Genomic DNA, 144,179 nt, shown 5'->3' with positions numbered 1-144,179 from the left:
GGGCAGCCCGATTTGGGTGCGGGCCGGACCTGCGCCCGAATCAGGTGTCGGTAAAGCCGCGATCTGCTCGGAATCGGGTGCAGATCGCGGTATAGGCCCGACGCCCAACTTTACCGTGATTTTGCACCCGAAAACGGGCACAAAGTTTTGGTAAAATCGGGCCCGTGGTCTAAACAAGGCTTTGTATGGCTGTAGTTAAATTTCCTGCCTTCCACATTTGATTTCCTGTTTGATACGAAAATGAACATTCCATTAGACATTCTATTATTTCTTGTGCCTAACCCTCTACGATATAGTGATCTTTGTACAGCTAAACATCTAAATCACTTGCACCTTCGCTAGTTTGAGTCTTTTACCATGACATTGGAGGTTGCCTCTCTCTCACCCGAAACTGTAAACTGCAGACATTGCAGCTTTGAGAGCAAGGCGGCAGACCTTAATCACATAGTGAGTTACACCATCTGGCCACATTGGACAATTTAATGGAAAATACCTGCCAACAGACTGTCCCTCACACATCACGAGGTCAGGGCCCCTACCTGACCCCATCATCAGGGTCATGATCCATAACCCCAAATCCTGCCTCATGTCAGTTGAAGAATACATAACATAGGTGATTAAAATAAAGGAGATGGGATGAAGCTGGGTACATGGGATTCAGATGAAAACCAACAGAGACTGCAAGGGCCTGTATTTGTACCTTAAATCCAACATAATTCAGACCATCAAGCCATCAAAAAATCAACCGACCCCAACCTAACCAGGCAAAAAAATTGCAATGAACCTCACTCTCTCCCCTCACAACGGCATCTCTCTATTGTACAAGTAATACTCGGGTTTTTATCCAGCCAGAAATCCATTCTTAATATTGATCACAATTCTTGTGTTTTTCCCCCATCCTCCACTCTTTCACTCTATTTTGTCCCCCCTTTCTTACCTTTTTTCCCTCTTTGCTTCCCCTTTCCCCCTTTTTCTCAATTTTACCTCTTTCCCACCCATCTCACCCCCCACCACCCCCTTCTCCCCCCCCCCTCCCCCCCCCCCGCCCCCCTCAACATCTTCATCTGTCCCAGCTTACCCTCTGATTTCAACTTCTCTGCCGTTTGGCTATTCACACCTTCTATTCTCTCTACGGACTGCCATTAGCAGCCTTTCCCCTGGTTTCTGTGGCTATGACTCATCTTTCATTCCCTCCCGCTGCAGTATAAATATCTCCCACTTTCTACGCCTTTTAGCTTTTACAAAGGGCCATCTGGACTCGAAATGTCAGCTCTTTTCTCTCCTTACAGATGCTGCCAGAACTGCTGAGATTTTCCAGCATTTTCCCTCTTGTGCTTTACTAGTTTGTTGTTGTTAAGTTGATCTATCGCTGCACCCTAGCCATGAATGTAACACTGCATTCTGCACCCACCCCTTTCCATCTCCCCTATGTACTCTATGAACGGTATGTTTTGTCTATGTAGCGCACAAGAAACAACACTTTTCACTGTATACTAATACATGTGACAATAAATCAAATCAAATCAAAGTTATGTTGAGTTGTGAAATAATGTGTTGGATTTATCTTTTCTATTTTATATTCACCCAGCAAAAAGCTCTCAGTCATCTAAAAAGAGTAGATTTAGCTAAAACCTTCCACCAGTTGGGTGCAAACGCCACAGGCAATAATCTTCATCACATCAGTGAATTTGGGTATGGCACTGTTCTACGAACAGCAGTGAGACAAGCAAGCAGATTCACTGGGTGCGGTTTTCCCCAAGATTGTATGGAGTGCTGGATCAGGTGAGAAAAGCTCTGTGAAACTCTCTGGCTTCACAGTCACCTTTACTCCCCTGATTAAACAGCACTCTGAGCAATTTCACAGGGAACACACAGCCAACTGGAGGGGCAGGGCCTAAACACACCGAGATGCCGTTTTTAAAGGACGTCCCAATCACAAAGAGAATCTCGGGGATCGGGACCCCACACAAAGATCGGGAACCCCCCCTTCCTCCAAGCATCAGGACATCATCCCCTTCCCACCACCACACAACCAACATTGGGCACCCCCCTCACAGTTATCGGTGCTCTTCCCTCTTCTCCCTCCCACTGACCGCAGCCATCAAGGCTCTTCCCTCTTCCTCCACCCACCACACCACCCCCCCCAACCCACATTGTCATTGGGACTCACCCTTCTCCCCCACCACCACACTTCAGGGGAACCCCCCCGCCCCCCCACTCCCCTGCATCGGTAACCTCCCCCCATGATGGGATTTGCACCCACGGTTAACAGGGCTGCTAGATGCCGGCCATTGAATTGTACAAAAGTAGGCCATTCAGCCCTTGGTGTCCAATGCTGGCTCTTTGACAGAGCAAACCAATTAACTCCACTTCCCTTCTCCACAGATGCATCAAAGAAAGCATTCTTTCTGGTATGGCTCCTGCTCTGCCAAAGACCACAAGAAACTACAAAAGGTCATGAACGAAGCTCAGTCCATCCCTCAAACCAGCCTCCCATCCATTGACACTGTCTACACTTCCCGCTGTCTCAGAAAAGCAGCCAGCATAATCAAGGACCTCACGCACCCCAGACATTCTCTCTTCCACCTTTTTCCATCAGAAAGAAGATACAAAAGTCTGAGATCACGTACCAACCGACTCAAGGTCTGCTTCTTCCCTGCTTCCAGCAGACTTTTGAATGGACTTACCTTGCATTAAGTTGACCTTTCTCTACACCCTAGCTATGATTGTAACACTACATTCTGCACTCTCTCCTTTCCTTCTCTATGGACGGTATGCTTTGTCTGTATAGCGCACAAGAAACAATAGTTTTCACTGTACACTAAAACATGTAACAATAGTAAATCAAATCAAATCAAATCAAATCCCCAAAGTCCTTTAACTGTTTTCTCCTGAAAGTACTTATGCAACGTCCTTTTTAAATGTTACTGCTTCCAGTACCTTTTCAGACACTGCATTCCAGATCATTATAACGCGCTGTGTGTAAAAAATATTTCCTCATGTCTCCTCGGGCACTTTGCTGATCATCTTTGAAGCATGAGACTTCCGTTAGCACTCATTCTGTCACTGAGAAGAATTACCCGAATAAATTCATTCACGATTTTGCTCATAAATACCAAAGCTCCTCTTGACTATCTGTGTTCGGAGAAGATCATCCCTGGGTCCCCTCACCCATGATGTGGAGATGCCGGCATTGGACTGGGGTGAACACAGTAAGAAGTCTCACAACACCAGGTTAAAGTCCAACAGGTTTATTTGGTAGCAAATACCATAAGCTTTCAGAGCGTTGCTCCTTCGTCAGATGGAGTGGAAATGTGCTCTCAAACAGGGCACAGAGAGACAAAATCAAGTTACAGAATACTGATTAGAATGCGAATCCCTAAAGCCAGCCAGGTCTTTGTCTGTACCTTTAAGACCTGGCTGGCTTTAGGGATTCGCATTCTAATCAGTATTCTGTAACTTGATTTTGTGTCTCTGTGCCCTGTTTGAGAGCAGATATCCACTCCATCTGACGAAGGAGCAACGCTCCGAAAGCTTATGGTATTTGCTACCAAATAAACCTGTTGGACTTTAACCTGGTGTTGTGAGATTTCTGACTGTGTTCCCCTCCCCCATCCATGCTACCTTTCCAACAAATCTTTTCTGCACCTCTTCCAAAGGCTTTGACATCCTTCCTCAAGCACCTACGAAGCCCAGAACTGAACACAATATTCCAGCTGAGGCTGCACTAATCTTTTGCAAAGTTTAAGCATAATGTCCTTCCATTTGGACTCAATTCTTCTGTTAATAATGTCAAGGATAGAACATAGAACATAGAACATAGAACAGTACAGCACAGAACAGGCCCTTCGGCCCACGATGTTGTGCCGACCTTCATCTGAAACCAAGATCAAGCTATCCCACTCCCTACCATCCTGGTGTGCTCCATGTGCCTATCCAATAACCGCTTAAATGTTCCTAAAGTGTCTGACTCCACTATCACTGCAGGCAGTCCATTCCACACCCCAACCACTCTCTGCGTGAAGAACCTACCTCTGATATCCTTCCTATATCTCCCACCATGAACCCTATAGTTATGCCCCCTTGTAATAGCTCCATCCACCCGAGGAAATAGTCTTTGAACGTTCACTCGATCTATCCCCTTCATCATTTTATAAACCTCTATTAAGTCTCCCCTCAATCTCCTCCGCTCCAGAGAGAACAGCCCCAGCTCCCTCAACCTTTCCTCATAAGACCGACACTCCAAACCAGGCAGCATCCTAGTAAATCTCCTCTGCACTCTCTCCAGCGCTTCCACATCCTTCTTATAGTGAGGTGACCAGACTGCACGCAATATTCCAAATGCGGTCTCACCAAGGTCCTGTACAGTTGCAGCATAACCCCACGGCTCTTAAACTCCAACCCCCTGTTAATAAAAGCTAACACACTATATGCCTTCTTCACAGCTCTATCCACTTGAGTGGCAACCTTTAGAGATCTGTGGATATGGACCCCAAGATCTCTCTGTTCCTCCACAGTCTTCAGAACCCTACCTTTGACCCTGTAATCCACATTTAAATTTGTCCTACCAAAATGAATCACCTCACATTTATCAGGGTTAAACTCCATTTGCCATTTTTCAGCCCAGCTTTGCATCCTATCTATGTCTCTTTGCAGCCTACAACACCCCTCCACCTCATCCACTACTCCACCAATCTTGGTGTCATCAGCAAATTTACTGATCCACCCTTCAGCCCCCTCCTCTAAGTCATTAATAAAAATCACAAAGAGCAGAGGACCAAGCACCGATCCCTGCGGCACTCCGCTAGCAACCTGCCTCCAGTCCGAAAATTTTCCATCCACCACCACCCTCTGTCTTCGATCAGATAGCCAGTTACCTATCCAATCGGCCAACTTTCCCTCTATCCCACACCTCCTTACTTTCATCATAAGCCGACCATGGGGGACCTTATCAAACGCCTTACTAAAATCCATGTATATGACATCAACCGCCCTACCTTCATCAACACACCTAGTTACCTCCTCAAAAAATTCTATCAAATTTGTGAGGCACGATTTGCCCTTCACAAATCCGTGCTGACTATCCCGGGTTAATCCGCATCTTTCTAAATGGTCGTAAATCCCATCCCTAAGGACCTTTTCCATCAATTTACCAACCACCGAAGTCAGACTAACCGGTCTATAATTACCAGGGTCATTTCTATTCCCTTTCTTAAACAGAGGAACAACATTTGCCACTCTCCAGTCCTCCGGCACCATCCCCGTGGACAGCGAGGACCCAAAGATCAAAGCCAAAGGCTCTGCAATCTCATCCCTCGCCTCCCAAAGAATCCTAGGATACATTTCATCAGGCCCAGGGGACTTATCGACCTTCAGTTTATTCAAAACTGCCAATACATCCTCCCTCCGAACATCTATTTCCTCCAGCCTATTAGTCTGTAACACCTTCTCTTCCTGAAAAACATGGCCCCTCTCCTTGGTGAACACTGAAGAAAAGTATTCATTCATCACCTCGCCTATCTCTACTGATTCCATACACAAGTTCCCACCACTGTCCTTGACCGGCCCTAACCTTACCCTGGTCATTCTTTTATTCCTCACATAAGAGTAAAAAGCCTTGGGGTTTTCCTTGATCCGACCCGCCAAGGACTTCTCATGTCCCCTCCTAGCTCTCCTCAGCCCCTTTTTCAGCTCATTCCTTGCTAACTTGTAACCCTCAATCGAGCCATCTGAACCTTGTTTCCTCATCCCTACATAAGCTTCCCTCTTCCTTTTCACAAGACATTCCACCTCTTTTGTGAACCACGGTTCCCTCACTCGGCCATTTCCTCCCTGCCTGACAGGGACATACCTATCAAGGACACCCAGTATTTGTTCCTTGAAAAAGTTCCACTTTTCATCAGTGCCTTTCCCTGACAGTTTCTGTTCCCATCTTATGCCCCCTAATTCTTGCCTAATCGCATCATAATTACCTCTCCCCCAATTGTAAGCCTTGCCCTGCCGTCCGGCCCTATCCCTCTCCATTGCAATAACAAAAGACACCGAATTGTGGTCACTATCTCCAAAGTTCTCTCCCACAACCAAATCTAACACTTGGCCCGGTTCATTTCCCAGTACCAAATCCAATGTGGCCTCACCCCTTGTCGGCCTATCCACATATTGTGTCAGGAAACCCTCCTGCACACACTGCACAAAAAGTGCCCCATCCAAACTATTCGACCTACAAAGGTTGCAATCAATATTTGGAAAGTTAAAGTCCCCCATGACAACTACCCTGTGACCCCCACACGTATCCATAATCTGCTTAGCAATTTCTTCCTCCACATCTCTATTACTATTTGGGGGCCTATAGTAAACTCCTAACAACGTGACTGCTCCTTTCCTGTTTCTAACTGCAGCCCATATTACCTCAGTGTGCATATCCCCCTCAAAGTGCTTTTCCGCAGCCGTTAAACTATCCTTGATTAACAATGCTACTCCTCCACCTCTTTTACCAGCTTCCCTACACTTACTGAAACATCTATACCCCAGAACGTCCAACAACCATTCCTATCCTTGTTCTACCCACGTCTCCGTAATGGCCACAACGTCGTAGTCCCAAGTAGCAATCCACGCCCCAAGTTCATCCACCTTGTTCCGGATGCTCCTTGCATTGAAGTAGACACACTTCAACCCACCTTCCTGTCTACCGGATCCTGCATGGTTTAATATTCAGCGTGGGTGTCACTGTCTAGACCAGTATTTATTGCCCATCCCTAATGGATGGTACGGTGACACAGTGGTTAGCACTGCTGCCTCGCAGCGCCGGGGACCCGGGTTCGATTCCCGGCTTGGGTCACTGTCTGTGTGGAGTCTGCACGTTCTCCCCGTGTCTGAGTGAGTTTCCTCCCACAGTCTGAAAGGCGCGCTGGTTAGGTGGATTGGCCATGCTAAATTCTCCCTCAGCATCATCCAAACCTGCAACCTCTAGGAAAGCAGATGCATCGGGACATCATCACCTGGATATTCCCCTCCTAACTATTCACCATGCTGACTTGGAAATATATCGCCGTTCCTTCAGTGTCAGTAGGTCAAAATTCCTCCCGAACAGCACTGTGGGTGTACCTACACCACATGGACTACTTTAAGGGCAATGAGGGATGGGCAACAAATACTGGTCTAGAACAGGCACTGCCAGAGTGTGGCGGCAAGGGGATTTTCACAGTAACTTCATTGCAGTGTTAATGTAAGCCTACCTGTGACAATAATGAATAAACTAAACTTTTTGTTTTTGGTTATTTTTAATATCCTTCACGACTTATACTGCCACCTTCAATGATTTGTGTAAGACTCCAGGTCTCTCTATTCCTGCTCCCACTCTGAGAATGGAATTTTCCCGTCGCACCTGCCATGGGAATCATAGCAGGCAGGACAGGACCATGCAAAAGCCCATTGACCTTGGGTGGGATTTTCCAGTCTTGGGGCAAGCGTGGCTGGAAAATCCCTCCCTGAAATCCGTCTAGTTTATATTGTCGCTCCTCATCCTTCTGCCCAAAGAAAAATCAATCACACTGCTCTGGGTTAAAATATCATCTGTCCATTTCACCAATCTATCTGTGGTCTTCCTGAACACTCTGCCGCATTATTCAGCATATTTTTAAGTTTCATGGCCTACAGAACCAAATCTAGTTCATTAACGTATATCCAAACGAGCAGTGGTCCCAACATCAACGCCTGAGGAACACCGCTGTATCCTTCAGGGGGAGGTAGGAGGAAGTATCCGAGAGTTGGTGCTCAGCCTCTGCGAGGTAGAGGTCAGTATGCCTGATGACAACAGCACCCCCTTTATTAGCAGGTTTGATGACAAAGTCAGGGTTGGACCTAAGGGAACGAAGAGTGGAAAGTTCAGAAGGAGAGAGGCTAGAATGGGTGAGAGGGGCAGCAAAATTGAAAAGGCCAATGTGCCATTGACAGTTCTCAATGAAAAGATCAAGGGCAGGCAGGTAGCTAAATGGATACACAATTGGCTTGATGACAGAAGAGTTTTAACAACACCAGGTTAAAGTCCTGGTGTTGTTAAAGTGTTGGACTTTAACCTGGTGTTGTTAAAACTCTTACTGTGTTCACCCCAGTCCAACGCCGGCATCTCCACATCTTGATGACAGAAGCCAGAGGGTGGTTGAAATCATAGAAGTCATAGAAACCCTACAGTGCAGAAGGGGGCCATTCGGCCCATCGAGTCTGCACCGACCACAATCCCACCCAGGCCCTATCCCCACATATTTACCCACTAATCCCTCTAACTTACTCATCTCAGGACTCTAAGGGGCAATTTTTAACCTGGCCAATCAACCTAACCCGCACATCTTTGGGCGGAAACCGGAGCACCCGGAGGAAACCCACGCAGACACAAGGAGAATGTGCAAACTCCACACAGACAGTGACCCGAGCCGGGAATCGAACCCGGGACCCTGGAGCTGTGAAGCAGCGGTGCTAACCACTGTGCTACCGTGCCACCCTGAGGGTTGTTTTTCAAACTGGAGGCCTGTGACCAGCGGTGTGCCTCAGGGATCAGTGCTGGGTCCACTGTTATTTGTCATTTATATTAATGATTTGGATGAGAATATAGGAGGCATGGTTAGTATGTTTGCAGATGACACCAAGATTGGTGGCATAGTGGACAGTGAAGGAGGTTATCTCGGACTGCAACGGGATCTTGATCAATTGGGCCAGTGGGCTGACGAATGGCAGATGGAGTTTAATTTAGATAAATGCGAAGTGATGCATTTTGGTAGATTGAATCAAGGCAGGACTTGCTCAGTGAATGATAGAGCACTGGGGAGAGTTACAGAACAAAGAAATCTAGGGGTACAGGTTCATAGCTCCTTGAAAGTGGAGTCACAGGTGGACAGAGTGGTGAAGAAGGCATTCGGCATGCTTGGTTTCATTGGTCAGAACATTGAATACAGGAGTTGGGACGTCTTTTTGAAGTTGTACAAGACATTGGTAAGGCCACACTTGGAATACTGTGTACAGTTCTGGTCACCCTATTATAGAAAGGATATTATTAAACTAGAAGGAGTGCAGAAAAGATTTACTAGGATGCTACTGGTTTGAGTTATAAGGCGAGGCTGGATAGACTGGGACTTTTTTCTCTGGAGCATAGGAGGCTGAAGAGTGATCTTATAGAGGTCGATAAAATAATGAGGGGCATAGATCAGCTAGATAGTCAATTTCTTTTCCCAAAGGTAGGGGAGTCTAAAATTAGAGGGTATAGGTTTAAGGTGAGAGGGGAGAGATACAAAAGGGTCCAGAGGGGCAATTCTTTCACACAGAGGGTGGTGAGTGTCTGGAACAAGCTGCCAGAGGCAGTAGTAGTAGAGGTGGGTACAATTTTGTCTTTTAAAAACCATTTAGACAGTTGCATGGGTAAGATGGGTAGAGAGGGATATGGGCCAAACGTAGGCAATTGGGACTAGCTTAGGGGTTTAAAAAAAAAGGGCGGCAAGGACATGTTGGGCCGAAGGGCCTGTTTCCATGCTGTAAACCTCTATGACCTCTATAACTCTAATTGTCTTGGTGAGGGTGTCCAATTGGAGGCAGAATGTTAGAAGAGATGGGGTTCGAGGGATTGGGACTGGTGGAGGGGCCTAGGATGGGCAGTGGTGTTGATGAGTTTTTGAAGCTTGAGTTCCTTAACATCTGCAAGAAACAGGAAAGGTTTCTTGTTAAGGGATTGAATGATACGAAGGATGAAATGAAACTGGGGACATGGACAGCTTTGAAAGAGATTAAGATGGTGCTGCTGGAGGGAGATGTCAAGTGTCTTCATGTGGTGGCACATGGCACTGAGGGGCACTAATAAGAGACTGCCTGAGGAATGTGATGGTTGCCACTCTCACCTCCACGACGCCCATGTCCCACGAATGAATTAAAAAAAAGGTCCGCTCTGCCGGTCTCCGTGGCAAATGAAAAGCACTTTGTTGATCCTCGTCGCCAATGTTATATCTTGGAAAGAGTGGCACCCACCAAGTGGACTAAGTAAAAACTATTAACAGGAGTAACTATATTCAGTGAGAAAGATGCTCCTGATTACTTTGACTCCATCCTCCAGACTCCCCAGGATTCACGCACTTCACCCTGATTGGTCAAACAGGTCACAGCTTCTTCCCTGCTGCCATCAGACTTTTGAATGGATTTACCTTGCATTAAGTTGATCTTTCTCTGCACCCTAGCTATGACTGTAACACTACATTCTGCACTCTCTCCTTTCCTTCTCTATGAACGGTATGCTTTGTCTGTATAGCGCGCAAGAAACAATACACATGTATGTTAATACGTGACAATAATAAATCAAATCAAATCAAATCAAGTCAAATCAAGCACCCTCCAAAACCTCACCCCTTAAAGGAGCCTGAGACTACAGTAATCAAAGCCATCACTTAATACTCTCCCTCTTTCTCCCAGTATTGTCTCTATTTATTTCAGGTAAAACTACGGCTTCTAATCCAATAGTTTTATTCATCATTCCCTTCCCAAAATCAATCCCAGCATCTTCTCTTTTCAAGATGGGGGCACAGTAGTAAGGTTACTGGATTACTAATCCATTGACAAAAACAGAAGTAGCTAAAAAATACTCAGTCGCCAGAATCTTAGCACCATTCACGCGATGGGATTTTCCCATCAGCTGCAGTGAACGGAGGAGATTCACAGCTGCCACTCTGCATTTGGGCTGAGTGACAGAGGGAGGGAGGGCTGCAATTGGGGCTGGGGTGGGAAGAGGCAGCCTGCAGCCTGCTGGTGGGGGTCGGGTGCAGGGGGGGGTCAGGACTGCGGGGGTCGGGGGGGTGGGGGGGGGGTGGTGGTCGAGGCTGGCCCGGGCATGTTCGGGGGGGCCAGCGATCAGGCCGTGGGGGAGTCACAAGGCCGGCAATGCAGGATCGCCGGGCTGGCCAGTGATCGAGCTGCCTAGCGATCGGGAGGCCGGCAGTGCGGGGCTACTGCGCATACGCCAATCTCAGCGCTGACAGATTGGCACCTGCACATTGGCCCACTCAGCGCTATGCTGCCGGCCCCTCCAGCGGGAATAGGCCCCGCTCACTGAATTTGGATGGGATTTACGCTGAGGCACTCTGCAGTGCACAGAATGTGGGAGATTCACTTTGAGACTCCCGCTGAAAAAACCAGTGTGATTTACTCCAGTTTTTACCCGAATTCGGCACTTGGAATTTCTTTGGGAGAATCGCACCCTATATTTTTTAATTCGTTCATTGGATGTCACTGGTAAGGCCATAATTCTCTACACAGTAAGAAGTCTCACAGCACCAGGTTAAAGTCCAACAGGTTTATTTGATAGCACGAGCTTTCAGTGAAGGAGCAGCACTCCGAAAGCTCCAAATAAACCTGTTCGACTTTACCCTGGTGTTGTGAGACTTCTTACTGTGCCCACCCCAGTCCGATGCCGGCATCTCCACATCATTTTCTACACATCCCTAATTGCCCTTGAAAAGGTGATTGTGACCCATCTTCTGAACTGCTGGAGTCCATGTGATGTCAGTGTGTCCACATTGACAGAGAGGGAGTGGCAAATGCGCAGATGTGGGTGGGGGGGGGGACTGCTTGGTTGTGGGTTGGGCATTATTTATAGGCCATGCTGTTCCCATGCATCTACCTTTGTCCTTCTTCTAGGTGGTAGAGGCTGCAAGATGGAGAGGGCTGTCATAGGGACCATTGACAAGTTGCTTGCAGAGCAATTTTGAGATGGTTCGCACTGTGCCAGCAACAGAGAGAGTGAATGTTGAAGGTGGTGGATGAGGTGCCAGGGAGTTGCTTTGTTAAAGCTTTAAAAGTTTATTAGTCACAAGTAAGTTTACATTAACACCGCAATGAAGTTACTGAGAAAATCCCCGCGTCGCCACACTCCGGTGCCTGTTTGTGTACATTGAGGGAGAATTTAGCATGGCCAATGCACCCAACCAGCACATCTGTGGGAGAAAACCGTAGCACCCGGAGGAAACCCACGTAGACACTGGGAGGACATGCACACTCTGCACAGGCAGTGACCCAAGCCGGGAATCGAATCCGAGTCCCTGGCATTGTGAGGCAGCAGTGCTAACAACTGCGCCGCCCCTGGATGCTGTACTGGGTGATGTCAAGTTTCTCGAGTGTCTTTGGATCTGCAATCATCCAAACAAGTGAGGATTGTTCCGTCATCACACTGCTTGTAGTTGGCGGGACGGTTTGGGTGGGCAGGGGGTGAGTTACTTTTCACAGAATTTGGGCCCATTACATTTTTGACCTATAGTGACCCTCTTGCCGACAATGGTGATGCTGTTGAATGCCAAAGGGAGGCGGTTAGACTCTCTGGGCAGAATTTTCCCAGAGTGGCACAGCGAGTGGCAAATCACAGCCTGGAAGCCGCTGACCCCAATGGCAGTTTCTCTGCCGTATCATTCGGCTCATAGCCAAAAAATATTGAACGGGTGTGCGGCACGATTCGGCACTGATTCAGCCTGCCCTGCCAGCAACTTGATTTTTAAAAGACCGGGGCACCTTTTTAAAGGTCAACTCGTTATAATAAAATTAAAATAAACACCTCCCCCCTCTGAACAGCGCCCCCATATGCTTCCCCCACGCAATACCCCTCCCACGCAAACCCTCCACCACAAAACATCGCCCCCCCCCTCCCCCCACCACAATGGAACACCTCCTCACACAACAGTTGTGGAGTTTGCACAGTCTCCCCGTGTCTGCGTGGGTTTCCTCCAGGTGCTCTGGATTCCTCCCACAATTCAAAGATGTGTGGGTTAGGTAGATTGGCCATGTTAAATTGCCCCTTAGTGTCAGTGGATTAGCAGGGTAATTGTGTGGGGTTACGGGAATAGGGCCTGGATGGGATTGTGATCGGTGCAGACTTGAATGGCCTCCTTCTGCACTGTAGGGATTCTATGTTCTACCAGTCCCCCTCCCCCTCCATGCAACACCTCTCTGGCACTGCCCTAGCACTGCCAGCAGGTACTCAACGCACACTGCACCCCCGCAGTCAGTGCCAGGGGGCAGCACCAGGGGGCAGCACCAGGGGGCAGCAGCCAGACATGACCCTCTTCCCGCTGAGTGAGGCAGTCACCTAAACTCCTCTCGTGGGTTCTGCTTACCGTAGGAGACATGTCATCATTCACATCAGCGCTTCCTCACGCCAAGGTGAATGGCTGGTATAACAGGGGGAGATTATCAGGTGCAAAGGCCTGATAATTAAATGTAAATTTACTGCAATGGGTTTGCCGACTTTGAACATTGGGATTCCCGTTATATCATTGGTGGGGTGGGGTGTGGGAGAGGGGAGGGTAACAGGGACAATTGTCCCTGTTACCCTCCCCTCTCCCACACCCCACGATTTGGGCCTCTTGTGATATTGTGTGTTCCTGTCACCATTCACCCCCACTGCAAATGAGAGCACAAAATCCCAGCCTCTCCCACTGGAGATGGTAAGAAGTGTCACAACACCAGGTTAAAGTCCAACAGGTTTCTTTTTGGAATCACGAGCTTTCGGAGCGCTGCTCCTTCATCAGGTGAGTGGAGAGGTGGGTTCACAAACACAGCATATATCGGCAAAGACACAATTGCAAGAAAATGGTTAATCCACATAATCCAGCATCTCCACACGTGTTGGAGATAGTCAATGCCTAGCTCTTGGGTTGTGGGGGGCGTTACATGTCACAACCACAGGATGTCTAAGGTATCTTACAGCCAAGAAAATATTTTTTGAAATGTGATCACTGTTGTACTGTAGGAATAATGACTGCACACCCTAAAATACTTAATTGGCTGAAAAGTACTTTCGGGTGTTGTGACTCAGAAGATCACTATATAAATGTAAATCGTTATTTTTACTCAGAAGGGAAAAGCTTTAAAGTTGCTTAGCTGTCAACAGGAGATGGGGGAGCCGGAGACCAGCTGCCAAGCTCAGAATTGCATGTAAAATTCAGAATTTAATCACCTCTTAAAAAAATTATTCAGCCTGCTTTTACTTCTTATAGCAATTGTTATGAGAGAGGGTTCTAGGGTTCGATCTTCCCTCACAACTACTATTGGCATTGAATGTGGATCAATCCTTCCATTGTAAGGTGCACAATAAGCCACTTGCTACATTGATCTTCACTGAGACGTTTGAATCCATTGCCATGAGACAGTATTCTCACTCATTGTACAGCAATAAGACCTCCTCTAATTCAAGGATGCTTGTCCTTTCAGGGATCTTGGCTAACATTTCAATCACTTTTCTGCAGTGCATGGAGTGATGGAGGTTAGACAATAGTCACCTCATTCCACAAAGTCTGTAAGACTCTATCCCGCAGCCTCCTTTGTCAGATACTGAGGGGCTGGTATTTCATTGCACTTTATGTGGTGATTGTTTCTTTAAGGGCAACACAGCAGAGTAAGCGCCAGCTGGCCAATCGGGGCTCAGGGGGGCCCTGTCCTGTAACCCCATGTATTTACCCCAACAATCCCCCCTGACACTAAGGGTCAATTTAGCATTGGCCAATCAACCTAACCTGCACATCTTTGGACTGTGGGAGGAAACCAGAGCACCCGGAGGGAACCCAAGCAGACACAGGGAGAAAGTGCAGACAGACAGTTACCCAAACTGGAATTGAACCCGAGCCCCTGGCGCTGTGAGGCAGCAGTGCTAACCACTGTGCCACCGTGCCTCTGTTGTGAGAATGAATATGTCCCATGAGCAATGGTTTTGATCCAGCGACAGTAAAGAGACGTTGATATAGACTCCAAATCAGGATGGTGCGTCACTTGGAGGAGAATTTGCAGATGGTGCTGTTCCCATATGCCTGCTATCCTTCTGTCGATATGTTTTGCGGCTTTGCCAGCAGCTTTGGGCAAATTGCTTTGGTGTATCGTGTAGATGCTACGCACTGCCACCACTGTGCTCAGTGGTGAAGGGAGTGAATGCTCAAGATGGTGAATGGGGTGCCAATCAAATGGGCAGTTGTATGCTGGGTGGTCTCAAGCTTCTTGAATGTCGTTGGAGCTTCAATCACCCAGGTTAGGGGAGGGTATCCCATCACACTCCTGACTTGTGCCTTGTTCACGTTGATGAGGCGAGGATTCTCAGGGGGTTAACCGGGTAGATGCTGAGAGGTTGTTTCCACTTGTGGGAGAGTCTAGGATCAGAGGGCATAATCTCAGCATAAGGGGTCACCCATTGAAGACAGAGATGAGGAGGAATTTCTTCTCTCAGAGAGTAGTGAATCTATGGAACTCTTTACCGCAGAGGGCTGTAGAGGCTGGGCCATTAAGTGTGTTCAAGGCTGAGATAGACAGATTCTTAATCAGTAAGGGAATCAAGGGCTATGGGGTTAAGACGCAAAAGTGGAGTTGAGGATTATCACATCAGATCAGTCATGATCTCATTGAATGGCAGAGTAGACTCGATGGGCCTAATGGCCTACTTCAGCTCCTATGAGCGGGAGTTTCCCACTCTTCCTGCCGATGGGATCCTCTTATCCTGCTGACAGTGCACCACAGCCTTCCCGGCATTGGGGTGGTGGGGGTGGGGGGAGAGGGAGCTGGTGCGGGGATTTCAATGGGAGATCCCATGGACAGCAGCGGGACTGGGAGATCCCGTCTCCGGCCAATGGCCAGCCATTTCCCGCTGCTGAGAGGTACACGGCAAGGGGGCCAAAGAAATCTGCTCAACATCATATCGTTTCTGGTCTTTTGGAAGCATTCTTACAGCAGAATACACACCTTTCACCTTATTCAGCAACAATAATACCACTGAATATCATAGAAATCCTACAGTGCAGAAGGAGGCCATTCGGCCCATCGAGTCTGCACCGACCACAATCCCACCCAGGCCCTACCCCTACATATTTTACCCGCTAATCCCTCTAACCTACGCATCTCAGGACTCTAAGGGGCAATTTTTAACCTGGCCAATCAACCTAACCCGCACATCTTTGGACTGTGGGAGGAAACCGGAGCACCCGGAGAAAACCCACGCAGACACGAGGAGAACGTGCAAACTCCACACAGACAGTGACCCGAGCCGGGAATCGAAACCGGGACCCTGGAGCTGTGAAGCAGCAGTGCTAACCACTGTGCTACCGTGCCGCCCTATTATCACCGAGAGGTGGTTACGCACTCTCTTCCTTGAGGTTGTCATTGCCTGGCACCGGCATGGCATGAACGTTACTTTAGTAACCCTGCGTGTTAGTGTCCTTTTAATCCCACAGGCTTTCATTTTATCTATTGGCCGGAATTTTCTGGCCATTCATACCGGCGGAATTCTCTGGTCCCGCTGCAGTGAACGGAGATTCGGCTGAGCGCCAAATTCTCCGCACTCGCTCACAGTGGCGGTGGGGCACAAACACTCGGAGAATTCCGACCATTATGTGCCGCTTTACCAAACACTTTAGAAAGTGCATATACACAACATCAACCTCATTAGCATCAAACCCTCTCCATTGCTTCCTTAAAAAAGCTCATACAGGTTCGTCAAACATAATTTGCCTATAACATGCCAGTAGTGACTTTCATTTAGTTGTTTATACACTTCAAATGCCAGTAAAGTTTGATGAGATCATCTGTTTTCACAATGTTGCTTGCGTGATAAATGCTGACTCGGGCTTCTCCCCTTCAAATAGCAACGCTGAGTCATTTGAGGTAATGGCCTAGTGGTATTATCATGCGACTATTAACCCAGAAACTCAGCTAATGTTCTGGGGACCCAGGTTCAAATCCTGCCATGGCAGATAGTGGAATTTAAATTCAAGTTTTAAAAATCTGGAATTAAGGGGGCGATTCCCCCAAAAGCGCTGAATTGGTGGGAGAATTGTTCTAAATCCTGACTGTTTTGTCAGTTCAGTTTCTTACCTGAATCTCCGCACTTTGTGCACTGCAGAGGTCCCAGTTTGTGAATCTCATTAAAAGGCTAGGGGGCGGGACCTATTCGCGCCCGGGTCTGACAGTTCTGGAACTCTGCACATGCGCAGTGGCTCCGACCTGTCAGTCTCCCCGTTTGCTGGCCAGCCCGGGACCCCCGCAGTGCTGCCCCCCCCCCCCCCCCCCCATGGCCCGATCGCGGCCCCTACAACAATTCCCAGGCCAGCCCTGACTCCCCCTCCCACCATCCCGGAGCACTCCGATGCCCAGGTCCCACCCCCCCAGCAGTGGCGATCCCCCCACCCCCCTCACCCCAGCTGACCCCCTCCTGGGATCAGAACCCCCCCCCCCCCCCCGGACATAGGCCCTCCCCGGCAGACCACTCCCCCCCCCAATCGCTGCCCTCCCTCCATTCCAGGCCAATCCCAATGCAGAGTGGCAGCAGGACCGCCACCAATCACATCTAGACCCCGCCCACAATAGGCCCTGCCCCCTTGGCACTGCCTGATGCCCGATGGGCAGTGCCAGGGGGCACAGGCAGGTAAGTGACTTACCTGCCTTCCCGCCGGTTTCCAGTGTGGTCTGAGTGTTCGCCAGCTCTGGGAGATGCGCATGCATTCCCGGTACATGTGCAATTCCCCGTTCAAGGCCATAGATGCGTCTCCCGGCCGGACCCACCAGAAAAGTGGCGGGCCACAACGGGAGAATCGCGGCCTAAGAATCTACTGATGACCATGAAGCCATTGTCGATTGTCAGAAAAACCCATCTGGTTCCTTTCGAAAAGGAAATCTGCCGTCCTTCACTGGTCTGGCCTATATGTGACTCCAAATCCAGAGCAATGTGGTTGACTCTCAACTGCCCTTTATGGGCAACTTGGGATGGGCAATAAATGCTGGTCAACCAGCGACGGCCATGTCCTCTGAATGAATAAAAGTAAAATACCCACCAATGAGGCAACACAAGAAATAGGAGCAGGGGCAGACCACGCGGCCTGTTGTGTTTGCTCCTACGTTCAATACGGATGTTTGGTTGAACTGTACTTTCCTGCCCATTCTCCTTGATCCTTGAAAGGAGCAAATATCTGCCTATCCCAGTCTTAAATGCATTCAGTGGAAGCAGCATCCACGACCCTCTGGGGTAAAGAATTCCAGAGATTCACAGCCCTTTGAGTGAAGTGATTTCTCCTTTCTCAGTGAAGTTATTTCTCAATCGCAGATAATCAGCCCCTTATCCTGAGAGTGAACGCCTGTGTTTTAGATTGCCCAATCAGTGGAAACAAATCTCTCAGTGTCTACCCTACCCTTCAGAATCTTGCTTGTTTCAACAAGGTCTACTATGTAAAGTCAAAGCACATGGGATTGCAGGTAATTTCTTGAGATGGATAGAAAGCTGGTTGGCAGATTTGAAACAAAGATTTGTGGCATAAATGGATCCTTTTCTGATTGGCAGTCAATGACCAGTGGGGTTCTGCATTAATGATTAAGGAACTGAATGTATTATCTCCAAATTTGCAGATGATACAAAGTTGGGTGGGAGGGTGAGCTGTGAGGAGGATGCGGAGATGCTTCAGTGTAATTTGGACAGGCTGAGTGTGTGGGCATCTGCATGGCAGATGCAGTATAATGTGGATAGATGTGAGATTATCCACTTTGGTAGCAATAATAGGAAGACGATTATTACTTGAATGGGTGTTAATTGAGAGATGAATACTCAGCGAGACCTTGATGTCCTCCTGCATCAGTCACTGAAAGTAAATGACACCAAAACTGCACACAATACTCCAGATGTGCAGTAAAGAAGGCAAATGGTATGTTGGCCTTCAAAGCGAGAGGATTTGAGTACGGGACAGGGATGTTTTGCTACAATTGTATACGGCATTGGTGTGGTGAACCATAGATGGTTACCACTATGGGTACTGAACCATAGATGGTTACCACTATGGGTACTGAACCATAGATGGTTATCACTATGGGTACTTGTACATATGTTACTCTTGTTACTGTTGGGGTTAGGGTTGGGGTGTTCCACCTGTTGGTATTGTTCTGTGGTACACTCCGGTTGGCTCCGCCTTCCTATAGGAGTATAAAGGTCACTGCACTTCCTAGTGACCCTTTAGTCTGGGATTGTATTGTTAAGCAGTATGCTCTATTCTTGTTGCTAATAAAAGCCTTTATTTCCCAGGTACGATCCAGCCTCCCGAGTGAATTAATCACGCATCAATTGGTAAGGCCACATCTGGAGTATTGTGTGCAGTTTTGGTGTCCTTATCTGAGGAAGGATATCCTTGCTATAGAGGGAGTACAGAAAAGGTTTACCAGGCTGATTCTTGGGATGGCAGTTCTGTCATATGATGGAGAGACTAATATTCACTGGAGTTTAGAAGAGTGAAAGGGGATCTCATGGAAACTTATAAAATTCTAACATGGTTAGACAGGGTAGATTCAGAAAGAATGTTGCCAATGATCAGAGAGTCCAGAACTAGGGGTCATAGTTTGAGGATAAGGGGTAAACCTTTTAGAACTGAGGTGAGGAGAAATTTCTTCACCCAGAGGGTGGTGAATGTGTGGAATTCACTACCACAGAATGTAGTTGAAGCCAAAACATTGTGTGATTTCAAGAAGAAATTGGATATAGCTCCTGGGGCTAAAGGAATTGGGGGATATGGGAGGAAGGGGGATCAGGATATTGAATTTGATGATCAGTCATGATCAAAATGAATGGTGGAGCAGGCTTGGAGGGCCATTTGGCCTACTCCTGCTTCTAGTTTCTATGTTTCTATGAGGTCGTCTCTCAATCTTCTAAAGTTTATCAAATATTGGCCCAATTTATAGACATAGCAGGTTGGGCTGGATGGATCTGGTTGGGTGGGGGTGCATTTTAACATCTCAACAAAAAGATAGCAGCAACAACTGTGTAGAGATTCTTCATTGCTTCACTGACCTGCCAGTCTAGCATTACGGACAGGATTTGTGTGGCCTCTTCCAGTCCGGAATCAGGATGTTTGTGGTGTGTATTTTCTCAGCCTCAGAGTGATTCTTTCTCATTAAAAATACAGCTTTATCACGATGTTTTAAAAAAAATAAAACCTTATTTATCATCAGACACTTGCCCCGCTGTTTGAAAGCACTCTCTCAAACTTAGTCTCACTCACACCCCCACCTTTCACAGTTTAACCCCCCAACTTATTCGTCCCAGGATGGTGTTGGAGTTCATATTGCATCCATTGCATTCACCTCCTTAATAAATGCACAAAAATATTTTTTACTGACTTTTCTAGTTATTGGACTTTCGTTTTCCTCACTTGCTACAAGCTGCTAAATTTAGGAATTAGAAAACTGGTTAGCAATATTCATTTAACTGGCCACACCTTTTCTTTCGAGGTGTGGTGGTATTTGAAAGGTAAGATCATACAACCATAGTGTGTTTCTATAAGAGTATTGTCATGAGAGTTTTACGCTTGCTTCACAATAATGTTGCTCTCTCAATTTAGACTCTTTCGATGGGAATTAAGGAAAAATGATCCACTGTTTGGAGTCATATCTAGCACAGAGGAAGATGACTGTGGCTTCTGAGGCAACATCCTAGACTCCACTTTATTCACCTGCTTTACTAATGACCTGACTTCAAACGTAAGGTTCAAAGCGGGGACATTCCTGATAATTGCACAATATAGAAAACATAGAAGTTAGGAGCAGGAGGAGGCCATTTGGCCCTTCGAGCCTGCTTCCCCATTCATTACGGTCATGGCTGATCATCCAACTCAATAGCCTAATCCCTGCTATTTCCCCATAACCTTTGATCCCATTCGCCCCAAGTGCTATATCCAGCCGCCTCCTGAATACATCCAATGTTTTGGCATCAACTACTTCCTGTGGTAATGAATTCCACAGGCTCACCACTCTTTGGGTGAAGAAATGTCTCCTCAGCTCCGTCCTAAATGGTCTACCCCAAATCCTCAGACTGCGACCCCTGGTTCTGGACTCCTACACCATCGAGAACATCCTCCCTGCATCTACCCTGTCTCGTCCTGTTAGAATTTTATAAGTCTCTATGAGATCCCCCTCATTCGTCTGAACTCCAGCGAAAACAATCCTAATCTAGTCAATCTCTCCTCATACATCAGTCCCGCCATCCCCGGAATCAGCCTGGTAAACCTTTGCTGCACTCCCTCGAGAGCAAGAACATCCTTCCTCAGAAAAGGACACCAAAACTGCACACAATACTCTAGGTGTGGCCTCACCAACGCCCTGTATAATTGCAATAACACATCCCTGCTCCTGTACTCGAAACCTCTTGCAATGAAGGCCAACATGCCATTTGCCTTCTTTACCGCCTGCTGCACCTTATTTAGCACCATTAGCAACTCCTCAGATACTGAAGCAGTCAGGAATCAAGTGCAACAAGTTGTGGACAATATTCAGGCTTGGGCTGAGAGTGGCAGGTAACGTTCACGCCACGCAAGTGCCAGGCAATGACCATTTCTAACCACCACCCATGGCATTAATAACACTGAAACTCTTCCATGAACATCTGGGTGGTTGCCATTGACCAGATCAGAAACTGGGAATACTGCGGTGAGTAAGTCACCTCCTGATTCCCTAAAGCCTGCCCATTGTCTGAAATCCATAGAATCCCTACAGCACAGAAGGTGGTCATTTTGACCCATTGAGTCTGTACCGACCACATTCCCACCCAGGCCCTATTCCCGTAACTCCACACATTTACCCTGCTAATCCCCCTGACACTGAGGGGCAATTTACCCTGGCCAATCCCCCTAACTCCCACATCTTTGGACTGTGGGAGGAAACCAGAGCACCCAGAGGAAACCCACGCAGACACAGGGAGAATGTGCCAACTCCACACAGACAGTGACCCAAGGCTGGAATTGAACCCGGGTCCCCAGTGCTGTGAGACAACAGTGCTAACCGCTGTGCCACCATGCCGCCCCAAAGTCAGGAGTGTGATGGAATACTCTCCATTTGCTTGGATGAGGGCAGCTCCAACAGCACACAAGAGATCCCATTCAATGTAGAGCAAAGCAGTCAACTTTGTGAGCACCCCTTAAACATCTACTCGCTCCACCACATATGCACAGTGGCAGCAGTGTGTCCCACCTACACGATGCACAGCAGCAATTCACCAAGGCTGCTTCAACAGAACCTTTCAAACGCACGGCCTCTACTGCATAGGACTAAAGGCAGCAGATACATGGGAACACCACAGTCTGGAGGTTCTCCACCAAGTCGCACACCATCCTGACTTGGAAATATATTGCCTTTCCTTCACTGTAACTGGGTCAGAATCCTGGAACTCCTTCCCTAACAGCACTGTGGGTGTACCTATGCCACATGGAATGCAGCGGTTCAAGAAGACAGCTGAACATCACCTTCTCAAAGGCAACTAAGGAAGGACAATGAATACTGACCTCGCCAGTAACACCCAATTCCAGTGAAACAGCAATAAATATAACACATTTAATAAATCTTTCAAATGTTGACACACTCCCAGAAACCTTGCCAATGTTGACACGGCTTCTAAGAAGCCTCTTATCCCACTTCTGAAAACAGTTTTATTTACACAAAGAACACAATACCATCAACTGCAGAAAATAAGTTTCGATTAACACGCAACAAAGATCATGCTGGTAAGACAACACACAGAGAGAACAAATATTGAATACATATTCTGAAAGCTATGCTTTGTCGTGTAGCTGGCCCTGCAGGCGGTACTTTGATGGCATCAAGGACCCTTGGATTCCCCCTCATGGGGTCCCACAGGGCCTCAGATCCCAGCTGGAGATATAAGAAATGGTTTGTGCTAACCTACTCAGAATGATTTGGCACAAGAAAGAAAATCCTACGTCAGAACAAGAGAAGAGGGAATCAAAGGCCTAAAAATTAGATCACGTCAGCGAGGCTTGGAGTCGCTCCAAGAAAAACATTGTTCCCTTGGCTTTTATTTGTATGTTATCAAATAAGTGGGACATGAGGAAATGTCAAAGACATTGAACACATTTACATATGTCTTCACAGTAAAGCACACAAATCATAAAACAGAAATTGAAGGTAACCACATAGCGTTGCTCCAAAAGGAGACACGCTGTCAAAGTTTTTAGTCTTGCACTCAACAGAACAGATGCAAGAATGTCAAATTTCAAAAGGGGCAACAATTTATAATGCATGAGAAAAGGGTGCTGATTGGTTGGCAAGTTGGCTGTGATTTGCCGAAACATTGCCACGGAGAATGCACCAGGGACACACTATTGCTGGGTTCAGTAAAGCACAATGCCCATGTTCCTTTTGTCTGCAGAGGGCAGGTCACAGACTATGAACGTAGTTTCAATCCCGAGTGTGCAAAGAATGACACTAACTACCAACTGAAGATTACCAGCCGGGCTTGCAATGTAGCTCACTAATGCTTGCTGGAAGCTACATATATTTATACACGGGACCTGTCCCCTGCAGGCAAAAGGAAGAAGTTCAGGCATGTCACCTTTTTTTAACTTAAAAAAAACGCTTGACTTTCTGCTGCATTCTTTATGGCAATGCCTCAACCAATCACAGCCAACTTGCCAGCCAATCAGCACTCTTTTCTCATGCAGTATACATTATTGCTCATTTTGAAATTTGGCATTCTTGTGTCTCTCCTGATGAGTGCAAGATGAAAAGTTTTGTCAGTGTGTCTCTTTTTTCAGCTAGACCCAGGTTCTGCACTACCAAGCGACCTCAGAGAGTGAGGACCTTAAGGCAGCCCACAGTCATTTAATGCTCTAGGTCCTCAATTGGGGTGAGGGCGGATCTACACTTCACCTGCCCCATGTAAAATTATGGACAAGTCGGCGGGTGGGTGGGAGGGCAACGGAGTCCAGATAGGGGATTTTACAGGCCCGCTGCCTACAAGCCTGCATATAGAGAACAAGTCAACACAGTTTTGCGAAAGTAAAATCAGATTGATTGAGGTTTTCAGGGATGTAACTGGTTGTTTAGATCAATGGGAACCAATAGATTTGGTAGACTTGAATTTCCAAAAGGCATTTGATAAGGTGCCACGTTAAATGTTAATACACAAGGTTTGGATTTATGGAGTTGGGCGTAATATATTAGCAAGGTTAGAGGATTGGTTAATGGACAGTGAGCAAAGGGTATGGAGAGATGCGCAATTTCAAATTGGCTGGCAGTGGCTAGTGGAGTGCCACAAGGGCCAGTACTGAGTCCCCAGCTACTTACAATCTATGTTAATGACTTAGATAAAGGGACAGAGAGTAATGTGTCAATGTTTGCTGACAATACAAAGCTAGGTGGGAAGGTAAGCGGGGAGGAGGACCCGAAGAAGCTGCAAAGGGTTAGAGACAGATCAAGCGAGCGGGCACCAACGTGACAGTTAGGCAGGATTTTCCGGACGCACTCACCCCAAGACCAAGGTCAACGGACATTTGCATGGTCTGCCCTGCCCGCTATGATTCCTGTGGCGGGCTGGATGGGAAAATTCCGCCCATGGAGTCTCACATGGGGAATTGTGAGGTCATTCGCCTTGGCAGTAAGGCCAGAAAAGGAGAATATTGTTTTAAAAAGGCATGAAACTTAATATTGATTTCAGAGAAGCTTAGTGGGCCCGTTCAGGGAACAGAGAAATTCAGCACACGTAGCAAGTAATTCGGTATGTTGGCATTTATTGCAAGGGGATTAGCGAATACAAGAATAAGGAAATCTTGCTACAATTATACAGGGATTTGGTGAGACCATACCTGGGTTACTGTATACAGTTTTGGTCTCCATATTTAAGGAAGGATATATTTACAATGGAGGTTGCACAGTGAAGCTCCAATAAATTGGTCCCTGGGTGTTATCCTATTAAGACAGGCTGAGTAAATTGGGCCTATGTTCCCTGGAGTTTAGAAGAATGAGAGGTACAATCTCTTTAAAACACACAAGATTCTGAAGGGGTTAACAGTGTAGACACAGAGATTGTTTCCCCAGGGTGAAAATGGGGGTGGGGTTACGGGAATAGAGCAGACAGTGCAGACTCGATGGGCCAAATGGCCTTCTTCTGCATATGATTCTATGGAGACCACTCTGCTGTAAGTGAATGTACACACATCATTTACAGATAACCATCCCTGACTTATAGATTTTGCCAGAGCAATAAATCAATTTCTATCTTGTAGCTATCCTCCACTCACTGCATTTTGTTGAAGAAATGCGGCACAGTGGTTAACACTGCTGCCTCACAGCGCCAGGGACCCCCGGGTTCGATTCCCAGCTTGGGTTACTGTCGGTGTGGAGTTTGCACATTCTCCCTGTGTCTGCGTGGGTTTCCTCCGGGTGCTCCTGTTTCCTCCCACACTCCAAAGATGTGCGGGGTAGGTGCATTGGCTATGTTAAATTGCCCCTTAGTGTCAGGAGGACTAGCTAGGATAAATGTATGGGGTTATGGGGGTAGCACCTGGGTGGGATTGTGGTTGGTGCAGACGCGATGGGCTGAATGGCCTCCTTCTGCATGTAGCATTCTATAAAATAATCCTGCTTTTATCAGGGGAATTTTCTGCAGCTTCAGTCATCAATTCAGATTGCTGTGGTTGGAGAATCTTGTTAAAATTAACTCTTTGCTGAGTGAATAGATTTCTGTAGTGCCTTCAATTTTTCCTTACGTTGTAATTTGAAGCTCTTAATAGTTTTGACAAAAGGGGATTCAGCAACTACTTTTCCTATCTGATTTCTGGTTCCAGAGATTTAAGGATGCATTTCCCATGGGTGTACTGTTGTAAATCTTTTGACTTAGTAGGGAGTCAAAGGTTATAGGGAGCCGGCAGGGAAGTGGCGTTAAGGCCACAATCGGATCAGCCATGATTTCATTGAATGACAGAGCAGGCTCGAGGGGCCGAATGGCCCACTCTGTTAACATGACTCGCCCACTATACGCAAGGGGCAGTCAAACTGGGAAGTCTAAAATAGGCCAAGCCCACTCTTGGGTTTAGTGAATGAGTGCCCATAGTACAAACAAAATGGAGTAAAAACAATGAGTATTCTAATTCCGTTAAACATCTATTTTGTGTGACACCACTCCTCACAAACTAAACTCGGACTGGCACTTCAATCCAATTAGCAAAGCAATTAAATGATCTGTGACTTTAGGATAGGTATGGGACGATGTGATCCATCCACACTGCTCTTCCCATCGTAAGTGGGAGTGCAAATGGCAGCACGGTGGCACAGTGTTTAGCACTGCTGCCTCACAGCGCCAGGGATCCAGGTTCAATTCCGGCCTCGGTCACTGTGTGTAGAGTCTGCACGTTCTCCCAGTGTCTGGGTGGGTTTCCTCCAGGTGTCCTGACTTCCCCCCACAGTCCAAAGATGTGTGGGTTAGGTTGATTGGCCATGCTAAATTGACCCTAGTATCGGGGGGATTGGTAGGGTAAATGGGTAGGACTGCGGTCAGTACAGACTCGATGGGTCGAATGGCCTCCTTCTGTACTGTAGGGTTTCCTTGATTCTATGAAGTTCTTACCATGTGCCGAGCACCTTTTTAGTGCAACTTCTGCAAAATGAATCAATCTGCTTGGCCTCAATTCCCCTTCCCTTTCCACTGATACTGGCACTCAGCATCAGTAGCGGGTGGGACGGTGGCATAGTGATTAGCACTGCTGCCTCACAGCGCCAGGGACCTGGGTTCGATTCCCAGATTGGGTCACTGTCTGCATGTTCTCCCTGTGTCTGCGTGGGTTTTCTCCGGGTGCTCCAGTTTCCTCCCACAGTCTGAAAGATGTGCTGGTTAGGTGCATTGGCCATGCTAAATTCTCCCTCGGTGTACCCGAACAGGCGCTGGAGTGTGACGACTAGGGGATTTTCACAGTAACTTCATTGCAGAGTAAATGTAAGCCTACTTGTGACACTAATAAGTTAACTTTATCCTTTAGAGGATATCAAATGACCAGGAAATATGTTGACATCTTCAGCGTTAATTTGTTCCTTTTTGACCTGTAACGTTTTGATTATTATTGTCACATGTACAGTGAAAAGTATTGTTTCTTGTGTGCTATACAGACAAAGCATACCATTCATAGAGAAGGAAAGGAGAGATTGCAGAGCTCTCTCATAGCTAGGGTGTAGAGAAAGATCAACTAATGTCCAGAGTCATTTAAAGGTCGGTCCAATAACAACGGCTTGCATCTATGTAACATTTTTACTGTAGTAAAATATCCCACAATGCTTAACAGGAACAAATTTTGACACTGAGCCACGTAGCAAGTTATTAAGACAGGTGACCAAAAGTTTGGTTGAAGAGGTAGGTTTTATAAAGGGTTTTAAATGAGAGACGAGAGAGGGGGTAGAGAGGTCGCGAGGTTTTAGGATAGAATTAACACAGTTTAGGAACTAGACAGCTGAAGGCACAGCCACCAATGATGGGTAAGGCAAATTGAGGTTGCACAGAAGGCCAAAGCTGGGACAGCATAGAAATCTCAAAGGGTTGTAATGGTGTCCCACTCCCCAGAACCACGTTTGAAGAGACAGATGAAATTATTCAGAATTCTTTTTGCAAAATGGCAAAAAATGTACTTGGGTTTCCTACTATGGTATTGGTCAATGAATGAGATAATCGCTACAATCCTGCCGCCAAGGCGTGGGCAGCGCACGATCCTTGGTGCTATTTTTGTATCATCAGTAGTGATCGAAAGCCTGGTAGTTCTGGCCATTGGACTGGACGATGAAGCTCCGACCCCACCGGGTGTATATGGTCAAGACAACCGCAGATATTACAACGAGTGTCAGGCAAAGGAAGACTCCAAGTGCTACCACAGCCTTCATTGCTGAGGTGTTTTCATCCAGCTCAACAATGGGTCCACCATCTGTTGGGAGATAAAAGTGTCAACAGCTTAATGATATCATTGGCACTTCTAATCAGAATCATAGAGATTTGCAGCATGGAGACAGGCCATTCAGCCCAACTTGTCCATGCCGTCCTTTTTTGTTAGCCACTAAACTAGTCCCAATTGCCTGTGTTTGGCCCATATTCCTCTATATCCATTTTACCCATGTAAATGCTTTTTAAAAGACAAAATTAAACCCACCTCTACTACTACCTCTGGCAGCTTGTTTCAGACACTCACCTCCCTCTGTGTGAAAACATTGCCCCCTTAGACCCTTTTGTATCTCTCCCCTCTCACCTTAAACCTATGACCTCTAGTTTTAAACTCTCCGACCTTTGGGAAAAGATGTTGACTGTCTGACTGATCTACGCCCTTCAATTATTTTATAGACCTCTATAAGATCACCCCTAAGTCTCCTACGCTCCAGGGAAAAAGTCCCAGTCTATCCAACCTCTCCTTATAACTCAATCCATCAAGTCACAGTAGCATCCGAGTAAATCTTTCCTGCACTCTTTCTAGTTTAATAATATCCTTTCTATAATAGGGTGACCAGAACTATACACAGTATTCCAAGTGTGGCCTTACCAATATCTTGCACAACTTCAACAAGACATCCCAATTCCTGTATTCAATGTTCTGACCAATGAAACGAAGCGTGCTGAATGCCCTCCTCACCACTCTGTCCAGCTATCACTCCACTTTCAAGGAGGTATGAACCTGTACCCTTAGATCTCTTTGTTCTATAACAATTGTCACAGAAGTCAGGGTTAGGATGAATTAGTATCGAAGCGGTAATGGGAAATACTGGCGAACATTAACCTGCTCCGCACCCTGCCTGGATCTTCCGGTCCTAATGGAAGTCAACAAACCTTTGGCTGACTCAACACATTCCCCGCAGTAGGTGCTGCCACAACAGGGCTGCAAGGTCCCAACCACTGACTTTCCAATTTGGGTCCTCTCTCCTCTCCTCCCTTGGAGATCTGTCTGAAGGTAGAGATATCTACAATCCTCCTGTACCTTGGATCATCCTGAGAAGAAGGACATCTAGTGCACTCACACACCTGGAAACCCACTGTCACACCTGCCATCTTCACAATGCCATATTAAACTAAGCCCTCGTTCGCCCCATGAGGACAAGGCCAAAGTTCCCAATTGACAAGGTGCAGTGAGATTCCCTCCCAGTGCGCTGGCCAACATTCATTCCCCAACCAACATCACCTATGTGCTCAGTATCTCATAGCTCAAAGCTATCCTGCAGGATGATATTTAGCCTGATCAGATCACTGTTCACTGTTGACAGTGGCACAGTGGTTAGCACTGCTGCCTCAGTGGACCCCGGGACAGCGCCAGGGACCCAGGTTCAATTCCAGCCTCGGTTCACTGTCTGTGTGGAGTTCGCACTTTCTCCCCGTATCTGCATGGATTTCCTCCGGGTGCACCGGTTTCCTCCCCCACTCCAAAGATGTGCGGGTTAGGTAGATTGGCCATGCTAAATTGACCCTAGTGTCAGGGGGATATGCAGGATAAATGTGTGGGATTACGGGAATAGGGCCTGGGTGGGATTGTGGTCGGTACAGACTCAATGGGCTGAATGGCCTCCCTCTGTATTGTAGGGATTCTATGATTAGGCAAACTTGCTAATGGCCCAAAGACCACCATTTGTGGTTCTGAAAAGTGCCCAGCCTACAATTGATCTTGGAAAGACAAAGTACCTCAAAAGTTTGAGCAATGAGTTAAACAAGCCAACAACTGAGCAATGAATGATGACCAGTCAAGCTCTTAACCTTGCCCATTTATGCTTGCTGGAAATGACATGTTCATACATAGGACTCACTTCCTGACTCCCTAAAGCCTGTCCACCATCTACAAGACACAATCAAGAATATGGTGGAATACCCAGCAATTCCCTGGCTGAGTGCAGATCAAACTACATTCAAGAAGCTCGACACCACCTGGGAAAATGCAGCCCACCTGATTGGCACCCCCTCCACCACCTATACACAGTGGCAGCCAGGTGTACCATCTACAAGACGCACTGGAGCAACTCACCCAGGCTCCTTCAACAGCGCCTTCCAATGCCGAGACCTCTAATGCCTAGCAGGACAAGGGCAGCAGATACCTGGGAATGCCACCACCTACAAGTTCACCATCCTGACTTGGGAATATAACGCCGGTCCTTCGCTGCGGCTGGATCAAAATCCTGGAACTCCCTCCCAAACAGCACTGTGGGTGTACCCACACCACATGGAGTTCAAGGTGGCAGCTCATCACCACCTTCTCAAGGGCAATTTTGGGTACTGGCAATAAATGCTGGCCTATTTAGTGATGCAACCATTAAAGAATCTTAAAAAGGGCCTGCTCCCTGCAAACGAAAGGAACATGCTCAAGCCTTGAACCTTTTTCGAATCACCCAAAATGCATAGGGTGCCTATAGTTCCCCATTGCTTTCTCCATGGCAATGCCTCAGCCAGAGTCGATTTAATAATCGGGGGCAGCACAGTGGCACAGTGGTTAGCACTGCTGCCTCACAGCACCAGGAACCTGGGTTCAATTCCCGGCTTGGGTCAGTGTCTGTGTGGAGTTCGCACATTATCCCCATGTCTGTGTGGGTTTCCTCCGGGTGCTCCGGTTTTCCCCCACAGTCCAAAGATGTGCAGGTTAGGTGAATTGGTCATGCTAAATTTTCCCTCAGAGTACCCGAACAGGCGCAGAAGTGTGGCAACTAGGGGATTTTCATAGTAACTTCATTGCAGTGTGAATGTAAGCCTACTTGTGACTAATAAATAAACTATAAACTTTAATCACCGCCCTTGTATTCGAGGCAAGGTACTAACATGGATTGACGATTGGCTGTCAGACAGAAGGCAGAGAGTTGGGATAAAAGGTTCTTTCTCAGAATGGCAACCGGTGACAAGTGGTGTCCCGCAGGGTTCAGTGTTGGGGCCACAGCTGTTCTCTTTATATATTAACGATCTAGATGACGGGACTGGGAGCATTCTGGCCAAGTTTGCCGATGATACAAAGATAGGTGGAGGGGCAGGTAGTATTGAGGAGGTGGGGAGGCTGCAGAAAGATTTAGACAGTTTAGGAGAGTGGTCCAAGAAGTGGCTGATGAAATTCAACGTGGGCAAGTGCGAGGTCGTACACTTTGGAAAAAAGAATAGAGGCATGGACTATTTTCTAAACGGTGACAAAATTCATAATGCTAAAGTGCAAAGGGACTTGGGAGTCCTAGTCCAGGATTCTCTAAAGGTAAACTTGCAGGTTGAGTCCGTAATTAAGAAAGCAAATGTAATGTTGTCATTTATCTCAAGAGGCTTGGAATACAAAAGCAGGGATGTACTTCTGAGGCTTTATAAAGCACTGGTTAGGCCCCATTTGGAGTACTGTGAGCAATTTTGGGCCCCACACCTCAGGAAGGACATACTGGCACTGGAGCGGGTCCAGCGGAGATTCACACGGATGATCCCAGGAATGGTAGGCCTGACATACGATGAACGTCTGAGGATCGTGGGATTATATTCATTGGAGTTTAGGAGGTTGAGGGGAGATCTGATAGAAACTTACAAGATAATGAACGGCTTAGATAGGATGGACGTAGGGAAGTTGTTTCCATTAACAGGGGAGACTAGGACGCGGGGGCACAGCCTTAGAATAAAAGGGAGTCACTTTAGAACAGAGATGAGGAGAAATTTCTTCAGCCAGAGAGTGGTGGGTCTGTGGAATTCATTGCCACAGAGGGCTGTGGAGGCCGAGACGTTGAGCGTCTTCAAGACAGAAATTGATAAATTCTTGATTTCTCGAGGAATTAAGGGCTATGGGGAGAGAGCGGGTAAATGGAGTTGAAATCAACCATGATTGAATGGTGGAGTGGACTCGATGGGCCGAATGGCCTTACTTCTGCTCCTATGTCTTATGGTCTTATGGTCTTATGGTCTTATGGTCTTTTCTTCTACAGCATAAGTGATCTTTTAAAATTTGACACTCTTGTAGTTGTCCTGATGAATACAAGGCAAACACCTTTGGCAACATGTCTCGACTTCCTGCAATAATATAGGTATATAGTTAATGATATATTGGAGACCACTGCCTTAGAGTTGCTTGTCTGTCCTCCTTCATCGCAAACGCTTGGAGCTGGCTTAAGTTATCCTTCTCATGGCGTATCTCCCTTCCTTTCCCCCACTATATTTGCATCATATGTACCAGTTGGGTCATCTCACTTGTTTCTCATTTATTTCTCATTTCTTCCCTTGTCTATTCGATTTGATTTGAATTATTATTGTCACATGTACTAGCATACAGTGAAAAGTATTGTTTCTTGCGTGCAATACAGACAAAGCATACCGTTCTTAGAGAAAGAAACGAGACAGTGCAGAATGTAGTGTTACAGTCACAGAAGTGGATATCTGTGAAGAGGCTTGGAGGATTTTCCAAGACAGATGGAGTGGGGAATAGGAAGGTGCACCCCTTGTCAAGCACTGCCAGTGGCATGAACAAAGTGAGAGTGGGACTCCTGCCACTCAGTGGCCTCCAGCAGCGCTAGAACACAGTAGCAGGAGCTGCTGGGATTGTAAGTGGGCACTGGGATAAAGAGGACATGGATCCCGGAGTGAGATAGTGGATGGGGAGGGGTAAGGAAGTCTAATTGTTTTATCTCTACTGTAAACTTGGTTAGACTTTGGTCTTTCACTTCTAAAGACCATCAATTCACTCAGGTTGTTGGGATCAATGCCAACATTGTTGGTAGGATTCCCAATCTGAAATGCGTTAGGGATTCAGTTCCGATTGGGCATGGCTCAACAAGTTCTGTATTACACACAATTCTCCCAATGTCTCAGACCACCCAAAAGGAGCATTGTGAGGGGGGTTGAAATGCTTGACAAAGATTAATCTTAATGAAGGTTTTGAAGGAGGTGAGAGAGCTGGAAAGGTGGCAAAGTTTAGGACACAGCAGAAACTTTCACCAAACTTTCTCACCGTATCCTTTTCCGATGGTAGTCCAGAAGAACTTTATTTTCTGTGCAGAAATCTGTGCATCTGCACTATGCTATTGAATCTCCACTTTAGGTAATTGCGTGCATAAATCGAGGTCGACAGTGCAGTAACTGAGGGTTTGCTGCACTTTAGAAGGTGTTATCTTTCAGATGAGATGTTAAACTAAGACGTTGTCTGCTGCTCTAGCTAGATATAAAAGATCCCAAAGAGCTTTGCAATAAATAATAGTCTCTTCTTCTGTCGCAGTCTCTCGGGGTCAGAGATGACTTGCATCCACATTAAAAATGAGTTCTCAGATGTCTGAGGAATCCAATGTATGAGGCAATGGCCTAGTGGTATTATCGGTAGACTATTAATTCAGAAAGTCAGCTAATGTTCTGGGGACCTGTGTTCAAATCCCACCACGGCAGATGGTAGAATTCGAATTTAATAAAAATATCTGGAATTAAGAATCTACTGATGACCATGAAACTATTGTCGATTGTCGGAAAAACCCATCTGGTTCACTAATGTCTTTTAGGGAAGGAAATCTGCCGTCCTTACCTGGTCTGGCCCCTACATGTGACTCCAGAGCCACAGCAATGTGATTGACTCTCAACTGCCCTCAGGCGACGAGGGATGGGTAATAAATGCTGGCCCAGCCAGCAATGCTCATGTCCCACGAATGAATGAGTCTCTGCCACAGGTGGGACAGATGGTGGTTGGAGGAGCGGGTGGGTGGGGTGCCCAGGTTGTCACCCATTCCTTTCACTATCGACACTTGACTTCAGCTCTTCTCGGTGATGAAACTCAAAGTGTTCAACTCCTTCCTGAATGTTTTTCCTTCACTTTGGGTGGTCTCGGGTCAGGAATTCCGAGGTGTTGGTGGGGATGATGCATTTTTTCAAAGAGGCTTTGAGGGTGATCTTGAAGCATTTCCTCTGCCCTCCTGGGGCTCGCTTGCTGTGCTGTTGCTCTGAGTAGAGCATTTTAGGAGCCTGGTAAAAACATAGAAACTAGAAGCAGGAGTAGGCCATTCAGCCCTTTGAGCCTGCTCCGCCATTCATTTTGATCATGGCTGATCATCGAATTCAATATCCTGATCCCCCCTTCCTCCCATATCCCTTGATCCCTTTAGCCCTAAGAGCTACAAGTAATTTCTTCTTGAAATCAGACAATGTTTTGGCCTCAACTAAATTCTGTGGTAGTGAATTCCACACATTCACCACCCTCTGGGTGAAGAAATTTCTCCTCACCTCAGTTCTACCCCTTATCCTCAATCTATGACCCCTAGTTCTGGACTCCCCCACCATTGGAAAAATTCTTTCTGAATCTACCCTCTCTAACCCTGTTAGAATTTTATAAGTTTCTATGAGATCCCCTCTCACTCTTCTAAACTCCAATGAATATAATCCTAACTGCCTTAGACTCTCCTCATCTGACAGACCTGCCATCCCAGGAATCAGCCTGGTAAACCTTCGCTGTACTCCCTCTATAGCAAGGACATCCTTCCTCAGATAAGGACACCAAAACTGCACATAGTGTCAGGCATACGGATGATGTGGCCTGTCCAGCGGAACTGATTTGAGTGTGGTCAATGCTTCGATTTTGGGATGTTGGCCAGAGCAGGAACACTGATGTTGGTGCACCATCCTGCCAATGGATTTGAAGGATCTTGCAGAAGCATCACTGTTGCTACTTCTCCAGGGCTTTGAGGTGCATGTTGTACATGGTCCACATCTCTGAGCCATATAAGAAGGCGGGTATCACTACTGCTCTGTAGACAATAAGCTTGGTGCTGGGTGTGAGATCCTGGTTTTCAAACACTCTCTTCATTGACTGAAGGCTGCACTGGCACACTGAAGGAAGTTTTGATCCTTGTTGTCGATGTCTGCCCTTGTTTCCAAGGTCTGGGAAGAGGTCCAATTGTCCAAGGCCTTGTCCTGAATTTTGCTAACTGGGGGATAGTGCTGTGTGGAGTGGGTAGGTTATTAGATGACCTTTGTCTTACAGATGTTAGTGTAAAGCCCATGTTCTCACATGCCTCAGTGAAGGTGTTGACAGTGGCTTGGAGAACAGCCTCCGAGTGTGCACAGACGCAAGCATCATCTGCATGACAGAGGGTGGGATGACCTTGGATCTGGCCTGCAGGAGATGGAGGTTGTATAAATTCACTGTTTGTTCTGTAGTTTAGCTCCCATCCAGCGGGGATCTTGCTGAGGGTGAGATGGAACTTTGCAGCAAGGAAGATCGAGAAGAGTGTCAGTGCAATAGCACAGCCTTGCTTGACCCCAGACCAAGCATGAATTGGTCAGGATCATGGCTTGCATGACATCGTGGAGCAAGTGGAGGATGGTGACAAACTCTATGGTTACTGCAATCAGACTTGTCACCTCTTTTGAAAGTGGTCTCAATTATGGCACCTTGGAGACCTCCTGGCATGTTCTCATCCAGTAAGAGTTTTAACAACACCAGGTTAAAGTCCAACAGGTTTATTTGGTAGCAAATGCCATTAGCTTTCGGAGCGATGCTCCTTTGTCAGATGGAGTGGATATCTGCTCTCAAACAGGGCACAGAGACACAAAATCAAGTTACAGAATACGGATTAGAATGCGAATCTCGACAGCCAACCAGGTCTTAAAGATACAGACAATGTGAGTGGAGGGAGCATTAAGCACAGGTTAAAGAGATGTGTATTGTCTCCAGACAGGACAGCCAGTGAGATTCTGCAAATCCAGGAGGCAAGCTGTGGGGGTTACTGATAGTGTGACATAAATCCAACATCCCGGTTTAGACCGTCCTCATGTGTGCGGAACTTGGCTATCAGTTTCTGCTCAGCGACTCTGTGCTGTCGTGTGTCGTGAAGGCCGCCTTGGAGAACGTTTACCCGAAGATCAGAGGCTGAATGCCCGTGACCGCTGAAGTGCTCCCCCACAGGAAGAGAACAGTCTTGTCTGGTGATTGTCGAGCGGTGTTCATTCATCTGTTGTCGTAGCGTCTGCATGGTTTCCCCAATGTACCATGCCTCGGGGCATCCTTTCCTGCAGCGTATCAGGTAGACAACGTTGGCCGAGTTGCAAGAGTAGGTACCGTGTACCTGGTAGATGGTGTTCTCACGTGAGATGATGGCATCCGTGTCGATGATCCGGCACGTCTTGCAGAGGTTGCTGTGGCAGGGTTGTGTGGTGTCGTGGTCACTGTTCTCCTGAAGGCTGGGTAGTTTGCTGCGGACAATGGTCTGTTTGAGGTTGTGCAGTTGTTTGAAAGCAAGAAGTGGGGGTGTGGGGATGGCCTTGGCGAGATGTTCGTCTTCATCAATGACATGTTGAAGGCTCCGGAGGTGATGCCGTAGCTTCTCTGCTCCGGGGAAGTACTGGACAACGAAGGGTACTCTGTCCACCGTGTCCCGTATTTGTCTTCTGAGGAGGTTGGTGCGGTTTTTCGCTGTGGCGCGTCGGAACTGTCGATCGAAGAGTCATATCCAGTACTTATGAGGGCATCTTTCAGCGTCTGGAGGTGTCTGTTGCGATCCTCCTCATCCGAGCAGATCCTGTGTATACGGAGGGCTTGTCCATAGGGGATGGCTTCTTTAACGTGTTTAGGGTGGAAGCTGGAGAAGTGGAGCATCATGAGGTTTTCCGTGGGCTTGCGGTATAGTGAGGTGCTGAGGTGATCGTCCTTGATGGAGATGCGTGTGTTCAAGAATGCAACCGATTCCGGAGAGTAGTCCATGGTGAGTCTGATGGTGGGATGGAACTTGTTGATGTCATCATATCGTTGTTTCAGTGATTGTTCACCATGACTCCAAAGGAAGAAAATGTCATTGATGTATCTAGTGTATAGCATCGGTTGAAGGTCCTGTGCGGTGAAGAAGTCTTGTTCGAACCTGTGCATGAAGATGTTTGCATATTGAGGTGCGAATTTGGTCCCCATGGCTGTTCCGTGTGTCTGGATGAAGAACTGGTTGTTGAAGGTGAAGACATTGTGGTCCAGGATGAAGCGGATGAGTTGTAAAATTGCACCTGGAAACTGGCAGTTGTCGGCGTTGAATACTGAGGCCGTTGCAGCAATGCCATCATCATGGGGGATGCTGGTGTTGAGTGCCGAGACATCCATTGTGATGAGGAGCGCTCCTGGTTCAACTGCTCCATGTGTGCCGAGTTTCTGTAGGAAGTCCGTCGTGTCGCGACAAAAGCTGGGGGTTCTTTGTACAATGGGTTTCAGGATGCCCTCGACATAGCCGGAGAGGTTCTCGCACAGGGTCCCATTGCCCGATACGATGGGACGGCTGGGTGTGTTTGCCTTGTGTATCTTCGGGAGGCAGTAGAGATCTCCAACGCGGGGAGTACGTGAGATAGAGCACGGAAGGTGCTCTGAAGGTCCGGACCTGGTGTTGTTAAAACTCTTACTGTGTTTACCCCAGTCCAACGCCGGCATCTCCACATCATGTTCTCATCCTTCCAGGTAAGGGAAGTAAGGTCATGTATTTCCGCCAGTAGTGCTTCTCCAGCATGTTTTAGTGCTTCAGTGGGGATTCCATCTGCTCCTGATGCTGTGTTGCTCTTTAGCTGCCGGATGGCCTTTTCTACCTCATGCCGGGTTAGGGTTATACTGAGATGGTGACGGGTAGCATGCAGTGGGATGGAATCGAGGACACTCTCATTAAAGACAGTCTCTGTTAAGGTGCTGACTCCTCTCCATTCTTGCTGAGCAACTCTTGACCTGGAATGGGGTGGCCCAGGGTGTTTGGGCCGTAGGTAGTCTTGACACCAGTGGGTTGTCATTGTTTCCTGGCTAACTTTCCCTCAGCAGTAAAAAGGTTAACTGGTCAATAGTCTCACTGCTCTGTGTGGAACCACTCAAATAGCTCTCTGTCTGCTTAAGAATCTGCGTCCATTGGATGGAGTGTCAAAAACCAAAGGACTTAGATTTAAGATAGTTGGCAAAAAGAATAGAGGAAAAATTTGAGGAGAATTTGTTTTAGGTAGCAGATGGTAATAATAACTTTCAAAAGTTAATATGGAGATATACCTGAAAAGAAAGTTTGAAGGGCTGTCAAAGAACTGACCTAGGTATGATGGGCCGAATGGGCACCTTCTCTGCTGCTCAATGATTCTTTGAAAGCAACAGAGAGTTTAAAAAAGTATTTCGTTGGCAATAATGACAACAACTGGGACATTCTAAGGACATCACAAGATGCTAAAGAAATGCAAATTCATACTTTACCCAAGAATTTGACACTACCATCGGCCTACTTGAAGAAACAATTGGTTCTGCTTCTGCCATTACCTTCACCTGCGGAAATTTCCCGTCCTGCCCACCACTGGAATAGTAGCGGGCGGGGGCGGGGGGGGGGGGGGGGGGGCGGGGGAGGTGCGGTGGGGGGGGCGGGGGGGAGGTGGGACATGCAAAGGTCCATTGACTTTGAGCTGGATTTTCCGGTCTCGGGGGCGAGCATGGCTGGAAAATCCTGCCCTTCTCTCTTTTTATCAGTGGAGAAAAGAGCTACTTAACCATCTCCAGACACTCTAACCGCAATCCGCTAACGCCCAAGCTTCTAAACGAATTCCAGCATGGACAATATCTTTACTCAATGCCGTTTCTTCTTCAGGTCCCCAATTAAAGGAATTGAATTGAACCGTTTACATAAGACTGACAAAAAGATGATCTGCATTATTTAAAAAGGGCAGGGAAAGATGCCAATAATATCTTCAGCGTGAGAACTTTGCAAGACATCTTGCAAAATATTTGCAGCAATTTAAGCCCCGTTTTGAATTGCTGCCTGGGTTTTCTTGCTTACTACAATCAGGCCCTTCTGATAAAGAGGTGGCAGGAGGTGGGTGATGTACAAGGTTATGAGTTAACTAATAAGTTTGCCTTCTGACCTGGGCTTGGCTGAAAAAGGCCAACTCCCATGAGCAAACCGAGTGTTGCAGACTGGCACATTCCAAGGTCCAGGACTACGTGCTCAGGGACGCGCTCAAGCTTGGGGCAGCCGCCGCCAAGGCACAATGGGGAAAGGCCACCGTGTAAAGCGTCTCAACCGAGGCAGACCGAGGGCCGGGTAACTGCAGAATACCCTCGGCCTGCGTAACTGTGTGCCAATCTGATAAATAACGGCACACAGTAAACTCTGACACATGCATATAGTTTTAAGAAATGAAATGTAACGGAATGTAATGTTTTTGTAAATGAGCACGGTATTGGACTGTAAAAATGATTCTTTTTTACACTGTTTATGACATTTGGATCTGTAATTTTGCAATGTTTTATTGGAGAGTTTTTTTTTGTGTGAATAAAGTATATTTTTGAAATAAAAAAAAAAACTCCCATTAGCAACAAAGATGCTTTGTTCCTCTCTGGAATTTGGGTGTTGCTGGAAAAGCTGGCATTTGTTGTCTAGTCCAAACTGCCTTTGAATAGGTAGTGGTGAGCAACATTTTTTACCCTCTTCAGTCTATGTGAGGAAGGTACACTGACAATGCCAACATGTAGGGAGGTTCCAGGATTGCTAGCTGAGTGTCTTGCCAGGCATTTCAGATTATGTGATCTGTTAAAGAGCCAACTACATTGCTGTGGCTCTGCAGTCACATGTAGGCCAGACCAGGTAAGGACGGCAGATTTCCTTCCCTAAAGGACATTACTGAACCAGATAGGTTTTTCCAGCAGTTGACAATGATCAGTAGATTCATAATTCCAGATTTTTCTTATTGAATTCAAATTCCACCATCTGCCGTGGCAGGATTTGAACCTGAATCCCCAAAGCATTAACTGATTTCTGGATTAAGGTCCAGCCGTAATACTATTAGGCCATCTCCTCCCCAAATCATAGAAATCATAGAAACCCTACAGCACAGAAAGAGGCCATTGGGCCCATCGAGTCTGCACCGACCACAATCCCACCCAGGCCCTACCCCCATACCCCTACATATTTTACCCACTAATCCCTCTAACCTCCGCATCTCAGGACACTAAGGGCAATTTTAGCATGGCCAATCAACCTAACCCGCACATCTTTGGACTGTGGGAGGAAACCGGAGCACCCGGAGGAAACCCACACAGACACGAGGAGAATGTGCAAACTCCACACAGACAGTGACCCGAGCCGGGAATCGAACCCAGGTCCCTGGAGCTGTGAAGCAGCAGTGCTAACCACTGTGCCACCATGCCACCCCAAATAATAATCCACTTGTTTCATTCGTACCATTACAAATACTAGCTTTCTATTCCAGATTTAACTAATTAACTGAATTAAAATTTCCCAGTTACCATGGTGGGATTCGAACTCATGATTTTGGATCACTCAGTGCAGGTCTCAGGATTAGTAGTCCAGTTATACTACCGCTATGCTTCTGTTAACCTTGTGTCAAATAAACTATCTAAATCTGAAGGCCAAGGATCCAAATCCAGTCCGTGCTCCAAAATGATCTTACATTATACAATTCATGTTATCCGCATACAGCAAAGTAAAATTTTTAAAGCTTATTTACTAGTGTCACAAGTAGGCTGACATTACCGCTACAATGAAGTCACTGTGAAAATCCCCTAGTCGCCACACTCCGGCGCCTATTCGGGTACACTGAGGGAGAGCTTAGCATGGCCAATGCGCCTAACCAGCACATCTTTTGGACTGCGGGAGGAAACTGCGGGAAGAAACCCACGCAGAGATGGGGAGAACGTGCAAACTCCACACAGACAGTGACCCAAGCCAGGAACCGAACCCGGGACCCTGGCACTGTGAGGCAGCAGTGCGAACCGCTGTGCCACCGTGCAGTGTCCATGCTTCCAAATTACATAATCAATTGTAAAGTACCTTGGGATGTCCTGAGGTCTTGGAAGAAGCTACAAGTCTTTCTTTATTTGGCTTCAGTTGGGCTGTTGAATTGGGCTCGGTATCTCTTGACTGGGTGGATGAGCTGACCAGCGTGTGCACCAGCAAATGTGGAGAGTGCAGGGGTCCCCAGTTCCACGTTAGCAGAGTGTAACTTGAGCTGGGTGCTAAAGGACTACAGGTGCACATTACCAGGACTTAGGGTTCCAAATTGGTCTAGTTTCTATCTAAACATATCACTCCTTGACAGCGCATCCGATCATTCACCCATGTCAGGAATGACGCAAAAGAGAAGGGTGGAATGGAGTAGAGTGCCAAAACACATTGTTCCTCAATAAGTGAAAAGATTCTTATCATGCACAGTTGGCTGTCATTGTATCACTGATTCTACCTCGGGGCATCTCACCTATGTTAAATGCGCTATACAAACTATTCTGATCCGGTCTCCAGCCTCATCAAGTTTATCATGCTTCGCTCAATGCATGTTGCTTTTGGCTGAACTATTTGCTTTGGACAGCACAGCACGACACTCAGACAAAAAGTCAAAATGCTACTCACCATTGTTATAGTTGCGATACAGAGGTCCAAGTGATACTGTTCTTTCTGCGACGACTTCGGCAGTCTTGCCCGCATGTGCGCCACTGCATGACTGTTTCGAAGGAGAAAAAAATGATAAGATCAACCTGCAATAAGTTGTGACAATGCTTGCAAACCCAATCCGCTTTTGTGTCCAGAAATCGCCATAAATTCCAGGGAAATATAGCGAGGATATGGCAAAGGGATCATTGCAACATGATTCTGAAGAATGGACTCGAAACGTCAACTATTTGTCTCTCTCTGTCCACAGATGCTGGCAGGCTTGCTGAGTTCATCCAGCATCTTCTGTTTTTATATCACTGCAACATGGTGAATTACAAAAATAAACCACTGTGCAATAATTCTTCCTTCTGGGCACAGTGCAGTTTCACTGAAAGTAATACAGCAACTTGCCTTTGTACAATTAACATAATGAGACATGTCAAAGCACTTCACAGGAGCATGAGCAAACAACCTCAGACACTGAGTCACATCAGGAGAGATTAAGATGGGTGACTAAAAGTTTGGTCAAAGAGGCAGATTGATGAAAGGTCAGCGAGCTGCAATATTAACTCTGGGTGGAATTCTAACCATGGCATACCATTCCTGATGGTGCCACAGTGAGTGGATGACACTTATGCTCTCTTGTTTTTTTTGCTGGTTCCTACGTGATTACAATTATAAGATTTAATGTGGCTGTGCCATGCATGGGAGACACGTGGGGTCACGGAGCTGGGAAACGTGGTGAAATCCGCTGTCAGCCAACAATACAGCAGGTATGGGCGGCTCTTCAAGAACCTCGTGGATAAACAGTAAGGCTCTTGATCCCGTTCACAACTTCCCAGTCCAACCCCTTTGCCATTTATATCAGGCTTATTGAGAGTATAAAAGGGGACGTGGGTGATTTTCAAATTTAAACTTCACTAGTAAATCGTAGAATCCCGACAGTGCAGAAGGAGGCCATTCAGCCCATCGAGTCTGCACCGACCACAATCCCATCGAGTCTGCACCGACCACAATCCCACCCAGGCCTTATCCCCATAACCTCATGCATTTATTCTGCTAATCCTCCTGACACTAAGGGGCAATTTAGCATGGCCAATCAACCTAACCAGCACATCTTTGGACTGTGGGAGGAAACCGGAGCACCCGGAGGAAACCCACACAGACACGGGGAGAAAGTGCAAACTCCACACAGACAGTGACCCAAGCCAGGAATCGAACCCAGGTCCCTGGCACTGTGAGGCAGCAGTGCTAACCACTGTGCCACCGTGCCATCGTTACATTGCTTTCACTCCAATTGTGTGTGTATCACCATTATTGTTGAGATGAGCTTAGTCAGAGAGCAACATGTATTGGCACACCTCATAGTTGACACAAATTGGGGACATTTCATTTATTATAGAGGGAAAAATGTTGTGTTTTTTTGTTCACTCATTTTCATGTTAGTGTCCAGTGTTGATTTTGCCACTCTGTGGGACGCGGCCGATCTTTCAGGATCTCCCTTCTGTGTAAAAGGTCCCTGCCTGAGATCACTCTCAGCCGAGATAATCAAAATGTCGTCGGCAAACTCAGAACCCTGTAGGACTCTCTGCCAACCAACACCCTGAGGTGGGACCCACATTTGGACAGTACAAATCCCACACCCTCCCAACCGCACCCAGGACATCAGGCCCTTGCCACTTTACTCCCCTCCATGTCCCAATCCCACAACAGACCACCCATTCCCCACTCCCACTAACGCACCCTTGCCAGTCCCGAGCCTTCATGCACACCGCCCTTCTCCACATTCATTGTTTCTACTGTGACGGCTTTGTGCCAGATGCCAGTTAGTTGTAAAGTCAACTTTAACTGTCGAGTGGTTGCAAAATCATGACAAGCTGGAACCACCATAGAATCACAGAGTCATAGAGGTTTACAGCATGGAAACAGGCCCTTCGGCCCAACTTGTCCATGCCACCCAGTTTTTACCACTAAGCTAGTCCCAATTGCCCGTGTTTGGCCCATATCCCTCTATACCCATCTTACCCTGTAATTGTCTAAATGCTTTTTAAAAGACAAAATTGTACCCACCTCTACTACTGCCTCTGCCACCTCATTCCAGACACTCACCATCCTGTGTGTGAAAAAATTGCCCCTCTGGACCTGTATCTCTCCCCTCTCAGCTTAAACCTATACCCTCTAGTTTTAGACTCCCCTACCTTGGGGAAAAGATGTTGGCTATCTAGCTGATCTATGCTCTTCATTATTTTATAGGCCTCTATAAGATCATCCCTAAGTCTCCTACCCTCCAGGGAAAAAAATCCCAGTCTATCCAGCCTCTCCTTATAACTCGGACCATCAAGTCCCGGTAGCATCCTAGTAAATCTTTTCTGCACTCTTTCTAGTTTAATAATATCCTTTCTATGATAGGGTGACCAGAACTGTATACACCAGTGGGAACTATTCAAAGCCAGACTACACCTCTTAAAAGAGAAGGTGCATTCCGGCTGGAATGGCTGCTGGAAGTCATCCTATTACTGATTCTGACCTGGAAACACAGAACACAGAATCGCCTGATTTTAGAAAATAGAGATAGTTTAAACAATTTATATTTGTATTGTGAGTATTAGAAATCAGATACCACCATAAGTTTTATTTGCGCTTCTGTACTTGTGCGTAAAGGGATAAAATTTTAGTTTAACTTTATGTTAAACAAAAGTGCCTGCATGTTGTAAAAGTTTAGTTTCACTTTAAAGTTGCCTGCATTGTAACTAAGCGTTCACGTTGTAAAAGCAATCACAGGCTGTTTTTAAAAATCAGCTGTTGCTTAGCAACCAGAGGCCCATACTGAAGAGCAGAAGCATTCTGAGTTCAGTTGAGAGGATGCGGAGTGTGTCCCATCAATAAGATGCACCATGGCACCTCACTAAGACTCTAACAGCAACTTCCAACCCCGAGACCTCAACCATCTAGAAGGACAAGGGCAGCAGACACATTGGAACTCCACCACCATCAAGTTCCTCTCCAAGCCACGCACAACCCTGACTTGGAAATATATTGCCGTTCCTTCACTGTCAAAATCGTTGAACTCCCTTCCTAACAGGACTGTGGATGTGTCTGCACTGCATGGGCTGCAGTGGTTCAAGCATGCAACTTACCACCACCCTCTCAAGGGCAATTAGGAATGGGCAATAAATGTTGGCCTCGCCAGCGACACCCACATCCCATAAAAAAATTAACTTAAAAAATGAGTAAATGGCCCACATGATTTGTTGCTTTTGGCCAAATACCAGCTGGACCATAAGGGGGTGGAATCCTTTTTGACTGAGCTATATCTCAGAGCTTTCATGCAATGTCCATTAAGCAATGTGCAGGCAATCAATGTCATTGTGGAGTAAACTACAATTCTCACAAAGCCATATGCCCATTCTGCCTACTGCTCCGTGGCAAGAGAGAATGAAATGTTTCAGCTCTCTTGCAGGAGATAATCCATGGCCTTCCTGAAGCAACAAACTTGCAAGATGCTGCACCTATCTCCAGCTCCAGCTTGGAAGTAGTCCGACTTTACAAAAACAAAATGTCCACCACCTTCACCGCCACTGACAATGCAACCCTCACCCTTTCTCAGCTACAACTTTTCAATACACATTCTTACCGATGCCATAACCATCTGACATTCCCCCTTGCTGAGGATCTGATAGGATGGATGCGTAGGTTAGAGGGATTAGCGGGTAAATATGTGGGGGTAATGTGCAGACTCGATGGGCCGAATGGCCTCCTTCTGCACTGTAGGGTTTCTATGATTCTATGAGGAACAGCCTGGCTGGATATGGCCTCCTCCTCAGAGGTCTCCGCCACCTTCAGAACCATAGAATCCCTATAGTGCAGAAAGAGGCCATCCGGCCCATTGAGTCTGCACCAACTCTCCGAAAGCGCATCCCACCCATTCCTTTCCCTCCACCTTATCCCCATAACCCTGCACATTTACCATGGCTAACCCACCTAACCTGCACATCTTTGGACATTAAGGGGAAATTTAGCACAGTAATCCATTGAACCTACACATCTTTGGACACTAAGGGGCAATTTACTATGGCCAATCCACCAAACCTACATATCTTTAGGCACTAAGGAGCAATTTATCATAGAAATCATAGAAACCCTACAGTACAGAAAGAGGCCATTCGGCCCATCGAGTCTGCACCAACCACAATCCCACCCAGGCCCTACCCCCATATCCCTACATATTTTACCCACTAATCCCTCTCATCTACGCAACCGAGGACACTAAGGGGCAATTTTAGCGTGGCCGATCAACCTAACCCGCACATCTTTGGACTGTGGGAGGAAACCGGAGCACCCGGAGGAAACCCACGCAGACACGAGGAGAATGTGCAAACTCCACACAGACAGTGACCCAAGCTGGGAATCGAACCCAGGTCCCTGGAGCTGTGAAGCAGCAGTGCTAACCACTGTGCTACCGTGCCGCCCTAGCATGGCCAATGCACCTAACCTACACATCGTTGGATTATGGGAGGAAACCAGAGCACCCAGATGAAGCCCAACTGCTCTTTTCTCTTCCAGCGTCTTGTGCTGCCTGGTTCTCATTTTGCCTGCTGTATAATTCTGAAATTAGTTGACAATCACTTCAGATAGCACTGGCAAGAGGGTGAGCCTTCCTGCTGCCAAATGCATGTTCATGCGAGATTACGATAGGGCACTAGTTGGAGCGTTGAGCTCCCATGGCAGCAGTCGCATCAAATCCGCTTTACAACTGATTGATATTTTGTGTCTACTTGGCATACTTCCATCAGGTATGCATTGTGCATAGGCCATGCCCAAAGCAAAAAGACATCTGGTGTGACTTGCACTGAAAGTATGCGCGTGCATCTGGACAACATTTGTGATCATTCAGGTCACCAGAAAATGGGTGCTACATCTCAGATTTTGCAACAGTAACCTTTTCCCCTACTTTCCCAACTGTCTCTTCTCTGTCTTAATCCAATCTTTATCTCCTTCTCTTTGTTTCTCTTTCTATACATGCTTTGCCTTCAAATCATTCCATATCCTGTTTCATCATTCCTTCGGTCCCTCTCTAATCTGCCATGTCCCTAATACATAAAAGAGATCATAAACTATTTAAATCAAAGCCTACGTTTTGGCTTATTTAAAAAGTGGACTTTCTTGAACCAAATGATGGCTCTTAAAGCTCACGTGATTCACAAGTTGGCTAAAGTATCTGGACATTTCCAACAGTAGTTCCAGGAGAAAAACTCCACCCTCATCCGTTTGGCCCCTCACTGTGGCAAAACCTTAGAACCAATAAAATCAGGTACCAGCGGATGATCTGACTCCCCAACCTGGTCCTATAACAGAGGGGGAGCATTCAAAAACCCATTATACCCGTAGTGGTGCTAATAGCCACCGTCTGTCTCCTAAGGTGAACAATGAATTTTGACCCGAGGCAGGGAACTTGCTTGCTAGCCTGCAATTGGCTTACTCATGGGAAATGCCACAATGCCCCCTCCCCGAGCTTCTGGCCTTTGGACATTTTTAATATTACATTTCTAGACTCGCAACTCAGTCTGCTGTTTAACTTCAACCTGCAAACACCATGGCCTGTTTCAAGTCCGAGCCCCCTTGAAGCTCGTTGTTCTGGAGGATTCCTGCCATCGCCTGCTGAATAAAGTCTCTGTGAACCAACCTCATCTCGCTGCATCACCATCAACTTTAAAGGAATTCTGTGGAATGAGCTCCCTGGCCTGTGCTCCAGTCTGGATCAGCAGTGCCACCACACTGTGATCACTATTACTGCAGTTCCAAAATAGCACACAGTAACAAGTAGAGCTAGATTTCAAACTTGTGTTATTAAAATGTTTTATCATAACACATTCTCCACCCAAGGCAGCATCAAGCTCTGCCCCGTCAAGTATGTACAGGTTGCTGAGGAATAATGTTCCCTCTAATGTTTCTTTGTTGGTTAAATCCTGTTTGCCACACTGACGGGTCCATTTCAAATGTCAGCTCAGCAATCCAACCCACGCATTTACAACTATTTCCAAGCCTATCCGTGTCAACTTCCATCAGGTATGCATTGTGCATAGGCCATGCCCAAAGCAAAAAGACATCTGGTGTGACTTGCACTGAAAGTATGCGCGTGCATCTGGACAACATTTGTGATCATTCAGGTCACCAGAAAATGGGTGCTACATCTCAGATTTTGCAACAGTAACCTTTTCCCCTACTTTCCCAACTGTCTCTTCTCTGTCTTAATCCAATCTTTATCTCCTTCTCTTTGTTTCTCTTTCTATACATGCTTTGCCTTCAAATCATTCCATATCCTGTTTCATCATTCCTTCGGTCCCTCTCTAATCTGCCATGTCCCTAATACATAAAAGAGATCATAAACTATTTAAATCAAAGCCTACGTTTTGGCTTATTTAAAAAGTGGACTTTCTTGAACCAAATGATGGCTCTTAAAGCTCACGTGATTCACAAGTTGGCTAAAGTATCTGGACATTTCCAACAGTAGTTCCAGGAGAAAAACTCCACCCTCATCCGTTTGGCCCCTCACTGTGGCAAAACCTTAGAACCAATAAAATCAGGTACCAGCGGATGATCTGACTCCCCAACCTGGTCCTATAACAGAGGGGGAGCATTCAAAAACCCATTATACCCGTAGTGGTGCTAATAGCCACCGTCTGTCTCCTAAGGTGAACAATGAATTTTGACCCGAGGCAGGGAACTTGCTTGCTAGCCTGCAATTGGCTTACTCATGGGAAATGCCACAATGCCCCCTCCCCGAGCTTCTGGCCTTTGGACATTTTTAATATTACATTTCTAGACTCGCAACTCAGTCTGCTGTTTAACTTCAACCTGCAAACACCATGGCCTGTTTCAAGTCCGAGCCCCCTTGAAGCTCGTTGTTCTGGAGGATTCCTGCCATCGCCTGCTGAATAAAGTCTCTGTGAACCAACCTCATCTCGCTGCATCACCATCAACTTTAAAGGAATTCTGTGGAATGAGCTCCCTGGCCTGTGCTCCAGTCTGGATCAGCAGTGCCACCACACTGTGATCACTATTACTGCAGTTCCAAAATTGCACACAGTAACAAGTAGAGCTAGATTTCAAACTTGTGTTATTAAAATGTTTTATCATAACACATTCTCCACCCAAGGCAGCATCAAGCTCTGCCCCGTCAAGTATGTACAGGTTGCTGAGGAACAATGTTCCCTCTAATGTTTCTTTGTTGGTTAAATCCTGTTTGCCACACTGACGGGTCCATTTCAAATGTCAGCTCAGCAATCCAACCCACGCATTTACAACTATTTCCAAGCCTATCCGTGTCAACTTCGGCTCAGTTTTGCACCTGAGGTCTGGAGTTGCACCGAACTGCAGGAAAAGTTTAAAGCCATGTGCTAAGTTATTGAGCCACCCAGTTCCTACAGTGATCAGCTATTTCAGGGAAGGGAAGCAGTCATTCGCTGGGTTTTCAGCCATTGTTATCCTTTAACTATTCGTGCGGGTTTCCCCCACTCCCAAGAAGTTGAAAATAAATAGATTGAGAGTGAAAGATTTACTGGCACAATGGTTAACACTGCTGCCTCACAGCGCCAGGGACCCGGGTTCAATTCCCGGCTTGGGTCACTGTCTGTGCGGCGTCTGCGCGTTCTCCCCGTGTCTGCGTGGGTTTCCTCCGGGTGTTCCAGTTTCCTCCCACAGTCCGAAAGACATGCTGGTTAGGTGCATCGGCCATGCTAAATTCTCCCTCAGTGTACCCGAACAGGCGTCGCAGTGTGGGGACTAGGGGATTTTCACAGTAACTTCACTGCAGTGTTAATGTAAGCCTGCTTGTGACCCTAATAAATAAACTTTAAACCATTGGTGCCAATTGCCGGGACTCCAACCCAAGATGGACGACTCTGCCTATGGTACCACTCTGTCTTTGGGATAGGGAATAGGCTTGGTTGATGACTATCTGTTTCTATTTCTGATTTCCAGCATCTGCAGTATTTTGCTTTTATTTAAGCATGGAATCCTGGTAGGCCACCCAAAGCACTGTCTCTTCATTCTCCCTTCATCTCCTTATTGCAGATTATAACGAGTGTGCCTCGCTTGATGACAATGATTGCTCACTCAAGGCAAAGTGTATCAACACAGAGGGTTCCTACACCTGTAGCTGTTTGGACAGTTTTGTGGATGTGAACCCAACTCGACCTGGCAGAAATTGCAGAGGTAAAACCTGGGTTCCATTATAACCAATACTAAATAACTATTTTTAATGGATAGTCCTTTTTCATTTGCTCTGGTCATTTGTGGTTGTCTTCCTGTTTTCAAACTGTCTTTAGGTCGTAAGGTCAGAAGTGGGGATGTTCGCTGACGACTGCATAATGTTTAAGCTTATTTCTTAGCATCACAAGTAGGCTTACATTAACACTGCAATGAAGTTACTGTGAAAATCCCCTAGTCGCCACACTCCGGTGCCTGTTTGGGTACACTGAGGGAGAATGTAACATGGTCAATGCACCTAACCAGCACGTTTTTTGGACTGTGGGAGGAAACCGGAGAATCCGGAGGAAACCCACACAGACACAGGGAGAACATGCAAACTCCACACAGACAGTGACCGAGGCTGAAGTCAAATCCGGGTCCCTGACGCTGTGAGGCAGCCGTGCTAACCACTGTGCCACCCCAGTAAGATGGCAGCAAAGTCTCCAAGTACCTTTCTTCTAATGTGGTACACAAAGGAACAATCTGTAAACAGGAAAAGACTCATTTTTTCAAGTTTGAGATCAGAAGCTGTTAGAAATGATAACACTGAAGCAAGCTCAGACTAACCAAACTCAGTCTGCAAAGTCCCAGCTCACTTCTGAAACGGAGAAGTAAATTTAAGCAATTAGTTTGTAAACCTAATTTGGAGGCAGGGAAAACCGGGGCTTATTGTGTTCCTTCTGCTACTCTTATTCTCCTTGGACATTTGTGGCTTGCAGGACCTCATGGGATACAATGAAGTGGCCCAAGAAGGCAAAAGATATTTAGCATCCATGTTTCAGAGTCAGGTAACTGGACCTACCGGTTGACATGAAGCTGTGTTGACTTCCAAGCAGACTTGAGTCTGGCAGTGTATATAGATAATGGGCATGTTGATGAATGAAAACACTTTCACAGTAAAATTGGCCCTCGTGGAGTTTCCGTTTTCAGTTATTCTTGTCTGTGATTCTGGAACTGGGCATCTGAAAAAGGAAAACAAAACCTGGTAAGGGATAAGTGGTTAACGCATGGTGGCACAGTGGTTGGCACTGCTACCTCACAGCGCCAGAAACCCAGGTTCGATTCCCGGCTTGGGTCACTCTATGCGGAGTCTACGCATTCTCCCGGAGTCTGCATGGGTTTCCTCCGGGTGCTCCGGTTTCCTCCCACAGACATCACAATCCAGCTCTGTATACTTTCAACCCCTGCTCCCAGCACCAGAGTTATGCAGCATGCCTTGGACACCCAAAGCATCAGAAAAAAAACCGAAGGCTACACAACCAAATGTTGTGACCAGAAGATTTTAATTTTCGAACAAAGAAGGCATCATAAGCCTGAAGCAAGTAAGCATGACTATCAACTGGTGGGACAGCACGGTGGCACAGTGGTTAGCACTGCTGCTTCACAGCGTCAAGGACCCGGGTTCGATTCCCAGCTTGGGTCACTGTCTGTGCGGAGTTTGCCCGTTCTCCCTGTGTCTGCATGGGTTTCCTCCGGGTGCTCCGGTTTCCTCCCACAGTCCGAAAGACCTGCTGGTTAGGTGCATTGGCCATGCTAAATTCTCCCTCAGTGTACCCGAACAGGCGCCAGAGTGTGGCGACTCGGGGATTTTCACAGTAACTTCATTGCAGTGTTAATGTAAGCCTACTTGTGACAATGGTAAATAAATAAAAAATAAAATAAACCAAAATTAATTGACGTTGGGCCAATCCTTCATGATGAATTACTCCAGCTCACTTCACCAATGCGTGTTTTATTACTAACCACATTTATTTATCCAAAGGGTCCAGTTCTGCCATGGTAAAAGGAGGCAGTGACATGTTGGGAGCTCGCTGCCCATTGTGGGGCTGAGTCACACAGACCAGGGAAGACACAAGTACAAGCCTTGGTCTCTGCTCAGCTGACTGCCACAGTGGCAGTACAGGCTAGCCTGGAGAGAAGAGAAATAAGAGTTCCCACTTCTCCTCCCTGCACCTCCAGCTGGGCAGTGCACTCATGCAGACTTTTGAGGATGAGAGAATGTGGCTCTGATGCCCAACCCCACACCCCCCCCCCCCCCCCCACCCCCGCCCCACCAACCCCAGTGGAACAACGTAACAACACTAACTGCACCGATATGGGGAATGGCCACTTGACTAAGGTGGCTGCTGCTTGTCCATTCACCTGGAGCCAGTGAAAGAGAGGGTCTACAGGCCAGAGAAGACTGAAGAGGTGGATGGAGAAGATAGAAACATTGTCATAGAATCATAGAATCCCTACAATGCAGAAGGAGGCCATTCGGCCCATCGAGCCTGCACCGACCACAATCCCACCCAGGCCCTATTCCCATAACCTCACATATTTACCCTGCTAGTCCCCCATCAGGAAGAACACTCAACAAGAAAAAAATTGATCTTCATACACCAACAAATCAAATCAAAAGGTGAATATATAAGGGGAGGGCACAGTTTTTATGGGCAAGGCCTTCATTTGCCATGTGCAAAATAAAACATCATGTACTAATGTGTGCCTCAAATTGGCATGATCCTTCATGCAGCCTTGGTTATCCATCTCTTACCCAGTTTTGATTATAACGTGCGAAGCGTTGCTGTTTGAATCACTGCTTGGTGTTGCCCAGCACTCGGCAAGGATCAGCTTGGCTCGGCTATCCGACGTATCGATTGACACTTGAATGGACACTTCATCCTCAGGAGTTAAAACAGGGTCTTCCGATAGAGCCCGGCTTCCACTGATTGTCTCAATACTGGCCACGTAGTTTCCTATTCCTTCCAGGCTGATTCGATTCACCCTTGAAACAAAACAGTTGATTTAGAATCTAAAGTCCAACAGAGGGTGGTGAGTGTCTGGAACGAGCTGCCAGAGGCAGTAGTAGAGGCGGGTACAATTCTGTCTTTTAAAAAGCATTTAGACAGTTACATGGGTACGATGGGTATAGAAGGATACGGGCCAAACATGGGCAATTGGGACTAGCTTAGTGGTTAAAAAAAAAGGGCGGCATGGACAAGTTGGGCCACAGGGCCTGTTTCCATGCTGTAAACCTCCATGACTCAATGCATGAATGAGAAGATTTTAATCAGTAAATGTTTGTGTTGTGGATCGGCAAAAATAGAAAATAAACAAAGCCAGTAGGAGAAGGAGGCATTGGTTCAAATTAGCAAAAGGCATGCTTGGCCCTTGTTCAGGAAGATCTTCCATAAGTGCTTTGACTGAGGTGTTTAAAATTATGGGGGGAGTTTTACAGTGCCAATACCAGTGTATTTGAAGGCAGAGGAGGTCACATAAAATAAAGTAAGTAGCCTTTCGTTGACCCCCAACCTCTTCCCCCATATTATGCTGGGCGATTAAGCTATCAGATAGCCCACCTCTCCTTAGACTGATTCAGACCCATTACAGTCCACTTAAAGACCTCATTCCACCTCCGTCACCATAATAGTTAGGCAGTGGAAGGCAATGTCAGGTGGCTGGCGTGCTCCTTTAAACAACTTGGCTAAAAGGTGTCCTTTAAGGGCAACGCCCACGATATTATACCCCCTGAGCTGGCAAAGCATCCCTCCCCACTTACCCTCCTTTCAGCACCACACACCCCACCACACGTAAATCTCAAATCTAGGAAGACAGCTGGAATCCCAGCTTCTTTCCTCAGCAACCTCAGAGAGAGATCCTGGGCAGTAGCCAAAAACTAATCAAAGGCCTTTCCGGGCTCTCATAGAGGGTACTGTCCCCTATTCTTCTGCTATCAATTGCTTATCATTTGCTGGCCTCGCCTCATTCCCTTGGCGGTGGTGGCAGGCTCATTCTGGATGGCAGGGATCTCACTCGGCATAGCTAATGAGCCCTGGTCCAATGGTTTGGGATGATGGAGGCATTAAGGTGGTAGATAAAATTCCCGAGCAGACTGTCCTATAGCAGTGAGTCAACCCTTGAGGAAAGGTCAGCCCCTTTTTTGTAGAAAGGGTGAACTCAGATAGAATGGAAGGAGGCTGATGAGGAGCATAAACACGAACACAAACCTGTTAGGTGACTTACCTGTTGCTCTGCTGTAAATTTTATGTAATTTATTTAGCAACACCTCATAAAACCAGAATCCTTTAAAGTTCTCCATGACCCTATCGGTATCAGACACCGAATTTAGCTAATGTTTCCTCCTGTGTATATATGTTATCCTTCACTGCCCAAAGATGACAAAACGATTTAGCATGAATATAAAGGTGAGATATTACCGACACACGGACAGACAGGCAGGCTTAGCTGAGCTCAGAGTCACTCTAACCACACAGAAACAAGACAGCTCACCCATTCGGATTGTAGCCAGCGGTGAGCAAGAGGCTGTTGTCAAATGTACAATTTACAGGGACCTCGAGGTTCGCACCGGCACTGGAGGAAGGGACGTTACGGAGTGTTGTTTTCACAACCGTGTGCGTTGCATTCTGAAATGAATAAACATCGCCATCAAGCAGCCGTCAATGTATACCAACAATAACCTGCACTTGTTTGGAACTTGTGACATAGAAAAACATCCCAAAGTGACACCAAGCTGACATTCGGAGAGGTCAAGAGGCCCATCAGTCCATTGAGTCTGCACCAACAAAACTACACTGAATCTACACTCATCCCACTTTCCAGCACTTGGCCCACAGCCTTCAATGTTATGAAGGTTATGTTGTCCGGCAGGGCGGCACAGTGGTTAGCACTGCTGCCTCACAGCTCCAGGGACCCGAGTTCAATTCCCGGTTTGGGTCACTGTCTGTGTGGAGTTTGCACATTCTCCCCGTGCCTGCGTGGGTTTCCTTCGGGTGCTCCAGTTTACTCCCACACCCCAAAGCTGTACGGGTGAGGTTGATTGGTCATGTAAAATTGCCCCTTAGTGTCCCGGGATGTCTGGGTTAGAGGGATTAGCGGGGATAGGGCCTGGGTGGGATTGTTGTTGGTGCAGAGTCGATGGGCCGAATGGCCTCCTTCTGCACTGTAGGGGTTCTATGATTCTATGACATTTCAAGTGTTGATCCACATACCTTTTAAAGGTTCTGAGGTTATCCAGCTCTACTACCCTCCCAGGCAATGCATTCCAGACACCCAACACTCTCGGAGTAAAGGCTTTTCCTCAAATCCCCTCTAAACCTTCTGCCCCTCACTTTAAAATTATGCCCCCTCATTTTTGACCCTTCAACTAAGGGGAACAGCTGATTCCCCTCCACCCTGTCAATGCCGCTCATAATCTTAGACACTTCAATCAGGTCCCCCCACTCCCCCAGCCTTCTCTGCTCTAAAGAAAACAACTGAGCCTATCCAGCCTCTCTTCATAGCTGAAAGATGACCTGTTCAAGGAGGTAAGTTTTAGCGCGTGTCTTAAGAAGGAAGTAGAGAGGCAGAAAGCATTAGGGAGGAATTTCCAGAGCTTTGTCATGAGGCAGCTGAAGGCACCTATGTCAATAACCGAAACATATAAAATCAACCAGGAGACCAGAAAAGGAACAATGTAGAGATCTCAGGGGGTTGGAAGAGCTTACTAGCAAGGCCTCTCAGTTCTGGGGTTGGAATAACAATAAAAAAGCATGTTCAGTTCACCAGATATTTCAAGCCAGCTGCAATCCATTTTAAATTTCCTTCCTATTGCGGAGACAAACCCAGAGACAACAATGCTTTCCAACAACTTGTCCAAGTGGATATTTCCCATACATGAGAGTAGCCCTTGCTGAAGGTTGACAACTGTGGAGGGAGCAGAATTCACCGCTAATGCAGCAGGGATAACAGAACCTTTGAGTATCTTTTCCTTCGGTAGATTGAGAAAGGCAAAGTCAATTTTTTTAATGATTCATTCGTGGGACAAGGGCATCATTGGCTGGGCCAACATTTATTGCCCATCCCTGAGTTGCCCTTCAATTGAGTGGCTTATTCGGCCACATCAGAAGGCAGTTGAGAGTCAACCGCATTGCTGTGGCTCTGGAGTCACATGTAGGCCAGACCAGGTAAGGACGGCAGATTTCCTTCCCAACAGGACATTAGTGAACCAGATGGGTTTTTCCGAAAATTGACAATGGTTTCATGGTCATCAGTAGATTCCTAATTCCAGATGTTTTTATTAAATTCAAGTTCCACCATCTGCCATTGGCGGGATTCGAACCCAGGTCCCCAGAACATTAGCTGAGTTTCTGGATTAATAGTCTAGCGATAATACCACTAGGCCATCGCCTCAAAAAAGATTGCTTTGATGCCCCGCTAAAATCTTCAAGACAGTTTGTTGTTTGCTCTAGAAGTCATATTTCAAACATTTAAATAAAAGAATGGCAAAGATTGTTGAATAGTTACATATCAATGGGACTTACATTTGATATTTGAGTTCCACACTCAGTCCACCCGACCTTGAGGGCAACATGGGTCAAATTACCAATGCTCCTGTTGCACTGAGAGTTCCCCAGGTACAGAGTAGATGCTGGTATATTCTTCTCTTCCAGGAATGAGCGTTCCATTATGACTGAGATCTCATGAAGTTTACAGCTTATCATGATGGATTGGGAAGCTGCTTCCACAGTTGTTGGGTTGGCCACCATTGGTTCTGCAATGGACGTTGGAAGTCAACATAGAAGACCAAGAAAGTTCAGCTGAAATACATTGCTCCTCTGTCAGCTTTGCATTTTGCTGAATTATGTAGAGGCAGGCTGACTTTGTTAGTGTTTATTCCCTCACATGAACAATATACCTAATCACAAGTGTCCATCTAGCTCCTATAACCTTATATTGCTACTTTCAATCAATCACCTATCCTGTATCTACTTAAAGATTACTGCTTTGATCACTAAACTTTGGCACTGCGTTTCACATGATTTGTATATTAAAAAACTGCCGATCTTTATCTTGAATCTTCTGTTTAATCTTATTGTTATGCCTTACTGTTCTCGACCTCTCAATCACTGGAAACAGACAGTTTGTATCTTATTCTTATTCCTTCATGTTTTAAATGTCTCCATTAAATCATCCTTACATTTCTCTGTTCAAGAAAGTCTTCAATGTATCAAGTCTTTCTTCATATTTGTGCTACACCCAATTTGTGAAACTGCCCCAATTTCTGAAATGGCCAGAAGGACAACCTATTCCAGCTCCGACATTCCTTTCCTTTTTTGATTCATTTATGGGATGTGGGTGTCGCTGGCTATGCCAGAATCTATTGCCCATCCCTAACTGCCCTTGAGAAGATGGCGATAAGCTGCCTTCTTGAATCGCTGCAGTCCACCCACAATGCTGTTAGGGAGGGAGTTCCAGGATTTTGACCCAGTGGCAGTGAAGGAACAGTGATATACTTCCAAGTCAGGATGTGTATTTGTTGGGAACTTCCAGGTGGTGGTGTTCCCAGGTATCTGCTGCCCTTGTCTTTCTGATGGTATTGGTTGTGGGTTTGGAAGGTGCTGTCTAAGGAGCCCTCGTGTGTTACTGCAGTGCATCTTGCAGATAGTACACATGGTTGTGACTGTGCATCAATGGTGGAGGGAATGCATGTTTGTGAATGGAGTGCGAATCTAGCAGGCTGCTTTGTCCTGCATGGCATTGAGCCTCTTGACTAGTATTGGAGCTGTACTCATCCAGACAAGTGGAAAGTATTCCATCACACTCTTGACTTGTGCTTTGTAGATGGTGGATAGGCTTTGGAGAGTCAGCAGGTGAGTTATTCACCACAGGATTCCTAGCCTCTTACCTGCTCTTGTAGTCACTGTGTTTATATGGCTAGTCCAGTACAATTTCTGGTCAACAGTAAACCCCCCCCCCGGATGTTGATAGCGAGGGATTCAGCTATGGTAATGACATTGAATGTCATGGGGAGATGGTTAGATCCTCTCTTGTTTGAGATTGTCATCGCCTGGCAATTGGGTGGTATAAATGTTACTTGCCACTTGTCAGCCCAAGCCTAGATATTGTTCAGGTCTTGCTGCACATGGGCATGGACTGCTTCAATGTCTGAGGAGTTGCAAATGGTGCACGGTGGCACAATGGTTAGCACCGATGCCTCACAGCGCCAGGGACCCAGGTTCGATTCCCAACTTGGGTCACTGTCTGTGTGGTCTCTGCATCTTTTCCCCGTGTCTGCGTGGGTTTCCTCCGGGTGCTCCGGTTTCCTCCACAAGTTCGAAAGACGAGCTAGTTAGGTGCATTGGCTATGCTAAATTCTCCCTCAGTGTACCCGAACAGGCACCGGAGTGTGGTGACTCGGGGATTTTCACAGTAACTTCATTGCAGTGTTAATGTAAGCCTACTTGTGATGCTAAGAAATAAGCTTAAACATTATGCAGTTGTCAGCGAACGTCCCCACTTCTGACCTTACGACCTAAAGACCGTTTGAAAACAGGAAGACAACCACAAATGACCAGAGCAAACGAAAAAGGACAATCCATTAAAAATAGTTATTTAGTATTGGTTATAATGGAACCCAGGTTTTACCTCTGCAATTTCTGCCAGGTCGAGTTGGGTTCACATCCACAAAACTGTCCAAACAGCTACAGGTGTAGGAACCCTCTGTGTTGATACACTTTGCCTTGAGTGAGCAGTCATTGTCATCAAGCGAGGCACACTCGTTATAATCTGCAATAAGGAGATGAAGGGAGAATGAAGAGACAGTGCTTTGGGTGGCCTACCAGGATTCCATGCTTAAATAAAAGCAAAATACTGCAGATGCTGGAAATCAGAAATAGAAACAGATAGTCATCAACCAAGCTTGTGCCCTTTCCCAAAATGTGGAGATGTCGGCGTTGGACTGGAGTAAGCATGGTAAGAGGTCTCACAATACCAGGTTAAAGTCCAACAGGTTTATTTGGTAGCATAAGCCACAAGCTTTCAGGACGCTGCTCCTTCATTAGGTGAGTGGGAGTGGGAGTCTGTTGAGCTTGTGAAAGCTTGTTCTGAAAGCAAATTCTGAAAGCTTGTGGCTTGTGCTACCAAATAAACCTGTTGGACTTTAACCTGGTGTTGTGAAACTTCTTACCGCCCTTTCCCAAAGACAGAGTGGTACCATAGGCAGAGTCTTCTGTCTTGGGTTGGGGTCCCGGCAATTGGCACCAATTGTGGGTCCTGACCCGGCACCCTGTCAAGAGCAACAACGTTGACTTTTGCTGAATAGGCCAATGAGTGACCAGAGGGTGTGATGGCCATCCAATTGAGGATGGTGGGAGGGCTCTCAAAGCTGGAAGGCCCTCCAGCACTAGAAGAAACTGCAGCCTCCCATCGCAGGTACGGGAGAGGGAGCCTCCACCTAGAAACCTCCCCTCGGCACTGGTAAGATTCTTGAAATGAGAAATGGCCATAGCTGCTGGTCCGCCAATGTGGAGATGGATCTCTTCACAGAGTGGCCTGAGGCTGGAGCTGTAGCCCAGTAGGGACAGGGAGTCCTCAGAGCCTCTGACCAATGGCCATAATTGGCCTTTTGATGACTTTAACAATCTGCACCATACCCATTTCCAGAAAATGGTTCAAGAGTGGGATGCTCGCCGGCAAGCCAGCACCCTGAGAAATTACACACCCACCACTCGGTTCCCACCCACCTTGTTGCCCATAAACCCGACCCCCTATACCACCAACTACAGAGAAATGCACAGAATCTGGTAATCTAAAGTTGTGACTTCCTTACTGCTCCTGGTAAATTATAACTTTCTGAGGTTCTTAAAAATCTGTATTGACACAGTTCCTCGTGGTCCAATGATATCATAGAATCAAAGAATCATACAATCCCTACAGTGCAGAAGGAGCCCATTCAACCCATCAGGCCTGTACCAAGGACAATCCCACCCAGGCCCTATCCCTGTATCCCCATGTATTTGCCCTGTTAAACCCCCTGACACTAGGGTCAATTTAGCATGGCCAATCAACCTAACCCGCACATCTTTGGACTGTGGGAGGACACCGGAGGAAACCCACGCAGTCACATAAGAACATAAGAAATAGGAGCAGGAGTAGGCCATCTAGCCCCTCAAGCCTGCTCCGCCATTCAATAAGATCATGGCTGATCTGATAGTGGGTTCAGTTCCACTTACCCACCCGCTCCCCATAACCCTTAATTCCCTTAATGGTTAAAAATCTATCTGTGACTTAAACACATTTAACGAGGTAGCCTCTACTGCTTCATTGGGCAGAGAATTCCAAAGATTCACTACCCTCTGGGAGAAGAAGTTCCTCCTCAACTCTGTTCCAAATTGACTCCCCCGTATTTTGAGGCTATGCCCCCTAGTTCTTGTTTCCATTGTAAGTGGAAATAACCTCGCTGCTTCTACCCTGTTGAGCCCCTTCATTATCTTATATGTCTCTATAAGATCTCCCCTCAACCTTCTAAACTCCAATGAGTACAGGCCCAGTCTACTCAATCTCTCCTCATAAGCTAATCCCCTCATCTCCGGAATCAACCTGGTGAACCTGCTCTGTACCCTCTCCAAAGCTAATATATCCTTTCTTAAATAAGGGGACCACGGGGAGGATGTGCAAACTTCAGACAGACAGTCACCCGAGGCCGGATTTGCACCCGGGTTCCTGGCAGCAGTGCCCACCACTGTGCCACCATACTATCCTTATAGCGCAGGAGGCGGCCATTCAGCCCATCGGACCTCTGCTCTTTGGTAGAGCTGCACAATTAATTCCACATTGCTGGCCTGTCCCGATCACCCTGTAATTCAATCAGGAATGTATGCAGTCCTCTGACGCAGGTTACTCGTAAACCTTCTTGCACCATCCTTTCAGACATTGCATTCCAGTTCAGAACTCTAGGTATACAAACAAATTTCCTCTTGACACTTCGTTATCACCATACACAATCTCAAACCAGTGAATTGGTTTTGAAGTATAATGACGCTTGTGGGTGTCCAATTCATCATCTCTTCCGTGTCAACAGTGTTAATATGGCAATGAATCTGTCATTATTTAGTGATAGGGAACTATGCGAGGAATGTTGGGCAGATGCCACGCAATGTTCCAGCTCTTCTTGCTCTGACACCTTTAACACCCGCCCGATCTACTAGAATGTAAAAGTCCTCCTTTAACAATTCAAATCAGTGTTTCAAACTGGTGGCACGGTAGCACAGTGGTTAGCACTGCTGCTTCACAGCTCCAGGGGCCTGGGTTCGATTCCCGGCTTGGGTCACTGTCTGTGTGGAGTTTGTACATTCTCCTCGTGTCTGCGTGGGTTTCCTCCGGGTGCTCCGGTTTCCTCCCACAATCCAAAGATGTGCGGGTTAGGTTGATTGGTCATGCTAAAATTGCCCTTAGTGTCCTGAGATGTGTAGGTTAGAGGGATTAGTGGGTAAATATGTAGGGATATGGGGGTAGGGCCTGGGTGGGATTGTGGTCGGTGCAGACCCAATGGGCTGAATGGCCTCTTCCTGTACTGTAGGGTTTCTATGATTCTATGAAACCCATTAAACATCTTTTCCCAAAGGTAGGGGAGTCTAAAACTAGAGAGCATAGGTGAGAGGGGAGAGATACAAAAGGGTCCAGAGGGGCAATTTTTTCACACAGAGGGTGGTGAGTGTCTGGAACAAGCTGCCTGAGGTAGTAGTAGAGACGGGGACAGTTTTGTCTTTTAAAAAGCATTTAGACAGTGATATGGGTAAGATGGGTATGGAGGGATATGGGCCAAATGCGGGCAACTGGGACTAGTTTAGGGGTAAAAAACTGGGCAGCGTGGATAAGTTAGGCTGAAGGGCCTGTTTCCATGCTGTAAACAAAGAACAAAGAACAGTACAGCTCAGGAACAGGCCCTTCGGCCCTCCAAGCCTGTGCCAATCACGATGTCTGCCTAAACTAAAACCATATGCACTTATAGGGTCCATATCCTTCCATTCCCATCCTATTCGTGTATTCGTCTAGATGCCCCTTAAATGCTGCTATCGTACCTGCTCCCACCACCTCCCCGGGCAGCGCGTTCCAGACATTCACCACCCTCTGTGTAAAAAACGTGCCTCGCACATCTCCTCTAAACTTTTCCCCACGCACCTTAAACCTATGTCTCCGAGTACTTGACTTGTCTAACCTAGAAAAGAGCACAGACTATCCACTCTGTCCATGCCACTCATAATCTCATAAACCTCTATCAGGTCACCCCTCAACCTCCATTGTTCCAGTGAGAACACACCGAGTTTATCCAACCTCTCTTCATTGCTAATACCCTCCAGACCAGGCAACATCCTGGAAAACCTCTTCTTGCACTGCAGTTTGTGGAATCTCACTGTGTACAAATTGGTCAACGCATTGCCTACACAGCGACTAAACTTCAAAATCATCTCGTTGACTGTAAACCACTGAGATGTCCTGAGTTCATGAGGGACACTAGAAAAGCATAAACTTTCCCTGTCCTAATGACGTTTCATAGAATCCCTACAGTGCAGAAGGAGGCCATTCGGTCCATTGGGTCTGCACTGACACTCCGACAGAGCATCTTACCCAGATCCTATCCCTATAACCCCATGTACTTATCCCGCTAATCTACCTAACCTACACATCTTTGGAGTGGGGAGGAAACCCGAGCAGCCGGATGAAACCCACGCAGTCACGGGGAGAATGTGCAAACTCCACACAGACAGTGACCCAAGGTTGGGATCGAACCCGGGTCCCTGGCGCTGTGAGGCACCGTGCCGCGCTTTCAAGTGGGAAGTCAAAACCTTACTATGAACATTCCGATCATACACCAAAATGGGAGAAATCGCCAGCAGGGGTACGGGGAAAAGGCAGGCGAATGGCACCAAGTCAGATTCTCATTTGGAGAGCCAGTGAAGGCACAATGGGCCAAATGGCCTCTTTCTATGCCGTAACAATTCTGTGATTCTGTGTGCATGACAAAAAGCACTGAAATATCTGGATATTGGGGCGGCACGGTGGCACAGTGGTTAGCACTGCTGCCTCACAGCGCCAAGGGCCCAGGTTCGATTCCCGGCTTGGGTCACTGTCTGTGTGGAGTTTGCACATTCTCCCCGTGTCTGCGTGGGTTTCCTCCGGGTGCTCCGGTTTCCTCCCACAGTCCAACAAAGATGTGCAGGTTGGGTGAATTGGCCATGCTAAATTGACCCTTAGTGTCAGGGGGACTAGCTAGGGTAAATGGATGGGGCTATGGGGATAGGCCCTGGGTGGGATTGTGGTTGGTACAGACTCGATGGGCCAAATGGCCTCCTTCTGCACTGTAGGATGCTATGATTCTATAATGCAAATAACTCCTTCTGTTGCAGTCCAGCCAGACACCTCAATTGACTGAATGTGCAGTTGGCGAGAGGGAGTGTTGCAACATGTTCTGACCACATACTAATGTGAGATAACACTGCAAGTGTTATTTTCCCCCCCATCACCATTACCTGATATGTCGGTGCTGTCAGGATCAAAGCTAAAAACAGAGCTGTTCTTTAGTGATGTCACAAGGTCCAGGATGATTTTGGAAACATTCGCTGCTATTTCTTCATCAAAGATCAATTGGAATTCCGTGTTCACACTTCCTTCCCAAAGAGATTTAATCACAATCTTGGCTTTCCCAGAATTGAAAAGTTCCGCGGTGGATTCAGGTAAAGCTTTTAAGATCTGGAACCAGGATAAAAATGTATTAGTTATGAATATAATTTATTTATGCATTCCTCAAATAGAATATTTTCCAATTTCCAATCTAATGTGAGCATCAGGCTCTCCCAGGTCCAACACAACAGGAGAGTGGCGTAGAAGTCACTCTGGAGAAGCCATAGCGATTCACCAAAGGGTCGATCCTCTGGCTCAGTTCTACATGCCTCAAGGTCTTTAGCTTTCGTCTTCAGTTACTCAGAGGTGACCTCCCCTTGCAATATCAATAAGCACTATGACTAAGGAAGATTACTTGAGTTGTTTCCCATTATCTTCCCCGTGTGTTCTTTAAGGAATCACATGTCCTTTCCCTGAAGGATCCTCTTCCTGTAAGCAGCAAGTGTCCCTCAAGGTTCCAACTCTTTCACCGTTACCATTGGATCCACTCATAACCCCAAGCATGGAACCCTTAACTGAGATTGGGGACTGCTCGCAAAAGGACAGGAAATCCCCTTAAGATCTCAAACGACCCTGCTACACCTGTAGAAAAGATGCCTCAAATGCAACCTCAGAAAAACAGATCTTATGTGGCACAGTGGTTGGCACTGCTGCTTCACAATTCCTGGGACCCGGGTTCGATTCCGCCCTTGGATGACTGTCTGTGTAGAGTTTGTATGTCTTCCCCGTGTCTGTATGGGTTTCCTTCGGATGCTCCGGTTTCCTCCCACAGTCCAAAAATGTGCAGGTTAGATTGAATTAGCCATGGTAGATGTGTGGGTTTGCAGGGATAGGGCAGGGGAGAAGGCCTGGGTAAGACACTCTGTCAGAGGGTCAGTGCAGACTCAATGGGCCGAATGGCCTTTTCTGCACTGTAGGGATTCTATGATTGTCAATCCAAGTTAACATTTTTTTTATAAAAGCAAAATACTGCGGATGCTGGAATCTGAAACAAAAACAGAAAATGCTGGAAAATCTCAGCAGGTCCGACAGCATCTGTGGGGAGGGAATAGAGCCAACGTTTCGAGTCTGGATGACCCTTCATCAGAGCTGGGAGATAAGAGGATTTAGCAGAGATTTATATTATGAGGGCGGGAAGGGGTGGATTGAGACTAAGGGAATGTAAATGAGGGTACAGAAGGCTGAGATTGCAAATTTACATTCCCGTGGTCCCATTCCCCCTCCCTCCCACCCTCATAGAATATAAATCTCCAATGATCCTCTCAGCTCTGACAAAGGGTCATCCAGACTTGAAATGTTTGTTGGCTCTATTCTCTCCCCACAGATGCTGTCAGACCTGCTGAGATTTTCCAGCATTTTCTGTTTTTGTACAATTTTGTTTAAATCTCCCAGTTCAACACAGCCATCTACTGGTGGTTTTAAACTAGACCAGGCTGCCTTTAATCCCATTGGTTCAGGCTGGCTTTAACCCCAGTTAAAGTTTATTTATTAGTCATAAGTAAGGCCTACATCACACTGCAATGAAATTCCTGTGACAGGTCTATGTGACATCCTGAATTATCTATAAAACAGAAAGAATTTGCACGCGTTGATGTGAACCAAAACATAGGAGCTCCTGATATAATCCACCTCCCCCTTCCCCCACCTTTTAGGTATTCAATTATTGGACCAGGAGAAGCGAATCCAATATTAACAGGCTAGACTGCAGCGAAATCGATACATACCTGCGTAATAAACCGAGCTGTAAAGTTCTTGTATTTGTCACTACTGCTGTTTTTCAGCCCTTCAGAGAACATTCTGTTTGTTATCCTTGTCCTGCCTCCCATGATGTATGCAGCTGTGGGATGATATGAAAAGTCAATTAGTACTCTCATTATTAACCCAAAAGATAATCGCAAGAATCCCTACAGTGCAGAAGGAAGCCATTCGGCCCATCGAGTCTGCACCGACCACAGACCCACCCAGGCCCTATCCCCTTAATCCCTATTTAGCCCTGCTAGTCCCCCTAACACTAAGGGGCAATTTAGCATGGCCAGTCCACCTAACCCGCACATATTTGGAAGAAACCGGAGCACCCGGAGGAAACCCACGCAGACACGAGGTGAACGTGCAAACTCCACAGTCACCCAAGGCCGGAATTGAACCCAGGTCCCTGGTGCTGTGAGGCAGCAGTACTAACCACCCTGCCACCCCAACTTCGGTTAAGCTCCGCTCGGTAAGCTTTCATTTAGATTTGTTCTAACCTAAAGCTGAACTTGAAAGCAAAACAGGAAAACTGACTGTCAATCAATGTGTGTCGGAGGGTGAGTGACACATGTTTCAAGGAAGGAGAAGCTGGTTTCCAGACTACATGTTTCTACTACAAGTCTGTATTACACTGAGGAGTGCCACAACCCGACAGAGTTAGATTCTGGAAATGTAGAGGAAAATGGGGACGGGAGGGGAAATATATATCAGGAAAGATCGCTCTCCTGAAACAAGTGCAGAAATAAAAGAGACTTCGACATCAGCAGGAGGGACGAATAATGGGAGACTGAGTCAGCAGCATCAGTCAATAGTCTAACATTCCCACTGGGGCGGCACGGTGGCACAGTGGTTAGCACTGCTGCCTCACCGCGCCAGGGACCCGGGTTCAATTCCCGATTTGGGTCACTGTCTGTGTGGAGTTTGCACGTTCTCCCCGTGTCTGCGTGGGTTTCATCCGGGTGCTCTGATTTCTTCCCACAGTCCGAAAGACGTGCTGGTTAGGTTCATTGGCCATGCTAAATTCTCCCTCAGTGTACCCAGAGTGTGGCAACTAGGGAATTTTCACAGTAACTTCATGCAGTGTGAATGTAAGCCTACATGTGCCTAATAAATAAATAAACTTGAATTTACTTTTAAAATTACCCCAACTCCTGCTCTTTTATTAACTTTGGTTTTGTAATTCCCTACTAAAACAAATTTGTCTCTCTGTATGCTTTTAAAAGCCTCCTAAAAGCTTCCTTTGACCGTCCGTTTGGTTTCCTTCCTTTTCAAGGCTTCCATCGAATTTCTTGTTCAGTGTCCAGCATCTAGGCCCAGATAAAGCTCAGGAATAGCATTGCCACACGAACCCTGCTGGATGGAGTTTCCAACCATCTGACCAAACTATGAGTGGCCTCAGTCCAGTGCAGTTCGCTGGATTAGCCCCATGATCTTTTCACAGATACAGGAGAAATATCCAGGCCCTAGTAAGTGGCACAGTGGTAATATCACTGAAATAGCAATCCAGAGGTCCAGACTAATGCTCTGGAGACATGGGTCAGATTTGATTGAGGTAGCTGGTGGAATTTGATTTCAATGAACAAACTGAAGTTAAAAGCTATTCTCAGTAATAGCAACCACGAAACCATTGTCGATTGTTGTAAAACCACATCTGGTTGTCTAATGCCCTTTAGTGACATTAATATCCTTTCTTTGGGGAAGGAAATCTGCTGGCCTTACCCGGTCAAGCCTGCATGCAACTTCAGATCCACAGTAATGTGGTTGACTCTTAACTGCCCTCTGAAATGGGCCGGCAAATCATCGGTTCAGGAGCGATTAGGAATGGGCAACAAATGTTGGTTTGCCAGCAATGCCCACATCCCATGAAATAACAAAAACAGGACATTTGAGGTCATTCTAAATCTGCCATGGGACAAAGAAATGTTCAGCACAAAAGAGAAAAATAATATTTCTTTGGAGGTATCCTTAGAGGATATCTGGGAGCTTGATGAAAGGTTGGTCTGAAAGAAATAACTTTAGAAGAAACATCAAGATTAAAATTGGCAGGTATTGGGTTGGACTTTTGTGAGACATTTCTTTGATTCATTGGTGGGATATGGGTGTCGCTGGCTGGCCAGTATTTCTAGTTGCCCGAGAGCAGTTGAGGCAACCACATTGCTGTGGCTCTGGAGTCACATGTAGGCCAGACCAGGCAAGGACGGCAGATTTCCTTTTCTAAAAGATATTAGTGAAGCAGGTGGGTTTTTCTGACAATCAAAATGGTTTCCCGGTCTTCAGTAGATTCTTAATTCCAGATATTTTTTATTGAATTCAAATTCCACCGTCTGCCATGGTGGGATTTGAACCTGGGTCCCCAGAACATTAGCTGAGTTTCTGGATGAATAGTCGAGCAATAATATTACTAGATCATCGCCTCCCCTTGAAGAAATGAAGACATGAAGAAACTCTTGCCAGGGTTTGCTGCCTTTACCTTTAACCCCAATAAAAAGGGCATCAAATGGCAAGATAGTTGCAAGTGCCTTGAGGAATTGTAACAGTGCTGGACTCAAAACCAGATAGCCACAAGCATAGCGTGTTGTACCTGTTTTTACTTCTTGTACTTTAGCTTTCCCTTCCTTCCCGCAGAGCTGCGAGACAACTCTGACAGTGTACAGCACTCCAGCCTCCAGGTCCAATCCCGTCCAGCTCAGTTCCTTGGTCTTTGCCTCAACCAGCATGTTGTTATCCTTCCAAAGTTGCACGACAAATTCTCGGTTGCTTGTGGCGTCAGCTTCCCAAATCACACTCAGGCTGTGGCTGGTGACATTAAAGGCAATGAGGCTCCTGATCGATGGAGGAACTAGGGGATTAAAAAAATGATCTTTTATTTTTTTGTCAGCATTTTGAAATCACAAACATTTCTTTGATCTCTCTGCGGCTTCTGTAAAATAGCTCCAACATAGCTGTTTGAAAGAAGATAGCTTTGCTCACCACAAGCCATGGTAGGTGCTTGTGCGGACGACGATGTGAAGGGTTGAATAGACCTGGGTATGGACAGACCCAAGGCAATGCTGTTCATTTGCTCATTGGTATCAGATAGCGCCATCTCCATCTCAGCCTTGGTCGGACGAAGAGCTGTAAAATTAGGAAGGTGGTTAGTTCTCTTGCATGGTCTATACCCAAAGGATGCTTTTCTCCAAGAATGGCTAACCCTGTGAAATTACCTGTTTTTACAGTCAGTTCTGAGGCAATGCTCTCTTGCTCACAGACTCTCCATGTGACGCTCACAGTGTACTCAGTCTCGGGCTCCAGTTCACTTGCTGTCCATTCCATTTCCCGCGTCTCGGTTTCACTCACGATGCCATTGTCCTTTAGCACCTGCACAAGGAAGCTCTGCTCTTCACTGGTGTCCGCTGTCCAAGTTACCAGAAAACCATTGCTGGTGACACGGGAAACAGCCAGGTTGGTGACTAAAGATGGAGCTGTTGGGTAAGTTAAGGAACCCGTTAGTGAGCATCACATCAAATCACATGGCAACATGGTGATCAAAGCCCTGAACATGAGGGGAGCTATCTTTTCAATAATCTCTGTGGATGATGGCTGGCACGGTGGCACAGTGGTTAGCACAGCTGCCTTACAGCGCCGGGGACCCAGGTTCAATTCCTGGCTTGGGTCACTATCTGTGTGGAGTTTGCACATTCTCCCCGTGTCTGCGTGGGTTTCCTCCGGGTTTCCTCCCACAGTCCACAGATGTGCAGGTTAGGTTGATTGGCCATGCTAAATTGTCCCTTAGTGTCAGGGGGACTAGCAGGGTAAATATGTGGGGTTACTGGGATAGGGCCTGGGTGGGATTGTTGTCAGTGCAGACTCGATGGACCGAATGGCCTCCTCCTGCACTACAGGGATTCGATGATGGCTGACAAGGCTATACCTACTCTACATCCCTGTTTACTTTGAGGAGATGACAGCATCCTCTCTTTGAACCACTGCAATCCTTCTGGTGATGATGCCCCCATAATGGGAAAGATTTCCGAAGCATTGACCCAGTGATGGTGAAGGAAAGATGCTGGCCGCGATTTTCCAAAAAAATGACGAAGTGTGATAATGGCGAGGAAAAACAGAGCGATGCGTGCCTGTCGGTCCGACGTGGACCAGACACAATCGTCCCACACTTAGTCGTTTTTCTGGGAGAGTGGAACATTTTGCATTGGTTCTGGGAGGGGCCTAAACATGCTGGGGAGCCCGGCTGCAAAGCGCTCGGGAGCCATTTTGAAAGGGTGCCCCAATCTCACAATCCACTGGGGGACTCCCTTCCTCACTCCACGGATATCCAGACTGCATCCCCAGCTTCATCGGCGACATGCTTCCCTACCCCCTCTCCGACACAGATCGCCGCCAGAGGGGCATTGGGTTCCTCCCAATGGGGTCCCCCTTCGTGACCCCTGAAATGCCTCCCTTTCATAACCCCCGCCATGCCCCTTTCATACCCCAACGCTGCATACCCCACCCCTGCATGATCCCCCCTTCAAGATCCCCCCTTCATAGACCCTGCCCCCAGCATAACCTCCCCCTCATAGCCCCTGCACAGGCCCCATCCCTGCTCAGGCCCCACCCTCTTGGCACTCCCCTGGCACCCTGATAATGCCCAACTGAGCATGCCATGGCCATGCCAGGTGGGCACTGCCAGAGTGCCAGGTGGGCACTGACAGGTGAGTACTGCCTAATGGGCACTGCCCAGCCAGTCCCCGAGACCTGGGGACTCCAAGGGCCTCTGAGCCCCTGGCATGCCCATTACTCCCATTATCTTGATCAATTGGGCCAGTGGGCTGACGAATGGCAGATGGAGTTTAATTTAGATAAATGCAAAGTGATGCATTTTGGTAGATTGAACCAGAGCAGGACTTACTTAGTTAATGGTAGGGCATTGGGGAGAGTTACAGAACAAAGCGATCTAGGGGTACAGGTTCATAGCTCCTTGAAAGTGGAGTCACAGGTGGACAGAGTGGTGAAGAAGGCATTCGGCATGCTTGGTTTCATCGGTCAGAACATTGAATACAGGAGTTGGGACGTCTTGTTGAAGTTGTACAAGACATTGGTAAGGCCACACTTGGAATACTGTGTGCAATTCTGGTCACCCTATTATAGAAAGGATATTATTAAACTAGAAAGCGTGCAGAAAAGATTTACTAGGATGCTACCGAGACTTGATGGATTGAGTTATAAGGAGAGGCTGAATAGAGTGGGACTTTTTTCTCTGGAGCGTAGGAGGCTGAGGCGTGACCTTATAGAGGTCTATAAAATAATGAGGGGCATAGACAAGGTAGATAGTCAATATCTTTTCCCAAAGGTAGGGGAGTCTCAAACTAGAGGGCATAGGTTTAAGGTGAGAGGGGAGAGATACAAAAGTGTCCAGAGGGGCAATTTTTTTCACACAGAGGGTGGTGAGTGTCTGGAACAAGCTGCCACAGTTAGTAATAGAGGCGGGTACAATTTTATCTTTTAAAAAGCATTTAGATAGTTACATGGGTACGATGGGTATAGAGGGATAAGGGCCAAATGCGGGCAATTGGGATTAGCTTAGGGGTTTTTAAGAAAAAGGACGGCATGGACAGGTTGGGCTGAAGGGCCTGTTTCCATGCTGTAAACCTCTCTGACTCCTGATCTATGCTAGTGGAAACCAATTCTCGCTGGGTTCGCATTTCACCCGCGGGTCGGAGACCCCGGGGGCTGGGAGAATCCGGTGTCACAACAGGCTAAGCATATTTAAATGCTACTTTAAATATGCTAAGCGGTCTCATACCCTTTCTGGACATGAGTGAAATGCAACTCCATCGAAGGGTCACAACCAATCAGTCCTGCAAGATTTATTCAGGTATCGTGTCTCAGAGGTTACTTTTACATTGAGATTTAACACATTGTCATGACGGTGATTTTCTGTATAGTTAAGCCCAACATAAATATCGGCTGTGACTCAGTTGGTAGAACTCTCGATTCGGAATCAAAAGTTTGTGAGTGGGATCTTACTGTGTGTAAATTGGCTGCTGAATTTCCTCTGACAACAGTTACTGCCGGCAGGATTTCCAATCCTACGCACCCCAGGATCAGAAATTTTCGCCCGAGGTCAACGGTGGCCAAATTGTCCAGCCCACCCATGACAATTCCCACAGTGGACCGGTGAGGAAAATTTACCCTTACTTTTCAAAACTGCTTTATATTTTATGAAGCTCTTTGTGAGGTGATGGTGTATAACACTGGAGAAATGTAAGTCTTTCCTCTCCTTTGCATATTACAACAAATCTATTTGTTAATTCTACAATTTATCTATCTATTTGCTGTGAATAGAATCCTTACAGTGCAGAAGGAGGCCATTCAGCCCATCAAACCTGCATCAACAGCAATCCCACCCAGGCCCTATCCTTGTAACCTCATGTACTCCCCTTGACACTAAGGGGCAATCCCAACCAGACCTGTTCCCCGTAACCCCAAGTATTTACCCTACCAATCCCCCTAACTGACACCTGTTGGGACACTATGGGGCAATTTATCTTGGCCAATCTATCTAACTTGCCCATCTTTGAACTGTGGGAGGAAACAGAAGCACCCGGAGGAAAGCCACACAGACAGTGGCATCCACTCACCTGATGAAGGAGCGACGCAACGAAAGCTCGTGATTTCAAATAAACCTGTTGGACTTTAACCGAGTGTTGTGAGACTTCTTACTCTTACCGAGGCAGTGGTCAATGACAGGGGGAATTTAACGTAGGCAATGGGGGTCTCACCAGCAAGTTGGAGAGCTGGCAAGATCCGAGCATCATCTTTTTGGGATGGTCTACTGCATTAAATGCCAATCAGGCAGCAGAAGGCCTTCCCCAGGATTAGAAACATAGAAACATAGAAAAACTACAGCACAAAACAGGCCCTTCGGCCCCACAAGTTGTGCCGAACATATCCCTACCTTTTAGGCCTACCTATAACCCTCCATCTTATTAAGTCCCATGTACTCATCCAGGAGTCTCTTAAAAGACCCTACTGAGTTTGCCTCCACCACCACTGACGGCAGCCGATTCCACTCGCTCACCACCCTCTGTGTAAAAAACTTCCCCCTAACGTTTCCCCTGTACCTACCCCCCAGCACCTTAAACCTGTGTCCTCTCGTAGCAGCCATTTCCACCCTGGGAAAAAGCCTCTGAGAGTCCACCCAATCTATGCCTCTCAACATCTTATATACCTCTATTAGGTCTCCTCTCACCCTACGTCTCTCCAAGGAGAAAAGACCAAGGTCCCTCAGCCTATCCTCATAAGGCATGCCACTCAATCCAGGCAACATCCCTTTCAATCTTTTCCACATCCTTCCTGTAATGAGGCGACCAGAACTGAGCACAGTACTCCAAGTGGGGTCTGATGAGGGTCTTATATAGCTGCATCATTATCCCCGGACTCCTAAACTCAATCCCTCGATTGATAAAGGCCAGCACACCATACGCCTTCTTAACCAACTCCTCCACCTGCGGGGCCGATTTTAGAGTCCTAGATTTTAGATTGAAGAACCCTGGGGGTGGAATTCCTGGTTGACGAGAACTACCAGTCAACCTGAGGCCAGCAGCTCTTCATTGCTCGACAGTGCCACTGGGAAGGCAGTGGCTGGTATTGATAATGCACCCACCCAAGGTCCAGGATCGTCAAGGGAACAGGCCACGGGTGAGCGATGGCGGGAGGTTCGCTGGGGTGGGGTGTCGAGGATGGTCAGTAACAAGGGTATAGAGGTTGGTCTTAGCAAGCTCCGCCCCGCTGTTCCGATGTCAGATCTTTTGATCAGCCACTGGGTGCCTAAGGACAATGGCGTCACCCAGATAGCCTATTAGCAACCCCTAAAGAGTTGGCTTTTCAGACGTCCCACATGGCAAGTCCCCCACTCAGCGCTGGGTCAATAAGTGTCCATTAGTTGCCCATTTAAGGGTCTCGTTAGCAGCAGGAAAGTTAGGCCGTTCATGAGCCTCTCTGCTATAGCCTTAATCGGGACAGAGACGGGAAGGCAGTGGGGCCTCCATCCGCCTCTCACCTAATTAACTGCCTCCTGCCACCCAACCCAATTTAAGGCAAGGCAATAAATTCCACTAATAAGATGTCATCGTTTACCACAAAATGAGCACTTGGCTTTCCTCAGTAAACTGTCCCGTTTTCACGTTCTCTGGGCAGAGTGGTGACACAGTGGTTAGCACTGCTGCCTCACAGCACGAGGGACGCGGGTTCAATTCCCAGCTTGGGTCACTGACCGTGCGGAGTCTGCACATTCTCCCCGTGTCTGCCTGGGTTTCCTCCGGGTGCTCCAATTTCCTCCCACAGTCTGATAGATGTGCTGGTTAGGTGTTTTGGCCATGCTAGATTCTCCCTCAGTGTACGCGAACAGGCGCCCAAGTGTGGCGACTAGGAGATTTTCACAGGAACTTCATTGCAGAGTTAATGTAAGCCTACTTGTGACACTAATAAATAAACTTAGAAGCTCTCCCCAACCTATCACGTTCTTGTGTCACATGAACGATCAACAATGTAACCGCAAATACTGTCATAACAACTGAATACTCAGTAAAGAATCTAAAAATAAAATGTCTTGTCACTGAGTGTTGAAAAGGAACAATAAAGATACATACAGCATGGAGGTACATCAGAATGTGGAACGTTCTCTGAGAATCCAGGTCTATTGAGGTAGATGGTCATTGAAGATACAAAGCCCATGGCAGATCGCTTTTCCCTTATGTTTGTACTTTCTGGTGAAAGAGAGGTTGTTGTGTTCTTAGTTATAGGCAGGTAAGGGGAGGGTAGAAAATACTCAAAGCCACAATCTCCTAACAAGGTTTAATGTGCTTATATCAAATTGCTCCATATACTGTTTTAATACAGACAGTATCCCATTAGGTATCTGTGCCTTTCACTCTTTTCTTTTGATAACAACTACCTTTTTATTGCTTATTGCTGGAACTTCCAAAATCAGCAGGAGCAGAAAGCGGTACAGTGGTTAGCACTCACAGTGCCAGGGACCCAGGTTCGATTCCCGGCTTGGGTCACTGTCTGTGTGGAGTTTGCACGTTCTCCCCGTGTCTGTGTGGGTTTCCTCCGGGTGCTCTGGTTTCCTCCCACAGTCCAAAGGCGTGCTGGTTAGGTGAATAGGCCATGCTAAATTTAATGGGATTGAGGGCTATAGATAGGCCTAGAGGTGGGGATGTGATCGGCGCAACTTGTGGGCCGAAGGGCCTGTTTGTGCTGTGGCTTTCTATGTTCTATGTTAAATTCTCCCTCAGTGTACCCGAACAGGTGCCGGAGTGTGGTGGAATTCCACAATAACTTCATTGCAGTGTGAATGTAAGCCTGCTTGTGACTAATAAATAAACTTTAACTTTAAAGGGGAAGAAGTGGAAGATCTATCTATGCCAGAGTGAACAGCAAGTCACCACCCCGATACACTCTATTTAATTTACAAAGGAGTCAAGGGCTGCGGGCAATGAAGTGTAGATGAGGTCGCAAACAAATCAGCCATGATCTTATTGAATGGCAGAGCAGGCTCGAGGGGCCGAATGGTCTTCCCCGGCTCCAATTTCTCAGGTAGATTTTAAGGATGGCGAGGGATTGGTCAGTTTCCCACCCTACCCACACCAGACAGCTTAGGAATTGAGGCTGAGCGAGATAAGGCCCTCAAGTGACCATTAAGTGGCCATTTAAGGGTCTTAATAGGTGAAAGGGCGGGTTTCCCACCAAAGGACCTGCACGCCCAAGCATGAAATTGCACCTGGGTTTGAGCGGTTCGGTTCCCGAGGGTGTCCCATCCAATAAATTTTATGCCCCCGCTCAGAACCTGCCTTGAGGGAGCATAAAATTCTGCCTCTGATGATCTTACGATCCGTTTGCTGACTTCCGGGAAAACCGGACCAATCAACTACTGTCCCTCGGCTAAAGTTGATAATTCCCCACCCATAAGACCATAAAATAAAGGAGTAGAATTAGGCCATTCAGCCCATCGAGTCTGGCTGATATCATGGATTCGATCATTGCTGATGTGTTTTTCAACCCCATTCCCCCCATAACCTTTGATCCCCTTACCAATCAAGAACCTATCTATCTTTGTCTTAAATACACTCAGTGAACTGGACCACACAGCCTTCTGTGGAATTGAATTCCTTGGATTCACCACACTCTGGCTGAAGAAATCCCTCCTCATCTCAGTTCTAAAGAGCCATCCTTTTACTCTGAGGCTGTGCCCTTGGACCCTAGTCTCTCCTACTAATGGAAACATCTTTCCCACGGCCACTCCATCCAGGCCTTTCAGTATTCTATAAGTTTCAATGAGATCCCCACTCATTCTTCTAAACACCATCGAGTACAGACCCAGATCCTCAAATGCTCCTCATTCGTCGACCCAACTCCATGAACTCATTGTGCAAGAACACCTTACCACATATCTCAGTCCTTTTGGTTCCCCCATTTTCTTGTAGGTTTGTTGAGGTGAGGAAAAGGAGCACCTTCTTGTGTTGTCCATCCAAAGGTCAGGACCAAGGACTCAAGATCAACCATTGTCCTGAGTGGCAATTGTTGTCTCTAACCTCAACTTCAAATTGAGAAGAATGCTCCCTGAAGCCCAAACCTTTCAATATCATGTGTGAACCAACCTGAGGGTGTTGTGTGAGGGAGTCTGCTGAGTTAGTAGCAATTAACGCCAGGTCAGGGCCAGCTCATGCCAGTCAGAACTATTACCTGTTTTAACGTTCAGTTCTGTGGGAACGCCTTCTTGTTCACAGGACCTGGAGACGACGCTCACGGTGTACTCAGTCCCAGGTTCCAATCCTGACACCGTCAATGCCAGCTCCAATGTCTCTGTTTCTTTCACAACGGTGTCATTCTGTAGCAGCTGGACAACAAACATCTGCTCTTCATAATTATCTGTTGTCCAAGTAATGTGAAAGCTCTTGGTGGTGACATTGAAAACTGTCAAGTTTATAATGGGTGAAGGAGTTGCTGAAAAGATGAAGGATAGTCATTACAAGGAGATACGTGGGATCAACATCTTGTATTTATGTAGAAACATAGAAAATAGAAGCAGGAGTAGGCCATTCGGCCCTTCGCACCTGCTCTGCCATTCATTTTGATCACGGCAGATCATCAAATTTAATATCCTGATTCCTCCCTCCCCCCCATATCCCTTGATCCCTTTAGCCTCAGGAGCTATATCTAATTTCTTCTTGCAATCACACAACGTTTTGATCTCAACTACTTTCTGTGGTAGTAAGGGGAGGCGACAGTCTAGAGGCATCATCGCTAGACTGTTAATCCTGAAACTCGGCTAATATTCTGGAGACCCAGGTTCGAATCCCGCCACGGCAGATGGTGAAATTTGAATTCAATGAAAACTATCTGCAATTAAGAATCTACTGATGACCATGAAACCATTGTCGACTGTCGGAAAACCCATCTGGTTCACTAATGTCCTTCAGGGAAGGAAATCGGCCATGGTTACTTGGTCTGGCCTACATGAGCCACAGCAATGTGGTTGACTCTCAGCTACCCTCCAAGAGCAACTCAGGAGGGGCAATAAATGCTGGCCAGCCAGCATCCCCCATGTCCCATGAATGAATAAAAAAAAAATCCACATATTCACCTCTCTGGGTGAAAAAAAAAATTCTCCTTACCCCAGTCCTAAAAGGTCTTCTCCCCAAATTGTGGCCCCTAGTTCTGGTCTCCCCCACCATCGGGAACATTCTTTCTGTATCTACCTGTCTAATACTGTTAGAATTTTATAAGTTTCTATGAGACCCCCTCTCACTCTTCAAAACTCCAATGAATATTATCCAAACCGACTTAGTCTTTTGTTATATGACAGACCTGCCATTGCAGGAATCAGCCTGGTAAAGCTTTGCTGTACGACCTCTATAGCAAGGACATCCTTCCTCAGATAAGGGCGCCAAAATTGCACACAATACTCCAGATGTGGCCTCACCAATCCCTTATGCAATTGCAATAAAACATCCCTATTCCTATACTCAAATCCTCTCACTATGAAGGCCAACATACCATTTGCCTTCTTTACTGCCTGCTGCACCTGCGTCTTCACTTTCAGCAATTGATGCACGAGGACACTAAGGTCTCGCTAAGTATCCCTCTCTCTCAATTTACACCCCTTCAAATAATAATCTGCCTTCTAATCATAGAAATCATAGAAACCCTACAGTACAGAAAGAGGCCATTCGGCCCATCGAGTCTGCACCGACCACAATCCCACCCAGGCCCTACCCCCATATCCCCACATATTTAACCACTAATCCACGCATCTCAGGACACTAAGGGCAATTTTTAGCATGGCCAATCAACCTAACCCGCACATCTTTGGACTGTGGGAGGAAACCGGAGCACCCGGAGGAAACCCACGCAGACACGAAGAGAATGTGCAAACTCCACACAGACAGTGACCCGAGCCGGGAATCGAACCCAGGTCCCTGGAGCTGTGAAGCAGCAGTGCTAACCACTGTGCTACCGTGCCGCCCCTACCGAAGTGGATAACCTCACATTTATCCACATTATACTGCATCTGCTATGCATATGCCCACACACTCAGCCTGTCCAAATCACGCTAAAGCATCTCTGCATCCTCCTCACAGCTCACTCTTTAACGTAACAGCTTTAACATCGCACGCCATTTCACAGCTGCCATTATGCAACAAAATGTGACATTGAGCATGTGCAGGAGTAAGACATCAAGATAGAGGGTTGGAAATTATTGGTGGAATGGCGGAGCAGTCTTGAAGGGTCAAATGATCGACTCTTGTTCCTGTGTTTTATGTTTCTATGAGTCACATAAGGAGATATTAGGACAGGTTGACTAAAAGCATGGCCAAAAAGGTAGCTTTTAGGAAGTGTCTTAAAGGAGGAAACAGTGGTCAGAAACAGAGATGGTTAAGGCAAAAATTCCAGAGCTTAGGCCCAGGCACCAGAAGGCACAGCATCAATGGTGGAAGTAATTAAAACTGGGGATTCCCAAGAGATCAAAATCAGACGAGCGCACAGATCTTACAGAGTTATGAGGTTAGAGGGCAAAATTTAGTGTTGCCAATGCGGCCCACCAGTTGAAATAAGTACTGCTGGTCAGAAAGTTCTACAGTACCACCTGCACTCAAAGAAAATCTTGATTAAGAAAAATCTATTAACAATTACTCTGGTTTAAAATATCCTTATTTTGTTAAGACACTTAAAGAGTTTTTAAAAATTATGCATAATATCATATAATCCCTACAGTGCAGAAGAGTCCATTTTGCCCATTGACTGCACTGGCAACAATCCCACCCAGGCCCTATCCCCGTAACCCCCACATATTTACCCTGCTAGTCCCCTGACACTAAGGGGCAATTTAGCACATCTTTGGAGTGTGGGAGGAAACGGGGCACCTGGAGGAAACCCACGCAGACACGGGGAGAATGTACAGACTCCACACAGACAGAGACCGGAGGCCGGAATTGAAGCCAGGTCCTTGGCGCTGTGAGGCAGCAGTGCTAACCACTGTGCCACCCTGGTCACTAAGTAAAAGCGCTTTTGTGCAAAGAAGAATCACTCAGAGGCAAGATCCGGGGGGGAAATGGGAGTAGGTATGGGGGGTCATAGGGTCAGATGTTGAGCGGTAGGATGTGGAGGGAGGGGAGGTGGGGGATGATAAGGATGAAGGTCATGAGTTTGGGGTCAGGGTCATGGAAGAACATGTGACCCAAGGCAGTAAGTTTAATGTTCAACTACTGATCAGGGTGCATGACGGTTAACATGAATTCAGTGCCCAGAAAAATGGTTGAGCAAATGGGTCAGGTGAGAAGGTGTTGCTGGGGGAAAAAAACAAAAAATATAGTTAAAAATTAGCCAAAGTAAAACCTGAGAAGTCAGGTGAAAACAAAAAAATGGCGGTTGGAAACTTTTATCACAGCACTACCTAGTGGTTGTAAGCTTGCAACTGCAATTCAAGTATTACTGACTAAAGAATCACAGAATCCGTACAGTGCGGAAGGGGGCCATTCGGCCCATCGAGTCTGCACCGATCACAATCCCACGCAGGCCCTATCCCCATAACCCCATGCATTTACCCTGGCTAGTTCCCCATGACACTGAGGACAATTTTAGCAAGGCCAATCCACCTAACCTGCACATCTTTGGACTGTGATAGGAAACCGGAGCACCCAGAGGAAACCCACGCAGACACGGGAAGAACATGCAAATTCCACACAGACAGCGACCCAAGTCAGGAATCGAACCCGGGTCCGTAGCACTGTGAGGCAGCAGTGCTAACCACTGTGCCACCGTGCCGTTTGACATAGAAATTTTCTAATTTATCTGCTGACATAAATAGTCCAGCACAAAATTTCACAGCACAGAACTGGGGCAGGAACTGTGTATCATATATTTTAATATGTAGAAAAATAAGCAATTCTTGGGCTAGAATTAAAGGCATTAATGATCCATCTACCTGAAATAGCTCCCTCAGCACTTCTGGGAAATGTGTCAAAAGTGCAAACTGTGTCTATTTATGCCCTCAAAGAAAAAATACTTCATCTTCTCAAAAGCAGCCTTATCAATTAACTTAAATATTTTTAAATATTTTAAACTATTTCTCGAGCAACATAAGGAGTAAAAAATCAGCTTGAGCAGCAACAGAATGGGTGATAGTAAATTGACAGCCTGATGTATTGAAAAGAAATATCAGTTGGATGTAAAATAGGTTGTATACCCATTATCATCCATTTGCTCTACCCTTCAAACTACGTTTCAATCACCTTCATTCTCCAATAATTCATCGAATGGGTCAACTGTACAACACAGCTAGGGCAACAGGGTGGCACAGCGGCTAGCATTACTGCAGCAGCCTCAGGGACCCCGGTCCAATTCTGGCCTTGGATGACTGTCTGTGTGGGTTTACACGTTCTCCCCCATGTCTGCGTGGGTTTCCTCTGGGTTTCCTCCGGTTTCCTCCCACACTCCAAAGATGTGCAGGTTAGGTGGATTGGCCATGGTAAATTGCCCTTTAGTGTTAAAGGATATGTAGGTTCGGTGGTTTGGCCATGGTAAAGGTGCGGTGTAACGGGGATATGGCGGGGAAGTGGACCTGGGTAAGATACTCTTTCCGATAGTTGATGCAGACTCGGTGGACCAAATAAGCGCCTTCTGCACAATAGGGATTCTATTCTATGGTTCTTCACCAATGAGGATAGCCCATGGTACTGTTCCCTTATTTAAAATTCCCACTGGATCAAAATTTCTAGCCCTAACTGTCCAAAGTTGTTTGAACCACGGATCACACACAAGTCATATTATCTTCCAAAGCTCTCCTTGAGTGAGTTGGAATGCTGAGAACACATATAACACTACAATGGTCAGTATTCCATTGTGAAATTCCAGTCCGCCATTAACCTTCCCCGTCAATGATGACTAAACTGTCTTTTTCTTGCTGGTAATGGCTTCAGGGATGGCAGTTCAGGCAGTATGCTGCATCTCCTGTGGGATGTATGTGGTGAGGAAATCCAGTAGTGTTTCAGGAGATTTTAGTTGTAAGAAGTGCATTAGATTGCAGCTTCTGGAGGAGCGTGTAAAGGAGCTGGAGGGGGAGGTAGAGGAACTCCGCATAATTCGGGAGGCGGAGGTGGAAGTTGATAGGAGTTATAGAGAAATAGTAACTCCTAGAAATGAGGCTTGGGTCAATGCCAGGAGGAGGGGTAAGAAGCAATCGGGAAGACAATCCCCTGGGGCGGTTCCCCTCCATAATAGGTTTTCGGTGCTGGAGGCTACAGTTGAGGAGGAATCAACTGAGCATAGAGAGCAGATCTCTGGGGGTGAGCCGAGTGAGAAAGCTCAGGTGGTTAGGGGCTGTAAAAGACTGGGCCTTGTGATTGGGGACTCCACAATTAAGGGGACAGATAGGAGGGTCGGAACTAAAGGTAGGGACTCAGGGTTGGTGTGTTGCCTACCAGGGGCTGGGGTCCGGGATGTGTCTGACAGGGTATTCAGGACTCTTAGGGGGGAGGGAGATAAACCACAAGTTATTGTACATGTGGGGACACACGACATAGGGAGGATAGGGGAAGGGGATATTAGGCAGGGATTTATGGAGTTGGGGTGGAAACTAAAGGCCAAGACTGACAGAGTGGTTATCTCTGGACTCTTGCCTGTACCACGGGATAGTTTAGAGAGGAATAGGGAGAGGGAAGGTTTGAATTCATGGCTGAGGGGATGGTGCAGGAGGGAGGGGTTCAGGTACTTAAGCAATTGGGGCTCGTACTGGGGAAGGTGTGACCTCTATGAGAAGGATGGTCTACACCTTAATCAGAAGGGGACCAATATCCTGGGGGGTAAATTTGCTAAGGCCATGCAGGGAGGTTTAAACTGATTCGGGGGGGGGGAGGGATCCTGAGTAGTGGGGCTGAAAGTGAGGGATGCATGGATGGGGACTGCAATGCACGGCATTGCAGAGGTGGGGTGGAGCAGGGTTTGAAATGTGTATACTTCAATGCCAGGAGTATTCGCAATAAAGTGGGTGAACTTGCAGCGTGGATCAGTACCTGGGACTTCGATGTTGTGGCTATTTCAGAGACATGGATAGAGCAGGGGCAGGAATGGATGCTGCAGGTCCCGGGGTTCAAATGTTTTAGTCGAAGTAGGGAAGGAGGTAGAAGAGGGGGAGGGGTAGCATTATTGGTCAGAGATTGTATCACAGTGTCAGAGAGGAGGTTTGATGAGGACTTATCTGTTGAGGTAGTATGGGCGGAGATTAGAAATAGGAGAGGAGAGGTCACCCTGTTGGGAGTCTTTTATAGACCTCCTAAAAGTTCTAGAGAGGTTGAGGAAAGGATTGCGGAGTCAATCCTGCTTAGGAGTGAAAGTAATAGGGCAATTGTTATGGGGGATTTTAACTTGACTAATATTGACTGGAATTGTTATAGCTCTAGCTCGTTAGAGGGGTCAGTTTTTGTTCAAAGCGTGCAGGAAGGTTTTTTGACTCAGTATGTAGACAGGCCAACTAGAGGTGAGGCTATATTGGATCTGGTGCTGGGAAATGAGCCAGACCAGGTGCTAGACTTGGAAGTTGGTGTGCATTTTGGTGATAGTGACCACAATTCGGTTACGTTCACCTTAGTGATGGAAAGGGATAGGCATGAACCTCGGGCCAGTGGTTTTAGCTGGGGGAAGGGTAATTATGAGGCTATTAGGAGAGAATTAGGAAACATAGGTTGGACTAGGAGATTACAGGGACTGGGAACGTCCGACATGTGGAGTTTTTTCAAGGAGCAGCTACTGCGAGTCTGTGATAGGTATGTCCCTGTCAGGCAAGGAGGAATTGGTAGGGCTAGGGAACCGTGGTGCACCAAAAAAGTTTCTTTGTTGGTTAAAAAGAAAAAGGAGGCTTATGTTCGGATGAGACGTGAGCACTCGGGTAGTGCACTAGAAAGCTTTAGATTGGCTAAGAGGGAGTTGAAGAGCGAGCTTAGAAGGGCTAAAAGGGGACATGAGAAGACTTTGGCGGATAGGGTTAAAGAGAATCCTAAGGCGTTCTATAGGTATGTCAAGAACAGAAGGTTGGTTAGGGCAAGTTTAGGGCCAGTTATAGATGGCAGAGGGAAGTTATGTGTGGAACCGGAGGAGATTGGTGAAGCATTGAACCAATATTTCTCTTCGGTGTTCACGCAAGGGGACATGAATATAGCTGAGGAGGACACTGGGTTGCAAGGGAGTAGAATAGACAGTATTACAGTTGATAAGGAGGATGTGCAGGATATTCTGGAGGGTCTGAAAATAGATAAATCCCCTGGTCCGGATGGGATTTATCCAAGGATTCTCTGGGAGGCAAGAGAAGTGATTGCAGAGCCTCTGGCTCTGATCTTCAGGTCGTCGTTGGCCTCTGGTATAGTACCAGAAGATTGGAGGTTAGCGAATGTTGTCCCATTGTTTAAGAAGGGGAACAGAGACTTCCCCGGGAATTATAGACCGGTGAGTCTCACTTCTGTTGTCGGCAAGATGTTGGAAAAAATTATAAGGGATAGGATTTATAGTTATTTGGAGAGTAATGAATTGATAGGTGATAGTCAGCATGGTTTTGTGGCAGGTAGGTCGTGCCTTACTAACCTTATTGAGTTTTTTGAGAAAGTGACCAAGGAGGTGGATGGGGGCAAGGCAGTGGACGTGGTATATATGGATTTTAGTAAGGCGTTTGATAAGGTTCACCATGGTAGGCTTCTGCAGAAAATGCAGATGTATGGGATTGGGGGTGATCTAGGAAATTGGATCAGGAATTGGCTAGCGGATAGGAAACAGAGGGTGGTGGTTGATAGTAAATATTCATCATGGAGTGCGGTTACAAGTGGTGTACCTCAGGGATCTGTTTTGGGGCCACTGCTGTTTGTAATATTTATTAATGATCTGGATGAGGGTATAGTTGGGTGGATTAGCAAATTTGCTGATGACACCAAAGTCGGTGGTGTGGTAGACAGTGAGGAAGGGTGTCGTAGTTTGCAGGAAGACTTAGACAGGTTGCAAAGTTGGGCCGAGAGGTGGCGGATGGAGTTTAATGCGGAGAAGTGTGAGGTAATTCACTTTGGTAGGAATAACAGATGTGTTGAGTATAGGGCTAACGGGAGGACTTTGAATAGTGTGGAGGAGCAGAGGGATCTAGGTGTATGTGTGCATAGATCCCTGAAAGTTGGGAATCAAGTAGATAAGGTTGTTAAGAAGGCATATGGTGTCTTGGCGTTTATTGGTAGGGGGATTGAATTTAGGAGGCGTAGCGTTATGTTGCAACTGTACACAACTCTGGTGCGGCCGCACTTGGAGTACTGTGTGCAGTTCTGGTCCCCACATTACAGGAAGGATGTGGAGGCTTTGGAGAGGGTGCAGAGGAGGTTTACCAGGATGTTGCCTGGTATGGAGGGGAGATCCTATGAGGAGAGGCTGAGGGATTTGGGATTGTTTTCGCTGGAAAGGCGGCGGCTAAGAGGGGATCTTATTGAAACATATAAGATGATTAGAGGTTTAGATAGGGTGGATAGTGATAGCCTTTTTCCTCTGATGGAGAAATCCAGCACGAGGGGGCATGGCTTTAAATTGAGGGGGGGTAGTTATAGAACCGATGTCAGGGGTAGGTTCTTTACCCAGAGGGTGGTGAGGGATTGGAATGCCCTGCCAGCATCAGTAGTAAATGCGCCTAGTTTGGGGGCGTTTAAGAGATCCGTAGATAGGTTCATGGACGAAAAGAAATTGGTTTAGGTTGGAGGGTCACAGTTTTTTTTTTTAACTGGTCGGTGCAACATCGTGGGCCGAAGGGCCTGTTCTGCGCTGTAATGTTCTATGTTCTATGTTCTACCAGCAAGACAAATATAGAAATAGCAACAAAATGTTTCAACATCACATACAGCATGGAGGCACATCCGCATACGCAAAGCCTATTGGGAATCCAGAAGTGTTGGGGTAGATGGTCATTGTGGAGACAACTCCAGTACTTGACTGTTGGGGGCTGGATGTGTAACTAAGAGCATCCATCATGGTTTCTGTAACAAAAGCAATCAGACAATCATGGGTTACGATATTGACATGCAAGTACAGCAAAGGAGATCTGTCTACAAAACCTTCTGACTTTTGTGTCAAAATGAAATAAGCAATAATAATACTGGAAAATTGACTCACTGACACAAGGCACTCCTAAAAATTTTAGCCTAGTGATAAAAATCTCTGATTGCTAAGGGTGGTCAAGTTCAGGTCAACTTTGATTCATTGTCACAGAGATGAGGAGGGATTTCTTCAGCCAGAGAGTGGTGAATCTGTGGAACTCTTTGCTGCAGAAGGCTGTGGAGGCCAGGGTCATTGAGTGTCTTTAAGACAGAGATAGATAGGTTCTTGATTAATAAGGGGATCAGGGGTTATGGGGAAAAGGCAGGAGAATGGGGATGAGAAAAATATCAGCCATGATTGAATGGCGGAGCAGACTCGATGGGCCGAGTGGCCTAATTCTGCTCCTATGTCTTATGGACCACTTGATGTTCTGACCGCTGGGAACAACAACCTCACCCTATCACCCACCCCATTTCTTCCAAACTACCGCTGGTTCTGAAGTCCATCTGCTTAGTGTAGGCTGCAATTCTTTGGTCTCACTGCAGGCGAGAACAGAGAATTTGCTACTCGGCCAAATCTCTGTTCACAGCAGCGGGACTGGATAATTCAATCTGCAGGCGAGGTTGGAGAATCTGCAGGCGAGGTTGGTGAATCTGCAGGCGAGGTTGGAGAATCTGCAGGCGAGGTTGGTGAATCTGCAGGCGAGGTTGGTGAATCTGCAGGCGAGGTTGGAGAATCTGCAGGCGAGGTTGGTGAATCTGCAGGCGAGGTTGGTGAATCTGCAGGCGAGGTTGGAGAATCTGCAGGCGAGGTTGGTGAATCTGCAGGCGAGGTTGGTGAATCTGCAGGCGAGGTTGGTGAATCTGCAGGCGAGGTTGGTGAATCTGCAGGCGAGGTTGGTGAATCTGCAGGCGAGGTTGGAGAATCTGCAGGCGAGGTTGGTGAATCTGCAGGCGAGGTTGGTGAATCTGCAGGCGAGGTTGGAGAATCTGCAGGCGAGGTTGGTGAATCTGCAGGCGAGGTTGGAGAATGCATCATATCCATTCACTCATCTTCCTTGGCCCAAAGAAAAAGAATTCTGATAACTCCCAGTGGCTCCAAGTTTAGAAGGATGAGGGGGATCTAATTGAAACTTACAGAATATTGAGAGGCCTAGAGAGAGTGGACGTGGAAAGGATGTTTCCACTAGTGGGAGAGACTAGAACTTGAGAGCACAACTTCAGAGTGAAGGGACGCTCCTTAAAATCTGAGATGAGGAGGAATTTCTTCAGCCAGAGGGTGGTGGTGAATCTGTAGAACTCATTGCCACAGAGGGCTGTGGAGACCAGGTCATTGAGTGCCTTTAAGGGTGAGATAGATAGGTTTTCGAACAATAAGGGGATCAAGGGTTACAGGGAGAAGACAGGAGAATGGAAATGAGAATCATATCAGCCATGATTGAATGGTGGGGCAGACTTGATGGGCTGAATGGCCTAATTCTGCCCCTATACCTTATAGTCTCATGGTTCCCATCATATTAAAGCCTTAAGTCTATTGCCCTCAACAAAAATGGCATCTGCGCATGCGCCCTATTGCGAGTGTCCCCGATAAAGATGGCGGCGGTTAACCCGGGACTGTAACTGAGAGAAAGTCACGGTCCTGCTCGGTGCAAAGGGCCGGGGACCATCCCCAATTACCGGTAGGATCTTATTCAAGAATTCGCGGTTTATGGTACTCATCAGTTGTACCATTTTTCTCTCCAACACGTCAAAGTTTGTTTGAAAATAGAAGGCCCAGAACTGCGGATGAGTGAATTTTGAAAATCCCTGGGTGGTTGCAGCATTGGAAATGTGTTCCTGAAGGATTTTCCCTGTTGATTATTTCTGGCAAAGTCATAGCAAACCAGCCTCCCATCCATTGACTCTGTCTACACTTCCCGTTGCCTTGGCAAAGCAGCCAGCATAATCAAGGATCCCACGCACCCTGGACATGCTCTCTTCCACCTTCTTCCGTCGGGAAAAAGACACAGAAGTCAGAGGTCACGTACCAACCGACTCAAGAACAGCTTCTTCCCTGCTGCCATCAGACTTTTGAATGGGCCTACCTCGCATTAAGTTGATCTTTCTCTACACCCTAGCTATGTCTGTAACACTACATTCTGCACCCTCTCCTCTCCTTCCCTTCTGTGTACTCTATGAACGGTATGCTTTGTCTGTATCTGCGCAAGAAACAATACTTTTCACTGTATCCAAATACATGTGGCAATAATCAATCAAATCAAAAACCTAATTTCCCAATTCTTCCAAAAATACTGAAGGGAATCTTTGTGTAAGTATTTAATTAAAAGAGCACATTACCATCTATCTGAGAGTACCAAGAAAATCCCAGTGTAGAGTAATGGATCCAGAAACCTGGGCCAGAATTCTCCCATCCCGCTCACCGCTGGAATTTTAGGGGCGGGTTGCGAAGAATGTGAAACACCATTGACAGTTGGGTGGGAATTTCCGGTTTTTAGACCAGCGCGGCTGGAGAATTCCGCCCCTGATCCCAATAGTCTCCATCCCCTTCCTCCTTGTGCTGTAACTGTAAGGTGAGCATTCCCCAAGCAAAGAGAAAAATCTACCCTAACACCCTTATTTTTACAGCCAAAATAACTGGTTCTTCAATGAAACACAGTTAAAAAACCTGAAAATATTAATGTAAACGGTTCATTTCCATTTAACATGCCCGTGACTTTCAAACTGTGTATAACATTTCTTTTGAAATTGGATATGGGTTTGAAAGTTTGATTTCAGCACTGCAGGGGAAGAGCAGGGAAGTAAAACTAATTGGGTAGCTCTTTTGAAGAACGAACAGCCATGAAAGACTTCCTACTGTGCTTCTATGATTCTTCCCAAATTCTATCTTCTATGTCTCATAACCCCGTGTGGGGAAGTTAAGTGTTGGAGGACGGGAGCTCAATGAAAACCTTCTCAAGCCTTCATCAAACTCAAACTTACAAACAGGTTGCCCAGCCAAAGAACGACATCCAAGAGGGGCATTTGTAAGAAGAATAATCAGGTTGAAACAAAGAATGAATAGGTTCATTCGATTTCTAACAATAATTCAGTCAGATGAAAAATGTTGAATATCAAGCATAGACAGCTTTGATTCTTCCCCTCACAATTGGTTAACTAAAACTGTACGATCCACCCATCACTCAGTCCTTGTGCTGTTACCTGTTTTTACACTCAGCTCAGCTGCTGGGCTGTCATCTTCACAGGCTCTGGAGAACACACTCACAGAGTACTCAGTGTCGGGCTCCAGATCTGACACCGTCCACTCTAGTTTCATGGTCTCGGTTTCATTCACCACGGTATCATCCTTCAACACCTGCGCGATAAACAGCTGCTCTTCGTAAGTGTCTGTTGTCCACATTAGGTGGAAGCTGGAAGTGCTCACGTTGGAAACAGTCAGGTTTATAACCGGGGCAGGAGCTGCTGAAAAGAGAAGTTATAGAGTCATAGAGTCACAGAGTCTTGGAGGTTTACAGCATGGAAACAGGCCCTTTGGCCCAACTTGTCCATGCCGAAGCTAGTCCCAATTGCCCGCATTTGGCCCATAATTTTTTTTAAAATTAGCCAGGACAGAAAGACATCTAGTTATCTGGGTGGGGGCATTCAGCTAATGTTCTGGGGACCCAGGTCCAAATCCCGCCACGACCGATGGTGGAATTTGAATTCACTTTTAAACAATCTGGAATTAAGAATCTCCTGATGACCATGAAACCAATGTCGATTGTCGGGAAAACCCATCTGGTTCACTCATGTCCTTTAGGGAAGGAAATCTGCCGTCCTTCCTCAGTCTGGCCTACATGTGACTCCAGAGCAACAGCAATGTAGTTGACACTCAACTGCCCTCCAAGGGCAACTAGAGATGGGGAATAAATGCTGGCCAGTCAGCGATGCCCATGTCCCATGAATGAATAACAAACAACCCAGAGTGTGACCCTGAGATCAGGTATTCACACCCCCAGCATTGCTCATTTTGGTTGATAATTGATACTGATAATTATTCATTTCGAACGCAAATACTATATCGATAGGTACATGAAGAGCTTTGATAGGGTCGACAGGGAGAAAATGTTTTCTCTGGCAGGATGGTCAGTAACAGTTTTAACAACACCAGGTGGAAATTTCCACTCCATCTGACGAAGGAGCAGCACTCCGAAAGCTAATGGTATTTGCTCCCAAATAAACCTGTTGGACTTTAACCTGGTGTTGTTAAAACTGTTACTGTGTTCACCCCAGTCCAACGCCGGCATCTCCACAGGATGGTCAGTTAGCAGAGTACTGAGATTTCAGGTAACTGGCAAAAGAATCAGGGGGGAATATGAGGAGAATGCTTATACGCGATGACTGGGTATGGTCTGGAATGAAATTTCAAAGTTCCATGTCTTAAAAGGATGATCAAATTTATACTTGAACTTATGGTAGAACGTGATAAGTTATTTTCAAAACTTAACCAATCAGAAAGGGCGGCACATTGGCACAATGGTTAGCACTGCTGCCTCACAGTGCCAGGGACCCGGGTTCAATTCCAGCCTTGGGTCACTGTCTGTGTGGAGTTTGCACATTCTCCCCGTGTCTGCGTCGGTTTCCTCCAGGTGCTCCGGTTTCCTCCCACACTCCAAAGATGTGCAGTTTAGGTGGATTGACCATACTAAACTGCCCCTTAATGTCCCAAGATGTGCAGGTTAGATGGAATAGCCATGGTAAATTGTCCCTTAATGTCTAAAGGTGTGTAGGTTAGGGGGATTAGCGGGATAAATGCGGGGAGAGGGCCTGGGTAAGATACTCTGTCAGGGAGTAAGTGCAAACTTGATGGACCGAATGGCCTCTTCTGCACTGTAGGGATTCTATGAAATATCACTGCAAGGAGATATTTCACAGGAATTTGAATGTTCCCTTATGGAATGATGCTGGATTCTGGCTGGTTGGAGTGGCAATGGGTTCAGAGTTCTGATTCAGTGAAGTCCTGGGATGCAAGTGGTTTCTGGCTCCCTGACCTAACTGGGGTAAAGTATCCTACCACACCACAACAGGCAGTGCCACAGTCACACAAGAGTTATTCCAAGATTGATAGATTGTCGCAGACACGCAGATCAGTGCTGTTGGAGACCCACACACACTGGCTCCATTTCTCTTTGTGGGATTATAGGGGTTGGATTTCTCTACCTTTTCCCTCAATCAGCTGCCGCAACTTCAGCAGGAGATGCGTGAACAATTTGGGAAGATTACATAAACAGTGTTTGTGATTCTCGGCCAGAGGGTGGTGAATCTGTGAAATTCACTACCACAGAAAATAGTTGAGGCCAAAACATTGTCTGATATCAAGAAGAAATTAGATATAGCTCTTGGGGTTAAAGGGATCAAGGGGCATGGGGGGGAAGGTGGGATCAGGATATTGGATTTGATCATCAAAATGAATGGCAGAGCAGGCTTGAAGGGCCAAATGGTCTACTCCTGCTTCGAGTCTCTATGTTTTTGTGTATCTTCCATTGACATTACGGTGGGAAATTGGGAGAAGTTTGTGGAAATGCAACCCATAATGGAGCCAGGCTTGGAGGCCCCTTTTGTTATGTGAATACTGACAGCAGAGTTGTACAATGGGTTAGTACTGCTGCCAGGGACCCGGGTTCAATTCCCAGCTTGGGTCACTGTCTGTTTGGAGTTTGCACATTCTCCCTGTGTCGGCGTGGGTTTCCTCCCGGTGCTCCGGTTTCTTCCCAAAGTCCGAAAGACATGCTGGTTAGGTGCATTGACCATGCTAAATTCTCCCTCAGTGTACCCGAACATTCATTGCATTACTTGTGACTAATAAATCAATAAAGTTTTGAATAAATAAACTTTAAACTGAATCTACTACCAGTAAGACTGAAGATAAAATGACTATTACATACAGCATGGAAGTACTTCTGCAAAAGGGAAGCCAGGTGCAAACCTGGAACTGTTCAAGTAGATGGCCACTGTTGAGGTGAACCTGGTGCTGGACTGAATTGAGTTAAGTGTAGCAGCAGCTGGTCCGGAATAGCTGGTGTCTGTTAAGAGAGAACAAGCAACTGTAACTAACTGGTAAAAGGCTAGCAAGTAACCCTAGCTTTAGAAATGCTGTATCACCATGCACTGAAAATTCTCCACAAGAGCGTGTAACTTACCTACAGTGATTAACAACATAATTACACTGTATATCAGATTTTCTGAAATTATTATGCATAAATTTAATCTTTACAAAGCTCTCAAGAGATGCAGGCCAAAAAAGTATGATACCGCGTAGGGTGGCACTGTGCTTAGCACTGCTGCCTCACAGCACGAGGGACCCGGGTCCAATTCCCGGCTCGGGTCACTGTCTATGTGGAGTTTGCACTTTCTCCCCGTGTCTGCGTGGGTTTCCTCCGGGTGCTCCGGTTTTCTCCCACAGGCGAAAGATGTGCAGGTTAGGTGAGTTGGTCACGCTAAATTCTCCCTCAGTGTACCCGAACAGGTGCCGGAGTGTGGATTTTCACAGTAACTTTACTGCAGTGTGAATGTAAGCCTACTTGTGACTAATAAATAAACTTTAACTTTACACTGCAAAGGGCACAGAAAACAGGTTGTCGAGAAATCCCCTGGAGCTGATGGCTAATGTACCAGTGTTTTAAAAGAGGGAGCTACAATGATAATGGGTGCTGTGGTTTTGATCTTCTAGAATTCCTTCGATTCTAGAACAATCCGAGTGGATTTCAAATTGGTAAATGTAACACTGTTATTCAAGAGAGGAGACAGCGAGAACACAGGAACGATAGGTGTGATCGCCTCACATCAACAGTAGGGAAAACAGTAGAATCCATTTTTTTTTGGAACCTTTTTCAGTGCTTTTATTCCAATCAAAAAAGCCAATTCAAATGAATCCAAATCATGGTTCCCACGTGAGGGACAAACAAGATTCAAGCTGACAGGATGAGGCATTGCACTCCCTTCTCGGGCTTGATTCAAAGGTTCATCTTATCTAAAAGGCCGAGATAGCCTTGAAAAATTACATCAGGTAAAGCCTTGTTTAACTTCATTGGCTATTCTGATCCTTTACTCCACCCTAACCTGGGCAAACCACCATCCCAGGCACACCCCCAGTGCAATGGGCCAGCCTTGTCACCTGCCTGATCATGGTTTCACAAGGACATGTTAACAGGACACTTAGAAAATCACACAACTGGGCAGTGAAAACACAGATTTATGAAAGGGAAACCTTGTTTGACAAATCTATTTTGAGGTTGTAACTAGCACAATATACAAGGGAAACGGCAGATGTTGTGCGTTCAATAAGGTGCCACACAACATTAGGGCTCAAGGGATTGGGGGCATTAGCATGGATTGAGGATAGGTTAATGGACAGAAAGTAGGGTCATTTTTGGGTTGGTGGGTTGTAACTAATGGGGGCCACAAGAATCAGCACCAATTGATTGAATCAGCACCAGTTCGATTCCCGGCTTGGGTCACTGTCTGTGTGGAGTTTGCACATTCTCCTCGTGTCTGCATGGGTTTCCTCCGGGTGCTCCGGTTTCCTCCCACAGTCCAAAGATGTGTGGATTAGGTTGATTGGCCATGCTAAAAATTGCCCTTAGTGTCCTGAGATGCGTAGGTTAGAGGGATTAGTGGGTAAATATGTAGGGATATGGGGGTAGGGCCTGGGTGGGATTGTGGTCGGTGCAGACTCGATGGGCCGAATGGCCTCTTTCTGTACTGTAGGGTTTCTATGATTCTATGATTTCTATGATGATTCTAATTGGACCTCAGCGTTTTACAATCTAAATCTACGATTTAGATGGTAGGAGCAAGTGTAATATATGGTACAAGGTTCGGTGGAAAAATAAGCTGTGAGGTGGATACAAAAAAGTGGCAAAGGGATATAAGCAGGTTAAATGAATGGGCAAGAACATGATCAATAATTTATGATCTATGAAGTTAAGCGCATCAATAGGAAAATGGAAAAGCAGGTTATTTTTCAAATGGTGAGAGACTGGGAAGTGTCCTTGAACACAAATCACAGAAGGCTAGCAAGCAACTACAACAAGCAGTTAGAAAAGCAAATGGCACGAAAGCCTTCAATACAAAAGGGATCGGAGTATAAAAGTAAATAAGTCTTAAGATAATTATATTGGGTCTGGAGCACTGTGTTCAGTTATTTTTTCCTTAATAAGCAATACTTACCTCAGGAGGAGTACAATGAAGGTTCATATATCTAATTGCTGGGATAAGAGGATTGTCTGATAAAGAGATATTGAATAGACTAGGAGTGGAATTTCCCGTCCCGCCTGCCACAGGAATCGTGTGGACCACGCAAAGGTCCATTAACCTCAGACGGGAATTTCTGGTTTTGGGGCGAGCGTGGCCAAAACATCCAGTCCGAGGTCGATATTTTCTGAAGTTTAGATGAATGAGAGGCAATCTCATGGAAACATTGAGAATTGCTCAGGGGCTTGATAGGTTGAGACTGGGAGGATATTTCCTCTGGCCTGGGAGTCGAGAAATAAGGATCACAGTCTTCAGGTGGGGAATCTGAGGAATATGAGGAAAAATCCCTTCACTCAAAAGGTTATGAAATGTTGGAATTCAGGGAAGTGTGGCTTCTGAGTCATTGAGTATATTCAAGACAGGGACAAATTGATCTTGGATACTATCAAAAGATGTGGGGATGCTGTAAGAAGTTGGAGATGAGGCAGAAGAAAAGCTTATAAAATGATAAATTATATTATTGACTGGAAAAGCAGGCTCAACAGGCTGAATTGAACCTGTTTCTGTATTTAGTAGCCACGTTTGTTCCCCAGGGTAAGAGTTGGAGACTTGCAAAGTTAACTATTTGCAAAGAGACAAAACCCAGTAGCAAATGGTGGCATCAATGTTTCCTTATATATCATAGCTTGTAATGGTGTCATATTCCTTCAACAGATTATTGTACAATGTAGCCCAAACCATCACGCAAACCAACCTCCCATCCACTGACTCTGTCTACACTTCCTGCTGCCTTGGAAAAGCAGCCAGCATAATCAAGGACCCCACACATCCCGGACATACTCTCTTTCACCTTCTTCCGTCGGGAAAAAGATACAAAGATCTGAGGTCACGTACCAATCGACTCAAGAACAGCTTCTTCCCTGCTGCCATCAGACTTTTGAATGGACCTATCTCACATTAAGTTGATCTTTCTCTACACCCTAGCTATGACTGTAATACTACATTCTGCACTCTCTCGTTTCCTTCTCTATGAACAGTATGCTTTGTCTGTATGGAGCGCAAGAAACAATATTTTTCACTGTACACTAATACATGACAATAATAAATCAAATCAAAATCAAATATGACAATAGCCATGTTATAACCTGTTAGATTAAACTACACTTCCAGCATTGTGGGAGGAATGAGAGAGGCTGTTTGTGCTGAAGAAAGAACCTATTTCTAGAAATATTCACAGAATACTACAGTCCAGAAGAGGCCCTTCAGCCCATCGAGTCTGCACTAACGCATGGAATGTCCTGATTTGCCCACCTAATCCCACTTGCCAGCACTTGGCCCATAGCCTTGCATGTTATGATGTTCCAAGTACTCATCCAGGTGCTTTTTAAAGAATATGAGGCATCCCACCTCCACCACCCTCCCAGGCAGCGCATTCCAGACTGTCACCACCCTCTGGGTAAAAAAGCTTTTGCTCAAATCCCGCGAAACCTCCCACCCCTCACTTTTAATTTAAATATTGACCAAAGCAAAGATGTATTGAAGAACCAAAAGCAAAATGGCCGACAGTGAAATTTTTGCTCACCTACATTGAAAGTCGAAAACTGCCCAACCCATGAGCACCAGTGCTGTCTATTCACTTGCGTGTACTGCGCGTGAAGGTAACTTTAATTTGCACAGAATTGCAAAAGGAGGCCATTCGGCCCATTAGAAACCTTTCCCAGTTCTTACACCATTACCTGTTTTCACGCTCAGCTCTGCTGCAGGACTCTCATCTTCACAGGCTCGCGAGATGATGCTCACAGTGTACTCAGTCTCAGGTTCCAAATCGGACACCGTCCACTCCAGTTCCACCGTCTCCGTCTCACTCACAATGCTGCCGTTCCTCAATAGCTGCACGATGAATGTTTGCTCCTGGTTAATCTCCGTGGTCCATGATACTTGAACACTGGTGCTGGTGACCTTGAAGACGGTCAGGTTGATAACGGGGGAAGGAGCTGTTGGAAGAGCAAATGAAAGAAATGGTCAGGCTGTGTGCGCGGCCCAGGTAAATGGTCTCCCCCCCTGCAAGGAGACCTTGACTCCCCAAATGCACCACCAACAACTGCCTCTCTTTTGTAAATGGGCACAGGTTGGCATATCTCTAAAGGTATGTTTATGGTGTCATATGTCATCAGTAAGAGCCAGATAACATTTCAATGGCCGACTGAATAGGGTAATGGGCAAGGCTGCCTCTCTCAGTATAATCTGATGGGACAGGAAAAGGGACCCTTTAAAGCAAGTATGGAACCCCCCTTGGCAGTGCCAGGCAGAGCAGGAGTGATCAGGAAAAGTGAGAGCATCTGCTCCCCTGGTGTCCGCTCCCCTTCTGTAGGATCCTTTGTATGGTTTGCTTCAGTTAAAAGACTTCATTTTAAGATATTTTTGCCCATGTAACTAACCATGCTAAGCTTTAAAGCTCACTTAGCCACATTTTAAGCTCAGCTGGGAATGCTGGGATAAGCTTAGAAATTGACTGCATTCTTTGAAAATACAATATTGGCAGAAACGACTAAACAAAACTTTTCACAGCCACAGCTGCCAATTGTTTATGAAAGTTAGGGACACAGTTTGTACCGGCAATTTCAATAACACAGATTACAGATAACATATATTGTGCATTTCAGTGTGTGTTTCCGCGTTCAGTGTTCAGTCTTGTTTTCGAGTTCAGTGAGTATTCAAGATTATCATAGGGGGCTGGCAGTAAATAAGCCAGTTTCTCCAAGTTAACTTTTCTCCTTCTTTTTTCATTTCTGTAGTTTTAAGTTTTATTCAATAAAGAAAATCATTTTTTAAAAATCATACCAAGTGCTGCCTACGTCTATTCTAAGGAATGAATGGACCCTACACCTTCCCAACCCACCAAATGACCCCATCCCCACAAGCCCAACCCCATCCCACCTCTCACGTCACCCCTCACTTCCTTTACCTCGGTGGGGGCAGAATTGTATCTGACCAGAAGCCACGCCTGCTGCTCTTTTCCATCCAGTTTTGGGTTGGGCAGCTGGGCAACTGTCTGGATATGACACCTGGCCGTTCAAATCAGCACAGTCTCATGGGCGGAATGGCTGACCAGCTGTTTCAGTTCTATTAATCCCTGCCCCACCTCCCCAGCTTTCCACGTGGGAGTTAAAATCCAACCCCTGACCTCGATACTAATTTCATGCCGTTGGGGAAATTTCTCCATTTGGACTTCAGCGGCTTTCTCTTTTTTATTCGTGAAGAAAGAAACTCTTACATTGGCCAATCATCTGCAAGGAACTCACACAGAATAAATCTGCTCACACTTAGGTGTTTCACCAAAGGAGGTGTTTGTAAAATTATGAACTGAAAGAGCAAAAAATAACTTTTCTTTAATACCAGCAAATTTCCTGTGTCACTTTTCACTAACAGTCCGGCAAAATGAATGCTACCCTGTACATGTGTTTGAACATAAATTAGAATAAGCATAGAATGTTCATCTCCTTGAACCTGCTCTGTTATTCAATAAGATCATAGCTGATTTGATTGTGGTTTTGATTCCACTTTCCCCTCTGCACCCAAATAATCCTCTCAGCATCCATCTTGTCAAGTCACTAATGTTTCTATAAGATCACCTCTCATTTTTCTAAACTGCAATGGGTATAGGCCCAACCTGCTTAGCTTTCTTAAACTCCACTTTCCCATTCAATCTCCATGTGTACATGTATGTATGTATGTATCTTTAGGTATGCATATATATGTATCTATGTTTGTGTATACATATATATGTCTGTATCTATGTGTATGTGTGCATATATGTGTGTATGTTTATATGGGTCAGTTTTATATATATATATATATATATATATATATAGGGCGGCACGGTAGCACAGTGGTTAGCACTGCTGCTTCACAGCTCCAGGGACCTGGGTTCGATTCCCAGCTTGGGTCACTGTCTGCGTGGAGTTTGCACATTCTCCTCGTGTCTGCGTGGGTTTCCTCCGGGTGCTCCGGTTTCCTCCCACAGTCCAAAGATGTGCGGGTTAGGTTGATTGGCCATGCTAAAAATTGCCCTTAGTATCCTGAGATGCATAGGTTAGAGGGATTAGTCGGTAAAATATGTAGGGATATGGGAGTAGGGCCTGGGTGGGATTGTGGTCGGTGCAGACTCGATGGGCCGAATGGCCTCTTTCTGTACTGTAGGGTTTCTATGATTTCTATGATTCTATGATATGTGTGTGTGTGTGTGTGTGTGTATATATGTCTGTATCTAAGTGTTTGCATGTATATATATGTGTGCATATAGATGTGGATGTATATTTATGTGTCTAAATATATATGCATCTATGGGTGTGTGAATATATATATAGGAATCTGTGTGTCTGTGTGTGTGCATATATTGTGACAATAATAGTGCAATCAATATAAATATTCATATTTTTTATGTTTAAGGGGAATGCTTAAAAAATCAGCTTTATGCTATAGGAAGTCAGTATGCCTGGCAGGAATGTAGCTCAGATTTTGGAAGAGCAGGATAATTATTAATTTCAACCTTTCAAGTGTTTATCTTAAGTAAAGCAAATGGACTTTTGTTTATTAAAGTTCTGGTATTCCTGCTGAGGATGATTGACAAGGTCATGCGATGATGTGGTTAATGTGCAGAGCTGGGCCTTTAGCAGAGAGGAAAAAGCTTTTGCAGAAAGCAGTTAGTTGCAGCTGAAGCCTGGTTGAAGTAAGAAGGGCTTTGCAGGCTTGTGGAACCCAATTCAACATCACTGGCTGGGCCAACATTTATTGTCCATCCCTAATTGCCCTTGAACTGAGCGGCTTGCTAGACCATTTCAAAGGGCATTTAAGAGTCAGCCACCTTGCTGTGGATCTGGAGTCACATGTAGGCCAGACCAGGTAAGGATGAAAGATTAGTGAACCAGGTGGGTTTTTACGACAATCGGCAATAGTTCCATGGTCATCAGACTTTTAATTCCAGATTTTTACATATATATATATATGTATCTGTGTGTATATGTGTATGTATGTTTGTGCATATATATCTGTGCATGTGTATTATAGAAAATGATGACCATTCTCTGACAAGACAATTAAATATGATACAATTCTGTCCAAGAGCCACCAATTCACAGTAATCTGAACCGACAATAAGAAGGAAACCAAGTGTGCAGTAGAAACAATGAGGGTCACGTACCACAGTGAGGCACTTTGGAATATTGCAGGGCAGCTGGGAACCCTGGCCCACTCACATAGGTGATCATTGCAGAGGCAAAGACAGTAGAAGATTGTCCTTGAGTGGTTGTAGGGGTTAACACAGTTGTAGTGGCTTCTGTCAAAAGATACAGGTAGGTAATTTTAAAGTCGATTTTTAAACTTTGTTTTTAGAATATAGGCACCGCCAGCGAGACTGGTACTCATCGCCCATCCCCGGTTTCCCCAAGAGGATTCGAGGGGAAAAAATTCACTCAGAGGGTGGTGAGAATCTGGAATGTGCTGCCTGGGAAGGTAGTGGAGGCCTTATAACCTTTTAAAAACATTTGGATGCACACTTGAAGTATCTTAACATTCAAGGATACGGAAAGTGCGATTAGCGTGGCTTTAGTTATTATCGATGCAGACTCAATGGGTCATCAAAAGGTTCATCACCGAATAACTTTTATCAACCGCCAGGAACCACAAAACCCAAGAGCCAAGCAGGACAGAATTGCCTCAGTTTCTTGGGCTTGATTGGCAGGTGAAGGGGTACTGCAGGGTCAGGGCTTGCATGTTCCTTTCTTAGTGCCCCTATATAATGGCTATGTTCGGAATTAAAAACTAATTAAACTAATATGAATTTGTTAAATGGGATTATAACCAAAGTTCATGAACTTTGAATAAAAGACACCACTCGCTGCATGTTTACGTAGGCAGTCAACTTTACATCACTGAACCTTCACTACACAACAAGCTCATGTCAGTAAGATGAGTTTCCCAGACGAGCCTTGTACTCCCCACAGACCTGAGTTAGCAAAACATCCCAATGCAGGGCTGTGGCTCTTTATTATAGATGGAACAGCCGCTGTTTATTGCAGAAGGAACAGACATCCAGGTAGAGATTAAGTGCGATCTCTGGGAAGAATTTGGGAAGAGAAATAGTGCCCGAGTGAGGAGACACTCTGCCTGTGACCCAAGTAATCTAAACACTGTGACTGCGTACGTTACTGTCAGTGTATAAAGATGCTTGCAATTCTGTGGACTGGCAGAGTACTGCCTCAGAGGTCCCTCCGATGTAGCTCTCTCCCACAATATAATCGAAGAATAAACAATCACACCATACCCGAGACTCCTGACATCATTTTGTGTAAACTCCACAACAACAATTCTGGGATCTTGTCTATAACTAAAACTCTAAATCCGATATTAATTGTTCCAGCAATTCACGCCTCACCTTCACAGGATCTGCCAGGCCAGGTTGGGCTCACATCTCTGTAGCGTTCACTACACATGCAGATGTATGACCCCTCGGTGTTTTTACACATTGCATGAGGGGAACAGTCGTTGTAAATGGGTGATGTGCACTCGTTAACATCTGAAAGGGACAAAAGATTCAGAAACAAGTTATTGCTGTGGAATTCCATCATCTGGACAAATTGGGCATCATTGGCTTCTAATGTCCCAGTGGGTAAATGCACTACTCATTGTGGAAGTCAGCCCCACAAACACACAGCATTCAATACGGCACGGTGGCACAGTGGTTAGCATTGCTGCCTCACAGGTCCAGGGTCCCAGGTTCGATTCTTGGCTTGGGTCATTGTCTCTGGAGTTTGCACATTCTCCCTGTGTCTGCATGGGTTTCCTTCGGGTGCTCCAGTTTCCTCCCACAGTCCAAAGATGTGCGGGGGTTAGGTTGATTGGCCATGATAAATTGCCCCTTTGTATCAGGGGGACTAGCCAGAGTAAATGCATCTGGTTATGGGGATAGGGCCTGGGTGGAATTGTGGTCAGTGCAGATTTGATGGGCCGAATGGCCTCCTTCTGCACTGTATGATTCTATGAATACACAACATACAACAGATCAGGACTTGAGTGGCAATTGGCCTCGGCAGCCATGACTCAGCAGGATAGGTTCCCATTCCGCGGGGTGGGTTTGGTGGGTTGACTTCACTGGGAATGAATATAATGGCGAGCCAATCCATACACAATGCCAGTGTTAGGCCCTGGTCGTAAACTGAAAATCTAGCCCCTCCAGTGGGCTGCACACTGCACATGTCTGCTTTGAGTGAGATCTAGTCCAAACTTGAATGCCACTCCCGATTGAGCAATACACCGACACCCACTGATCAGATTCACAGCGAAGAATGGTCATAAGCTCAAAGGTATCAGAGATTGGCCAACTCCCCCTGTGGAACCAAACATCAGCCCAGGTCCTTAGAGAGAGAGAATGGGAAAGAGGTGAAAATGTTATAGAACAATCGTAGAATCCTTACAGTGTAGAAGAAGGCCATTTGGTCCATTGAGCCTGCACCAAAAACAATTCCACCCAAGCCCTATCCCTCCCCCCCCCCCTCCCCCCCGGCACTGAGGAGCAATTAGCGTGGCCAATCCACCTAACCTGCACATATTTGGACTGTGGGAGGAAACCGGAGCATCCGGAGGAAACCCATGCAGACCACAGGGAGAATGTGCAAACCCCACACAGACAGTTACCCGAGGCCGGAATTGAACCCGGGTTCCTGGTGCTGTGAGGCCGCAGCACTAACCACTGTGCCATCGTGCCACCCTTGTATCAGAAGGTATGACAAAAGACCAGTGCTTGCATTGTCACGTAAAGGAACACCATAATTGTCATTGAATCATATTCCCTTTGCTGTTTTTCAAGCACATGAACGATGGAGGTGGAACACATTCACATCTCATCTCCTCTGCGGTACATCTCCCACACTACACAAAGAGAAAAATTGTCAAGAGACGGGCAGAGGGACACGGGCAGAGGGACACGGGCAGAGGGACACGGGCAGAGGGACAGGCAGAGAGACGGAAATGGAATTGGAGAAGTGCAGAGATCTGGGGGGATTGTAGGACTGGAGGAGGTGACTGAAATATGATGGCACAAGGCTTTGACAGGATTGGCAAGCAAGGATAAGAATTTTAGAATCAACTCATTGTCAGAATGGGAGCCAATATGGGTCAATGCACAGTGTGTGGGGAAATGGGATTTGGTCTGGGATACAGGGAGCAGAGTTTCAGAGCAGCTGAAGTTTTTGGAAAGTGCAAAGTGGGAACCAGCCATGACAGCGACACTTCAATTTTAGTTAAAAAGACATCTCCACCTTCTAAGAATATGAGAGACAGGTTTAACCATCTAATGAGTCCACTTACCTGAAATGGAGGTGCTGTTGTGATCATACACAAAGACAGAACTATTGTAAAGAGAGGAGATCAGAGCAGAGGATATATTCCAGATATTGAGTTGGATTCCTTGATCAATAACAATCTCAAAGTTCACCACAATGCTCCCATGGCTGAGAGATTTTATCCGGACCAGAATTTTCCCACTTTGATAAAATTGATGGATTGTTGGCGGAAGGGAATTTTCAAGCTGAAGAAAAAGATGTTACAAATTCTTGTCGACAGTCATTACTTCATCATTCTGTTTGATTTTATGCTTGCCAGTGTTAAGTTCCCATTTGAGTCACCTGATTCACAGGAATGTTGAGTGTTTCTGGTAACCCAAAAGGTTGAGTTCAGATACTACAGGTTATATTTATATAGCACCTTTAATTTAACAAAGCATCCCAAAGTGCTGAACAAGTACATTATAGAACTGAGTCTTATAAGGAGATATTGCACTAAATGACCAAAAATGTAGTCAAAATGGTAGGTTTTAAGGCATGTCTTAAAGGAAAAGAGAGTGCTGTAAAGAGTTACAGAGGTGTAGCAATGTCACCATGAGCCAGCATATAGATGAGAAATAGGAAAGGGTCAAGGATATTGTTATGGTTCAGGTTAGAAACCCAAAGTATTCTATGGAGCCCGCCTGGATCATAAGTTTTGCATTTTGAATTTGGCTAGGTTAAGCATGATATGTTTCACTTCAGGTATGATTCAAATGACCCACTAGGGAACTTTTAGCCAACAAAGTTTATTTAAGAATATATTTAACATGTATAGTAAGAAAATTAACAAGAACTTTTATCAATTACAAACAAGAAACAAACCATCATGTTAATGTATACCCCTTAATTAAGATATCTACAATGTTCCAATCAAACCAATCCCATAGGCAAAAGACCCTTTCAACAGGTTTAACACAGCACAGACTACTGCTCACGTGATACTGGTAATTGAGTCCTTTGGTTGAAGAATTGAAAATTCTCGGTCTTGATTCACTCAAAACAGGTTGAAGTCAGAACAGTTCCCAGAACATCAGGGACTTTAGGCAAACTACTAACAGCAGATTCTTTCCTTCAGGGAGGCAAAACCTTGTTCTAAGATCACCAGCAGAATTTCCAAATAAAACAGGGAGAGAGAGAGAGCTTGCTATTCAGCTTGCTATCCCTGTTAAAACCCAACTGCTGCTGAAAATGAAACCTTAAACTCACTGGGAAAAAACCTGTCCAAAAACGTATGACCGTCCTCAATGCAGGATTGTAAAACTAATCCCAGAGAATACACAAACAACCCTATTCAAACCACTTAAGTCGCAATAAAAGGATTCATCGTAGTCAGCCCGGCAACAATAATGACATCACTAATGCCAGGAGCTGGAGAAATGATGTTCTTAAAAAATACTTCCTTAAAGGCACACTAACATCACAATAAATAATTGGGGGATTGTGAGATAGCCAAAGGGGAGTGCGAAGAGAATCCATTGCAAGCAATACTCCGTCTACAGTTAGATGGACAAGAAGGGAAGTGGGTGAGAGCAGTGCCCCCCAGAGGTGTTGGAGGAAGATGGTGTGGTCAACAATGTCAAAGGCTGCCAACAAGTCCAAAGGGACGAGGTGAAAAGATTGGTCAGCAGCTTAGTATCAATAGGTTGCGGGGAGCAGAAGCAGCTGAGACACATCGGCAAGGTGAGCTTGGAGAGGGTTAAGGGGAGATAGGAGAAAAACTGGAGAAAGATCCAAGTTCACACTCCAGGCCAGCGGATAAGCTGAAAGGAAATTTGACCCTGTGGCCTAGTGGAAGGGAAAGAAGCCACAGAGGCAGCTGATTGGATGATCTCGATCTTAGTCCATGTGCTCCTCACACTTATTACAGGAAAGCATTTAGACAGTTACATGGGTAAGATGGGTATAAAGGGATATGGGCCAAATGCAGGTAATTGGGAGTAGCTTAGTGGTAAAAACTGGGCGGCATGGACAAGTTAGGCCAAAGGGCCCGTTTCCATGCTGTAAACCTCGATGACTTTATGAGGTGTGGGTGGAGGGGACAGGAAAGAGGGCTTTGAGAACGCAGTTTGGCAGGAGAGACAAGGAGCCTCGGGTTATCTTTGCATTCCATGATTCCGGAATAGGAAGCAATATTAGCAGACATAAGCAGGTCCTGACAGTGCTTTACGTAGTCCGGCCAGATCTGGCAGTCTATGGATAAACCAATTGTCTACCATAGCTTTTCAAGTCGACCATCACGGTTACAGAACTTTATGGGACTGCATCAGAAACCAACATAGAAATCTGTTGGAAATGTGTAAAAGCCCAAATGTTTCACCAACACTCTTCAGGAAGGCAATCTGCCACCTCTATCTGTTCCAGTCTGCACATGACTCCAGTCACAACAAGGGACAGGCAATTAATACCACCCTACTGATGTTACCCAGACTCCAAAATTAATTACTTTAAAAACTCTCTCTTGTTATCTCGAGGACAAGGTGCGGGGGGTGTACCCGAGTGGGAGCACACGGGTCTCCAAGTCTGAGAATCCTTGAACCACCGGTAGAAGTTTGATAAAACAGAATGACTGGCTCGCTTCAGAGATAATCATACTGATGTGTGTGGAACTGGGGTCACATATAAGTCAGGTCTCACTGAACCAGTTGGGTTTTATTGTCAATCCAACAGATTCACTGATACTGATAACGACACTTCATTTCCAGATTTTTTAAAAACCAAATTCAAATTCTTAAACTGCTCTGGGTGAGTCGGGTTGCTGGTTCCAGTTAGATGTATCACCACAGGTTTCATCACACGACCTGTGATGGCGGCACGGTAGCACAGTGGGGGCGGCACGGTAGCACAGTGGTTAGCACTGCTGCTTCACAGCTCCAGGGACCTGGGTTTGATTCCCGGCTTGGGTCACTGGCTGTGTGGAGTTTGCACATTCTCCTCGTGTCTGCGTGGGTTTCCTCCAGGTGCTCCGGTTTCCTCCCACAATCCAAAGATGTGCGGGTTAGGTTGATTGGCCATGCTAAAATTGCCCCTTAGTGTCCTGGGATGCGTAGATTAGAGGGATTAGCGGGCAAAATATGTAGGGATATGGGGGTAGGGCCTGGGTGGGATTGTGGTCGGTGCAGACTCGATGGGCCGAATGGCCTCTTTCTGTACTGTAGGGTTTCAATGATTTCAATGACCTATCAATGCCAATTCAATCAAACATTTCTAATCTGAAAACGAATAAAATGGATGAGAAAGTTTAATGTCTTTGTGATGTTTCTCACACAGCAGCAATCAAGACATTAAACTTAATCTCTGACAATGCCAGGACTGATGTGGAGATGCCGGTGTTGGACTGGGGTAAACACAGTAAGAAATCTAACAACACCAGGTTAAAGTCCAACAGGTTTATTTGGTAGCAAAAGCCACTAGCTTTAGGAACAGCCTGTTCCGAAAGCTTGTGTGGCTTTTGCTACCAAATAAACCTGTTGGACTTTAACCTGGTGCTGTTAGACTTCTTACAATGCCAGGACTGGCATGGATGGTTCCGGAATCATAGAATCCCTACAGTGCAGAAGGATTGGCCCATCAAGTCTGCACTGACCACAATCCCCCCCAGGCTCTATCCCCATAACCCCACTTATTTAACCTGATACTAAGGGGCAATTTTTTTTAGCATGGTCAATCAATCTAACCCGCACATCTTTGGAGTGTGGGAAGAAACCGGAGCATGCAGAGGAACCCCACGCAGACACGAAGAGAATGTCCAAACATCTGCACAAGATGTGCTTGCATCTTACGTCAGGGGATCTTGTGGTGCGATGGTAAAATCATCCATAGAATCCCTACAGTGCAGAAGGAGGCCAATCGGCCCATCAAGTCTGCACCGACCACAATCCCACCCAGGCCCTATTCCTGTAACTCCACATATTTACCCTGCTGATCCCCCTGACACTAGGGTCAATTTAACCTGACCAATCCACCTAACTCGCACATCTTTGGACTATGGGAGGAAACCGGTGCACCTGAAGGAAACCTACTCAGACACGGGGAGAATGTGCAAACTCCACACAGACAGTGACCCGTGGCCGGATTTGAACCCGACTCCCTGGCGCTGTGAGGCAGCAGTGCTCACCACTGTGCCACCGTGCTGCCTAGTGGTGTAGGCTCCCTACCTCTGGGCCGGAAGCTCCAGGTTCGAGTCCCACCTCAGGGGTTGTTAGCCATGGAAGGTGAGTTCATAATGTGGCCAACAGGTTGCTTATGAGCCTGTAAATCCTTTAGTGGCAGGCACTAAAGAATGGGAGTGTTGCCTGGTCAGCTACACTGCAGAATGCAATGACAAACCACTGCATTACTTTACCAACCATAATCATGGATTAACGCAGTGAAAGTCCATGGTCGCCAACACCCTCTTAGGACATGGTATCTGAGGAAGAGGGCAAGGAGGAGGAGAAGGAGAATTGTTTGTCAGGTATCTTTACCTCTTGGTACCAAAGCTTTGTAAACTGCTTAAATTCGCTGCTACTGGTGTTGCCAAGGCTTTCTGTGAAGTTATAATTCTTAATCTTCGTCCGTCCGTCCAATAACAATGCAGCTGTAAAGAATGGGAAAAGTGCATTACTATTCAGAGAAAATCCTGTAACCTCTACACCCCCTTATTAAATACAGTTTACTGGCACCCTGGTGGCTAATGACTCCACCTGGCATGATACCAGATCTTTCTACACCAGTCTGAGCAGAGTGGCAAATGTAGTGCACTGCCCCAGCCAGTGAGTTAGACTGGGGCAGCCAGTGAGTTACACTGGGGCAGCCAGTGACTTACACTGGGGCAGCCAGTGAGTTACACTGGGGCAGCCAGTGAGTTACACTGGGGCAGCCAGTGAGTTACACTGGGGCAGCCAGTGAGTTACACTGGGGCAGCCAGTGAGTTACACTGGGGCAGCCAGTGAGTTACACTGGGACAGCCAGTGAGTTAGACTGCCCCAGCCAGAGAATTACACTGGGGCAGCCAGTGAGTTACACTGGGACAGCCAGTGAGTTACACTGGGGCAGCCAGTGAGTTACACTGGGGCAGCCAGTGAGTTACACTGGGGCAGCCAGTGAGTTACACTGGGGCAGCCAGTGAGTTACACTGGGGCAGCCAGTGAGTTACACTGGGATAGCCAGTGAGTTGGAGGTGGAGCAGGACTTGCAGCAAGCAATTTTTTTCTTGCTTTAAACAAATGAAAGATTACTTACAGAGCCTATTTGAGAGTCCCCACTGCAAACAGAGCTCACGTATCACTGAAACTACAGCAACTTATCCCCATAATAGCAAAATGCAGTACGTGGAGGATAGTAACATAATAAAATGATGTGGGCGAAGTCAATTCCAGCAGTGTGTTCTTCAGCTGTGATAGATCAGAAAATTATTAGCTTAGCTCCATTCCAGCCAATGATATTGGTGTTTCTATATGCAGTTGATTCTAGTTGCTATGCATTGACTCCGGTTGGGAAATGCATGTACAAGGCAGCTGGTGAGAGCAGGAACTGGACCACATCAGATACTCTCCATTGCCAAATGCAGAAGAGCTACTGGGGTGAGGTACCAAAGAGCCATTTAACCAGCAAAACCTCACACAAACTGGAGTCAATGGTTCCAAGATAAAGAGGCAACTGAAGAATAAAGGATCTGGCAGGGAAATGGCCAAATTGAGTCAGAATCTAAAAGGGAGGAAGCCAATGAAGCCATTGAGGCTACCTAATTTTTAAGGCAAAGATAGATAGATTTTCGAACAGTAAAGCAATTAAGGGTTATGGTGAGCGAGCGGGAGCTGAGTCCAAGAAAAGATCAGCCATGATCTTATTGAATAGTGGAGCGGCTCAAGGGGCCTACTCCTGCTCCTAGTTCTTATGTTCATTCTAATGTTTAAAGTTTATTTATTATGAGTCACAAGTAGGCTTACACTGCAATGAAGTTACTGTGAAAATCCCCGAGTCGCCACTCTCCGGCGCCCGTTCGGGTAACACTGAGGGAGAATTTTAAGCATGGCCCAATCCACCTAACCAGCACATCTTTCAGACTGTGGGAGGAAACCGGGGCACCCGGAGGAAACCCACGCAGACACGGGGAGAATGTGCAAACTCCATACAGACAGTGACCCAAGCCAGGAATCGAACCCTCCCTGGTGCTGTGAGGCAGCAGTGCTACCCACTGTGCCACCGCGCCGCCCTCTGGTGAGTTGGCAGATGGACATGTCCAAGGGCTGAGCCATTACCTGTTTTCACTTTTAACTCTTTGGCAAATCTGTCTTCACAGGATCGCCAGTGGAGCTCCACTGTGTATAGAACCCCAGGTTCCAATCCGGTCACCGTCCATTTCATTTCCTGTGTCTCTACTTCATTCACGATGCTATCTTCCTTCAGCACCCGCACGGTAACTGTTTGCTCTTCGCTGGTAGCTGTTGCCCAGAGGACTTGGAAGCTAATGCTGGTGACATTGGTGATCGCCAGGTTCGTAACTGGAGAAGGAGCTGTTGAAAAGGAGTTGGGTTAGTGCCGCATGATTGCATTGTTAGCTCACTCACCTTCACCCTCCAACGTAACAGCACTGACTGTCACTCATCACAAATCCAGACAATGTAGTGTAAGGTGTTAGAGTCAATAACTTACAGGATACAATTACTGAACACAAAAGGAGCCAAGCTGAAAGGGTCAGCACAGATTTCTCCAAAAAAAAAGCAGACACGACATTAGAGAATTCATTGAGTGTTTAGTTTGAGTTTATTTTATGAGTGTCACAAGTAAGCTGACATTAACAGTGCAATGAAGTTACTGTGAAAATCCCCTAGTTGCCACACTCTGGCACCTGTTTGGATGCACTGAGGGAGAATTTAGCATGGCCAACACACCTAACCAGCACGTCTTTGGAGTGTGGGGGGAAACTGGAGCACCCGGAGGAAACCCACGCAGACACGGGGAGAATGTGCAGACTCCGCACAGACAGTGACCCAAGCCGGGAGTTGAACCCAGGTCCCTGGTGCTGTGAGGCAGCAGTGCTAACCACTGTGCTGCCGTGCTGCCCTTGAAAGTGCTGCTGAAAAAAGCAGAGACATGCTGTCGAAGCTTTTCATGTTGCACTCATCAGGACAGATTTGCAAGAATACCAAATCTCAAAGCAAACAACAATTTTGTTTCAAGAAGGAAATAGATATGTTTCTACTAAAAAAAAAGGGATATGGGGAACAGATGGGGAGGTGGATTTGAGGCCAGGGAGAGATCAGCCATGATCTGATTGAATGACGAAGCAGGCTCAAAGGGCTGAATTTGCCTATTTCTGCTCCTAATTCCTATGTTCCTAATTTTTACTGCATGGGAAAAGGGTGGTTGGTAAGTGGACTCTGATTGGTCAAGGCATTTCCATGGAGTCCATCTGCCAACCAATCAGTGTCCTCTTCCCATGCAGTGTAAATTGTTGGTCGCTTTGAGATTTGGTATTCTTGTAAATCTATCCCAAGACAGTTCACAGGAGCGTAATCAGACATGGAACTTATACAAGTAATTCAGACAGAACGCCCAGAGTTTGGTTTTAAGGAACATCTTCAAGGAGGCGAGAGGTAGAGAGACTGAGAGGTCTGGTGAGGGAATTCCAGAGCTCAGGCAGTTAAAGGCATGGTTACCAAAGGTGGAGCAATTTTGATCTTGAGAACTGGAGGAAGGCAAGGTTTTTCTGTGACCATGTGCATGGTCAGTAGTTTTACCATGAAGGGTTTGGAGTGTAGGAATGCTTACTGCTGCTGGAAAATCAACAGTGTAGACAGAAACATAGGCTGGCGATCCACCTCGTGTTCTCATCATGATTTTAGTCTGTTTATGTCAGTGGGCAGGAGAATTACAGGCTGGCGAATGCGCGAGGTCAAATATTGGTCCCGTTTAAAACACACCTTCCCAAAAGAAGTGCAACAGATAACTCACAGAATAATACAGTGCAGAAGGAAGCCATTCGGCCCATTGAGTCTGCACCAACTCTCCAACAGAGCATCTTACCCAGGCTCTTTCCCTGTAACCCCAAGTATTTACCCCACTAATCCCCCTAACCTACACATCTTGAGGCACTGAGAGGGAATTTAGCATGGCCAATCCACCTAACCTGCACATCTTGTGGAAAATCTTCAACTCAACGGTGGCACAGTGATTAGCACCGCTGCCTCACAGCGCCAGGGACCTGGGGTTTGATTCCGGCCTCGGGTCACTATCTGTGTGGCATTTGCATATTCTCACCATGTCTGCATGGGTTTCCTCCAGGTGCTCCGGTTTCTTCCCACAGTCCAAAGATGTGCGGGCTAGGTTGATTAGCCATGCTAAATTGACCCTAGTATCAGGGGGATTAGTAGGATAAATATGAGGGGTTACAGGAAGAGGGTGGGATTGTGGTTGGTGCAGACTCGATGGACCAAATGGCCTCCTTCTGCAATGTAGGGTTTCCATGATTCTAAGTCAGGAACCTTGAGGCACATTGCACTTGTACTGACAGTTGCTTTGGTGGACGATCCATAATTATTTGAAAAAACTTGATTTTCTTTTGACTTTTATTGACCTTTTATTTTTTTCTCTCTTCACCAGATTGTAAGCATCTGATGGCAAGGAAGCTAAAATGACTAAAATTAATTTACCACAAATTGTTTTCCCTATTGTATGGGTGGGTGGGGAGAAGAGGATACATACAGCATAATGTCCTTTCAGTTGAAGCGCTAAGTTTCAGGCTTTCCCGATCAGTGACTGATATTGGGGCTATAGTCGTCTGTCCCGAGTTTGAGTTAGGAACCAAAAGAGCAGTAGTCACTTCTGTAAAAGAAATAGATATTTTGGAAATATATTTACTTTAAAATTTGGAGTGAAAAGATAAAACAAAGTAACTTACAAACCAACACCGATTAGGGCGTGAAATGTATTTTAGACAAAGAAAAATCCATATATACAAACATATAAGCTTTTAAAGTTTAAAATTTATTTATTAGTGTCACAAGTAGGCTTACATTAACACTGCAATGAAGTTACTGTGAAAATCCCCCAGGCGCTATACTCTGGCACCTGTTCAGATACACTGAGGGAGAATTTAGCATGGCCAATGTACCTAACCAGCACATCTTTTGGACTGTGGGAGGAAGCCAGAGCACCCGGAGGAAACCCATGCAGACACGGGGAGAATGTGCAAACTCCTCACAGACAGTGACCCAAGCCGGGAATCGAACCCAGGTCCCTGACGCTGTGAGACAGCAGTGCTAACCATTGGCACTGGGCAAAGGTGCTGGCCTAATGTGAATTAGGAGCAGGAGTAGGCCACTCGGCCCCTCGAGCCTGCTGTGCCATTCAATGCCATCATGGCTGATCTGATTGTAACTTCAACCCCTCATTACTGCCTACCTTCCCAATAACCTTTCACCCCACTGGTTAATCAAGAATCTCTCTAGTTCTGCCTTAACAATATTCAACAATTCTGCTTCCGCTTCCTTTTGAGGAAAATAGTTCCAGAGACTCTCAACCCTCAAAGAAGAAAATTCTCCTCATCTCAGCCTTAAAGGAGCAGCCCCTTATTTTTAAACAGCGACCCCAGTTTGTAGCACTCTCATGCTCAAGTCAGAAGGTTGTGAAGTCTGACTTCAGAGACTTGGCACAAAATCTTGGCTGGCACTCCAGTACTGAGGGAGTGCCACACTGTCAAAGGTGCTGTCTTCCAGATGAGACAATGAACCGAGGCCCTGTCAGCCCTCTCAGGTGGATGTAAACAAACCCGTGACGCTCTTTCAAAGAAGAGCAGGGGAGTCCTCCCAGGTGAACTAGCCGATATTTATCCTTTGACCATCATTGCAATCCGATTATATGATCATCATATCATTGCCGTTTGTGGGAACTTGCCGTGTGAAAACTGTCTGCCACATCTCCTACATTACAGCAGTGACTACCCTGCAAAAGCACTTCACTGGTTGGAAAGTGATTTGAAACATTCTGATTGTATGGGTAGCACGGTGGCTCAGTACTTAGCACTGCTGCCTCACAGCTCCAGGGACCCGGGTTCAATTCCCAGCTTGGGTCACTGCCTGTGTGGAGTTTGCATGTTCTCCCCGTGTCTGCGTGGGTTTCTTCCGGATGCTCCGGTTTCTTCCCACAGTCCAAAGGTGTGTGAGTTAGGTGCATTGGCCATGTTCAATTAATTGCCCCGTAGTGTCCAATGATGTGTAGGTTAGAGGGATTAGCAGAGTAAACATGTGGGATTACAGGGATGGGGCCTAGGTGGGATTGTTGTTGGTGTAGACTCGATGGGCCAAATGGCCTCCTTCTGCACTGTAGGGATTCTATGATTCAATGATTCTAAATGCAATCTTTCTCTCTGGCCTGTGCTGAGTGCCAGGTGGGCACACATTACCAATGGCTGATCAGGTGCCTGTTGCTGGAGGACCGTAACCCATCATTGCCCAGCAGGTCTGTCTCTCACCATTGAGGAAGCCTCAAGCTCTACCTGGGCATTTCTTAGTAATGTCTTCCACAGGGTATGGGCTTCACTGATTGGACCAGCATTTATTGCCCATCCCTAATTGCCTTGAGAAGGTGGTGGAGAGCTGCCTTCTTCAGCCTCTGCAGCCCATGTGATTTAGGTATATTACACAGTGCTGTTAGGGAATGATAGGGAACGATAGGAACTTGACTGTGATATAAGCGCCTGGGAGTCTTGATGCTGACACTGGGGGTCGAATTTTCAATTCTGGATCAGGAAGCCAGCCTCAGATCAGTTCCAGCCTCAACCTTCTGTCACATCACTGTCAGGGACACGGCAACGTGTTAAAATGCAAAATATCTCCGTGGCCTGACGGGGATTTTGGGCGCCACCTGGAGGCAGGAAGACCCTTTGAAAAGGCAAACTTCAGCCATGACTGGACCTGCCATCCACTCAGAACATGCATCAGGACACAGCGCCATCTTGTGCAAATTGCCAAGACTCCGAGAGATTCGGCTTATAGAATCCCTACAATGCAGCAGGAGGCCATTCAGCCCATCGAGTCTGCCCTGACTCCTGAAACAGCATCTTACCCATCCCCGCAATCCCACACATTTAACCCAAGAATCCCCCTAACCTCTCTCCACAGATGCTGCCAGACCTGCTGAGCATTTCCAACATTTTCTGTTCTTATTGCAGATTTCCAGCTTCCGCGGTACTTTGGAGGTTCCAGTCATCCGGCAGAACATAGTGTTCCTCTCCTGGAATGAATCGCGCCTCCATCGGAAATTGAAAACGCAGCCCCTGGGCATCTGAAGCAGGGAGTGTACAATTCCAGCCTCCCACCCATTGACTCTGTCTACACTTCCCACTGCCTCAGCAAAGCAGCCAGCATAATTAAGGACCCCACACACCCTGGACATACTCTCTTCCACCTAAAGTCTGAGGCCACATACCAACTGACTCAAGAACAGCTTCTTCCTTGCTGCTGTCAGACTTTTGAATGGACCTACCTTGCATTAAGCTGATCTTTCTCTACACCCTAGCTATGACGTTAACACTATATTCTGCACCCTCTCCTTTCCTTCGATCAAATCAAATTCCCCCCAACACATGCAGCCTGATCCAAGCCACAAAGAAACCTCTGTTTGGACTCCAGCGTTAGCTGGGCGACAGTTACCTCTGCAGTCTCGGCCTCTCCTGGAAGGATCTCTGTCTGCAAAGCCATTCTGACAAGAGCAGTTATAAGACCCATCGGTGTTCAAACAGACTGCCCTCAGAGAACAGGAATTCAACTCTGCATATTCACACTCATTGATGTCTGCAAGAGAAGAGTGTGTAAAATTGATGGAAAATTGTAAGACTAAAATGTGAGAGAGAACAGTTCAAATCTTCCAGTGTTTATTACAAGCGGGTAAAGTGCCAGTGGAAATATTGGCCGCGATTCTCCCGTCCCGACCCGCAACGTTTCTGGCGGATCGGGCTGGGAGATGCGCGTCGTCGGCCTTGTTCCGGGATTTGCGCATGTGCCGGGAACGCATGCGCATCTCCCAGAGCCGGAGAACAGTTGCCGGTCAGACCACGCTGGAAACCGGCGGGAAGACATGCAAGTCATTTGAATCTGTTTTTAGTATGTTTTAAATGTATTTTACATTTCATTATCGGGAACTTACCCGTCCCGACTGAATCTCCCACCCCGCCAGGAGGACTTCATTCCGGCGGGGTTCAGAGTACCTCCCCACATTCGGGGAACCATCAGGACACACCACTGGAATGAAGGGGGGGCAATTGGGGCCCCCCAGGGGTTCGGGCGGCAGAGGGGTGGTGCCCATTGGGCATGGGCACCCTGGCAGTGCCAGCCTGTGCCCTGTGGCACAGTCCAAAGGGCAAAGTGTCCATGCCCAGGGGGCACCTTGGCACTGGGAGGAGCAGACTTTTGTTAGGTAAGAGTGCTGAAGGATATGGAACCAAAGCAGGTAATAAAGTTGAGTGGCATATCAGCCATGATTGAACTGAATGGTGGAGCGCAGGCATAAGATGGCCACCTGCTCTTCCTAGATCTCTTATACAGACGTGATAGAATGTCCTCTGCTACATCAGCTAAGTGGCCTGGATGGTGAGTGCAAGAATCAGCACTCAGTCCATTTGACTCCAGAGCCACAGCAATGCGGTTGACTCTCAACTGCCCTCCAAGGGCAACTAGGGATGGACAATAAATGCTGGCCAGCCAGTGACGCCCATGTCCCACAAATTAACACAGTAAGAAGTCTCATAGCACCAGGTTAAAGTCCAATGGGTTTATTTGGAATGACGAGCTTTCGGAGCGTTGTGCCTTTCTCAGGTGACTCACCTCTATCTCATGGCCACAAATCAATAAACAAGAAATCAAGACTTTCAGATGGGTGGGAAGGTGAGGAGGGGAGGGTTAGTCAATCATGAATGGCAGAGCAGACTCAATGGGCCAAATGGCCTCATTCTGCTCCTGTATCTTATGGTCTTATGAGGGCAGTGGGAAAGGGGGCTTCCAGCAGGCTTGCCTTTGGCACTGTGAAATCCTCCATTGGCCCCATGGTGCCCAATCGGGAGGGATCCACCTCCCAAGCCAGCAGGAAGGCTGCCAATGGTCATTGGGCCACATCCCCAGGCAGCAAAGTGCCCATCCAGCCCTAATAAATTACTAATGGTGGCAGGAAGAGATAGCTGAGAGGCCACCGATTGGCCACTGAAACCTCGGGATCTCAATTGGCCTATAGGCAGGGCAGGGCGGACACCACTTACTTGCCAGCAGCGGTGAGTAGGCAATGGGCACTGCAGCCCACTCCACTATCTATCCCACCCAATATTGCGAGCCCCACTGACCATTCCACTCCCATACAGGGTGTAAAGTTCTGACCAATGGCTTCATATCAATGAACATCAACTTTTATCTAAATATACAGTAAAGTTTAAATATACCTTTGGTTTCCAGGTGCGAAACTTCAGCAACATTTATTAAAATCTTTTGCAACTCTCTAGATATGTTCGCCAGGGTAGTTGGAGGTCTTGTGCCCAGTAAGAGTTTCGACACAGTTTTGCGCCCTCCGTCTTGTTGGGTGTGGATGTGATACATCGAGGAGTTAGACAGATTCAGAGAGCCAATCACCTGAAGTGAATGCAGAAGCAGGAAGGTGAAGTTACAGATAGTTCTTCCAGGTGACTAGAGATTAACAGTCCACTGTCTCCAGGGGCCTTCAATGGGATTGAACTGTATCCATAATCCATGATCTTACTAATCAACTTTGTCATGGTCATCTCCCCTCAGCAAATCACTTGCATTAATTAGCAAACTATTATGTCACGCCCTTAAAAGTTTACACTGGGGAAAAAAAAATCCTTTGGAATTACGATGGGGGTTTTTTAAGAACTTTTAGTTAAGCACATGAATATGCAAGGAATGGAGGGATATGGACCAAGAGCAGGCAGAAGGGATTAGTTTAATTTGGCCTCATGCTTGGCAAACATCATGGGCCAAAGGGCCTGTTCCTGTGTTGTACTGTTCTATGTTCTAACTCAAGATGAGCAGTTGCTGTGGTTGGACCTGAATTTTATTATCCTCCGAGACATACAGTAGTAAAGAAAGAAATAAGAAAATAATTTTCATTTGTATCATGGCTTTTCATAATCTCAGGACCTCAAAGCACTTTTGAAGTGTAGGCACTGTTGATAAATTTGGTGCAGTTAATTTGCGCAAGGGAAGCACCCACAGACAGCATTGAGACACATATCTAGGTCATCTGTTTGGCTGATGGAGGGATAAACCCTTGCCAGAACACTGGAGAGAACCCCACTGCTCTGCATCAAAATAGTACCGTGGGATCTTTTACATCCACTGAGGGGGGCAGAGAGCTTAACATCTCATCGGGAAGATGGCACTGCCAACAGTGCAGCACTCCCAGAGTGCTGTCCTTAAATGTCAGCTTGCATTTTGTGCTGAACTCTCCAAGAGGGACGCTTGAACCACCAGCCTTTGAACTGCTACCAACAGCTCTGTACGGATACAATGCGTTCCAGTATCCAGCCCACTAGGGTCAAGTCTGTCCTCATGCCTACCTATTTACCTTTGTTTAACTCCAGAATGCGAGTGTGGGCCTCCAGTTTCTCACCCTCAACTTGCATTTTGAATTCGAGCATGCTATGATCACTCTTACCTCGAGGATCCTTAACTATGAGATCATTAATTAATCCCTGCTCATTACGCAATACCAAATCCAGAATAGCCTGCTCTCTGGTTGGTTCCACAACATATGGCTCCAAGAAACATTCCCTAATATATTCAATGAACTCTCCCTCCAGGCTACTCTTGCCAATTTGATTCTTCCAATCTACGTGCATATTAAAATCACCCATGATTATTGTCACACCTTTCTTAAAAGCCCCCAGTATTTCTTGGTATATACTGTACCCCACTGCGGAACTGCTGTTTGGGGACCGATAGATTACCCCCACCAGGGACTTCTTTCCTTTGCTATTTCTTATTTCTACCCAGACTCATTCCACATCTTGAACTCCAGTACTTATATAATTTCTTACTACAGCATTGGTCCCTTCCCTCACTAGCAAAGCTATACCACCTCCTTTTCCTTTCTCTCTATCCTTCCAAAATACTGAGTACCCTTGGATATTCAATTCTCAGACCTGGTCTCCTTGTAACCATGTCTCAGTAATCACCACAAAATCATAGCCCTTTGTTTCTATTTGTGCCGTTGACTCATTAATTTTTATTCAAATGCTTTGTGCACTCAGACACAAAGGGCAAGATGTTCCAGCCGCACTCGCCCCGAAACCAGAACATCCTGCCCGAGGTCAACAGACTTTTCCATGGTCTGCCCCTCGCCCGCTCTGATTCCCTTGGCAGGTGGGATGGTAAAATTCACCCCGAAGCCTTTAAGTTTATTCTATTATCAAATTTCCCGACTGTTGTATAAATCCTTGGTGCAAAACAACGTTCATACATTTTGTCCCTTCCTTTTGTTTTCTGCTAACAATCTGTCTCACCACTAACCTGCACTCCTATCTTCCCCTTTAATTTTCCATGCAACTGAACCCGCTTCCCCCCTCCCCCAACTTAGTTTAAAGCCTTATCTACAGCCCCAGTTATGCGATTTGCTAAGACTCTGATCCCAGGTGAAGACCGTCCCATTGGAACAGCTCCCTCCTTCCCCAGTACTGGTGCCAATGTCCCAAGAATTCAAACCCATTTCTCACACATCAGCCTTAGAGCCATGCATTTACCTTTTTATTCTTATTGACCCTGTGCTAATTAGCTCATGACTCTGGTAGTAATCAGAGATTATTACCTTTCTGGTGCTGCTTTTTAATTTAGCTCGTAGCTGCTCATTTTCCTTCAGCAGAACCTCTATCCTTGTTCTACCTATATTACTGGTACCTATGTGGACCACGACAACCAGATCTTTACCCTCCCACTCCAAAGTTCCTCTGAAGCCTAGATGAGATATCCCAAACCCTAGCACCAGGCAGGCAACACAACCTACAGGACTTATATAATATTAAGATAATCAATAATCTATTAAAATAGTGAATAATGAATAAATGGTTCACCTACCACTGAGTGCAAGAATTTCAGGTGATTCAGAAGATCAAATTCGGTCTGCTCGAAATCTTGCTTCACTTCAATCAACAAACTGAAGTATCCTTCACCCACTGTTAAAAGAGAAAGCGGAAAATGATGCGACATACTTGGTGAACACATCCTGCAGACAGCCACCCACACCAATCAGTAATCAGGTAAAGATAGCCACCTACAAGAGGTGGAACCTCTTCGTGAAGATGATTCTGCTGATTTTTCATCCTGCTTCCATATTGATGATAATTTCTTGGAGATGTTTTCCCCCTTTCTATCCCCTTGTTCTCCAAGCCATGGTTATAAACATACAAATCTAGCTTTCACTCCTCAATATTAGTGGGCAGACAATTAAGCTTTCTGTGTCTTACTTATTTCAACCTTAGAGTTTCCACTGAGGCAACTGCCAAAGTAACTTCATCTAAACCTCTTCCACGCAGGATAATTTCCAGGTGACAGCATCAGGGTTTATAGATGCTTCCTTACTCCAGTAAGTAGCATTTCAGACCAATTGATTGTGTCACTTGGAAATGTCCCCTTAACAACTGGATCAACTGAGCAACCAGTTAGACCAACTCAGCAGCTGGGTGCAGGAAGGTGGGATTCAAAAGGGCACCTGGGTGTCCTTGGGCTGGCATTGACAAGATGGGCTGAATGGCTTCTTTCTATGCTTTTCTATGGTTCTAAGAGGAAACATTCTTTCCACATTCACCCGGTCAAGACTCCTCAGAATCTTACATGTTTCAATCAAGTCGACTATTACTCTTCTGAATTCCAGCTGATACAAGTCTAGCCTTTCTAACCTTTCCTCATAAAACAATCCAGGTATTAGTCTGGTGAACCTTCTCTGAACTGCTTCCAATGCATATACATCCTTGCTGAAGGAGACCAATATTGTACGCAGTAGACCAGATATGGTCTCACTAGTACGCAATGTATAACTGAAGCATAACCTCCTTATTTTTGTATTCATTTCGCCTCACAATAAATGTGAATGTCAGTAAGGCAGGACAAGAATCATACACACAGCCAGGGGGCCATTCGTCCCATCATACTGGTATCAGCTCTTTGAACAAAATATCCAATTAGACCCCCTCCCTTTGCTGCCTCCCCAAAGCCCTTTCACTATTCCTTTTCAAGGAGAAATTAACCTCCACTTTGAAATTCACTCTTGAATCTGTCTCCACCACTTTTTCAGGCAGTACATTTCCGGTTGTAACAACTCGTTGACTTAAAAAATAAAGCTCCCTGAATTCCACCTTAAGTTCTTTTGCCAATGAAAATCAAAATGTAAAAGGGATCCGATAATTCTCCAAAAAGACAAAACATTTACAGGGGGGTGTGAAACCAGAATTATTACACAGAGCTTCAGGGAAAGGGCAGAGGAATCGACAAGCTGAGTTGCTCTTGCAGAGAGCCAGCATGAACAAAATGGGCCAAATGGCCTCTTCTGTGCTGTAACCACTCTACGATTTGATGAATTGCCTTAAATCCGTTTCTTTGGGTTACCTAAGTGGAATTGGCTTGTCCTTGTTCACCCCTCTTAATTAGGAACACCTATTTTTGGGGGGGCAGTTGATGAGAAATCTTTGTAATTAACAGGCTTGCCATGCTGAATATCTAAATACCCGCTGTTGCAAGTCTCAAGTGAATCCAGTCTGTTGAAATTCACAGTTAACACCTGCTATTCGAGTGGTGGTGCTGTAACCTCTCTCCCAGCCGGCTGGAACAAGCCCAGCTCGGCGATCTGGCATTTCCCTTCTGGTTGACGGTGAGCGAGGTGGCAGCACACTCACTCCCATTCACTGCTGGATGTGACGCAGGAAAGTCAAAATGGATCAACTTAGTTGGGCAACGTATTCTGTGTGGAACCGCGCACAAGCAGCGTTGGCCACATAGTGCATCATTACCCCATCATACCTGGAGAGCAAAACATGACAATATTTGCCGATTACATTTAAACAAAGAGGGTGCCTCTTTCATTGGGGTGTAATGCATATCATCATCATGCTTACAGCACTCTGGTTCTTTACTAATTGAGCAACTCAGATTCCACTGAGACACCATCTGATTTCTCTGTTAATTAGCGAGCAGGTCGACCTTTGTGATTAATTGGCGGAATTGACTACATTGATTTTTGATACAAAATTAAGACAGATATTTTGTGCAAACACATTTAACACGCCCTGTACAAATCAGAACAATTGGGTCGAGATGCGTATTTATGACTTATTTTAGACATTATTGTTGTACAATTTACACTGGCTGTGATAACTTCTCTGTGGCAACTAAAAGGGTGGCGCTTTTATGAAACCAGCGTCAGGTAAAGGTTTTTCGGTTTATCCAGGGTGAAGGTTACATGTTTCGTCACAGTGATATCTCCACATGTAGTCGATTCATGTAATCATAGAATCGGGCAGAGCAGAAGAAAGCCATTCAGCCCATCGGTGCTAAGGCTGGCTCTTTGTGAGAGAATCATAAAATCCCTACAGTGCAGAAGGAGGCCCATCAGGTCTGCACTGACTCGCTGACAGAGTAATCCATCCAGGCTCGATCCCCATAACCCCAGGTATTTACCCCCCCCCTAACCTTGGGACGCTAAAGGGCAGTTTAGCATGGCCAATCCACCCAACCTGCACATCTTTGGACTGTGGGAGGAAACCGGAAATTCAGCCCATCGAGTCTGCACCAACCACAATCCCACACAGCCCCTATCGCCGTAGCCCTACATATTTACCCAGCTAATCCTCCTGACACTAGGGGCAATTTAGCATGGTCAATCAACCTAACCCGCACATCTTTGGACTGTGGGAGGAAACCAGAGCACCCAGAGGAAACCCACACAGATATGGGGAGAACGTACAAACTCCAGTGATCCAAGCTGGGGATCGAACCTGGATCCCTTGCGCTGTTTGGCAGCAGTGCTAACCACTGTGCCACCGTGCCACCCAAGCTATCCAATTAATTCCAATCTCCTGCCCTCTCCCCACTGCCCAGCAACTTCAGCCTTTTAAAGTGTTTATTCAATTGCCTTCTGAATGTTACAATTGTTCCATCACCCCTTCAGGCAGTGTGGTCCAGATTCTAACAGCTTGCTGACTGCTTCAGTTGCTCATGCAGAGAGTCAGCACAGATTCAACAGGCAGAATGGCCTCTTTCTGTGCTATAGCCATTCTACGATTCATCGTCACAGTGGCTCTTTTGCCAATTATGTTTAATTGCTCACCCGTTTCACTCAGTAACCCCACGACTTGGGAAAACAAAATTAGGAGGTTGGAGGTGGGGGGATGGAAGCACGAGGGAAACATAGCTAAGACAGGGTGCTGAATCTATCAGCATAGTACAGTACCTGCTGGAATGGGTGAGGTGCACACTGATTCCCCGCTGTCGCCGCAGCATTTCTGCAGTCCCGGACAGTCAATGTCCCATCTGCAGGTTTGGTTCCCCATGGCTTTCTCCTCTGTTGGGCATCTTCCCGGATGTGAAGCAAACTCCTTGCTCCTGTTCAAAGCTGAGGTAATCAAACATGTGACAAATCAGTAGGGCTTAAACATACCTTAACCTTGAGATTAACCTGTGTGAACATTACAGTGCAGTCACAGAATCCTATAAGGTGAACAAGGAATCATAAAATCCCTACAGTGCAGAAGGAGGCCCATCGGGTCTGCACTGACTCTCTGACAGAGTAACCCATCCAGGCTCGATCCCCATAACCCCATCTATTTACCCTCCCTAACCTTGGGACACTCAAGGGGAATTTAGCATGGCCAATCCACCCAACCTGCACATCTTTAGACGATGGGAGGAAACCGGAGCACCCGGAGGAAACCCTCGTAGACAAATAACAAAGAGAACAAAGAACAAAGAAAATTATAGCACAGGAACAGGCCCTTCGGCTCTCCAAGCCTGCACTGACCATGCTGCCCGACTGAACTAAAACCCCCTACCCTTCCGGGACTATATCCCTCTATTCCCATCCTATTCATGTATTTGTCAAGACGCCCCTTTAAAGTCACTATCGTATCTGCTTCCACTACCTCCCCATGCCGCGAGTTCCAGACACTCACCATCCTCTGTGTAAAAAACTTGCCATGTGCATCTCCTCTAAACCTTGCCCTCGCACCTTAAACTTATGCCCCCTCGTAATTGACTCTTCCACCCTGGGAAAAAGCTTCTGACTATCCAAAAAAGCTTCTGACTATCCACGGGGAGAACGTGCAAACTGCACACAGTCACCCAAGGCCAGAATTGAACCCGGGACTTGGAGCTGTGAGGCAGCAGTACTAACCACTGTGCCCATTTGCCTATTACTCTAATATCCACTATGTTAATGAGGCACTTTATTTTAAAATTGATTAATGTTAACATTAAAATCCTGAAAAAGGAATTTCACCCAAATCCGTGAGGTGTTCATATGGTAATTGCCAAAGTCCTGGTGAATCGTCCAGTATCATTTCAATGACTCGATAACTAATGATCTGAGCAGGAAATAGCATATATTGATGTAAAGCTCTCACTGATTCGTGAAAAGATTTTTAACACAAAGTCAATAAACCAACATTAATACCTTTCTTTACGGTGTAGTGGGTTAAATCCAATTTGAGCAGGAATGTAAACTGAGCACTTCTTGTACCTGGTGCCCATTATCCAATCCCTCAATGTTCAATTCCATATTCTTCAATATGACTGAATTGAAGGCAGTGTGTAACTGATGACAGATTCACTGCCACCCCTTTTTGTCCCTACCTAAGGTCAATTTCATCTGTGACAGTCAACTGGGTCTCAAAGAAAGGACACGCTCCGAAACACAGATTTTTATTTTTCAACAAGGAAAACCATCAGGGTTACTATACTTAGGTTACCTGACACCAATGTCGACTGCACCAGTTACAAGTTGGTTGGTTCTGCCTGGTTTCTATCCGGGCCAGTAGATGGCATAATTCATGGAGGAGCTTAAAGGTTCATAATAGACTTCTGTACATTCTTGCTTGAAACTATTGATTATGACTAATGGAGCATTTTCAATCCCTGGCATTAAGCTCGCCTAGCCCCCCGCAAGCCTGCCTATCCCCCTCTCCCTTCCAATCAACTCATATGCAGCCATGTGATCATCAGGACCAAGCCAGAGAGAACCCAGACCAGAAAACTAAACAGGAGTAGATGCAAAGTAAAGCTCTGCTGCCCCCATTTATTTCCCACTGGAATGTGATTCCATTTCTTGTGTCTCTTTTGTCTGATGGTTTGCGCTAATATATGCTAAATAAGAAGTCTTACAACACCAGGTTAAAGTCCAGCAGGTTCATTTGGAATCAAACAAAGAACAATACAGCACAGGAACAGGCCCTTCGGCCCTCCAAGCCCGTGCCGCTCCCTGGTCCAAACTAGACCATTCTTTTGTATCCCTCCATTCCCACTCCGTTCATATGGCTATCTAGATAAGTCTTAAACGTTCCCAGTGTGTCCGCCTCCACCACCTTGCCTGGCAGCGCATTCCAGGCCTCCACCACCCTCTGTGTAAAGTATGTCCTTCTGATATCCGTGTTAAACCTCCTCCCCTTCACCTTGAACCTATGACCCCTCGTGAACGTCACCACCGACCTGGGGAAAAGCTTCCCACCGTTCACCCTATCTATGCCTTTCATAATTTTATACACAAATCATGAGCTTTCGGAGAACTGCTCCTTCATCAGGTGATGAAGGACCCCATTCACCTGAGGAAGGAGCAGCGCTCCGAAAGCTCGTGATTCCAAATAAACCTTTTGGACTTTAACCTGGTGTTGTGAGACTTCTTCCTGTGCTCCCCCGAGTCCAACACCAGCATCTCCACATCAATATATGCTAAGTTAGAGGCACTTTTACACTATAAGCCGATTCACACTGTGAGGGCTACAAATTGCTACACATGGCTGTAGGACTTTTCCAGACAACAGACATTGAAAATGTTCATCCCATCAGTCTAAAAGGAGTCAAAGTGCCAGAGATGGACTATCCAATCTCTCTACATCTTACAAGTGCCGATTTTTAAAAATTCTCCAGTACTGACGGGGTACACAGTAATGCCCAATTTGTTCAAATCCCTTGCAGCAGTCGACTTGAGTCTCTGTTGTTTCAACTATGGTCGTACGGTAAAGTGTTTTAAAGGTCAACTTTGGGCAAAGCTTCCAGGGATGCCAACCTCCGCACGATTCATACGTGGTGAATGATTTTTTATAGGACAGAGTTTTTGTCACGTTCCGTCTGACAGAGTACTGGCACAGGTTGGATGAGGCGCGGGCAAGTCCATTGTCTGGAAAGGAGGACAGAAAACATGAGGTGTGACAGGGCGGAATTTAATGCCCTCCCTGTGGCGGGTTTGGTAGCAGGGGGTGATTTACTCAGGCAGGGGTGGTGGGTGTGGACCCTGCTGCTTTCCCATCTTTATCCCAATCAAGTCCATGGCAGAAGGTTCAGGGTTTTCACCCAATGGTGAAAGGGACATGCCATTTGGGAAGCCCAAAAGAACAAATCCTGTGGGTGTTGTTTGGGGGTCCAGGGTGGTGGGGGGTTGGGGAGGCAGTGGGATGGGTGGGGTTCCCTCGTTCAAAGGCACACAGCGCCTGATCAAGCAATGAAGAACTTGCATTAACTGGCAGCTCTTGGCAGGTGGGACATCACCCCCCCCCCCCCCCCCCCGCCACTCCCGGGCCCTTTACCCTAGGAAGGCTCACCACTGTCCAGTTAATTACCTGACTGACACTAATTCAACAAGGTTTCCTCAAAAAGCAACTACACAGGGCTCTCGCCAGCTCTGCAGCCAAAGTGACCCCCCCCCCCCCCCACCCTAGTTCTAGTGTCTCCCACAAGAGGAAACATCCTCTCCGCATCCACCCTGTCAATACTCCTCAGGATCTTATATGTCTCAGTCAAGTTTCTTCTTACTCTTCAAAACAACAGCAGAAACATAGAAAATAGGAGCAGGAGTAGGCCATTCAGCCCTTTGAGGCTGCTCCACCATTGATCATCATCATCGCTGATCATCCAACTCAGTAACCTGTTCCTGCCTTCCCCCCAAATCCTTTGATATCCTTTATCCCAAATGCTTTATCTAGTTCCTTCTTAAAAACATACAATGTTTTGGCCTTAATTCCACAGACTCACCGCTCTCTGGGTGAAGAGATTTCTCCTAATCTCAGTCCTAAAAGGTTTATCCTTATCCTTAGACTATGAAGCCTGGTTCCAGACTCACCCACCATTGGGAACATTCTTCCTACATCTACCCTGTCTATTCTACAAGCCTAGCCTGCCCAATCTTTCCTCATAACACTCCTATGCTAAAGGTGCTATATAAATGCAAGTTGTTGTAGTAGAAAGACTTGTATTTATACAGTATATTAGGAATAAACAGAATCCACGATGAAGAACGAGAAATTGTGATCCATGTCCCACTTCAGAATCAGTACAATTAACTTGTGGCTTTGTGGCTTGCAGTTTTTTATTCATTCATGGGACACGGCGTTGCTAGCAGCATTTATTGCCCATCCCTAGTTGCCCTTGGAGGGCAGTTGAGAGTCAACCACATTGCTGTGGATCTGGAGTCACATGTAGGCCAGATCAGGTAAGGATGACAGATTTCCTTCCCTAAAGGACATTAGTGAACTAGATGGGTTTTTCCGACAATCGACAACGGTTTCATGGTCATCCCTAGGTTCTTAATTCCAGATTTTTTAAAAATTGAATTCAGATTCCACCATCTGCCGTGGCAGGATTCGAACTCAGGTCCCCAGAACATTAGCTGAGTTCCTGGATTAATAGTCTGGCAACAATACCACTAGGCCATCACCTCCCCAGTTATCAGGTTGACCAACTAATGGAATATAAATTAAATCCCAGAGCTTGTCAGCCAGTGTCCTCCATTGCACCGTGCTTGCTTTTGTTAAGCGTACCCTGTATCACAACAGCGACCAAACTACAAAAGGAAAATAATTCCTTCATTGGTTGAAAAGCAATTTGAGACCCTCTTTTTGGTTGTGAAAATGCATGTACATACTGAAATGCCCATTTTTTCCTTTATCTCCAATAAATTATCAATATCCCAGAAAAAAAATAGATCCACTAATTCCAGGAAACCTTTCCAACATTATTACAATGACTGCAAAGGCCCTGGTTGACTTTTTGCAGGCCTATTAAGTCTCCAGTGACATTTTCTTCCCTTCTCACCCACTCTACCACACAGCGAAAGAAAAGAAGGTGGCATGGTGGCACAGTGGTTAGCATTGCTACCTCACAGCGCCAGGAACCGGGTTCAATTCCGGCCTCGGGTCACTGACTTTGTGGAGTTTGCACATTCTTCCTGTGTCTGCGCGGGTTTCCTCCGGGTGCTCCGGTTTCCTCCCACAGTCCAAAGATGTGCGGATTAGGTTGATTGACCCTCGTGTCAGGGGGATTAGTAGGATAAACATATGGGGTTATGGGAATATGACCTGGGTGGGATTGTGGTCGGTGCAGACTTGATGGACTGAATGGCCTCCTTCTGCACTGTAGGGGTTCTATGATCTATGATATCACTGAAGTTATAGGCTCAGACCTCTGCAGTCAGGCTGACTCCTGACGCATTTAAAAATGATGGGCGGGTCCCAATTCCATGATTCCTGCCCTCATTCTCGGCACCAACAATTTCGGCCAGCACAGGATAAGGATGAAGAGAGCAAGCCTAAACCCCCAACCTGGCCAGCTCCACTGCAAAGGGTTGACATCTTGTACCCAACTGCGATTTCTGTGGAATGGGGCCAGATTCTCAATGGCGCATGGTTTACAGCCCCTACAGGAGTGTTGCACCTGTAGTCTGGATTTGGCAACCTTTTGAAAGGTAAGTTTAAAGGACTTTTCTATCTACCCAAGCCCCCTGAATGCCTTCCATATCCCCAACTCCTCATCCAGTTTACACTATGTTCAGAACTAATGAGCCATAAAATGTAATAATGGCAATTACATTATTACATGAAATGCTGAGGGGAAAAAAAGTACCCATTCAGAAATACACAATGGCCGAGAGGTATTATCATTAGATTATTAATCCAGAAACTCAGCTAATGTTCTGAGGATCGAGGTTCGAATCCCGTCATGGCAGATGGTGGAATTTGAATTCAATAAAAAATATCTGGAATTACGAATCTACTGATGACCATGAAACCATTGTCGATTGTCAGAAAAACCTGTCTGGTTCACTAGTGTCCTTTGGGGAAGGAAATCTGGTGTCCTTACATGGTCTGGCCTACATGAGACTCCAGAGCCACAGCAATGTGGTTGCCTCTCAATTGCCCTCTGAACAAGGGCAACTAGGGATGGGCAGTAAATGCTCGCCCAGCCGGTGATGCCCATGTCTCGTGAATGCATTAAAAAAAGTTGACACATTTAGAGTGTGAGAACCAAAAGACATAGGAGCAGAATTAGGCCACTCGGTTCATCGAGTCTGCTCCGCCATTCAGTCTTGGCCGATATTTTTCTTATCCCCATTCTCCTGCCTTTTCCCCATAACCCTTGGTCCCCTTATTAATCAAGAACCCATCTATCGCTGTCTTAAAGACACTCAGTGACCTGGCCTCCACAGCTTTTTTGAAGGTTTGTAAGCAGAGCAATTCTTTTCAACTAGACAGGGCCATTCATAGTATCAATAACGGAAGCTTTCTCTCGCTTCACACCTCTTAATCTTGTCCAAATGAACATACAGTTATTGACAAAACAGCACAAAGAAAAATAAATTATTATAACCGCAAAGGAACGGCGAGCGGCTCCATAGTGTAATGTTTAGCACTCTGGACTCTTGATCCAGTGATCTGAATTCAAACAAATGTCAATCAATCAAAGCAAAAACTTTACTTCCACCTGTCAAAACTGAACCCTTTCTGAATTTATGCATTTGAATGTCTAGAAACTCAGCCAAGCATTCATAATGAGTGCATTTGAAGGAACAGATACCTGGCTATCAGCCTCTGTTGACAGAGTTCCCAGCTGATCTCATTATGAATGCTTGGCTGAGCTCCAAGACTGAGGAAAGACACCAGCACATCATTCCCAAAATTGCAGTACAATAAATAAACCCTCATGAGTATCTATCTGCAGTGGCCAGAAATTGCCACTCTGCTGCCCCCACATTGTAATTATAACCTCTCAGAGGTACATTGGGGTCCTTCTTGCTTTAGTCACACTCATGGTGAAATTGCAGTGGAGTAGTGGAAGCAGCCCTCAAGAAATCTGTGGACAATATAATCTGTTCTGGAAGGACACAAGGTTAACAGTAGCATAGCGGTAGTATAACTGGACTACTAATCCTGAGACCTGCACCGAGTGATCCAGAATCATGCGTTCGAATCCCACCATGGTAACTGGGAAATTTTAATTTAGTTAATTAGTTAAATCTGGAATAAAAAGCTAGTATTTGTAATGGTACGAATGAAACAACTGGATTATTATTTTTTAAATCTGATTCACTAATATCCTTTAGGGAGGCTAAGCTGGCATCTTTGCCTGGTCTGGCCTACATGTGATTCCAGACTCATAGAGTGTGGCTTAATATTAACTCCTTGCGAAATTGGTACAGCAAAACACTCAGTAATTGAAAAAGGCAGCTCACCACTATCTTCTGAAGGGCAATTGTTGGGGAATGGGCAATAAACAGTGGCCTGGACAGCAACACCCAAGTCTTACGAATGAATAAATAAAATTGGATTCAAATCATTCTTTTATTCTTTCAGAGAATGTAGGCATCACCGACAAGGCCAACATTTGTTGCTAATCTCTAATTGCCATATCTGAGTGTTGGTCTGGAATTACATGTAGGCCATAGCGGGTAAGGATGGTGGATTCCCTTCCCCATAGAGTATCAATGAACCAGATGGGTTTCATTGGTGGTAGTTTCATGGTTACCATTCCAGAGACCAACCCCTCAATTGAGGTTTTGTGAATTTATGCCATGGTGGGATTTGAACCAATGTCTGGTTGGCTCAACAAAAGGTGCCCCATGCCATCAATCCCGACATAAAATTAGCTTTGGGAGAAAAGTAGGGAGATTTTTTTAAAATGCCCCAAGCATTTCATTTTTTAACAGACGATGACCCTCAAACAGGATAGGCACAGTATGTTGGTCATCAGGATGGTGCATACTGCACCCACTGTTACCTCGCCCCCCACCCCCGCTCCTTCCCCCGCCATTTCCCTTCATAAAGTGCGAACCTCAATGCCTGGCTATCTGACCATGTCGTGCATTGCAGCCAAGCTTGATCACCTGATGTCCGCAATTGTTCACACTCCACCTGAGATCATTAGATAGTGAAGGGGCTTGGAAACCATTGGTGGTGTTTGTTGCCCCCTTCGCTGACTCCCAGGGGCACGGAAGGCAAGTGCACCACTCCAGGTGCCAGCATGTCCCAACACAGATTGGCGGCTAAAGGTTAGACTTGCAAAGTAACTGATTTATTATACACAAACCAGGTGACCTAAGTCACCTGGTCACAAAGCAGATACTCCCAACAAACTTCAATGTTGGCACCGTAAGCTGTTCCACTTCAACATGAACACAGGGTGCATTCAAAGGCAAGCTTGGTAAATCCTGACAGCCTGGGCCTGTTCTTTGGACAGCCATTCAATACATACTGTCCCCCCCTCCCATGGGTAAAGCAACCCACTCCCTAGGCATGTGGGACATCATGTTCAGCCAACTGGACCACCAGCCTAATTTCCACCTCTGGGAACAAACAAACTACTTCAGTCTCCTGACTCGTGTAACTTCCAGTGGGAGCAGCCTGGCGTGATTCATTCCCCCCCACCCCCCCATGTCCCCCCTCTAGGATTCCGGCTTCTGGATGCTGAGTAACTTTCCAAACTATGCACGGAAAACCCATTCTCACAAACTGTGCATGACATATACCGAAATATACAATGACTTGGATATACACCAGATGCTGTACACTGAAATATACAATGACTTGGGTGGCGCAGCAGCACAGTGGTTAGTACTGCTGCCTCACAGCACCAGGGATCTGGGATCAATTCTAGCCTTGGGCCACTGTCTGTGTGGAGTCTGCACATTCTCCCCGTGTCTGCGTGGGTTTCCTCCGGCTGCTCGATTTCTTCCCAAAGTCCAAAGATGTGCAGGTTAGGTTGATTGGCCATGCTAAATTGCCCCTTGGTGCCAGGGGTAAATACGTGGGATTGCGGGGATAGGGCCTGGGTGGGATTGTTGTCGATGCAGGCTCGATGGGCCGAATGGCCTCCTCCTGCACTGTAGAGGTTCTATGATTCTATAACTTGGATATACACCAGATGATATACACCAAAATATGCAATAATTTTGATAAAGTGTACAAAGAAATTTGTCTTTAATCATACACAGCTTTCTAAAGTATGAATGCAGTTACATCGATACATATAGCTTCATAAAGTAGGTAAATGTACATCTATCTGCATAATCTGCCACTGAGTGTAGAGAATTCTCACAAATATTCCATTGTAAGCTGTTTGCAAGAATAGGAATCTGAGCTATTCACGAAAGACAAATTCTCCTGATCCAATCTGGAACAGAGTTGGCGAAGGGTGTCTTTTTAGACTTACTGCTTCATCCTTGTGGCAGCAAATCCCACCCTACACACACCCCTGTAATCAGCTGGTGATCCCACTGGGGTATCCCTTGATAACTGGATATAGCGGGGTGGGGGCTGGGAAAGGTTTGTTACCAAGAGGTAGTAATACTATCTCTCCCCTCCCCCCACCCTGCCCTGCCAGCCCCACACCTGCGTCACCATCGCCACCCCCCCACCCCACCCGGCCCCCGTCATTGTCCCCCGCCCACCCACCACCCCCCCCCCCCCCCCCCTCCCCGTCCGCCACTCTCCTCACCCAACCCTGTCAGCAGATTAGTCTGACTTCCTATTGCAGCTTAATCTGAGTTGATCGTATTGGCTTCTTTGTTACATTGGAGTCATCGGCCTCGAACAAACATGTTTATCTTTGATGCATCGTTTTGCTTCAATTCCATCCTCACACTCCATGCTCACAGTTGAATGTTCCCATTAGTGTTAATAACACAGCTACATAAAGAGAATGTCCTTCATCAGCAGTACTTGTTAAAAAAGGTTTTGCTTTCAATTGTCAAGAGAGACGGAAATGACATGTTTTTACTTACAGGTGTACAGATCTGCATCTTGCTCGAAGGCACCCACGGCAAACAGAGCCAGAACAATAGTTAATATCCTATTCATGGTGTGAGGGTAATATTTCCAAACTATTCCGCACTGCTCCCGGGCTCCCTCCTGTACCTTTTGTGTCACTCTGCCATGTGAGTTACCCTTTGTTGCTCAACTTTCTCCCCCCTCTGAATCCGAGCTGCTTTCCCGAGACTGTTACCTGTGAATATTTTACCTGCGCTCTCTCTCTCTCTCTCTGTCTCATTATTGTCTGTTCTGGCTCTGCCCCCTCCACACACACGCACACTCCTCCCACTCATCTCCAACACCTTCTCCTGTGTGTGTTTGATTGCCAATAATATTTTACAGTGAAATTTCCTCCAAGGGGCTAAAGCCCGCCATCGCACCTGAAATTACACCCCATTATTTGTTGAGAGGAGCCCAAGTTTCCTGGTACGCCCAAACTCACAATGGGCATAAAGTAGGGCTCAGGGAAATCCCCACACCAGTATATTTCTTCTTTCAACCTTCAGAGTTTAAAGTTTCAAATTGTTCTCCCTTCATTTATGCATCGGACACATGCATTCATAGAAAAATAGAAGAAAGGAGCAGAAGGAGGCCATTTGGCCCTTTGAGCCTGCTCCGCCATTCATTACGATCATAGCTGATCATCCAACTCAATAGCCTAATCCTGCTTTTTCCCCATAAGCTTTGATCCCATTCGCCCCAAGTGCTATATCTAGCCACTTCTTGAATACATTCAATGTTTTGGCATCAACTACTTCCTGTGGTAATGAATTCCACTCTTTGGGTGAAGAAATGTCTCCTCACCTCCATCCTAAATGGTCTATCCCGAATCCTCAGACTGTGACCCCTGGTTCTGGACTCCCAACCATCGGGAACATCCTCCCTGCATCTACCCTGTCTAGTCCTGTTAGCATTTTTTAAGTCTCTATGAGATCCCCCCTCATCCGTCTGCACACCAGCGAAAACAATCCTAACCTGGTCAATCTCTCCTCATCAGTCCCACCATCTCCGGAATCAGCCTGGTAAACCTTGGTAAACCTTCATTTTTCGATTGTTAGATGCCACTTACACACTTTTGCGGGACAATTTTAATTTAGTCAACCCTGTAGAAATAGAGTGCAATTTTGCTTTTACAAGCACATGGAGGGACGGAGGAGGGTAAAACTAGTGTTCCTCTTGATCCCGTGCCTAGTGAGTTAGCTTACTTTTAGAAAAATGCATTTGGAGAAATAAAGGAGAGAGGTGCTACCGTTATCTTCAAAGTGAGCTTTTTTCAGCCTCTCTTGGGATGCCAGCACTGTTTTTAAAGTTTATTTATTAGCGTCGCAAGTAGGCTTACATTAACACTGCAATGAAGTTACTGTGAAAATCCCCTAGTGGCCACACTCCGGCGCCTGTTCGGGTACACTGAGGGAGAATTTAGCATGGCCAATGCACTTAACCAGCACATTTTTCGGACTGTGGGAGGAAACTGGAGCACCCGCAGGAAACCCATGCAGACACGGGGAGAACATGTAGACTCTGCACAGACAGTGATCCCAAGCCAGGAATTGAACCCAGGTCCCTGGCGCTGTGAGTGCTAACCACCAATGTTCCTTTTCATAAACCTGAACACTGGCAATTTGCTTGCCTATTCAGGGTGATGTAGTTGCCAGGTTCTGTTTCACGGGATGCGGGCGTCACTGACAAGGCCAGCATTTGTTGCCCAGTCCTTGAACTGAGTGGCTTGCTCAGCTATTTCATTGGGCAAGTAGAGAGTCCATCGCATTGCTGTGGGCTTGGAGTTGCATGTAAATCAGACCAGGTAAGGATGGCCGACTTCCTTCCCTAAAGGAAGGAACATAAGCTAGAGGAACATTAAGGGCAGCACAGTGGCACGTTGGTTAGCATTGCTGCCCCACAGCGCCAGGGACCCAAGTTTGATTCCTGGCTTGTGGAGTTTGCACGTTCTCCCCGTGTCTGCGTGGGTTTCCTCCAGGTGCTCCGGTTTCCTCCCACAGTCCAAACATGTGCAGGTTAGGTAGATTGACCGGGCTAAATTGCCCTTTAGTGTCCCAAGATGTGTAGGTTAAGTTTATTTATTGGTGAAACAAGTAGGCTTACATTAACACTGCAATGAAGTTACTGTGATTAGTGGGCTAATGGCATGGGGTTACAGGGGTAGGGTGGGGAACCTGGGTAAGCTGCTCTGTCAGAGAGTCGATGCAGACTCAATGGGCAGAATGGCCTCCTTCTGCACTGTAGGGATTCAACAACAATTGCATCGTGACCATTACTGAGATCAACCTTTAATTCCAGATTCTACCAGCTGCTGTGGTGGGATTTGAACCTTCATCCTCCAAGTGTTAGCACGGGCTCCTGGATTACCAGTACAATAATGATACCGCGACGTCACCAACACCCCAATGCAGCCCACGCCAACCTTAGCCAGAGCGCTGTGGCTGGAAGGAAATTTTGCATCCCAAGAATCGGAATGACATTCGTGTTTTGTTGTTTCAAACAAAGATTGGAAATCGGTTCCTGACAAGAGTACCTGCACAATCATACATTTAGATTTGCCTTTGAGTCTGATCCTAACGTTGGTGGCTAATTATTCTCAGCAGTCACGCTGACACAGCCTTCCACATCAACAACCTGAAAAAACCCAACTAACGAACCCATCCCTCTCCCCTCTGGAGCGTACAACTCCGTGAGGTACCACCAAACTCTCCCAAGGTCTCTAAGGCAAGTGTGTAATTAGTGCAGGAGAACAAAAACAAATGCCATGGTAACATCTCCCATGGGGACCGGGAAGAGGGATGGTGACAGAATTACCAGCAACACAAGGGTAAAACTAACAAGAGAATTTATGCCTGTGAAGTAAGAAGCTGACCAGAATATAACGTTGAAAATATCTAATTATATGTCCACAGGACTGTCACATTTACTCAACTATAGGTTTTGTTTTTAGAGTTGACTGTGTCTGACGTCAGCACCAGCGAGTAAAATAATTCTCTGCTCTTGACATTCATTATCACCATTGAACATTCCCGAATAAGAATAGATCTCTTTCCATCGGTTAAGTGCTTTCAGGGATGGTGTGGCTGGATGAGCAATATCACTAACCAGTTCTGGGCAGTTTTGTGTTGTTGACCTTTGACCACTAAGGACAAAACCCAAACAAATGGCACTCAAAGCCCTCATGGCCGACAGGGAAGAGATTTTCACCTTATCCCATAGAATCCCGACAGTGCAGAAGGAGGCCATTCGGTCCATCGAGTCTGCACTGACCACAATCCCACCCAAACCCTACTCCCGTAACTATACGATAAACTATACGATAAATGGCAAACTATACGATAAACTATGCGATAAATGGCAGAACCATAAAGGGTGTAGATACGCAGAGGGACCTGGGTGTGCAAGTCCACAGAACCTTGAAGTTGACGTCACAGGTGGAGAAGGTGGTGAATAAGGCATATGGCATGCTTGCCTTTATAGGACGGGGCATAGAGTATAAAAGTTGGGGTCTGATGTTGCAGATATATAGAACGTTGGTTCGGCCGCATTTGGAACACTGCGCCCAGTTCTGGTCGCCACACTACCAGAAGGACGTGGAGGCTTTGGAGAGAGTACAGAGGAGGTTTACCAGGATGTTGCCTGGTATGGAGGGGCTTAGTTATGAGGAGAGATTGGGTAAACTGGGGTTGTTCTCCCTGGAAAGACGGAGGATGAGGGGAGACTTAATAGAGGTGTATAAAATTATGAAAGGCATAGATAGGGTGAACGGTGGGAAGCTTTTCCCAAGATCAGTAGTGACGTTCACGAGGGGTCATAGGTTCAAGGTGAAGGGCAGATACCAGAAGGACATATTTTACACAGAGAGTGGTGGGGGCCTGGAATGCGCTGCCGGGCAAGGTGGTGGAGGCGGACACACTGGGAACGTTTAAGACTTATCTAGAGAGCCACATGAACGGAGTGGGAATGGAGGGATACAAAAGAATGGTCTAGTTTGGACCAGGGAGCGGCGTGGGCTTGGAGGGCCGAAGGGCCTGTTCCTGTGCTGTATTGTTCTTTGTTCTTTGTAACCCTACATATTTACCCAGCTGATGTCCCTGACACTAAGGTCAATTTAGCATGGCCAATCGGCCTAACGGCACATCTTTGGACTGTGGGAGGAAACCAGAGGACCCGAAGGAAACCCACACGGACACAGGGAGAATGTGCAAACTCCACACAGACAGTTACTCGAGGCCGGAATTGAACCCGGGTCCCTGGTGCTGTGAGGCAGCAGTGCTAACCACTGTGCCACCGTGCCGCCCCTTTTTAAAGTTTATCTCACATCCCCTCTAAACCTCCTGCTGCTTACCTTAGATCTTTAACCCCAGTCATCCCATAGAATCCCTACAGTGCAGAAGGAGGCCATTCGGCCCATTGAGTCTACATCGACTCTCCAACAGAGCACCTTACCCTGGCCTTGGGCGACTGTCTGTGTGTAGTTTGCACCTTCTCCCCGTGTCTACATGGGTTTCCTCCAGGTGCTCAGGTTTCCTCCAACAATCAAAAGATGTGCACGTTAGGTTGATTGGCCATAGCAAATTGTCCCTTAGTGTCCCAAGATGTGTAGGTTAGGGGAGTTAGTGGGGTAAATATGTGGGGCTATGGGGACAGGGCCTGGGTGAGATTCTCTGTCAGAGAGTCAGTGCAGGCTCAGAGGGCCGAATGGCCTCCGTCTGCACTGTGGGGATTCTATTATCCATTAGGCCATGCAGTCAGCGCATACACTTCTATCATCTATGACAAGACCATGGTCTGATCATCTACTCCACTTTCCTTGCCTATGCCCATATCCCTTGACTTCCTTAGTGTCTAAAACCTCGACACTCAACAATTGAACATTTGCAGCTCTCTGAGAGAGGGAATTCCATAAATTCACTACCCTCTGAGTGAAGAAATTCTCCTCATCTCAGTCCTAAATGGTCAACCTCTTACTCTGGGACAGTCTTCATGGAAACATGAGGGGGACAATTGTCAGTAAGGTGTGCAATGAGCACAGGATAGCAGAGGTTAAAAGATGTGACCTCTACGGTTTGCAGTCTATGGGTACTTCATTGATACATGTCTATAAATAACGTGTATAAGAGGTGCCAAGTGTCTCAGACCAAAACAGGAGGAGAGAATAAACTAACAACAGAAGCTCATCAGAAAGCAGGCAAGTATGGTGAGCTGAACTAATAGGACCCCAGGGATTGAAAGCAAACAGATTGCTCCAATTGCTAAAGAGTTGCAACTCCCAATGTTAGCACAGCCCTAACAACAAACCCAATGTACAGATTTATCCTCCTGCGAGCACCAGAGATTCAATACTTTTCTATATTCATCACAGCTCTCACAACAGCCCAAGTTACATTACGTACAGTGAATTGTATCGAAGTTACGGTTCTTACATGGGTAGCAGGAAATTATCTTGATTGATAAGGGGATCAGGGGTTATGGGGAAAAGGCAGGAGAATGGGAATGAGAAAAAAAATCAACCATGATTGAATGGCGGAGCAGACTCGATGGGCCGAGTGGCCTAAATCTGCTGCTATGGTCTTATGGTCTTATGTATTTGCACAGAAAAACCTGAAAACTAAAAATTGCATAAAGAAAGAAAGATTAATTGTATTCTCCAGACATATCAATCATCTTGTCGTATCAGAAATATTCTACTTGTAACGGCATTACATTGTGCAGTTGTGTGGGGTAATTATGGCACTCATTTTGCGCACAGAAAGATTTCAAAAATGCATCAGAGATAGAATGAGCAGTTAGTCTGTTTTCACTGTTGGCGGAGAGAGGAGTGCTGTTGCGGTTGCTGTGAGGACGGTATACACAAGAACTGGACGCAGCATTCTGAACCCGTAAAGCAGGAAGAGCCTCAGAGTAACATCTCGCCCAAAGAGCAGTACCTCTGACACTGCAGCACTCCGTCAATGCTACACTGAATTGAAGTGTTGGCCTGAATGAACAACAGGAAATAGAGACCCCAGCCCCAGATGATACCATCGAGGGTCAGCGCCTGTCATATTTTAAATTTCTGTAAAGTAATCATCAAAGCCGAGTTCAATTTTTCCTATAATTTCTGTTTCAATGTGGAGTAATTAATTATTACTTTTAATTGGATTTTAATTATCAGCAGATATTGGCAGCAGTCTCAGAACTCAAATGGAGCTCTCTTGCTCCTTCCAGACCTCTAAACTTTCCAATTTTGCAAAGCGAACCCAACTTTTGGACCACAAATCTGTTCACTGACAACACAATTCCATCTGGTTTGAGGGGGGATGGTAGCATCGTTGTAATTGGCTGGTAATCCAAGAGCTGGGCTCAAGCTTCAGAAACAGGAGTTCAAATCCCATCGCAGCAACTGGAAGAACTTAAATTCAATGAACTAATAAATCTGAGATTAAAAGCTAGTCTCAATAATAATGACCAGGAAGCTACTGGATTGTTGCATTAAAAACCCATTCGGTTCGCAATGTCCCTCGGGGAAGAAAATCCACTGTTCTTTCTTAGTGAGGTACATGTCTACATGTGACTCCGGACCAACGCCAGTGTGGTTGATTCCTAAACGCCCTCTGAAATGGCCCAACAAGTCACTCAACAAGGGCAATTGGAGATGGGCAATAAACACTGGTCTTGTTAAAGACGCTCACATCTCAAGGAAGAATTTTAAAAATGCCATGTGTTTCAATGGTATATTCATGTAAACAAAAAGGCAGATTACTACCTGAATTGCTGTAAATTGGGAGAGGGGGGTGCGCAGTGGGACCTGGGTGTCCTTGTGCACCAGTCGCTGAAGGTAAGCATGCAGGTGCAGCAGGCGGTAAAGAAGGCAAATGGTATATTGGTCTTCATTGCGAGAGGTTTCGAGTACAGGAGCAGGGATGTGTTGTTGCAATTATACAGGGCTTGGTGAGGCCACACCGAGAGCATTGTGTGCAGTTTTAGTCTCCTTTTCCGAGGAAGGATGTTCTTGCTCTCGAGGGAGCGCAGCGAAGGTTTACCAGGCTGATTCCAGGGATGGTGGGACTGATGTATGAGGAGAGATTGACTAGGTTAGGATTGTTTTCGCTGGAGTTCAGACGAATGAGGGAGGATCTCACAGAGACTTATGAAATTCTAACAGGATTAGGCAAGGTGGATGCAGGGAGGAAGTTCCCAATGGTGGGGCAGTCCAGGAACAGGGGTCACTGTCTGAGGATTCGGGGTAGACCATTTAGGACGGAGGTGAGGAGACATTTCTTCAGCCAAAGAGTGGTGAGCCTGTGGAATTCATTACCACAGGAAGTAGTTGATGCCAAAACATTGAATGTATTCAAGAGGCGGCTGGATATAGCACTTGGGGCGAATGGGATCAAAGGTTATGGGGAAATAGCAGGATTAGGCTATTGAGTTGGACAATCAGCCATGATTGTGATGAATGGCGGAGCAGGCTCGAAGGGCCACGTGGAGTCCTCCTGCTCCTATCTTCTATGTTTCTATGTTAATTGATAATGCTTATTGGTTTTATTTAGTTTAGTAGAAGACTAATCAGCCCATCATGCACGTGCCAGGGCTTTGTTAGAACAGAAAAGTAATCCCTCTGCCCAGATACCTCCTCCAAACCCTTAACAATCTCTGATTCAATTATTTGTCTGGCTCAACCACTCCCTTTAACAAAGCATGTATTGCTTTTTACAACTCTCTGCATAAAGAAATTTAACATTAGTCTAGTCTATTTTCAGCATCGCCTGGTTAAATTCCATAATGGTGTCCTAATTATGTTATTTAACAGACCTCTGCATTAACAACTGCAAAATGGTGCCAAGCAGCTGTCTAAAGGTGTTGTCAACTCACAGCACTTACTATCAATCCAGCAACAACAGTAACAGCTGCTTTTTGTTTACATGTCTGTTTGGATGCAGTGGCCGGGATCTTACGACCTCACTCGGGCACGGCTCGTAACATCCCGCCCGAGGCCAACGGAGAATTCCGTTCTGCGAGCCTCATCCATCCCGATTCCGAGGCGGGCGTACTGGTAAAATTCCGGCCTGTGTCTCTGGCTCCTTATTATTGTTCAGTGCATTCTTATATATATATTGTGCATTTAGAATAATCTACTACAATTGAGACATCACACTCTGGTAGATGGAGGTATGGGAAGAGGTAGGTCGGACATTCTGAAGGAAAAAAAAACGTTACAATGAGAGGATGGAGTTGCTGCAGTGCGGATGGGAGCCATTCGGCCCATTATGTCTACACTGACTCTCTGAAGAAGTAGTCACTTAGTGCCATTCTGCCAACTTCTCCCCGTAACCTTGCACATTCTTCCTTTTTACATAACAGTCTAATTCCCTTTTGAATGCATTAGTTTATTTATTGTCACAAGTAGGGTTACATCAACATTGCAATGAGGCTACTGTGAAAAGCCCCTAGTCGCCACTAGGGGTACACTGAGGGAAAATTTAGCATGGCCAATGCACCTAACCAGCACGACTTTCGGACTGTGGGAGGAAACCGGAGCTCCCGGAGGAAACCCACGAAGACAAGAGGAGAACATGCAAACTCCACACAGACAGTGACCCAAGCTGGGAATCAAAGCTGAGTCCCTGGCGCTGACTCAACCTGCCTCCACCACGCTCTCAGGCAGTGCATCACAGACTTCAACCACTCACTGGGTGAAAAAGTTTATCTCAAATCACTTTTGCTTCTTTTGCCAATTACTTTCAATCTGTGCCCTCTCGTTCTTGATCCTTTCAACAGTTTCTCCCTAAAGTCACTTCATGACTTTGAATACTTCTATCAACTCTCCACTTAGCCTCCTTTTTTCCAATGAAAACAGTCCTGATTTCTCCAATCTATTTTCGTCAGCAAAGTTCCTCATGCCTGGAATCAGTCTCGTGAATCTTTTCTGCACTCTCCAATGCATTCACATCCTTCATAAAGTGCAGTTCCCAAAACTGGTGGCAGGATTCCAGCTAAGGCCAAAATATTATCTTGTACAAGTTCAACAAGTTTGTGGATGGCACGGTGGCACAGTGGTTAGCACTGCTGCCTCACAGCTCCAGGGACCCGGGTTCAATTCCCGCCTTGGGTGACTGTCTGTGTGGAGTTTGCACGTTCTCTCCATGTCTGCGTGAGTTTGCTCCAGTTTCCTCTGACAATACAAAGATGTGTGGAGTGGCCGTGCTTGGCAGGTGATTGCCGAGTGGATTTATCGCTAGACTTTTAATCCAGAAACTCAGCTAATGTTCTGGGAACCCGGGTTCAGCAGATGCTGGAATTTGAATTCAATAAAAAATATCTGGAATTAAGAATCTGATGATGACCATGAAACAATTGTCGATTGTTGGAAAAACCCATTTGGTTCACTAAAGTCCTTTAGGGAAAGAAATCTGCCGTCCTTACCCGGTCTGGAAACATGTGACTCCAGAGACACAGCAATGTGGTTGATGCTCTACTGCCTCGGGCAATAAGGGATGGGCAATAAATACTGGCCAGCTGGTGAGACCCATGTCCCACAAATGAATAAAACAAAAAATGCCTCTTAGTGTCCCAAGATGTGTAGGTGAGATGGATTAGCCGTGGTAAATGTGTGAGGTTACAGCAGTAGAGTGGGGGAGGGGGTAAGACACTGGCCGGAATTTTAACGGCCTGCCTGCCACGGGAATCGGAGTGGACGAGGGGCGGAGCATGGGAAGGTCTGTTGACCTCAGGCGGGATTTTATTGTTTCGGGATGAGCGAGGCCGCAAATTCCCACCCACTCTGGCACAGAGTTGGTGCAGACATGATGAGCTGAATGGTCTCTTCTGCACTGTGAAACCTTCCTTGCTCCTGTACTCTGTGCCCCTATTAATAAAGCTGAGGATACTGAATGCCTTATTAGCCACTCTCAATCTGTCCTGCCACCCTCAATGACTTATGCACAAACACACTCAGGTCCCTCTGCTTCTGCACCCCCTTTAGAATTGCACCCTTTGTTTTTATATTGCCTCTCCGTTCTTCCTACCAAAATGAATCATTTCACATTTCTTTGCATTGAACTCTCTCTGCCACCTGTACACTCAAAGAACAAAGAACAAAGAACAGTAGAGCACAGTAAACAGGCCCTTCGGCCCTCCAAGCCTGTGCCGCTCCTTAGTCCAACGAGACCAATCGTTTGTATCCCTCCATTCCCAGGCTGCTCATGTGACTATCCAGGTAAGTCTTAAACGATGTCAGCGTGTCTGCCTCCACCACCCTACTTGGCAGCGCATTCCAGGCCCCCACCACCCTCTGTGTAAAAAACACCCCTCTAATATCTGAGTTATACTTTGCCCCTCTCACCTTGAGCCTGTGACCTCTCGTGATCGTCACTTCTGATCTGGGAAAAAGTTTCCCACCGTTCACCCTATCTATCCCCTTCATAATCTTGTACACCTCTATTAGATCTCCCCTCATTCTCCATCTTTCCAGGGAGAACAACCCCAGTTTACCCAATCACTCCTCATAGCTAAGACCCTCCATACCAGGCAACATCCTGGTAAACCTTCTCTGCACTCTCTCTAACGCCTCCACGTCCTTCTGGTAGTGCGGCGACCAGAACTGGACGCAGTACTCCAAATGTGGCCTAACCAGCGTTCTATACAGCTGCATCATCAGACTCCAGCTTTTATACTCTATACCCCGTCCTATAAAGGCAAGCATACCATATGCCTTCTTCACCACCTTCTCCGCCTGTGTTGCCACCTTCAAGGATTTGTGGACTTGCACACCCAGGTCCCTCTGTGTTTCTATACTCCTGATGACTCTGCCATTTATTGTATAACTCCTCCCTACATTATTTCTTCCAAAATGCATCACTTCGCATTTATCCGGATGAAATTCCATCTGCCACCTCTCCGCCCAATTTTCCAGCCTATCTATATCCTGCTGTATTACCCAACAATGCTCATCGCTATCCGCAAGTCCAGCCATCTTCGTGTCATTCGCAAGCTTGTTGATAACACCAGTTACACCTTCTTCCAAATCATTCATATATATCACAAATAGCAGAGGTCCCAGTACAGAGCCCTGCGGAACACCACTGGTCCCGAGGCATGGTACATTGGGGAAACTATGCAGACGCTGCGACAATGGATGAATGAACACCGCTCGACAATCACCAGGCAAGACTGTTCTCTTCCTGTTGGGGAGCACTTCAGCGGTCACGGGCATTCGGCCTCTGATATTCGGGCAAGCGTTCTCCAAGGCGGCCTTCGCGACACACGACGGCGCAGAGTCGCTGAGCAGAAACTGATAGCCAAGTTCCGCACACACGAGGACAGCCTCAACCGGGATATTGGGTTCATGTCACACTATTTGTAACCCCCACAGTTGCCTGGACCTGCAGAGTTTCACTGGCTGTCTTGTCTGGAGACAATACACATCTTTTTAGCCTGTCTTGATGCTCTCTCCACTCACATTGTTTTGTTTCTTAAAGACTTGATTAGTTGTAAGTATTCGCATTCCAACCATTATTCATGTAAATTGAGTTTGTGTCTTTATATGCTCTGTTTGTGAACAGAATTCCCACTCACCTGAAGAAGGGGCTTGGAGCTCCGAAAGCTTGTGTGGCCTTTGCTACCAAATAAACCTGTTGGACTTTAACCTGGTGTTGTTAAACTTCTTACTGTGAACACCACTGGTCACAGACCTCCAGCCGGAAAAAGACCCTTCGACCGCTACCCTCTGTCTCCTATGGCCAAGCCAGTTCTCCACCCATCTAGCCACTTCTCCTTGTATCCCATGAGCCTTAACCTTCTTAACCAACCTGCCATGTGGGACTTTGTCAAATGCCTTACTGAAATCCATATAGACAACATCCACTATAAATCAATTCCACTATAAATCAATTCTAAATCAGAGAATCAAATTTATTGGCTCTTCTGAGTCATGTGACTCAGTCAACGCTGTCTACCTGATACGCTGCAGGAAAGGATGTCTCGAGGCATGGTACATTGGGGAGACCATGCAGACGCTACGACAACAGATGAATGGACACCGCTCGACGATCACCAGGCAGGAGTGTTCCCTTCCTGTTGGGGAGCACTTCAGCGGCCAAGGGCATTCAGCCTCTGATCTCCGGGTAAGCGTTCTCCAAGGCGGCCTTCAAGACACACGACAACACAGAATCGCCGAGCATAAACTGATAGCCAAGTTCCGCACACATGAGGACGCCCTCAACCGGGATCTTGGGTTCATGTCACACTATCTGTAACCCCCATGATTTGCCGGGGCTTGCAAAATCTTCCTAACTGTCCTGGCTGGAGATAATTCACACCTTTCTAACCTGTGCTTAACCCTCACTCCATTTGCATTGTTTGTACCTGTAAAGACTTGATTACCTGCTAAGACTCGCATTCCAACCATTATCTGGCAATTGAGTCTGTATCTATACATGCCCTGTGTGAACTCAACTCTCCACTCACCTGATGAAGGAGCAGCGCTCCAAAAGCTCGTGCTACCAAATAAACCTGTTGGACTTTAACCTGGTGTTGTGAGACTTCTTACTGTGCCCACCCCAATCCAACACTGGCATCTCCACATCCTGATTCTGAATGTAATGGGATTCTGAGCATTGGTGCAATAGGATTCCAATTATTATTAATGTAATGGAATTTTGATTATTACATAATTATTGTTGCAAGGTTATTCTGATTGTTGAAGAAAAAGATATTTGAAAAACAAATGAACACTTACCTTTATAGAATTATAGAATCTCTACAGTGCCGAAGGAGGCCGTTCGCCCCATCGAGTCTGCACCGACCACAATCCCACCCAGGCCCTATCCTCATAACCCCATGCATTTACCATAGCTGGCCCCCCTGACACTAAGGGGCAATTTAACATGACCAATCCACCTAACCCGCACATCTTTGAGCTGTGGGAGGAAACAGGAGCACCCGGAGAGGATGTGCAAACTCCACACAGACAGTGACCTGAGCTAAACCATTGATAACCACTGTGCCACCCTGCCGCCCATAGGCGTTTCTTTTCATAGGCGCTTTTTAACAAGATTTTGCAAGCCCCGGCAAATCATGGGGGTTACAGGTAGTGTGACATGAACCCAAGATCTATCAGTCTTCAAAGAGGAGTCCACGAGGCCACTCCCACCAACAAAAAAACTGGGAATTTAAAGGAACCTTGAATCTGTCAGAAATCAGTTTGAGCTCCATGGCAGCTATTGCTGCCTCAGAGTTCGTGACCCCAAAATTTTGTCTCACTATCCATCAGCGATCACAACCCACAGCCTGGGAGGAGCTCCATTACAAACTTATTGGCTCTTCCATAGTGTGGCTCAGAAAGGTTCTCCACTCCCTTTGTCCATTGGGGTTTTGGTGTGGGAAGGTGTTTCACCCAGAGGTCCCTTGCAATAGATTGTTATGTTGACCCACTGGGTCCAGGACCGCCTGTAATTGTTGAGGCCTGGAGGGGACTGTGCTTCACGCCTCTGTAGGATGTGTGAGGTTGCAGCCCGTCCTGTCATTAATTGAGGAGATGATCCTCAATTTCTGTCTGCACGTCAGTCCCACATTCCTGATCTTTGTCCAGATCACCAACAACCTGTCCTGGTCTCCCCATGCCGACACTATAGTTAAGAGAGCCCACCAAGGCCTCTACTTTTTCAGAAGACGAAGGAAATTTGGCATGTCAGCTACGACTCTCACCAACTTTTACAGATTCCCCATAGAAAGCATTCTTTCCGGTTGTATCACAGCTTGGTATGGCTCCTGCTCTGTCCAACACCACAACAAAAGGTCATGAATGTAGCCCAATCCATCACGCAAACCAGCCTCCCATCCATTGACTCTGTCTACACTTCCCTCTGCCTCAGCAAAGCACCCCTCACACCTTGGACATTCTCTCTTCTACCTTCTTCCGTTGGGAAAAAGATACAAAAGTCTGAGGTCACGTACCAACCGACTCAAGAACAGCTTCTTCCCTGCTGCCATCAGACTTTTGGATGGACTTACCTTGCATTAAATTGATCTTTCTCTACACCCTAGCTATGACTGTAACACTACATTCTGCACTCTCTCCTTTCCTTCTCTATGAATGGTATGCTTTGTCTGTATAGCGCGCAAGAAACAATACTTTTCACTGTATGCTAATACATGTGACAATGATAAATCAAATCA

At 46.4% G+C, this 144,179-nt stretch overlaps 1 protein-coding gene across 1 annotated transcript; it reads right to left on the bottom strand.

Annotated features, from left to right (window-relative positions):
* Positions 1–27,534: 27,534 nt before the first annotated feature.
* LOC144506231 (uromodulin-like 1) lies at positions 27,535–130,067 on the bottom strand. Its single transcript, XM_078232088.1, has 28 exons — positions 129,992–130,067; positions 122,879–123,121; positions 120,185–120,346; positions 116,818–116,915; positions 114,171–114,357; positions 112,396–112,536; positions 107,002–107,256; positions 105,226–105,338; positions 100,746–100,965; positions 98,815–98,955; positions 97,582–97,716; positions 94,118–94,375; positions 90,074–90,211; positions 87,351–87,608; positions 83,958–84,092; positions 75,286–75,546; positions 67,767–68,024; positions 67,534–67,677; positions 67,145–67,402; positions 64,542–64,654; positions 62,667–62,886; positions 57,784–57,924; positions 55,680–55,909; positions 53,650–53,783; positions 51,914–52,144; positions 50,180–50,339; positions 41,107–41,197; positions 27,535–27,722 (listed from the first exon to the last, which is right to left on the bottom strand). The coding sequence occupies exons 1-28, from the start codon at positions 130,065–130,067 to the stop codon at positions 27,535–27,537; spliced, it is 4,989 nt and encodes a 1,662-aa protein (XP_078088214.1).
* Between the last annotated feature and the right edge of the window lie 14,112 nt (positions 130,068–144,179).

Source organism: Mustelus asterias, chromosome 17 (genome assembly GCF_964213995.1).
Source record: "Mustelus asterias chromosome 17, sMusAst1.hap1.1, whole genome shotgun sequence".
NCBI classification, from domain to species: domain Eukaryota; kingdom Metazoa; phylum Chordata; class Chondrichthyes; order Carcharhiniformes; family Triakidae; genus Mustelus; species Mustelus asterias.
This window is presented reverse-complemented; position numbering and strand designations above follow the sequence as displayed.

Excerpts from the sequence above, each read along its gene's own strand:
- LOC144506231 (XM_078232088.1), bottom strand. The coding sequence starts at position 130,067 with ATGAATAGGATATTAACTATTGTTCTGGCTCTGTTTGCCGTGGGTGCC. Across the intron at positions 114,358-116,817 it reads TGAAATTCTTGCACTCAGTG|GTGATTGGCTCTCTGAATCT; the intron begins GTAGGTGAACCA and ends CATTCACTTCAG. Across the intron at positions 68,025-75,285 it reads AGAACTGAACGTTAAAACAG|CTCCATCTTTAGTCACCAAC; the intron begins GTAATAGTTCTG and ends CTTACCCAACAG.